At 39.8% G+C, this 118,930-nt stretch overlaps 2 protein-coding genes and 1 pseudogene across 2 annotated transcripts; 2 read left to right on the plus strand and 1 right to left on the minus strand.

Annotated features, from left to right (window-relative positions):
• Positions 1-14,470: 14,470 nt before the first annotated feature.
• Positions 14,471-18,453, plus strand: LOC139458484 (alpha-(1,3)-fucosyltransferase 7-like). The gene is made up of 3 exons (XM_071239921.1): positions 14,471-14,559; positions 15,519-15,566; positions 16,989-18,453. Exons 1-3 carry the CDS (start codon positions 14,471-14,473, stop codon positions 18,451-18,453), a joined length of 1,602 nt encoding a protein of 533 aa, XP_071096022.1.
• A 9,729-nt stretch (positions 18,454-28,182) lies between these two features.
• Positions 28,183-29,980, minus strand: LOC139458999 (uncharacterized; annotated as a pseudogene).
• Positions 29,981-44,394: 14,414 nt separating this feature from the next.
• LOC139459689 (choline transporter-like protein 2) lies at positions 44,395-118,123 on the plus strand. The gene is made up of 23 exons (XM_071241310.1): positions 44,395-44,570; positions 64,344-64,392; positions 73,347-73,420; positions 82,365-82,443; positions 83,756-83,840; positions 90,203-90,334; positions 91,108-91,171; positions 92,513-92,651; positions 93,263-93,346; positions 94,572-94,684; positions 98,737-98,868; positions 99,867-99,966; positions 100,744-100,836; positions 102,283-102,409; positions 103,566-103,618; positions 106,277-106,453; positions 107,884-108,012; positions 109,321-109,390; positions 110,499-110,572; positions 111,354-111,424; positions 111,845-111,933; positions 113,454-113,538; positions 115,259-118,123. Exons 1-23 carry the CDS (start codon positions 44,492-44,494, stop codon positions 115,357-115,359), a joined length of 2,199 nt encoding a protein of 732 aa, XP_071097411.1. The 5' UTR covers positions 44,395-44,491; the 3' UTR covers positions 115,360-118,123.
• Positions 118,124-118,930: the final 807 nt, after the last annotated feature.

Consider the following 118,930-nt stretch of genomic DNA (forward strand, 5'->3'; position numbering starts at 1 on the left):
AGAAGGTATAAAGTATACACTCCATTTAAGAAACAGTACTTCATCATACAGAATCCCATTATTAATTAGTATCAAGAAGCTTACTGTAATTATCGGGGGCACGGGTGGCCTAGTCATCTAAGGCGCCGCGATTCGCTGTGCAGAGTTGCGTCCCTTGGGCACGCCAGAAATCACTGCAAAAATAGTGAGTGAGTGAGTGAGTATGGTTTTACGCCGCTTTTAGAAATATTCCAGCAATATCACGGCGGGGGACACCAGAAATGGGCTTCACACATTGTACCCATGTCGGGAATCGAACCCGGGTCTTCGGCGTGACGAGCGAACGCTTTAACCACTAGACTACCCGACAGCCCCCTGCAAAAATAAATCCATATATACAAGCTTGTATATGCTTTGGAAAGATGATATATCCAAAGCCTAAACAAGTTTGGATTGATGAGATATCCAAAAATATACAAGTTTGTATATATGACATATCCAAAAATATACAAGTTTGTAAATATGACGTATCCAAAATTGTTTTTCTTTGTATATATTGGTAAAGGGAGATAATTGCTATGTATTCGTGTATAATTATTATGTATGTGCAAAATGCCGATTAATATCTTAGCAAGTAACAAATAAAACTGATGTAGTGGCGTGTAACATTACTGGAATGTTTAATTAGTACTCCACACTGATAGCGGGAGTGCATACCCTCCGTGCAATGACATTGACGGGTAAGGGATTGAGACGTCTGCTACTTTTCCTGGCGCGTTGCTTGGTATGGGAGATGACATTATGGTCAAATCCACAGAGCAGATTAGCAGTCGTAGTCGCAGCCTTGGAACTAGCTCCCCTCGAATCCAGAGGGGAGGAGCCCATCCGCTCGCCTGGGGGCACAGGACATGTTAATTTTTAAATATGCCATGCAAAAGGTGGAGAGGGAGGGACTAAAATGGTGTTTTTTATAGGTTTAGAACTTATGGGTATATTGGCAGCTTGTTTGTTGTGCCTTTTTTTAAATGCGGCCGAATAGCCCTGTTTTGATTAGATATATGCCTAGTGCTTTTATAGGTTTGTAAGTCATTTACGGGGTTCAGTTCCGTTGCTAGTGTCATTTGATTGTTGCAATTTAGTGTGGATTGGAGTGTTATTCTGTGTTGCTGATAATGCGTGCAATCTAGTATTACGTGTTCGGGCGTTTCTTTTAAGTTGTAGTGGGGGCATTTACCGGTTTGGTGTGTTTTTTTTTAATTTGGTGTAGGTGGGAGTTTAACTTATATTAGTGTGGCCTGGTTGTGGTTTAGTTATTACTCTGTCAATTTGTTTGTTTTTTAGAGTGGCTTTTTTTGGAGCAGATGTTTTAGTTTGCAATCAGATTTCTGATAGTTATTTTGCCACTTTTGGAAGATTTTCTCCTTTGTTTCGTTTTTTGATATTGGTAGGTTGATGCTTACTTCCAATTTTAGTCCTGATTTGACTGCTTTGCCTGCGTGTTCGTTGCCAAACACTCCAACGTTGGCAGGGATCCAAACTATATCTGTGTCTTTACCTAGTTTACGTAGATTGTTGGCGCTTTTAATTATCTGTTGCATTAGTTTTGGGCGCTTTTTTGTGTTTTTGTTTTTTATGGCCTTAAACCTACTTAATGAGTCTGAAAGGATTAGGGTTTTTTGGTGTCTATTTATTTGATCGCTGTGCAGAGGTAATACTATCCCCATTAATTCGGCTGTGAAAATTGATTGATTATTTGGGAGCCTATAGGATTGTGTTGCTTTTGGGGGTTTGTTGATATGGATGCCGAATCCTGTGCGTTTTGAGCCCGGGTCAAAGTACCCGTCTGTGTAAATGTGACACTAATTTGTCCATTTTTCGTGAATGTATGCTAGTGTGGTGGATTTAGCGGTATTTGGATGAGTTTCTTTATTTAGCTGTACTTGTTGTGTTATTTGGTGCTGTGTTTTATTGTAAATTATTTAGGTTGTGTGTATTTAGGTAATTTATTATGCTTTGAGAGATTGGTATTAATTAATGTTTTTTGCGAGCTAGAGCTTGGAGTCTGGGGCTTATGTAGTAGTAGTAGTAGTAGTAGTAGTAGTAGTAGACATAGTTTATTAAAGTGTCACATGGCATGAAACAATAACAATACATCATGTTAAATTTATCATACCATCCAGCCTAGCTAGGCAGGCACGAGTGCAGTAATCTGTTTCTTACACATCCTAAAATCGCACCTTTTTAGCATCGAACCGTTGAATTTTGTCTATTCTCATGATTGCAGTAGCGCATTAATACGTAACACCTCTGTCATAAGTGACGTCATCCTATGTGCTGCTTACTACTCATAAATAATGTGACCCTACACAAAAAAGTTTTCCGTCATATCTGTGGATTATCAAGGCGATGATGAAAATGCATACTAGACAAAAACCAAGAACAGGCTGGGTGCCAAGTTGAAAGTTTACACCTCAAAGAAATTACCAAATATGTACAACAATGTTTACTTCCGTATGACATCACTACCGGTGACCGACTTTTATAAAATGGCGTGTTCACTGACAACAGTACGCGGGATTTCCAGAGGAGGTTTTCGTTGATTGAGGGATCGTATACACATAAATGTGAATGGTAATCAGAAACATTCTGACAATCTGCGTACTGTTATTTGTTAACCATGTTTTCCAATGTATCAAAGAGAATTAGTCAGAAATGCAGACAACTACCGTCATCGTTGTGCGTGATTTAACGTCAGTCATGGCGTCACACAGGACGGAGACTTTTACGTCTTCTGTTGAATTTACCACATCATTGTATTGTATATATGTGTAATTCCATGATTAGTGCAACGATACTCTTCCCATGAATATTCTCAAACGCGTGATGGAGCCAATGTATGCAACAATAAGTCGAAAGTACCTCTTTTAATGCTACAGTGTAAAATCTGAATTTTGCTTTGTTTACATTTCAGCAAGTACAGTTTTCCGAGCACAGTTTTCGTTTCAATACCTAATTTATTTCGCATGATTTCATCTAGATAATTTGCATGGGTGACAAAGACCATTTATCCATTTTAACGAAAATGTATGAGGAATTCAGGGATGCATGTACAGCAGCTGAGTTTGAAATATACCTGATCGAATAGGCGTCTCATAACCGGCATTTTGTAAACACAATCCAATATGGCGTTCGGCGTTCGTGTATGCATATTTTCCAAAACATTCTAAACGATTCTAGACTTATCAGCGACGATTCAGAATTATCATTAGTGATTTGATACCCGTGATCGCTAATATGGTATTTTTCTATTTTAATTATTCGAGTAAATATCCGATATTTAGAATTCTAAACACACAGTAAATATTTATATAACTAATAAACAAACTCGCAGACGAGGACGAGTTTGTTTATTTTTATTATGAATTACACGGTCCTGTTGTTCAATACAGACGTAGGTGAACATTCGACTGAAGCACGAGCAACTTATGAATGACTTACACTCAGGAAAGTAGTCCGTCATCATCTGACCCCAGGTCATCACCATGGAGTAGCCAATCACCGGCCTGGAATTCGATCTCACACATATGTTTGATACCAGTTATCTCAAATGTGTTTCTCACCCACAGGTGTGTAAGAAACACTAGTAAGATAATAACTAATAGAAAAATAAAATAGATTAAAATGTATTAAAATATACAGTTATCAATCGACTAAGACATATATTATGTAAAACGCTGTCTCCTGTTAAACATTTCATTAATAGTTTATACTAAAAGTTTGATTAACGAGGCGTTAGAGCTTGACATGACGTCAGTTAAAAGTCATATCAGTAAAAGTCATATCAGTTAACATAGTAAAAGTCTTATCAGATGATTTAAAATCTAAAAGATTAACAAGTTCAAACCTAAAATCATCACAAAAGCTACAATAGAAAAGAAAATGAACTTCAGATTCTAGATGATTACAAAAAGGGCACAGTCTCTCATTAAGTGGCGTGGGAGGTTTGTTATAGCGACCAGTCTCAATGTGGAGGGGTAGATTACCACAACGTAAGTTTCGTCGCTTATTTCTTGATATAATGGTTTGTAGATAGGGCTCCGGTCGACAATCCTTCTTAAACAGCCTGTAAGTGCGAAGTTTGTTAGTTTTAAGGATCTGCTGGGTTTGTTGGTTTTGTTGGGTTGAGGCCCAGTAATTTATTGTTAGATGTTCTCTGCGTAGATCCAGGGGTATTTCGCCTGTTAGTGTCTGTGGCGATATGCGCGGCGTGCCATGATGAGTGCGTGTAATTATCTCGAGTGCTTGATATTGAATTGAGTTTAATTTATCGCTTAATGAGGAGTTTAAGGTGTTGTATATTTGGCATCCATAGTCTATTTTTGATCTAATTTGTGATTTGTAAAGTGATACTAGGGTCTCATTGGAGCCCCACCCCCCACCCCCCCCCCACCCCCACCCCCTCCCCCCCCACACACAATTTGAACCTGTCAGGCAGCGTTGTGTGTGTGTTTAGGTCTTTAGTGCATCTATTTGTTAGATTTTTATGGTGAGCACCCTAGGTGAGGTGTGCATCAAAGATTAGTCCAAGAAATCTGGTTTCCTTTTGGAATTGGGTGGGTTTTTGTTTAGTTGTAGTTTGGGGGTGTTTGCACGCATATTTCTGTGTTTGAATACTATCCCAGTGTACTGTATCTCTTCGCCTTTATCAAGGATTGATCCCTTGTGAGTTGTTGGTGTGTGAGACATTTCAATTCATGTCTGGAAGTACAAGATACCTTTATGTATGTTATAGTTATCCGACATTTTATCAGGTCACGAGTGGTGTCGGGTGCAATACAGTCCAATTTTCAGTTAACTGTATAATGCACCTTGCTGCCTTTGAGAGAGTTTGTATCTGTGTCCATTTCACTAGAGAGAACAGAATATCCCACCGCTAAGTATATGATAAATTGCTGAATTAGAATTAAATAAGGTTGAGAATTAATTTTGTGGTTTTTTTTACCCTGTTCCCCATTGTTGGAAAGTGTGTCGTCTGCTACCCCAGCTGGAGCCATCTGGTAACAATTAATTAACATCACAAGCTGGCGTGTAGCCCCGATAGCTGATTGCCCTACTTTTTTTTTATAGAAAAACCAGTGTCTGTCGACCTGGCTTGGTACTCGTCGATAGATGTTATATAGTATTAAGTATTATAGTATTATATAGTATTAAATCAAACATTGACTGAAAGCTATAACATGAATATAATTGCGCTTTTGAGGAGAAAATTGAAACTTTTGTTTTGGGATGAAAGTACAAAAAATACCCTTAAAAATACATGATTGAAGAATTTCAGAATCAACTGTTTCTTGTATTAATGCACGCCTTCACACAAACTGAAAAAGTATACATATGTTATATAGCTATATTTACATGCATGACACAAAGATTAACATGGAATAACAATGTTGGTCATGTTGGTTTATTTCTACATTTCATTGTTATTGGTATCCTGAGGATGTTGTAATTATACACGGGTTCTGATCTTTGACGTAGAATACATGAACTGCTTGAGTGACTTTCTGCAATCAATCAGTGTGAATGGATTACCCACACATATACCCACAATCCTTTGTCAAACAGAAAGAAAGGATCATAAATCCTATAAATATCATATGCACCTGGTACTAAAATTTCACTATCAATCTCCTCTGATAACAAACTGTTACATTTTATATCCCCAAGCAACAATACTCAGTATGCTCATGGAGTCATTGTCAAAATCAGAAACCCGAATGATATCCTGTCTACATGGTCACACACGGTGATTGTTATGATCTACACTCAAACAACATGGCAGTCTGTATTCATTTCTTATATACCAAAAGTTCCCCACGAAACTTCCTCTTATTAATTCTTACAAAAACAAAAACAAAAAAAGTGGGATTTTGGGATTTGTCCCACTGTGAATAGGAAATTGTTTATGATTTTAACATATTTTTATTCAGTAAATGAATCTGGATTGGTAAAAACTGTTCCAGAAACAAAATAATATTTATCAAGTAATATTGATATGTGTTGGTTAATATATATTAATAATATTTTACATACGTATTATATTACAAAATACACATATACATTACAACGGAACAAAAACAAGTGGTCAACAGCTAGGTGCGGTTGATGGAAAGGTGTTCAATTATGCAGAAAAGCTATGTAACTTTTTAATACTTAAAACGTATCTTAAATTAATTAAATTAAATTAATTCTTAAGTTATTACATCAGTGCAAATCCACCACGTGGGTTGTACATTTTAGTAAATTTAAATGACAGTTTATTATTAATCATTGTGTATTTGACATCGAGAGATAGCGACAGACATATATAAACATGCTGTATTATATAATACTGATTGTACAATTTTGAATGCTTTAAACCTGTTGCATTAAACAAATATAGGATTTGATGTTGTCATATTGTGTATTAATTTATTTAATATTCACTTAATGGCTTTGTTGTGTAATAGTCTTGTAAGTAAATATTATTTCTTCCAAATGTTCTATTTCCAACACATATAGAGTCAGCGCTCATGACTGCCAAATCTATTGCACGAATGAATGAAAATATCATCATTAATAAACTTACCTGAAACATCTGCGATTCTGTGTGTTCAATGTTCGACTGCATTTTTGTGACAGGTGTTCGTTTTGTTATTACAATTCCTCAAATTCATAAATCACATTGAGTTACTCGCCTCTTCTCCAGTTGCTCACACTCTCCACTGATGCTAGCTGCCTTGGTTAACTGGAGTCCGGATATAACTAATTAACAACTCTCTTCTAATTATGCTAATCGAGGAAGTGCATTACCTACAAGGTACATCACAAACGATTACCGTTCTAAATGGATAAACCTCATGGGGACCCGGGCTAATATGTATCCCCAGCACCCCATTGCTGGTCGTAAAAGGCGACCGTATTGGGCAACCATTTTGCTGTTGAGGAAGGGAGTCTGGTAGTAGAGGGTACTGGTTCTAGGAACCGTATTCCTTTGCCCAACACACTACTTTGATCCTTACTTCACTTAGACGAGTGGGAGAACGGTCCTGGTGGTCACGCCAATCCAATCCAATGCGCTACAACACTGTTCTTGTCGACACTCCAAGGTGTGAGGGACGCTGGTATGCTGATATACGTTTCTTTCAACATGTCAATTCGTAACGAGAAAAAAAGACGTCTTGAAAATGATGATTCTGTAACATTTCCAACAAATACGATTCATGGGCTCGATTTCTGCTGCTGCAGACAGACAACCTTTAAAATTAAATTCATTTGCAATTTCAAAAGCTATTAATGGGCATTGTGGCGAAGTGAGAAAAGTAGCTCGTCTCCCTAGCGGTTCCATTCTTGTGGAGTGCGTGAAGAAAAAGGCAGTCTCTAAATCTCTTGTCTGTCCGTCAATTTGCTGATGTTAAGGTTGCTGTTTAAGCACATAAGACTCTAAACTCCAGTCGTGGCATTGTTCGTGACAGAGCTCGATGCGTTTCCGACATATCCGAAACTGTTACAGGATCAAGCAGTGACAGCTGTGAAACGTTTTACCAAAACGTAGATGGTATCGTCACTCCCATGAACACCTATCTCTTCAATGTTGACCGTACGACAATTCCTCGTCCACTCAGAGCTGGTTATGGAGTGGAGTTGTTTGTGCCCAATCCACTCCGATGTTGTACTTGTCAACAGTTTGGTCACGGTTCCAATTCCTGTGATCGGCCTCAAAGGCCTCATCTGATTCAGTGGAATTACAGAGGACTCAGAAAGAATTGTAATGAGATACAATTGCAAGTTCACGACCATCAGCCTTGTGTCTCCAGGAGGCATATATCTTAAGCACAACGATGCCTATGATTTAAGGCAATACAATTGCTATTAATCGTGTTCACCTCCAGGTGATAAAGCTGCTGGGGGTTCAGGCATCATCCATAGCACTGTTCCCCTCAATAGAACTCTTCAAGCGGTTGCTGACCGCCTAACAGGCTAACACTGCACCTTGTACTTACTTTGTGACCCTTACACATTCGCCCTTCATGTACTCTTCTGCAGTCTGAACTTCAGAATCAGCTGTCGTTGGTTGGTTGGTTTGGTTGGTTTGTTGTTTAACGCCGCACTCAGCAATATTCCAGCTATATGACGGCGGTCTGTAAATTATCGAGTCTGGACCAGACAATCCAGTGATTGAAATCATGAGCATCGATCCACGCAATTGGGATCGATGACATGCATCAACCAAGTCAGCGAGCCTGACCATCGATACCGTTAGTCGCCTTTTACGACAAGCATAATCACCTTTTACGGCAAGCATGGGTTGCTGAAGACCTATTCTACCCAGGAATCTTCACGGGTCTCAGCTGTCAAAGCCAGATCATAATGGGCATAACCCTCTTCGGGGAAATCCAAACACAAACAGTTAGGAAAAAGTGCTCGAAGTCTTTATTCCTGACAATAATCTATATTTATTTAATGACGATTCAAACACTTATTTACATCCTGCTACTGGAATGTATTCAAGACTTGATCTGTCAATCACAGATTCAAACTCTTACAACGAAGTTGAATGGTCAGTTCATGATGACCTCTGTGGGTGTGGCCACTTCCCTGCTCTTCTTAAGCCTGTTAACCCTACTGACGATCCACCAACAACAAGGGGGAATTTTATATGAATTATTATGTACTGGAAAATTAAAACCTGACATTTTTCGACATGTTCAAGATCCGATACAGTTGTTTTCGGACCTGCTGAATGAAAGTGAAAGGCCTCTGCAAATTCAAAATTTCGTAAACCATGGTTTAACAATGAAAATGTAGCAAGAAAGTAGAAAAGAATTTCCGCCGACAACCTTCTGTCCATAATTATGATCAGGTTTAAATTACAAATGCCAAGGTACGACGTGCTTTTAACAAAAAACGCGTCTCCAAAATAAATTTCCGCACTCCAATATCCAAGGTGTGGAACATGATACAAAAAATAAAAGGCAAAGGTTGAAAATCATCTATTCACCATCTTAAGCAAGGCCGCCGTGATCTTGCTGGAATATTGCTAAAAGCGGCGTAAAACCATACTCACTCACTCACACTTAAGCAAGGTGACACGTTATTAACTGATAAAACCGATATTGCAAATAAGCCCGGAGAAACGTTAGCAAAACACTCTTCAACGTCTAATTATGTCCCGGAGTTTAAAAAACCCATCAGAAACAACAGGAAAAGGTTAAAATAAATTTTACTTCTGATAATGGTCAAGACTATAATGAAATCTTTTCATGAGCTACATACTGCCCTTGGGCAAGCTCACGCCACAGCAACGGGAGCTGATAACATACACTGCCAGCCCTTGAAACATTTACCTGAATCAGGTCTTGAGACACTTTTAGATATATTTGATCAAATATGGACATCAGGCAATTTTCGTCCTTCGTGGCATATTGCCATTGTAGTACCAATACCAAAGCCTAGGCGCGATCATACAGATACCTCTTATTATCGACGTATAACCTTAATCAGTTGCGTTTGTAAAACCATGGAACGAATGGTGAATAATAGATATGTTTGGTATTTAGAGTTAGTGAGTGAGTATGGTTTTACGCCGCTTTTAGCAATATTCCAGCAATATCACGGCGGGGGACACCAGAAATGGGCTTCACACATTGTACCCATGTCGGGAATCGAACCCGGGTCTTCGGCGTGACGAGCGAACGCTTTAACCACAAGGCTACCCGACCGCCCCTGGTATTTAGAAACCAATAATCTAATTACACATATTCGATATGGTTTCCGCAAACATCGAAGTCATATCGACCATTTAGTATGACAAAAATCCTTTGTCAAAAATGCTGTTGTAAAAAAACGACATGTAGTATCATTTTTTCGATCTTGAGCAAGCCTATGATAATACTTGGCAGCATGGCACTCTAAAGGATTTACATGATTTTGGTCTGAGAGGCCGTTTGCCTCATTTTATATCTCAGTTTGTAACTGACTGACAATTTCAAGTCCGAGTGGGTTCAACCCTGTCTGGCCATTATAATCAGGATCAGGGTGTCTCATAAGGCAGTATTTTGTCTGTCACATTATTAAACATCAAGATTAACAGTCTGTCAAAAGTTTTGAGTGATTCAATTGATGGATCGTTATTCGTGGACGATTCTAACATTTCTTGTCGCGGTAAAAACATGCACACTACTGAGAGACAACTGCATTTGAGTCAGCTAATTGTATACACATCTCTAGAAAATACAGAGAGCACAAGGACCCAGAGCTATTTATATCTGGCACACCCATCAAAGTAGTTGAGGAGGCAAAGTTCTTAGGGCATGTGTTCGACCGTCACCTCACATTCTTGCCACATATAAAATATCTCAAGGCAAAGTGCCTATAAGCACTAGACTTTCTGAAAGTCGTGGAAAGTTGGAAAGTTTGGCTGGGATCAGACAACCCTTCTCCATTTGTACAGATCACTGATACGCTCAAAGTTATGATAATTATAAGTTATTAAAACAACGTCCTTTAAACATTAAAATATATTTCTAAATTAAAATAAAACCGTCCAATCCAGCGCATGATTTCAATTTTATTCCTCCCTATGAGTGCTTACTCCTAACTAACCCGAAACTGGTTCTACCACTGGGGTTCAGAATAAAACCTCATGTAGCAGCAGCATATACCGATCTGGACATTATTGCACCGAACCGATTAATACACACACACACTTGGATATTTGTCAGACCAGAAGAAAACCTTATTTTAAAACATCCGCTGCAAACCAGTTAGTCTTTCAGCAAAAATATGTCCAGTAAAGACCTTAATACGATTCTCACCTCTCCATCTTCACTGATGGATCCAAGGATGGTGGCAAAGTTGCAAAGCGTTACCATCATTGGATCAAAAAGTATTTCTTCCAGATTACCAGACAATAGATCTTTATTTACTATAATAATTACTATAATACAAACAGTTATAAAAAAAACCAGTTGTACACTTTAACTGAAAATGACTGTCTTGCGACAAGAATCCGTCAACAGGCACCTATTGATGGTATATGTGTTAGTAAATACTGCGCTGACCAAATATTTACAGGCCATGCGAACGACCTGATGCGATAGTCGATACTTATATGGACATAAGTCCTCAAACATTCAGTGGCCGAAAGGGCCTATTAAATAGTAGTGGCGGAAATAAAAGGAAGTAGATCGGTTTGTTAGCTCACCTGAAAAGACGAGCAGTGACTTTTCTTGCATACCCTACAGCACAAAATTACAATTCTGGCTCCATTGAAGTGTCATGTATAAAAGTTATGCGGTCATTTTAACATTCATATCGTGTGGTTAAGTTTGTTTGTTTGTTTTTTTGTTTGTTTTTTAACGCCGCACTCAGCAATATTCCAGCTATATGACGGCGGTCTGTAAAATAATCAAGTCTGGACCAGACAATCCCGTGATTAACATCATCGATCCACGCAATTGGAAATAGTTATGTGACAATATGCATTTCTGAACATTGATTCGCCTGTGCATACTTTATCCAGATATATTCACTATAAAGAGCGCTCGTTAAATGTAAACTATGCCACGCCAACATTCAAAGAGACCTAGAACCTATAATGTTTAAACAGCATTGTTCTGATAACCGTCTTTTAAAACATATTCAAGAACACTAAGCTTTACTGTCGGGATACTGTGACACGGGTGACGCACGTGAAGTTTGTTCCCTGTGCACGTGCTTTTTGGCGACTCGGAAGTTGCATGTCCCTGGGCAAGTACACAATTCATATAGGACTAATGAATGAATGAGTATGGTTTTACGCCGCTTTTAGCAATATTCCAGCAATATCACGGCGGGGAACACCAGAATTGGGCTTCACACACTGTACCCATGTCGGGAATCGAACCCGGGTCTTCGGCGTGACGAGCGAACGCTTTAACCACTAGGCTACCCGACCGCCCTCATATAGGACTAAATTGAGCACATTTATCATTCAGTTTAAGATTACTTGCCCATAATTTTTGTTCTTTCTTTTACAAACTATTAACGGATATTTTTATTATTATATATTTATTTTACACGTGACATGAGGTACAGGGTTTATAGCCTGTATCATTTTATGACGTACATGACATTGGTTCCCATGCCTACTAACTTAATTGCATCACTAATATTATGCTAACAGTGTTCTTGCTTTGATGATTTGCCCATGTTGACGTGGAGCGATTGGGTCGCCTCTGCCTCCCAATACTAAAGAGGACTGAATGCCGTTCTACAAAATAACCCTAGCGCCGCGACTATTGTAAGTCTATGTTAAGGTATGGGAGTAACCATCACCTAAAGAGCAGTGGTCAGACCCTTAAATTGCCGACATAACACTCCCCATAGTAGAACAAAGCAAATTAGATTTTCTTTATGTGTTTGTATCCAACAGACTAGAAAATGATGGTTGTGGTCAAATATTTTGGTGGCAGATACTGTTTTGGGGTCAAAATGCACTTTTCTGTTGTAAAAATAGAGAAAATCAAAAGTCCCCTAAAAAGGTAGTGTCGCCGTTGAGTCCTTATTTGTATCATATATATGATAGTTTACACATAGTAAATGTACATTATGACTATGATTTTTATTAGAGCATCTCACAAATTGAGTTATTAGTGAAAATAAGGGAAAATATGGTAAATTTCGCTCTATTTTCAATTTCCAATTATTGAAAAATTAATCACTATGAATTATTAGTATAATCAACCAGGCTACTTTTTAGCTCAGAATGAGCCGACAGGTCGTATGATGAGCTGGCAGTGTTATATTCCACATAATTTTTACGATTTTTGAAAGAAAAAAATGGTAATGTGTTATCCCACCCCAATTTTGTCAAAATGTGCAGTTTATTCACATTGTTACTGTCAACGATACTTAGCTTTATACAGCACATACATACCACCGTTTGCAAATAACTTTTTCTATGTAGGATAATATCAAAGGGTTGCCCAAAAGCAATGACATTTTAAACTAAGGAAGAGGTAAATTTGAAAGTCATTGTCACTTTGAAGGTCAAGTTCTAGCTGAGGTGAAATGGGGTTTAACGTGGCGTCCAAGATTATTGCACTTACATAGCGACGTGCATGGACGTGTATGTGTTTGCGTGGCTGCTTGTACTAGTCCGGACTGATACCGATTTATAGTGCTAGCTCACTGAGATACCATATCGCAGTTTAACATGAATACCCCACACAGACACAATATTCTGACTCTGAGCCGACCAGTCCTTGTTTTAGCCTCTTAGTGCCGAGCGCCAGACACGGTAACAACAAGTACCGTATTTTAACGTCTTTAGGTATGACGTGGTCGTGTATCTAACCCCGGACCTTCCGGTCTCCGGGCGGACGCTCTACCACTAGACCACGGAGGTCAAATTCTAAAGTAATACATAAACAATATAAAAACTGCTACAAATGCACATTCAACTATCATTACTGGCTCTGGGTATGCTTGGTAAAGTCCCATAGAATATACGAAGAAATAAACAAAACATGTGCACAACAAAATATAAATTACTTCTCTCCGTCACAAATGGACAAGCAGATGATACTGTGGACTCAACCTCGAGACACATAAAGGCACAGGGAAAAGAATTTATGGATGTGAACTTCTTTGTTATGAGGAACATACGCCTTCATATATCTTCTTTCGTAACAATCGTTATACCAAGAATCTTGAAGAGACCACATTTAAACATTAAATAATTGATTATCTGAATATTTCATCACCGTCCTTTGATAAAAACAGCTGCAAGCCGGTGTCAAACAAGGATGGTCGAAATGTACATATTTGAACGTACATGTGTAAGCTCTTGCTTGGTGTTGATGTTGTCGTATTGTAAGCACCAAGTACCAAAACTGTTTAAACAGGTTAGAGAGGGGTGGGTGGGTCGGTGGAGAGTGTCAAGTACTAATATGAATACACAGATCATAGTAGATCACTAAATATTAGCTGAGATAATGATAAGATCTTATGAAAATTATTTGAACGCACTTTCTTGTATCACTTAACACGGCTGGGGACCCACGCTTCAAAAGCGTAATTGTACTGAGCTGAGACAATCGAGACTGGGTGTTCTCTGTTAGTTAACTGTAAGTGAATCGGGAAAGGCAATTGCATGCTGGTAATTGTGATCTAGAAGAACATCGTGAAACGTGATATTCTGATGGTGATGTCTGCTTATAAATTCAAAGAAGACAGCTTTATCAACAGCTGACACGTGTTGAAGTGCTGAAGAACTTGTCAGTTTGGAGGGAGAAACCTAGAAGTGCCCCAATACTCTCCTTAAGCATTCCATCTCCTGCTATATTTATGAACACCCTGGATGACCTAGGGTATGTCCAGGCTTCCAACACTGACAAGGCAGCAACAATGTTCCACCTATAGAAGATGCCTTCAAGCAACACATGTTGAGAGCCATGTTTCAGACGACAACATGGCTGCCGATACATCACTCATCTCATCTGCAGTGACAGATCACTGTCGTCTCCAGAAAGTGTCCTTGTCTCATGCCTGGACTGCCACGTACTGATCACTGCCCCTGTTCTGTTTGCCAAAACTATGCACGCGATGATGAACCTGAAGGCTTGAGTCACAGTGGCAGTGACTAAATGCATCTTATTGTATTGGAGAAAAATAATGAATTTGTTAATGAGTTACCGACAATATTGAAGCAACTGCAAATACGTGCCTCATATTGACACGTCAAAGTAAGTCAATATGATCAGCAATTATAGTATATAACATAGGCGATAATCTTCTTATATATGACTATACACGATAGATTGAGTTCCTGGTCGAAACCTAAATTTTGACATATAAATTTCTCATCCATTCCGAAGTGAAGACGAAATATTGTCCTTTGCCTGTATTGGCGGCCATCCTGGAGGCAATTTTGTCAGCCATATTGGATAAATCAAATTTCTGAGCCTCATATATGCAAGATACTTACGATTCATATGTTCAAATGAAACAATTTTGTGTACAAGAATGTTATTTTTGTTATGGTTATCAGGCTCCGTGGTGTCAATGATGGCGTGTCACTGCACACCAATGGCGGGGATCGATACCCACTGGACAGACTGGCCCAGAATTTATAACAGGCCATACAGCTGGAATACTGCGGAGATAAATGAAAATATTGATCGACCACAACCTGAATAAACGATTTTCTGTCCTCGCTGTCCATCTGTAAAAGTAAGCAGTGATCTTGAACTTTCGGGAGTGACAGCGACAATTACAACTGGCCATGATAAAATTGGCATAAAGTTGACTGGACTAATCCTCGATATGGTTTGTTCGCAATAAAACATGGTCAAGTAGTAGACAGTAAAACTGGACATCATAAACTTGTTTATTCAGGTTACGGGAATTTACTTAGGCTACAGGCGAGGGGCGTAATGTGTTACACATCTGACTAAACGACCCCATGGTGTATGTTTGATTCTGCAGTTGTTCTCTGTAGTTATAACATTGTGTTATAGTGACGCTCAGAAATATATTTGGAACATTTCAGAAATGGACAAAACACGGTAAGAGTCTGTCTGCCATTTAATGACTGGCTGATCATAGTTTAATGGTTTCAGTTGACTGTACCATAGACGTTTCTTTTTGCATACATCCCCGGAAAAAGTCCGTATTAAGCCCTTTGCTTGTCTTGAGAGGCGTCAAAACTGGACCCTCCCGTCAGGCAATAACATGGCTGGTGGCGTGTCATCTTGTCCCTGCCTGTTAGGCAATAACATGGCTGGTGGCGTGTCATCTTGCCGCCTGCTGTCAGGCAATAATATTGCTGATGACGTGTTATCTTGCCGCCTGCTGTCAGGCAATAACATGGCTGATAGCGTGTCATCTTGCCGCCTTCTGTCAGGCAATAACATGGCTGATGGCGTGTCATTTTGCCTGGCTGTCAGGCAATAACATTGCTGATGGCGTGTTATCTTGCCGCCTTCTGTCAGGCAATAACATGGCTGATGGCGTGTCATCTTGCCGCCTTCTGTCAGGCAATAACATGGCTGATGGCGTGTCATCTTGCCTGGCTGTCAGGCAATAACATTGCTGATGGCGTGTTATCTTGCCGCCTGCTGTCAGACAATAACATTGCTGGTGGCGTGTCATCTTGCCGCCTGCTGTCAGGCAATAACATGGCTGATGGCGTGTCATTTTGCCTGGCTGTCAGGCAATAACATTGCTGATGGCGTGTTATCTTGCCGCCTGCTGTCAGACAATAACATTGCTGATGGCGTGTCATCTTGCCGCCTGGTGTCAGGCAATAACATTGCTCATTGCGTGTCATCTTGCCGCCTGCTGTCAGGCAATAACATGGCTGATGGCGTGTCATTTTGCCTGGCTGTCAGGCAATAACATGGCTGATGGCGTGTCATCTTGTCGCATGCTCTCAGACAATAACCTGGCTGGTGGCGTGTCGTTGCTCATATTATCAATCACTTGTTTGATTGCTCACATGCCGCCGCCTATTATTTTCTTGCTTAATGCCCATGAATATGTCAAAGCCGCACCGAGCCTGACGACCCGATTCATAAGTCGCCTCTGTCGATCAACCTAGATTGCGGGGTATCTATTCTAATATGTTTACCCGGAATCCCCACAACGTGGGTTGGTGTGAATAGTGGTTGTGAGATATAATTAAATGATTCAATGGGGAATCAAAAGAGGTTCTTTTCTGTGTCGTCTTTGTTTGTTTGTTTGTTGTTTAACGTCACACTCAGAAATATTCAAGCCATATGAAGGTGGTCTGTAAATAATCGAATCTGGACCAGACAATCCAGTGATTGATATCATAAGCATAGATTTACGCATCAATTCTAAACAGGATCTTTACGGGCTTGCTCCGTCATTGATTAAAATGTGCTAAATAAATATACAAATTGAAAGATGTATTAACGTTGTAAGAATACGAAAGAATAAGAAAAGTCATTTATTTTTCATTTCAGATTGAATCGGCTTTTGACAAAATCCAGTCTTTTCAAAGTGTTTTGTCTCATGGCCGCGGTCTACATCGTTTCACCGTTAACCAAAATGGGGATTTCCCTTGTTTCAAAACGAAAGCTCTTTGATTCAATGAACTATACGCTTAAGAATGAAAGAGACTCGTTCCACTTGAACAGACTGTCGCACCTCAAACAAGTCTCGCTTCCTTTGACTGACCCAGCATCCTTTAGTTCATTCTACATCGACACAACTGCTTCAAAAACAAAAAACACATTTAACGACAAAACTCGAAGCATTGGTGAATACGTTCCTATCAAAACCTTTCAACATGTTTACCGACGTATGCCGGACATAGATATTCAGAGTGGTGAAAACAAAAGTCTTGGAGTGCTCATGAGAAGAGGGGACATTGAACCAGCGACTGAACTTGTGACTAGAGACACGAAGGTCATACTATGGTATTCCCCAACAAGGTATCATCCAAGATTGTCGAGATTACACCCCTTGCGCGGATGCCCAGAATCCAGATGTCGGGTTACAACAAACAGAGACTTCTACAACCAGAGTGATGCTCTTGTGTTTACTGCACGGCTCCTAGACCATATGCCACCAGTGAAGCTTACGAATCAAGTGTGGATATTACATAATCATGAGTCTCCACGGTGGGTGAATAAAAATACGTATTTGTACAACGAAGCCTGGAGCTCCAAATTTAACTGGACGATGGACTATAGGAATGACGCCGATTTCAAAGTCCCGTACGGAATCTTCCAAAGGAAGAATGGAACATTTCTTATAAAAGAACATCCACCAATAAGAAACTATTCACAAATCTGGGCTTCGAAGAATGGAACAGTTGTATGGATGGTAAGCAACTGCCGAACTATGAGCAAAAGAATGGAATATGTTCGGGAATTGAGTCGCTATGTCCAAGTTGATATATTCGGCAAGTGTGGCGACCACAGATGTCCAAGATCTGATGACGAATCGTGTCTGGAACATCTTTCGAAAAATTACAAATTCTACTTAGCCTTTGAAAATGCGTTTTGTAAAGACTACATAACTGAAAAGTTTTTCCGTTACTTCAACTCTGATATGGTCGTAGTGGCCAGGGGTGGGGGCGACTACAGCGCCGTTGCTCCCCCAGGAACCTTCATCAATACAGCTGACTTCGTATCACCACGGCGTCTTGCCCAGTTGTTGAACGATCTGGCTCACAATGAAAGAGACTATGTCAATATTCTACGCAAGAAGAACCAGTATCATGCTGTTTGGGAGGAGTGGCCCATAGTTAAAAATGGGATCATAAAATATATGACCTATCATTACGATATGGTGCCAATGTGTGACATTTGTAACCGGTTGTGGGATGTTGAAAGTAACGGAACATTCTACATGGACATTGGGAAGTGGTTTGATAAAGGGATGTGTTTTGAACCTTCCGATCTAACTTCAGATAGGTTGTGAATACTTAGGAGAAAACGTTTTAGAAAAAAACTGTTTTCAGTGTTGGGCTGTCACGTGAAGATATGAAGGCGCTTAATTGAATTTGGAACTGAACGTTGAGCATTAGAAGTTTCAAATGTTAAATTTACCAATATCGTTTTTCAGACTTACATGAAGATTTAATGGCGATATATTGAATATGAGTGATTTAGTGAGTAGTCTTTTACGCCGCTTTAACCACTAGCCCCCCCGATGGACTTTCCCGAACCCAAGTGTTTACATTTTCCGTAGAAGAGGGTTTTCTACGGTGTGTCATCGAGCGGTGGAAAGCCGGAAGTGATGCAGGCCCTGGACGTGAAAAAAACAAGAAACGCCATTAGGACGAATATGGGGTTCGAACTCACGAGTGAATGAGTGGGTTAAGATTTAAAGTCACGTCGGCAATAGTTCAGCCAAAGTGTGACTTCACAGGTGCCTGACACTGCCAAGGGACGCAACTCTGTAAGCTAATTGCGGTGCCTAACATTACTGGTCCGGTCGGGTAGCCTAGTGGTTAAAGCGTGTAATGCATATATTTCGGGGCTAGTCCAATGTCTGTATCCCTTCTCGTCGGAGATACTCGGTGACAACTTGGTCACACTTGACAAACAAAACGAATCTTTGACTAAAAATGTAGATAAGCTTTAAAAGGAATGTGCAGAGTGTATTGATATTTCTTCGTTCACAATTATATATTCTACCTCATGTCACTGACTCAAGGAATAAAGGTTTTTATATTGGTCTTCACACCTGAAATAAATTTTACAGACACTTATCGTCATTACATCATAGCTATCATTTCATAAGTTCCCTTATTTTTTGTCGTTAGTATATTTTGCTATTTAGTTGTGCATCGTTCTTTCGTAAAAATTAGAAAAAAATGGAAAATGGATTATTCTATGTCAATATCCTCTGATGTGCACGTAAAATCACTGTTTCTCTACGTGTACCCGCGAACGTTGATCACAATATGTCAATACGCCCGACAGACACACGAAACGTATTTCAAGTTTTTACCGCGCCACGGTAGACATTTTGTAAAACCTACTGTTGGCTGTTACTAAACTATGTTTGTTTAAAATTTAATGGGCAAAATATATAGTTATTCCTGTGAACCAAAACGTGTACACGATTTTGTTCATTTTGACCTTGTTTCGACCTTGAGTTTTAATCATGCTCGTGAATTCTCTCAACAAGTGGCTGGTTGGACTAATTCTCCTGTGACAGAGGGAGCATGTATTTTTCTTCATGTGAAGGCATCTTAATTTGTTTTAATCATTAGTTTATTGTGTGAAAGTTAATAATCCTCAGTTAAAATGCTGAAACTGTTGAATATCACATTGACAACAGCTGTTGAAATCTTGAACAGTTAATGCAGTTTCAGGTGGGCTGCATTGTGGTGGAATTATTAACATATCTAAATTATTGAACACCTGCAAGACATGCATGACAACTAATGGCACGATCTGCGAAGATCCGAGGTAGAATAGGTCTTCAGCAACCCATGCTTGCCGTAGAAGGCGACAATGCCAGTCGGAGGAGGCGACTAACGGGATGGGATGGTCAGGGTCGCTGACTTAGCTGATGCATGTCATCGTATCCCAATTGCGTGGATCGATGCTTATGATGCCAATCACTGGATTGTTTGGTCACGACCCGATTAGGTCGCCGAGGAGGTTGGTTGCTCAAAGGTGACTCAAAGGAGGCAGAAGGGAGGTACAAGCATTGCCGTTGTTGCAGAATGAAGGCACAGAGGTCGCCCAATGGTCGCAAGGTAATAGATGCGTTCTGCTGAAATACTGTTCCGTCAATCTGGGCGATGCTTTTGCCTCCCTTGTGCCTCCTTTGGGCGACCAACAGCGTGCATTGAACGATGACTGTGGCGACCGCCGTGCCTCCATTCGGCGACCACAGCAACCCTTGAGACACCATGGCAATGCTTCTGCCTCTTTTCTGCCTCCTCTGAGCTACCTGTAGTACCTCCTCAGCCTGCTTATAAATAGAGGGCTTGTACCTGCAGTGTTTCATTGTGGTTGCAGACGTTGAACAACACGAGCACTTACTGCTGAACAACTGCTGGAGCAGTTACATAGAAACATGATTTTCTGGGTTTAGGCGACCATTGAGCGTCCTGGCCAGTTTTCGATCGCTCGAGGGTGGCACAAAGGTCGCAGCGCTGTGTAATGGGGGATTAAACAACAAACAAACAAAACACATCATAAACGTACCTTAAGGATAGCTAAAATAAGAACTGTAAACACATACGGTCTATAGCTATTGATACTACTGATGGGCCAGTTTATCATATAATGGGCAGATTTCTCGGCAGGATGAATCAAAACGATATCCGTTGGGGTCATATGCGGCTAGAGATGCAAATACCAAAGGTCAAGTAGGTACTACTTTCAGTGTTTATAAACAAACATGGCGCTGCCCTTAACATTCGGCAATCGAGTCAGAATTAACGATCGGGAATCTGGATAAACTACAGATATAAATGCAATCATTTTCAAAAACAGTTTAATATACTTAAAATCAGTGTCTAACTGTGACGTAGCTAAGGCATTAAGTTTTGGCAACTTTGAAGATATAAATTTCGAAACGATTTTACGAGGGCACAAGGCCTGGCCAAGCGGGATCAGTAGGCTTCACACATGTTGGGAATCGAACCCGGATCTTCGGCGTGACGAGCGAACGCTTTAACCACTAGGCTAACCGACCGCCGTCTTAATTAGGAAGTAAGATGTTTATATTATTTGGATAATACACAATGTGTCCAAAACGTCTTTAAATTCTACATGCCTAGATATGGGGATCTGTTTATGCTGTGATACGTTGCTCATTTCATGTATTTTGACCCTGAACGTGTTTAGTTAGTGAGTATGGTTTTACGCCGCTTTTAGCGATATTCCAGCAATAGTGAGTGAGTTAAGATTTAGCGTCACATCGGCAGTATTTCAGCCATATCGTGACGAGAAGTACATTAATAATACACATAATTATACGAAATAAAAACCTGTCGACGAAGGACAGTAGAATAACTAGAATATCACAGACTTGATTTAAAACTAGTTGTGAATAATAAAAACAGTAAGCATTAATGAACATCACAATATAAAAATGGGCTAGAAATCGTCAGCAACAGAAGGGAGATCACCATACTGGGGACCATGGGGACTTACAGTACTTTTGCTTCCTGCATGGACCCCGGCAGGATTTATATCATCCCTTCAGTCACTGGCGACAGTGAACCAGTTAAGCCTTAGATTAAAATAACGAAGATACTACGTTTAAAATCCTAGTGTGCTGAAAAATACTTCGAATGATTTGGGACTTACATACCCTCTTAGGGGGACAATAATTTTACACTACTTCAACCCCCCTCAAGGGTACAGCCACTAACAATCTAAGTTATGAATTTCGCACTACCAATTTTTAAAACAATACATTGAACACATCAAAATTTATGAACAAGTTCTATTTCCTTTAAAAAACATAATATTAAACGAGAATTAACATCATTAAAAAGGTCCTTAATTGTTTTTACATTGAAATATTTATCCCTTGTGATGGAAAAATCAACACAGTCAAGCAGGACATGCCTGACTGTGATTCTTTCATCACAAGGGATACAAAACGGAGGATCCTCACCTTTTAGTAAATATTCATGAGTATATCTGCTGTGGCCAATACGACATCGTCGCATAATGACCTCCTCAAATCTGGACTGACAGCCCAAGAAGGTATATCCGATATTTGGTTTAATTTCATGTAATTTATTGATACCTACTTGGGCGTCCCACTTCTGTTGCATAAGATCTCGGATGTAAGATCGAATAATGGGTTTAAAATCAGTGTATGGTATCAGAAGTGGTGTCACAGATTTGTTGAGCGCTGCTTTAGCAGCAGCATCGGCCATTGTGTTACCAATGATACCAACATGGCTTGGTAACCAACAAAAGACGATGTCATATTGGCCAGTAGCAAGATCATTAAATAACTCAAGAATTTGGATTAAAAGTGGATGTTTTGAAGACATATTTTTAATTGCCTGAAGGCATGAAAGAGAATCTGAAAACAGTATGAATTGTTTATGTTTAGATTGATTACTGACATATTTAAGTGCTGTAAAAATGGCGTTTGCTTCTGCAGTGAATATTGAACTGTTATCAGGTAAACGTGAAGAGATTGTTCTGGATCCAATGACAGTGGCACTAGCAACTGCGCCACCATCCTTGGATCCATCTGTAAATATAGATTTATAAGTGTCGTAAGTGTTTCTTAGTTGAAGGTATTCTTGTTGGTAAATTAATTGGTTAGTATCTGATTTCTTTAGTTTTGTTAATGTCAGGTCTACTTCTGGCTTTACCATTTGCCAAGGAGGAGATGAGAAAAGTTTAGTAGGAGCTATATCTTGAAGTTGAATATTCGAAGCTGATATTGCAGATTTTATTCTGATTCCGAGTGGAGGAGTAAGTGTTGATTTCTTATTGTAAAGATCCTCGTAGAGAGGATTGAAGATGCATTCAAAAGCTGGATTGGACTGATTAGAATATAATTTAGTGATGTATTGTAAAGATAATTTTAGTCGGCGTTGTTTAAGAGAAGGCTCATCTGCTTCTATATAAAGACTGTGAATGGGAGACGTTCTGAAGGCTCCAAGGCAAAGCCTCAGGCCTTGATGATGGATGGTATCGAGTTTTTGTAAATTACTTTTGCAGGCTCCACCATAGACGATGGAGCCATAATCAAGTTTTGAACGAATTAGTGACCTGTATAAGTGTAAGAGAGTTGTTTGATCCCCTCCCCACTTTGAATTAGAAACTACTTTCAATAAGTCGAGTGCCTTCAGGCATTTAGCTTTAAGGTATTTAATATGTGGAAGGAAAGTTAAGTGGTTATCAAAAATAAGTCCCAAGAACTTGGCCTCCTTAACAACTTTGATAGGAGTGCCATTCAGAAATAGTTCAGGGTCCTTATGTGGCTTATATTTTCTGCAGAAATGTATACAATTAGTTTTTGATTTGGAAAATTTAAACCCGTTTTCTAGACACCACTTGTTAATTTTATTGAGACATAATTGTAATTGCCTTTCTATTGTGTGCATATTTTTTCCACGGCAAGATAGATTAAAATCATCCACAAAAAGTGATCCATCAACTGAATCATTTAAAACTTTTGACAAACTGTTAATTTTTATACTAAATAAAGTGACAGACAAAATACTGCCTTGTGGGACACCCTGATCCTGATTATAATGATCAGACAGGGTAGAACCCACGCGGACTTGAAATTGCCTGTCTGTTAAAAATTGTGATATAAAATGAGGCAGACGGCCTCGTAATCCAAAATCATGAAGATCTTTTAAAATGCCATGTTTCCATGTTGTATCGTATGCTTTTTCTAAATCGAAAAAGATCGATACAGCATGTTGTCTATTTACAATGGAATTTTTAACGAATGATTCTAAACGCACTAAGTGATCGATAGTACTTCTGTTCTTCCGGAAACCACATTGTATATTGGTAAGAAGATTATTCGTTTCCAAGTACCACACTAATCGATTATTTACCATGCGTTCCATAGTTTTACAAACGCAGCTAGTTAGAGATATAGGTCTGTAATTTGATGGATCAGAATGATCCCGCCCAGGTTTGGGTATGGGGATAACAATGGCTTTATGCCATGAAGGTGGAAATGTCCCTGCTGTCCAAATATCATCGAATATATTCAACATAGTTTCAAGACATGATTCTGGCAAGTGTTTAAGTAGCTGATAATGAATATTATCAGCGCCTGCTGCTGTATCATGAGCTTGCCCTAAGGCAGTATGTAGCTCATGTAGTGAAAATACCTCATTATAATCTTCACCATTATCAGATGTAAAATTTACTTTTTTCTTTTCCTGTTGAAGCTGATATTTTTGAAATTCGGGAACGTAATTTGATGAAGACGAATGTTGAGATAAAGTTTTCCCAAGTCTATTGGCAATAGCAGATTTATCCGTTAGCAAAGTGTCACCATCCTTTAAATGGTTTACTGTAGAATTTGATCCCTTGCCTTTGATCTTTTTGATCATGTTCCATACCTTGGACATAGGGGTACGAGTGTTTATATTGGAGACATAGTTCCTCCATGATTGACGTTTATTTTGTTTAAATAGACGTCTTGCCTTAGCATTTGAAATTTTGACAGTGTTTAAATTATGGACAGTAGGATGTTTACGGAAGTATTTCTCCGCCTTCTTACGACATTTCCTAGCTTGTTTGCACGTGTCATCAAACCATGGTTTACGAATACGTGGGTTGACAGAGGACTTAGGTATTGATTCATCAGCAATTTCATTCAGTTGATCTGAGAACAACTGAATGGGGTCAATAACATTCTGAAAAGACGTAGGTTGTAATTTATCTTTGCATAAAGATTGAAATAAAAGCCAATCAGCCTTCACAAAATTCCATCGAGGTGAAGGTGGATCATCAGCGGGATTAATGGGCTTAAGCACCGTGGGGAAATGGTCACTCCCACATAGGTCGTCATGGACGGACCATGAGAATTCATTTAACAAAACTGAATCCGTCAAAGACAGATCTAAAGATGAATAGGTACCAGTAGCAGGGTGTAAGTAAGTGTCTGAGTCATCATTAAAAATGCAAAGATCATTATCGGAAACAAAATCTTCGATCACTTTTCCCTTTTGATTAATGGTTGAACTTCCCCATAAAGGATTATGCCCATTTAGATCACCCATGATGACACAGGGCTTTGGGAGCTGGTCGTATAGTTTTTGTAGATCATTACGCTGAAGATTTGAAGATGGAGGAATGTATAAGGAGCAAAGTGTGAAGGCAATATGCAGTGTAAGTCTAACTGCAACTGCTTGCAAATTCGTGTCAAGCGGAACAGGACTGTGAACAACGCCCCGCCGCACCAACATAGAAGCACCTCCAGTAGCTTTATCTCCCGGAGGAGAAAAAGAATGATAGGAACTATACTGCCTTAATTCAAATTTATCTGTATTTTTTAAGTACGTCTCTTGTAAAGAAATTGCTGATGGACTTAAATCTGTTGTTAATAATTGCAGCTCGTTAAAATTGTGCCTAAGTCCTCTGCAATTCCATTGAAAAATATTTGAATGGTTCATGGCGGTTCTATAGGAGATCGCTCACGTGAACGTGAAGAAGAGTCACCACTCATAGTAGATGGAGTAACATCCATCTCGAGAGGATCAAAGAAATTCTGAACATCAACAGATGTTTCAGTGACAGTAGGGATCTTAGTAGTAATTTTCTTGTTTTGTTTCTTCTTTTGTTTTTTGGGCATTTCAGTCGATGGTTTGTTAGTTGCTGGTAATTCAGGAGTCGGTTTAGGTTGGGCCATAGTCTGAGTCACAACCTGAGATGCTGGAGAGATGCCAGATGATTGAGTATCTGAATCATCTGTCTGACTCTCAGATGTTGTAACCACAGGCACAGGGTGTTCAGAGTGTGCCCATGTCAGGTCAGTTTGACATTCTATAGATCTTGTGGTAGAAGGTCGAGAGACAGCAGCAGCATAAGTGTGCCCTGATGGAGGTGACCGGCTGGCAATGACTTTTCTTGCTTCCTGAAAACAAATGTTGTTTTGACATTTGACTGTCAAGATATCTTTCTCATGTTGCCAAAGAGGACATGATTTTGAAGATGCAACATGTTTACCCTTACAATTCACACATTTGGGGTCAGCTGAACAATCTGAGTCGTCATGATTTGCACCACAACGGTGACAAACAATCGGCCGATCGCATGATTTGGAACCGTGTCCAAACTTCTGACACTTGTAACATCGGAGTGGATTGGGGACATACACCTCCACTCCGATGTTAAAATATCCTGCCTTTATAGATTGTGGTATGGTCGACAGTGAAAAGGTGAACAAATAAGTATTTGTTGGGACAATGTTATCTCCATCCTTTCTTGTGAAACGTTTCACTGACGTGACATGTTGATCATTGAGTTCATCAAGAATTTCCTCTTCTGTCATTTCTGCCAGACAACGGGCTCTGTCGCGGATGATGCCTCGACTTGAGTTTAACGTTCTGTGCGCAGAGACAGCAACTTCAGTGTTTGCGAATGTAGTACATTTCAAAAGATTGATAGCTTGCTGTCTCCGTGCACACTCTACCAAAAGAGAACCGGTCCGGAGGCGTGAAACATTCTTGACTTCACCACAAATACCTGCAATGGCTTTAGAGATAGCAAAAGGATTAATTTTCAAGGGTAGTTGATTTCGTGATTCAACAACTATAAAACGTGCCCAAGAATTAGAATTTTGTGAAATCGAGACATCATCATCAGATGATAAAATCTCAGCTTCGAGTCGTCTCTTCTTTTCATTGCGGTTGGAACCAGAATGATTGTGAGCCATGATGAAAGTAATTTATTCAGCACCCCTGCTCCCCACCCACCATGGAGTGCTACAAAGAGCGATGTTTAATTGCACCGGATCTCCAACATGCAAACATCAGGGATACAGAGGTGGTATACTCCAGTAAAAACAACATGAATAGCTGCATTTGTCTAACAAATAAAATGCCAGGCTGGTTCGGCCCATGACAAGAAATTGAAGACATACAGAACACAGAGGTCGAAAGTACCAGATTGGCCCATGAGCCACCGCCTTCTGGCGTAAGACTCTAGGCAATTTATACAATCCAAAATTGATAATATACACAAGGTATGCATGGCCAAGACCAAAATATACATTACAATACAACACATGTGTGCATATACAATATTACGCACAGGGCCTGGCATGACCAGCCGATTGATAAGACCGGGCCCATCTTACCACCCGTCTAGGCGAAGTAAGGGTCGAAGTAGTGTGTTGGGCAAAGGAACACAGTTCCAGGAACCAGTGCCCTCAACTACCAGACTCCCGTCCTCCGCCGACACAGGGACGCAACCCACGGCAAACGGGCTGCCCACTTTGGTCGCCTCTTACGACCAGCAATGGGGTGCTGTGGAAATATTCTACCCCGGTTCCACACGGGGGAAGAGCTATTAGCGTTACCCAGCACTCACCACGAGGAGGTTGCTCTTCACGAGTGCCTATTCCAGCAATATCACGGCGGGGGACACCAGAAATGGGCTTCACACATTGTACCTATGTCGGGAATCGAACCCGGGTCTTCGGCGTGACGAGCTAACGCTTTAACCACTAGGCTACCCGACCGCCCCTGAACGTGTTTAGATAGAAACACACCAAACGTGCAATCCGCTTATAATTTAAACTCATTCCTAAACATGATTAGATCCGAGAAAATTCCGATAACATCATATAGTATTTAGAGTAAAATGATTTATTATCGCCATTTATACTTATAGGTTTATTGTGGTGTCTTATGACGGTAGGAATGCAGTATGGGTGATTATTGAGACATGAAGACACTAAGAGGTTCTTAGTTTTGGTATTTAAACCCTGTAGAAATGAAGATCATTTCTCACTAATATCTCCATTGTATGATAAACAGTTCATTGATACATATTATATCCGTTACCCTAGTATACAAACATGTGTTTGATTAATGACAAGTGACAGAGTATTAATAATGAAAAGACTCTCAATGTACATACTGCATGCTATGAATGTAAGAAGTTCCAAATATGTTACTTCATAATCAAAGTACATAGCGATCTTCGCATTAACACTGTCGGAAGTCGATGTTAAGGTATGAAGGCTACGATCACCATAGTGCTAAGGTCGCTTTGAGTGACACCCAGGTCATTCGTAAATAACACTAAAGATCAGCAATGTCGTCATCCTCATCACTTGAATCATAAAGAAGAAATTCCTCCGAATAGGTATCCGTTTCAGGTTGACAGTATATTTTCTGGATCTCCTCGTGAGGTCCTTGTATGGTCAACTCCGAGAAGGAGGTATCAAGACTCTTATGACCTCTTATTGTCACGCCTGGTCCTCTCACAAACTGATGGCGTTCCGCTTCGCCCCAAGGTTTATCATAGAATCCAATCTCTGGTGAGGGGTACCCTATGACCAAGCAACGGACAACAAGCTTTTCTGGCGTATTTGCCCTCACACCTGAAGACTTTTTCACCACAGAAAATCGACCCCGGACTTCTACAAGCAATTCTTTCTCAATGACCACGCCAGACACACTTGCTCCTTGTATGACATATGTCCCCGTGTCTGATAAGGAGGCATTCACCAAACGAAATACCATCCTTACAGCGTACAGTGATGTAACATCCATCACCGTTACAAGACTCGTTGCTGTCTTAAGTCCACCCACTATTCTCCATATAGTTATATTTTTAGGGTCGTCACCGAGCAATAGAACGGATCCAGTACAACTTCCATGTTCTGCACATCCCCAAAAATCCGATTGGATAGAACTTGAAAAACGGTCTAAGTAAAATCCCAAATATCCTTTCGGAAAGGGCGCAGTATGGTCAGCTCTTCTGACAGGAATTTGTTGTTCCTTGCCAAGGGATAGATCGAATTTAGTGATCCTTATTGGCTGGAGATTAAGCCGGAGAAGTAAGATTCCTTCACGATTATTCTTATCAGCATTGATATTTACTATAATGTCCGTGTGATTGGAATCATCCTTCGTGGGTCTCGCACCCACAATCACTGGATTAGATCGAGTTCTTTGGTTATAAGCATTAATTGTGTTGGGCGCAGTTGTGTTAACAGCGTAAAAAATATAATCTGAATCAGGGCGAGAGCCTTCGCCACCAGATACGTAACGTATTGTAATGTTGGTCGATGAACCTTTTTCGAACACAGCTTCCACACTTGGCAGAGTATTAAGACTTAACTAACGGACGTCAACTTGTCCGGATTCATTTATGGAATTCACTGTCGTGTACATTTTAGTAAGCACTTGTTCTCTGTTTGGTAAAAATAATGTTAACATCAGATATTGATTAGAATGAACAGTGATGTTACCTTGTCCATCATCAAACCTGTTTTCAACGTTAATTATTCTCTCACCAAACGTAGCACCTACTCTAACAGCTGCTTTAACTGGTGCTGAATATTGAAAGAAGAAAGACTGTTGCTCCTGATCTGTTTCCACTGTAGCAAATGTTACCTGTAGGTCTGCATCTTGAAGCCTGAATGAGTCTGACCTCCCTCCTCCGTCACCTTCAGAAAGTTGAGTATTCGTATTGTGCAGAACGCTATCTGTTTGGTCATACTTTTTGGTTGCTTCCAATGGGCCTGATTTCCCTTCATCATCATCATCATCATCATCATCATCATCATCATCATCATCATCATCTTCTTCTTCTTCTTCTTCTTCAGAGAGCTGCGCACACATATTTTGCAGGGCACGGTCTATCTTCTCATATCTCTTCATGTTCTTCATCACTGTGTCGAAACCCTCTGTCAGTACACTGACCTTGTTAGCTAATTCTCTGTATTTTCTCTGAAGCCTTTCATACCGCTGTGCCGAATTAACCGTGAGAAGAAGACTGAATAGGACGACTATTCCAGACAGCATCGTGGCAGTGAGTGCTCTTTCCAATGGTCTACTGTGACTGTATGATCATATTCTGACAGGCGGAAACGGGCGATTACGGATGTAGGGTCACGGTCACATATAAAACAGTGTTGACTCGGTACTGATGTAATTGCGAAAACAATCGACAGGTTAGAATAAATCCCCACTAATCTACCGATGGAACATGAGCAAGAATAGATCAATGCTTTTATTGGAATCTGTTAAAACGAATTATATTCCTTCCACGTATCGCTTGAATTGTTCCAGTATAATTCGAGCAATATGACGGCGACCGGTGAACGTCGGGACAGTTACACTGTATTCAAACACATAAGACTACATGAAAATGTAACTGACGTATTTAAAAAAAGTGTGTGTGTGTGTGTGTGTGTGGTTGGGGGGGGGGGGGGGGGGGGGATACAATGATGACATTTCGAATACATCATGAAGGAAAACATAATTATACAGATTTTTCTTCGAAAGCATTCATGGAAAATTAATATTTTGGAGCACCTTTAGAATACAGTACCACAACTTCTCGTGAGGACGATCTCTGCCGAAGGTCGATCTCTGCCGAAGGTCACATGTCACAAGACAAGCAACCAGTTTTAGTGAGAATCCGTCGGACGCGAACCCGCGACTTTCGGATTATTAGCCTGACAGCTAACCGACTGAGCTACGTCCACACTGTTAAACTTAGTGCAAATCTACCTAGTCATGCCTATGACGTTACGGAACTGAACGAAAAGGGTCGAATAGGTGACGGACACTTACGAAGGTTACGGGTGGGCATGGTGTCTCGTGACTTTAGTCTACGGACACTTACGAATGATCCCGATGCCATTTGGCACACTCGTCCCATTCCGTAATCTACAAGATACCGGGTGGTGAGGAATGAGCCGATATGCCGCGAACTGAAAACGGCTCCAGGCGTCAGACGTCAGACGTCGAACTCGCGAGTGCGCATGAATGATATGGTATTTAATAATTCGTCGGGTGATTTTTGTGACAGAAAAGTGTGGTAGGGAACACTGTAAGGATGATGTGGATAAAAGTAAGGAACGATGGAGGAATAAGCATGACTAGTGACGACACAACGGTGAGTTCGCTTTTGAATCAGTAATGAAAAATGTAGCCGGTGAAAGTGGCTTGTGTGAATGTTCCGGGACAGTTTCCAGTTGCCAAAATATTCGACACAAAACCATGTCATCCTTTTTACTCGACGTTTTTGTGGGAAGAATATAAGGAGCCTCTATATAATCTATAATAGCCACTAAACGAGTACCTAGCACCTAACCCTAATGATCGTAAAGGGGTGATTGATCGTAAAGGGGATCCAAGGGTTAAGGATAGACTTAGGGTAATCTAATAGCCACTAAACGGGTTCCTAACCCTAATGATCGTAAAGGGGTGAATTATCGTAAAGGGGATCCAAGGGCTAAGGATAGAGTTCGGGGTAACCTACCCTAACACTGGCGACATTTGGATGTGTTCAGCACCACTAAATATCCCTAACAAACTACATTCTTGTGCATAATAATGAAAATTAATGCACCGAAAAAATAATATATGTATATTAGTTCCCATTTATAACCCTTTTAGCCACTTGAATTACGAGAAAAACGAAATAAAAAATAAATAAAAAATAAAAGTGCTTTCGTAAACTAGCGCTTGCAATAAAATGCGCCGCCGCAGGCTATATTCACTAAACAAATATTCAAAACTCTTCACAGCGCTTGGCATATTCAATGACATTTCGTGTAGAGAAGATAGATCACTGGGAGGAGCTTATGCACACTCGATGACCCCTGACGTCACAGGGCATTGTTTCGCCGGTGTGACTGGCAACAAATTATGTCATAGGGTATGATCACGTGTTTGAAATGTTTGTGGTACTGTATTCTAAAGTTATTTATATAAGAAATAGGCAAATCTATTTTAGTGTATCATATAGGATCCCATATGTTTAGAAGTTGAAGTGTAGTTTATTTTATTTTTAAATATTAAAATCATAACATGTACCCTGTTAGTGGAAAACAATTTTAAATGCCACACAAAAGGAGCCTTTCGCATTTTTTATTCTTAAAATAACTGTATAATTCTGAGAACAAATAAAGAAAGACAAATGCTTTCGGAACACCTTTAGAATACAGTACCACAACTTCTCGTGAGAACGATCTCTGCCGTAGGTCATATGTCACAAGACAAGCAACAAGTTTTAGTGAGAATCCGTCGGACGCGAACCCGCGACTTTCGGATTGTTAACCTGACAGCTAACCGACTGAGGTACGTCCACACTGTTAAACTTAGTGCAAATCTACCTGGTCATGCCTATGACGTTTCGGAACTGAACGAAAAGGGTCGAAATAACTTACGAAGGTTACGGGTAGGCATGGTGTCTCGTGACTTTAGTCTACGGACACTTACGAATGATCCCGATGCCATTTGGCACACTCGTCCCATTCCGTAATCTACAAGATACCGGGTGGTGAGGAATGAGCCGATATGCCGCGAACTGAAAACGGCTCCAGACGTCAGACGTCGAACTCGCGAGTGCGCATGAATGATATGGTATTTAATAATTCGTCGGGTGATTTTTGTGACAGAAAAGTGTGGTAGGGAACACTGTAAGGATGATGTGGATAATAATAAGGAACGATGGAGGAATAAGCAAGACTAGTGACGACACAACGGTGAGTTCGCTTTTGAATCAGTAATGAAAAATGTAGCCGGTGAAAGTGGCTTGTGTGAATGTTCCAGGACAGTTTCCAGTAGCCAAAATATTCGACACAAAACCATTTCTTCCTTTTTACTCGACGTTTTTGTGGGAAGAATATAAGGAGCCTCTATATAATCTATAATAGCCACTAAACCCTAATGATCGTAAAGGGGTGATTGATCGTAAAGGGGATCCAAGGTTTAAGGATAGACTTAGGGTAATCTAATAGCCACTAAACGGGTTCCTAACCCTAATGATCGTAAAGGGGTGATTTATCGTAAAGGGGATCCAAAGGCTAAGGATAGAGTTCGGGTTAACCAACCCTAACACTGGCGACATTTGGATGTGTTCAGCACCAATTAAATATCCCTAACAAACTACATTCTTGTGCATAATAATGAAAATTAATGCACCGAAAAAATAATATATGTATATTAGTTCCCATTTATAACCCTTTTAGCCACTTGAATTACGATAAAAACGAAATAAAAAATATGTAAAAAATAAAAGTGTTTTCGTAAACTAGCGCTTGCTATAAAATGCGCCGCCGCAGGCTATATTCAGTAAACAAATATTCAAAACTCTCCACAGCGCTTGGCGTATTAAATGACATTTCGTGTAGAGATGATAGATCACTGGGAGGAGCTTATGCACACTCGATGACCCCTGACGTCACAAGGCATTGTTTCGCCGGTGTGACTGGCAACAAAATACTACATATTATGTCTTAGGGTATGATCACGTGTTTGAAAAGTTTGTGGTACTGTATTCTAAAGGTAGGCCTCAACTTGGTGTGGGAGGCAAGCCATTTCCGTGAGGCCTACAAACAAATAGGTTAGGGTATATCAAGTGTCGTTCTCTTTCTTTCATATCCTTTAATCTCTACTTACAACGTGTTTTATTAAATAGATCTCTTATTAGTGACCTTATAGTTTCATTAATGTTATTTGACCTCTACTTGTTCAACGACCGCCTCCGTGGTCTAGTGGTAGAGCATCCACCCGGAGAGCGGAAGGTCCGGGGTTCGATGCCCGGTCGCGTCATAATAAAAAGCGTTAAAAGATGGTACTTGTTGTTACCATGTCTGGCGCTCGTCATTACGGTGCTAAAACAAGGACTGGTCGGCTCGGAGTCAGTATACTGTGTGTGAGTGGGGTGTTCATGTTAAACTGCGGCATGGTATCTCAGTGAGCTAGGACTAGAAATCGGCATTAGTCCGGACTAGTACAAGCAGCCACACACAAACACATGTGCATGCACGTCACTATATAATTGCAATAATCTTGAACGCGACGTTAAACCCCATTTCACCTCACCTCACTTGTGAAACGTGTTTGAAAACATGCAACAGATCTCATACAACAACTGAAAACTCTCCTTTCAAGCCACATACTTTATGTTTCGCCTATACATTAGTGGGCGAATCGGTCGCACAGTCGTCTAAGGTGCCTCAATTGACCTTTTTCACACTTTCGCCATCTTGGATCGAAAACGAGGCTTGGAGAGCATAGCTCCATGCAGTGTGAGTCGCATCAGCTGATAGGGAACAGACAGCATGTTGTGCATTTCACTGGTGGACATTTCAAACAAACAAAAAATGGTATCCTCTGTATCTAATACAGAAGATATTTCACATTTAATCGTGAGGTCCAACTAAAATATGCCTGTAATACACTGGAATTTGCATTTTGCTGTCAGGATCCCGGAAGTGAACGGAAAAGTGCATTTCGAGATACGTATTTCAGAAATAGATTGTTTTATCTTAACCTCGTCGGCATATAGTTATGTGACAGTACATTCAATGACAGAAGTTGGGTATCGTAAATAAACCGCATAACATGAAACACGTCAATGTACTTTTGCAAAATTGCTCAGTCAATGCGTGGCTTGGCGAACTCGAGATCAAGATCGAGATCATGTTTATTTCACGTTTCATAGTGGTGTTTGCTGCACAACGCACTATCGTTTTGCCATGAGTCCAGTTGACAAAAGACACTTTTTCTGCTATGATTTTCATTTTAACATATTACAATTAATTATGAAAATAATTCGTGTGTCAAAATAAATATTCAGAAGGGGCGATAACTCTATTCAGTGTGTACAATAAACAGATGATACTTTACTTGTTCTTCAAACATCACTTACTTAACTGATTACTGCCGATTGAGATTGCACCATGCACGACAAAAATAATAATGTGTGAACTGTTTAAAACAAGTTAAAGGAAACTAAAAATTGATAAATATAATTAAGGCATGATATTGAAGAAATATAAGAATTGATACAACTATCAAAATTCTTGAACACCCTCACCTAATCCTGTATGATGATAGGTAATTGTATATCAAAAGGAAGCTACTAATGCATTTATCCTGAATAGTTTGAAAATGTCTTGATCAGATATGAGTACAAATAAAATAACAAACGATAAAAAGGAATAAACTTCAATTGGTAATCAAGCCAAGATAAAATATATGTATTGGTACAAATTATGTTGATGGAACAATCTGGATTTCTCATATTTAACAAAGAAAAACAAACTAAAATTTTCATATCTTTATTTCTCACAATATAAGTTTTCAAAACTTAAAATGGATTGGGTGTCTTTGTCAGTCAAAAGCACCTAATTAAATTCCAGGAGAAAATAATTTTCTTGCTTGTAAACAAATGGTACAATGTGCTTTTTAAGTGTCTGATAAATATTGGCCATTGTTTTGTGAGTAAATAAGGCTTTTCACTTCCTCGTCCTTTGACAGGATGCACATTGTAACCATTGTGTTACTGTCAGCGGAAAGCTCCTCCAGACATCCGTCACCCGGATACTAGTACTTCATTGTGGTGACTCGCTGGCCTGAAATGAATAATTCAATAATATTGTAATAATATTCCTACTTCAATAACATGTTTTATAAACAATGCTTATTCACCTTCTCTCAAAATATTGCTTATTTAGAAAACAACATTCTTCTGAAATAGAGAAGTTTAAGGAAAATTAATCACAGTGTGTAACATTTGCTACTTAAGAACAATCTTGAAGGCATCAATTCATCTGATATGTCTAAAACTCAAACAGTATATTCTTTGTAAACAGTAAACTCAACAGATGCATCAATTTAATGACAGTGTACTACAGCTTTTTATATCAATGTCACACAGAAATTCACTCTTGTTTTAATGAAACACGTTTTGATATTTGTATTACCGGTATGTATTTAATCATGAACTACTTTGTTTAGTCTGACCATGCTGAAAACATACTTTCGCTAGAGTGAAATAAATAAGATTTTTATTAAAATCAGGTGAAATATCACGTTTTGTCACACCTACAGTCAGTCTGCCTCATTGACACTATGGTTTTCTGAGTAAGGTCATGAAGATCACAAAGAAAATATAAGACTTGAATTTATTTTGTCAAATGCAATGTTTATCTCTTCATGTGGTTTACTAAAGTTGATATCTTGACTTGAAAATATTAACTTTGTCAGATCACAAGATGAGATATTATTAAACATATTTTATTGTCCAAAAAGACAAAGGGATTGGGCACAAGGGCAGCACTTATTACAGCCTTCTCCCTATATACAGTTATACATAATATTGCATAATGAAAATGAACAATTTACAGTTGAAACTTCACATTGTGGAAACATAGTGCACAATGTATATACAGTGCTCATATGAAGGATATGTACAATTTGCTTGAAAGTGAAGACAGTGTGCATCTCATACATATCCTAATATTATACATTTTAGTGTTGAATATAGATTTAACAATATTAATGATTAACAGTTTGGAAACAATACTATGCTAGCTACTGAATCTGTTAGTCGTTTCTATAAATTTGTGTACAGACAAGAATATTTTTGTATTCAGGAAAACATCTAAGTTTGGATCACCAAAAAGAATACTATGTAGAGTTTTTTGTCCTCCAAGATTATCGATAGCTGTCAGTAATGTCTCCCTAAAATCATCATATAAGGTACATTATTCGAAGAAGAAATGGAATGAATTTTCACAAGGAGCATGCTATACAAGGAGCATGAGATAAATTCATGCTATCATCGTTATTTGACAAGGAAAACAAATTTCTTCTATGTATTTATATTTTTTTATTTTTCTCGTTTTGATTGAATTATAAAAAAATATCAAAATAATCACACCACTTGACTTGATTGAAATAAACTAAAGTTCTAAAGATTGTTAACAAAGGTAAAATATTACATCATAACAATATAATTATTGCAAAATGACACAGTAAACTATATTCTTACATATAAATTGATATGATAAATAATCAATAATACATGGCAATTGCTTGCACAAAAGAAATCCTTTTGTTTTAAAAGTTTCAAAACATGTTTGTGGACATAAAACCAGATGGGTTTCACAATTAAACAAAGGGAATTAATGAGTTATGATTGCAATACGCATGGGAATTAAAAATAATTCTGTTTATACTTTAAGTTTTTAGTAATGTCAATATCAATTTATGCATTTGAAATATTTGAATACAAACTGTTAAAGAGTTATCTGTTTCTGTAAATTATATAAAGATCACATGTTGATTGAACATTTACTGGACATTAAGTAGTTGGGTTTTTGTTCATTTCATGACATGATTAAATTGGAACAGTAAAGTAAATATCATTTTGGTAGAAATATTAATTGTTACCAAAATTGCAGATCAAACTGTACTTTACTTCAAATATTTACACATCCTTTATGTAATAATTCAGTTGAAATATTACACCTAATGCTATCTGATCTGACAACATTGACAATCAAAATAACAACTGTTCACAATCACAACAGCACAAGTAGATCTAGAGGTCTAATATTTTATTGGAATGCATTTGAGTCCATTACAATTTACATCAAATACGCAACTGATGCAAAATTCTGATTTGTTACGATTGTAAATTCTTATTAGGTTTCAATTTGATACATTATATCAACATAGGCCTATATCAATTAAGTTAGTTTCTGACATATATCTAGATATGGTCAAAAGGTGAATATTTCGACTTCAAATACAACCCGCAAAGTTATTTAAACTCGCAATAAGTAGTTTAATGGTGTGTAAACAATGAATTATTCTTTACAAGATTTCAGTAGGGAGTTAGGTGGTCATGGATATTTTAAATTGAAATCATAACAGAACGGCCAGACTCAAATTTATATCGGTAAGGAGACCAGATAACAGTAGAATAGTTTGTCAATAAGAATAATGTTCAATACTTACGATAAATGTACCGGGATGGTTAAATTGTCACAGTTTGTCCCGATTGCGTGCCTTGTTGACATCTCCATGTGTTTCATGTGCTATCCAGCCTTCACCTTCTGCTCTCCAAGCCTCGCTTTCAAACCGGAAGTAGCGAAGTGTGAAAAAGATCTGCAGAGTTGCGTCCCTTGTGCACGCCAGAAACCTATGATCGTGGGTTCGCATCCCGGTTCGACCCGATTATGTTTTTAGGTTTGTCAGCACTATACCCGTGCTCGTGGGTTTCACGAAAGTGTCTAACATCTAAGACCTGCATCACCTTGGTCACGTTAAACACGCTGTGATAATAAGACTGGAATACTGTTCAAAGTGGCGTTTAACCCAACTCACTCACGGTTCTCTGGTTCAGTCAATATTCTAAATTGGTATGTGCAACGTTGTGCATTTTTGTTTTCAGTTGAATGAAGGCGAGTTGGTTACAAAACCATGATACAATTGTCCTTTTCACCTACATTTCTACCCTTGAAGATTCGGGGTATAATAGGTCTTCAGCAACCCATGTTTGCCCTAAAATGCGAATATGCTTGTCGTAAGAGGCGACTAACGGGATCGGGTGGTCAGGCTCGCTGACTTGGTTGATGCATGTCATCGATCCCAACTGTGTGGATCGATGCTTATGACATCAATCACTGGATTGCCTGGTCCAGACACACTTATTTACAGACTGCCGTCATATAGCTGGAATATTGTTGATTGTGGCGTTTAACATCAAACAAACAAACAAACAAACAAACATTTCAATCTGGAATCCGGGGTGAAGGCCGGATTAAACCAATGGCTTTGCCCTAAAGAAACAAGTAAATTCGGAACCGTAAAACTGGTCAAGTTTGAATTAGTCAGTGTCTGGTTTTGACAGTGTAAATATGTTCAAAGCCGGAAGTAAGGCTGGACACATAGTACTAAGTACAAATAGTGTTTGACCTTGTGTGTGTGTGTGTGAAACTGGCAGACTCGAATGTCAAGGTTTTAATTGACGGTTTTGACAAGAGGCATTTGCATGAACATAGAGTTAACTCTTTTAATGCTTGCATGCCACATGTCTCCAATATTTCGTCCTATATTCGCGAAGCTATCTTTTGCCTAAACCACTCACTCAATGTCAAACTAACCGTGTTGTGGACTTGCTGATATTTGAGATCTCTGCTAATTTTCTTTGTTTGAAACATGCTGAATACATTCGACACTTACAGTTACTACCGTTAACCTGAATACTATGCAAAACAAGATTGTATCACCATAAGGTTCTATACCTCTAGCCAACAGCTATTCCGCATCTTCCGATATACAGATGCAATCAATTTCCCCGGGGCAAGGACGTTAACTGACATTAAAAGTCCAGTTTCCAAACTTGCCGAACTTGGCTGGAATTTCCTGGCTCGATCGTAGCGCCACCAGTGGCTATAACGAGTTATGTCCCTCTATGTTCCTCCTAGTGACCAATCAGATTCCATCTCTCATATCACTTTCATTTACTTCTAACAAAACGGCAGCGTCCAGTCAAGACGATCTGCTCGATAGTCAAGATCTATATTGCAATAAAACGGGTCTTACCCCGCATCAAAATGCATCGAATCACGTGAGCACTTTGATTAGACTATGCAGAATATCTGTCGACGCCCAGTTGGCGGTACACATGCTTTACAAATCCTGCAGTCGACCGAAATCTGCACGTTGAAATTCATGTTGTTTAAGAACCGGATTTTGATTGGACTATGCATAGACTCGATAGTCCAGCCAAATGTAACTCCATAATCGCAGCCTAGTTCCGCAAGGGTGGAAACTGGACTTTTACAGTTATTAGACTCCCTTGCCTCGGGAAGATGGAAGCAATCAGACTTCCAGACGACACTACAACTGCCTATCTAGGGTAACTGGGACATCATTTGGGAAAGGACAGCACCCGCAACTCACTCTTACACTTCACCATGAATGCGGAACGTTATACTTTTCCCAGTACTCGGAACATTCTGACCAGCACAATACACCTCTGTATCTACTGACCATATTCTTCACAGGGAAAGTCCAGCATAGCATGGCTTTCTGGGAATGGAGCCACAGATTCGCTCTACCCGATGTTAATATTTGGAAAGGCTACACCGACAGCCAAAGAGTAACCATGGGGTGATGATCACCACATTTAGACTTAATCAGGCTGTATTACCAAACGGTTAACAAATTCGTGAACAAACAACGAATGTGTTACCCTTTGGCATAAACAATTAAATGAAATGGGTTTTATTGCAATTATATAGCGACGTGCTCTTTATACAGTAAAATAAATATTAGAGGTTTTTAATATATGTTCCGTATTGATGAATGAATAAAGAATAAAGTTAGTGCGTGTTGCTCACATTCGTCAGAGTAAATTCCATGGACTGTAGCTTGGTGATTTTACAGGCGCTTGCCGTGCAGTACATGAAGTCTGTTTGAAGTTACGCAGTTGTGGCTATAGTGTTGACAAAAGCAAACATTGATACAAGATCATTATTTTTACTTTCAATTTAAGGAATTTATCTGTGTAGTGTCAAGCCAAATTAGAATGCTTCAAAGTGTATTTGAGATGATTGGACGCCCATTTCTTACATATCACGCGACCCGTGAAGATCCGGGTTAGAATAGGTCTTCAGCAACCCATGCTTGCCGTAAATGGCGACTATGCTTGTCGTAAGAGGCTTGTCCGGATCCTGATATATGACGTCGGTCCGTAAATAATCGAGTCTTGACCAGACAATCTAGTTATTGACATTATGAGCATTGATCCACGCAATTTGGGAAACAATGGTATGCATCAACCAACTGAGAGAGCCTGACCACCCGATCCCGTAAGTCGCCTCTTAAGACAAGCACAGTCGCCTTTCACGACAAGCATGGGTTGCTGAAGACCTATTCTAACCCGGATTTTCACGGGTTTGTAAGATTGTGATTGCAGGCAACAGAAACACAACAAGTTATGTTGCACGTGCATGTCATGTTGGTGTGTTTCGGCGCCAGGCTGTCACGTGGTTGTGTTTTTGCGATTCTTTAGTCATAAATCAATCCCAATCCATGCAGAAATGTCCAATTCATTTTGCGTATTAATTTTGTGCCGTCACATATTTATGATTTTACTACGTTTGCGTTTCTTCTTTGGCAGAGTATATATGACTAAAAATGTTTTCGTGTTGTAGGGTGTTGCGGAGTTTGACATGACGAACTCCTTCCTAAGGAACGTCTGAGAATACTCCCGAACCTTTCTATTTATTGATGAGTCCAACTCCAAGGATCGTCTTGCTAAGAGATACGGTCTACATGCACAGGGGTGAATGAGGAGGTGTGTTGGCGGCAGTGATTAAATTGATATACATTTTATTACATATTTGACTTACGTTTCCTGAAGTATATGCTACATATAGCCATGGAGGTGTTACAAACCATCGTCGTTCTTGCTAAGAACATTTATTTGTTTTATGATGAACTCTCACTTACATGTGTCTTGACTGTCAAAAATATATATTCATGACAGAATGTCGTTATATGGCAGTGAATTTAATTGATAAACAATTATTGTAAATGTATTACATTGTTTTTGTTAAGATTCGGTACATGTTCATTGCATTGTATTTGGACAGTGATAAGTTGTCAGGAATGTAGTACTGTTTCATTGTTTCTATTAATATTCGGTAGACGCTCATTGTATTTGGACAGTGATTAGTTGTCAGGAATGTAGTACTATTTCATTGTTTCTGTTAAGATTCGGTAGACGCTCATTGTATTTGGACAGTGATTAGTTGTCAGGAATGTAGTACTGTTTCATTGTTTCTGTTAAGATTCGGTAGAAGCTCATTGCATTGTATTTGGACAGTGATCAGTTGTCAGGAATGTAGTACTGTTTAATGTAAGCAGTTGTGAGGAAGTTGCTATATTTAGATGCCAGTGTGATATGTAAACAACATGAATACCTTGGAGTGAGATAGAGCGTTTTAGAAACAAGTGGCATATTCTGTGACGTGATGATCGCACTGTGTAGAAATTTCCAGAAGCTAGTTAGACTGTATATAAAGTGACAAGAGCATGCCTCTCGTATCTCTCACACATTTCGTTACATCAAGACCAGCTTTCGTGTGAAGAACATTCATCACCCCAGGTTTGCCCTGCCTTGGCCTTTCTCGGAAGTTTGACCACTGTCGCCGCTGGGGGAATATACTACTACTGACTACTGTATTTGTGTATTTAATACTACCACTCTTGTGTGTACTGCCATTGTGCAGCAATTTGAATGGAGATGTAAACCCAGTAAGTTTTGTTTGCAATACATTCGTTGATTGTATTCCATTTGTTGCTTTCACACTGAATTCTTTTACGTACAGATCTCTGGGTTAACATATTGTTTCAATTTGGGAATCGACACGTAACAATGTGGAATGTTAATGAAAGTCACGTATATGGTTGACAACTAAGGACAATAATGCATGCAGCAATATCATATAATCAGAATGCTCCAATCCACAGAAAAATCGTCCAAAAATTGTCAACATATCCAGTCATCATTCTATTCCATACTGAATCGGAAGATTTGAGTTCGCGCCATGCACTTCGGCGCATTCCTGACCTCTCGTGTGATCTTGTAGGTTCCGGAAAGTGGCGAATGATGACGAGTGGCAATGATACAGCCAATGAAATGACTCGCATTTGTCACCATTGTAATTCGTCACCACCCGCCCCTTTCCGTAACCTCCAAGAACCCATTTGAGTCTGAATGCATTGTAAGATACACATGGGAAATATTTGTGAAGTTAACATTGCATTTCGCAGTTACGATTAAGCCTTTCTCCATTCGCTACAGCAAGGTTTTTAAAAGGGACCTGAAAACGAAATGAAGACATTCGAGTTGATCCCATCCACAAAACACCAGACCTGGTAGAATCGATACTCATGCCCCGATTGTACTAAGTGCCTGACATCAACGGAATAATGACATTCAATGGAACATCTGTTGTGTCACGTGACATGACATTAAAACAGTATTTTCTTGCATGATAAAACTCTTTAATTGTATTGATAATGTTACACAAAACATAAATATTTCATTAATGGCTGATATTATTCTGAAACATTGCCAGTTCCCTATGTTGTGGTTAAAAAGCTACGTTATCATCTTCACTGATTAAATTTTCCGCCATGTAATAAGTGTACACAATCATGTTTGTCTTGTGGCACATGTCCAATCGTCAAGGCAACACTGTTCGACGCACATGCAGAGTTGCGTCCCTTAGGCGAGCCAGAAACCTTGGGTGATGAGTTCGAATCCCAGATTCGGCAGCATCATACCCGTGCACGTGAGTTTCAACAGGTGGTAAACGTTTATAAACACCGGCTTCAATTCACTTCGGGCTTTCCTCACATTTTAAGCTGAAACGCCGAGATATTTTAGCTGCAGAAAAGTCGTTCTTAAGCTTGGCTTTTACCCGCGAGTGAGTGAGTATGATTTTGCGCCTCTTTTACCAGTATTCCAGCAATATCACGACTGGGGACACCAGAAATGGGCTTCAGACAGTGTACTCACATTGGAAATCGAACCCGGGTGTTCGGCGAGAATAACGAACGCTTTAACCTCTAGGCTACCCCATCGCCCCTATGCATGTAGTGTGACGCTAAACTGTGCTAAACTGCAACGCATACATGCATGGATTCTTTATTTTATTTAGAATCTTTTTAAAAAATGTACAAAATGGTACCGGTCTGGAAAAAAATATATATATAAAAATAATCATATGAGAATTTGAATGTTTTTCTTTCAGTAAAAATCTACTTATAGAAATTTAACCATAGACAAATTCGATGTTCACACTGTAATATCCTATGAGGATTCCTGGTTGAATAGATCCCCCGCAACGTAATGACAACATGAATCAAAGTGCCAAGTGGGCAGACTTGGTGACTTGGTCTATAGCGTGTCCTCATATCCTGGCGGCCTGGGACGTTGCGAGTGCTATCCAATCATCGGTTTGTCTGATCCAGCTCGGTTTTTTCAGACCGCCGTCTTACAGCTGGAATATTGCTGAGTGCGGAGTAAAACAACGAACATACAAACAAAACAATTTGCAGTTCGTGTTACTTGTCTGGAAATACATCATCGAGGTGAAGAAAAGTGATTTTGTTCAAGTGATCATTCGTAAATATAAGCTGTTCATAAATGTGGCTGTATATTTAATTACGGGAAGCATTATTAATGAAATAATTAGACTAAAATGAATAGCGAATGTGTACACACCATTCGTAACGGCACTTGTACATTAGCCGAAGTAATTGTCTTGCGTTTCTTCACACATACTGAATCGGGCGCATGAAGATATATTTTACGGGTGCTTCAAAATCGTTATTCCCCTTGCAGGTGTGTTTAGAAGCTTGCCGCTAGAGGGGGTACACTTGTAAACAAGGAAGCGGCGCGATATCAGGTGGTTATCAAATACGCTTTATTGTGCATACTTACGTGAGAAACCTTATCGACGTCTGTGTGGGAAATTTGAAATAATGGGGTGTTGTGGAAATAAAGATGACGAAGGGGAACCCACAGACGAAGAGATTGAAATGGTGGATTCAAAGGATTACGGTGAGTTGAAGCCCCGAACAGATTTTGTAAACATGATGGGACTATTCCCATTAATGCAAAATGTCAAAATAGGTGTGGTCAAGCGGCCTTGGTGTTGCTTCTGTTAGAGATGGACGAGAAATGCCGCGAAATGGTGCATTAATATGTGACCAACTGGGACATTTCCCGCACAGTTGTTGTGTGAATGTGAATGTTGTACAACAAGAGGAATGAAATTTGAAAGAAGCTGATAGGCCTATATGTAGGGCATGTCATTTCCACACCGAAAACACGGGAGTCTAAAAGTGAATCAAGTTTGATACAGTGTGCATGGAATTCTTAGCGGAAATTTAATAAACATCGTATAACAAGCCTTGTGTTTAATCAAAGCCACTCCCAATAGAACATGATACAAATACTACTTGTCCTACTTGGGGCTGATGCATGTGGATATGCACTGTTTACAAGCGTCTAATGGGGTGGGGGATGGTGAGGTGGGTAGTGTGTGGTATACATCAAATATAATGCAAGCTTTGTTTATCGTGGTTTGTAAACATGGTAAGAGAAGAATAGAATAATTGCACCTTGTTTTCATTAGAAGATAGAAAAAAATATTTATCCAAAAGTAATGAGCAAAACCAACACTTGACAGGAAATATTAAAAATTTGTATTTGCCATATTAGTGCCCTTCTCCAATAAATCAATAATTCTGTACCAGTCTGTATGTAATCTTTATAAGCATCCCTGGAGTCTACTAAGACCATACACCCGTGATGATCCGGGTTAGATTACTTAGAACATGTAGAATAGGTCTTCAGCAACCCATGCTTGTCGTAAAAGGCAACTATGCTTGTCGTAAGAGGAGACTAACGGGATGGGGTGGTCAGACTCGCTGACTTGGTTGATGCATGTCGATGCTCGTGATGTCGATCACTGGATTGTCTGGTCCAGACTGTTATTTACAGACCGCCGTCATATAGCTGGAATATTACTGTGGCATTAAACATTATATATAAATAAAACAATACACAAACAAACTAAGACCATAAATTAGTATGACACTCTGTGTGAATTAATTCCATGTGTATATTGATGACAGTACAGATTTGGTTTCACAAAACAGTAGACAACATACACCATGATATAATTGCCTAGTAAACTATTATTGTAACAGGTTTTGTTCTCTGTTTGAACTAATTTTGTTCACAACCGCTTGATCTGTAACAAATTTCACTTGCTTTTCATGGATGTATTGGGAGCGGTGGGGTAGCTTAGTGGTTAAAGTGTTCACTCGTCACGCCAAAGACCCCGTTTTGATTCCCCACATGGGTACAATGTGTGAAGCCCATTTCTGGTATCTCCTGTTGTGATATTGATGAAATATTGCTAAAAGCAGTGTAAAACCTTTCTCACTAATGGATTTATTAAGTGCCCCTGTCAGAAATTTCCTAATTACTGTAGCATGGCAAATAAGGTACGCCAGATTTGTACCTTGCTGTATTATGGCTGGAGAATAGATACAAGCAGGGATTGTCACATGACTAGTTCTAGTGAGCAGAAATAAAATAAGGAAGTGCATATTTCACATTATTTTGCTGTTTTCAGGTATTGGTAATAACTAACACAGTGAATGCTATTTTTGGTTCATTTGAACTAGTTTTGAGATAACACCCGTGTACCTTTTTGTGTAAATAACTGTCTTTTGTGCAAGTAATAATTGGGCATGGTGTTTTTCTGGTGAATGAATAAAATTTCCTTACAAGAGTTAATTTTCTGTTTATAATTGGTAATAATTATTTTGTCTCCCTTCTCATGAAAAAAACCATGAAGATCCGGGGAAGAATAGGTCATCAGCAACCCATGCTTGCCATAAAAGTCGACTATGCTTGTCGACTAACGGTATGGGGTGGTCAGGCTCGCTGACTTGGTTGATGCATGTCATTGCTCCCATTTGCGTGGATCGATGCTCATGACATTAATCACTGGATTGTCTGGTCCAGATTGATTATTTACAGACCGCCGTCATGTAGGTGGAATATTGCTGAGTGCGTTCGCGGGTTCGAATCCTGGTTTGCCCCAATTATGTTTCTAGGTTTATCAGCACCATACCCGTGCTCGTGGGTTTCACCAAAGTGGTAAACATCTGAGACCTGCACCATTTTGGGCTTTCCTCCCACAATAAGCTGACACGTCGTGATATAACAGGAATACCGTTAAACCCAACTCACTCACTCACTAATCAAAACAAGCAAAAGTAGAACGAGTCCCAATTATGTACATACTTTAACAAATGATAGCATAGGGTTATTCATAATTTTCTCTGTACCAGCTGGTTACGAGTCTATATAGAGGATTCTTACCTTTAATACGCCTATTATACAAGTACGATAAAATCATACAATTGGAAACGTGCTTTAGCAAACCAGAAACGCATAAGTATTTATAGGGTGGCATAATCCAGCGATAGAGACTAACAGTTTTTGTCCACTAGTCCTTGTTATGATAACATATAGCAAAACCCTTAAAATGAGCGAGTTTCAGCTAGTCCTTGTAATACCTTAAAGGGGCACTGATCTAACGCAATTCCCCGGACTGGTTGTTGCCTTTGTTATTGTTTTTTTCCCCGTGAGTACCCGGATGATACGCAACGCAACTTAGCCTGACCAGAGACTGGGCTACCGTCTGCAAGGACAGCTAAATAAACTTGGAGGCTGGAGGCAATATTTGTTTTACGCATTTTTGCTTAAACACTGATTGGTTAACTGTGATCTATAAAGACTCCTACAAAGGGCGCATGTTAAATAATTTCTTCAGCCTAAACAAACAGACAAAAAGAACGGCGGAGCTCATCGGATGTCGTCATTTGGAAATACCCCAGATAAGACGGTTATAGTTTAATACTTAAAAAAAGTATCCATGCAGTGAAAGCATTTTCGGATTTTGGATTGCGTCGATAATACGATTACTACTCCCTTGTTGTCATCCACGTTTTTTCGTATAACCCTACACTTGTGTATTTGTCGTCATTCACTTGATGCTCAGTTAATGAATTTATTACTGGTACAATTAGTGGTAGCGCCACTTGGACTACCTGACAAAGGTTCCCATTTGGCATTTATTGTGTCTGGGGTAATTATTCAATCTAAATCCAGGTTTGAAGTGAGGTGAAATGTGTGTTATGTAATATGCACGTGGCAGCCCAGCAAGAGATGAATGATCAGTTGATTTACTTTTTTGTGTAAATCAACGGATCGTTCCTAGCCATCAAAGGATTAACAGAAATACGTTGATTGATTAATCACTGTTATCTTGCACCAGTGGATATGTCAAAAGTGAGTATTTACATGTCTAGGTTTACTAAAACAAAGGGAATACACTCATATCATGGCGTGAAGTGCCGATGTAAAAACAACATACTTTGTTCAAAGGGTTAACTGATAATACGTTGATTGATTGGTCATTGTTATCTATCACTCAATGGATTTTTTAGGAACCGTGGACGTTATGAAAATAGTTGTCACGTGGGCTTTCTCAGCCGACCCTTGAGACTTGACACCTATGTGAAACACCTGAAACAATCCAAGTGATCAGTTGAGAAACGAACACGGGTTATAATATCCCGAAACGATATATATCTTTTACAATATTTGATTGTTACAGAGACACGTGACATCGAATAAGTTTCTTTGTACAGCTGCAGACGAGTGGGATAGTGTTCCTTTGTGTGGATATTCACGGATACATTCCTCGAACAAGGAAGCTGCCTAAAATTTATACACATAAATTTGGTAGGTTGTAATTATGGTATTTGCATTTTGTTTTCCTTCATTTGAACCGATTCGTTCTTGTTTCTCTACGTCTTGGTTGGGAAATTCTACAATGCGCGATAGACGTTGTTTTCACAGGTCTTTTCCTTTGTAAGCGTGTATATATTATCGTCAATTTGTAAAATGTGATTCTCTCAGGCAATTTATAAAATGTATAAATATTTCAGTCATTTTGACTACAAAATCTGTCCAGATTGATTATGACGATCAAAAGGGCCTACAGACATCACAACAGATTGTTATGTAGGATTAGAAGCCAAACAACATAGAAATGTACTTTTCAACGTAACATTTTCAGTCTCTTGGTGATGAAATTAAACATCAAAATGTTTGGAATTCGTTATCATAATAATACAGATGGAAATGTTTTTCAGTCACTTTGTAAAATAACTGAATATTTAGACGTTTGATAAATTTGTTACACATTTTGACAGTAAAAAAAATATACACACTATAAAAAAAAGCAATGCTCAGGTGAAATATATCAAAACTTCGTCACCATTACAGATGCTACCCACAAAGATACCTACATTTCTTTATTATCTCGAAAACTGTATTTCATTTTGTTGATCAATGTGACCATACGCCCTTATTACTACCCATAAAAGTGACTAATGCGCTTACGAATGGCGCAGCAGAGGTCGCGAACTAGTCTAGATTTCTGCTATACATCCGGGTACTCACTGGGAAAAAACAATAACAAAGGCAACAACCAGTCCCGGGGAATTGCGTTAGATCAGTGCCCCTTTAACTATTTGGCTGTTTGGCAAAAACTACAGGACTAGTTCCAATTTCTAACGCTGCATAATCTGTTCTCCTTTATATTTCAGTGCCTCTTTACATTAATATGTTGCATAATTTCTGTTTTGTACTAATATTTTATAGTATGTAGGGAATTATCTCACCTAACATGCCTAAATCCAATTTAGGGAAGTGTTTATTATTAATCTGTGTGGTATCATGATGAGGTGTCTGTCTAGACATGATGAGGTGTCTGTCTAGACATGATGCCATCGATGTGTGCTTGGGCTGAATTCCAGGGAAGAATGGCCCCTATGTTATCTAGAATGCTTGCCGGGGCGGTCGGGTAGCCTGGTTGTTAAAGCATTCGCTCGTCACTCCGAAGACCCGGGTTCGATTCCCGACATGGGTACAATATGTGAAGCCCATTTCTGGTGTCCCCGCTGTGATATTGCTGGAATATTCCTAAAAGCGGCATAAAACCATACTCACTCACTCACTAGAATGCTTGCCTTGAGACCGACGGAAGTGGTGTTGGTATAGGGCTGGGATGGGTAACTTGGGTATTCGGGCCAGGTGGGTACTGAGTAGGATCTGGGTACCCACATGACTTCCCAGACCCGTGATTAGTCACATGATATATTGTTTAATGATAAAAATTATCTTGAACTCCATGGTTACACTACAAGTCGATAATGCTGGAAGTTCTTTCTGATGCTGCACGCCTTGCGTCTGACTTTTATATATTTGAATAAAAATAGAGCTTCAGTCGACTACAGTGTATTGGTGACCAGATTGTTTTATACATGTATCCTTGTATCTAAATATATTTTGCCAGAGCTCCATTCAAACTATGCTCAATTGGACATTTTGTACTAACCTCTTGAGACCTACAGTAGGTACCCGGGTAGGGTCGGGTAAAGGGGCTTTGGTACCAGGGTAGTACATTTGGACAGCCCTCGGTGACCTTCTGGTGTGTTGTCGGCCATCTTTCTGAGGCAAGAGTTTCCACTAGCCTATATCAAAGCCTAATTTTGCTTTGGCTCAGCAAAATGGTCTGGTAGAGTGATAGAAAACTAACAGTTTTAGTCCACTTGTCTTTATAATGATAACATATTGTGAAACGCTCAAAATGGCATATTTCTTCTAGTCTCTATGATACCTTAGCTGTTGGGCTTTTTCGTAAGGACTACATGACTTATGGCAATTTCTTATGCTGCTGGTAGCAATTTAATCAGACTTGTAGTTATTTTTCATGCTACTTGCTACCACTTCCTATTCTATATCCATGCTAAACTTCATGGCAGCAGTGGTTAAGTGGATAGATTGTTTACCAGGAGTACGAAAGGTTCATGGTTCAGTCCCTGGTGTCGTACCAAAATATGTCAAATATGGCACTAGTTGTTACCCTGCCTAGAGCTCGGCATTAAGGGATAAAACAAGGACTGGTTGACTTGGAATCAGTATGCTGTGTCGGAGTGGGGTATTCATGTCAAACTGCAGCGTGGTAGTTTGACAGCACTATAAAACATGCATTGTCTGGACCAATACAAGCAGCAAAACAAATTCAGGCATGCACATCGCTATATAAGTGCAATAACATTGAATGCGACATAAAGCCACATTTCACCACACTTCACCATAAACCAGCAGTAGCTTATGTGATAGACTCTGCCACATGTGATCAATATGTTCATACACTACACACAGCCATGAGAGCATGCTGACCTCAGCCTTGTAAATAGAGCATGACACTGGGTGCAGTGAAATGAACTGGATTAGCACAGATGAGTCTTTTCTATTCAATTAGGCCACACTTTTTTAATTTTATGTTTCACGGATTTATTTGGGCTTTGCCACACAGTTGAAATAAAAATAAATAGCTTTTTCATTTATTTATTTATTTATTTATTTATTTATTTATTTATTTATTTATTTATTTATTTATTTATTTATTTATTTATTTATTTATTTATTTATTTAATCATGTTTATTTTTTTATTTGAAAGTCATTCTGCCATGGAGTTAAAACTGCAGCTAGCTTTTTGAATCACTGACAGTGATGTAGACATGGATTACATATATAACTTTATGTATTTTATTCATATTGTAAGAGGGTCTATACTACTAGAAGGAAACATAATAAAATAAATATTTTTATCTTTAATTTATTTTTTGAACTGGCTTCTTTTTAGTAGGGGCAGTGTGCCCATGAAATGAAAAATAAATGGTTTAATGGTTAAACCATGAAAACTGACCCGAAAATCTATGCTGGTCGTTAGCAGGTAGTAAGAGGAGACTGAATGGCTTGGTTGGTGAGACCCTGTGAGGTGGTTGACAACGTGTCATTGTGCCCAAGCAACTTGGGATGTTGCTCATACTATCAATCACTGGTTTGATTATTTATAAGTCATCATCATCATGATCATAGTGTTCTGCCCAGAAACTGAACAAGTGGGGTCACTGGGACCCTTTCCTCATAAATACATGGGGTCATTTTCAAAAGTTAGCTGACACACTCTGAGTGATCATATATTACTAAAAAACCCATGGTATGTAGGTTATTGATGCAGAATTGCTGTCCACAAGTAACATTATCAATACACAGAATTTTAGCAGGGCAACTTTCTCAGATATTATGTATTGCAGCAACAATGGCTGATGTCATATATAATTAGCCTCAACAGCTTGTTTGTTATCACTGCCGTCAGCATGTCTCTCGTTCTAAAATTAGAGTGTAGCTTTGTCATTAAATTAAATTTCACATGATTTATATGAAGCTGACATGTCAAAGTATTTCTTTCTGAGTTAAGCTGCAACCACCTGCAGTCATGAAATCAGGTTGGTTAAACATTTCTACCTTTCTCAGTTTTCCTGAGTTGGTTACCATGGTCACTCAGGTGAGCCATGCAACACATTCCTGTTATCACTAACATAACATGTGGTTGACGATTGTGCGATACTGAGGTAATTTGACAGTTTGAAGCAGAAACGTCTTTGGCATTAACAGAACTATGACTACCATATTTGACAAATGTGTATACTCGATTCTGATTGGACCATTTGTGACTTTCAGCCAATGAAAGGCACTGATAGTAAATTGAGACGCATAAGGCAACGAAAATCATGATGATTAAATTCAATAATACTAATAGAAGCAGCAGTGATGAAACTGTTTTTGAGACAGTGACTCCCATATTATATAAAATATGCCATCTAAATAAATGCGCCCCTTGTTCCTTTCCGTGTAAAGATCATGTGCCAATCAATAAAATATTGCGACAATCCCTCAGCATGACACTGTGATCATATTTCTGGAATATTATGGAGTGTGGCGTTAAATAACAAACAAATAAACAAATGTGTTGAGTTATTTTATGACATACTTTGGTTTTCTGAAGGGCTGTTTACGTTTCTTTCTATGTTATTTTCGTGTTATGCTTATGATTATCATGATTATGGTTATATGAGAATTAGAATTTAAAATTGTTTTATGTCAAACCGATTTGATATCATAGTTGACAGATAATATACAGCTTTTACTTGAAACTTGTAGACGGAAGTCAACAGCAGGTCAGCCTGTTCAGACTGATACATTACTGTTACATACATTCAATCTAATAATAAGCACATCTGAATATTGCCTTTATTACTAGGGGTGTCACGATAAATGGAAATATTGCTATATTGCTATTGGTAAGCACTTAAAGTCAATGAATCAATTGTTAAATCAGTTTCTGATCAATAGTATCAATTTCAGTTAAGAATATCGATAGTTTTGATTGTATTTACCATATCAATAAAATATTTGATCATGAGTGGTAGTAATTTACACATGGTAATGTGGAAGTTTCTTTTTCTTAAATTATTAGGGTAAAACAAATCAGTCGTATCTCAAACTTTACTTTTTATTTGTTGTTATGGTTATCACATTCAAAGGAAATTTCAGTTACAAGGTTTAATTCAACTCTAAAATCCATCTAAAATGGTACACAGAAAACTATTGATATTTATCACAATAGTTTCTTTCAATATCAATAGTTATTGCAATAGTTGCTTGCAATATTAATAGTTATCACAATAGTTTCTTTCAATATCAATAGTTATCGCAATAGTGATTTCCAGACCAGTAGTCATGATAGTCACCCCTATTTATTACTATTGTTCATGGTTGGACTACACTATTTTTCAAAAGGTTAAAAGCAATATCTGAAATGAATACGATGCTATTTTATTAAATATTTAAAAAAAATAAAACGCATCTGGCTGTGACATTTGTGATGCTTGGTAGCTTTCTAGAGTATATATAGTAAGCCCTGCGGCTAAAGACAGCTAGGTCGAAAGTTAGTGTCAGCATGAAAAGTTCAATGATAATGGCTTACAGGTGTACACAGGTAGAAGTGTAAGGTTAAGGAGGAGAATCGACAGTCAGACGGGGCACTAGTGTTTACTCAGGTGCACTGCATGGCTACAGAGGAAAGGCCAACGTGAATCCTTGAATCTTGTAGAGTGAATGTTGTTATTTTCTGCATCCAGGCTTCCTGCTTTATGGCATCTGTTTGTCAATCAAGACAGCCGGTTCAAATCTTAGAAAAATGCTTCCAAAAAAACGCTAAAACTCAATATTTTGACATATTTGGACTTTGATTGTTGTTAAAGGTCCCAAACATGCAAATGTTGAAATTACAGTGTCCGATTTTCATTTATATGATAAAAGTCTGATAACATTCATGATGAATGTTAAAATCTTTCCTCATTTCTTTGGTTATGGATATTCCGTGGGACAAAAGTCCGCTTATCGTACCTTACCCTTTAGATTGTGAAATACAATGGACTTTCCTGGCAAATCCAAAAGATCTACTTTTCCAGAATTCAGCGTACCCAGTTCAGGTAATTTGAATCAATACATACAAGGCATCATTCAGTCATTGCTAAAATCTTTTAAGACTACTACCCCAAAGTTGCAGCCTTTGAAATAGTGCTCGTGCGCTAGCCCCAGACTTCTGAATTGGTCTGAGGACACATTATCATGATTATGTATCCAAGGATGGTTACCAGTCCACATTGACTACAGCATTTTGGGGCTATTATTTTGAACCAATTGTCAGTGCTTCAAATTGGTTACTTTTGGGAACTGAGTAAACATATACGGAGAGTAAACATTTCTGTGTTGCTGAAGCAGGACTAACTACAAACTCTGAGGACTCATGACATACGGTGGCCTCTTGATTATGACAGGTATTCAACGAGATGGATTTCTGAGTCTGACTATATTGCCATAACATTCAGTAGGTCTCTCTATAAAAGGTGACTATGCTTGCCGTAAAAGGTGACTATGCTTGTCGTTAAAGGCGACTAACGAGATCAGGTGGTCAGTCTCGCTGACTTGGTTGATGCATGTCACCGATCCCAATTGTGCGGATCGATGCTCATGATATAAATCACTGGATTGTCTGGTCCAGACTCGATTATTTACAGACCGCCATCATATAGCTGGAATATTGCTGAGTGCGGTGTTAAACAACAAACCAAACCAAAACCAGTTAGGTCTCATTATATGAGCTGATCTTAATCGATCGAGAGACTCAGACTTCAGACTCGTGGCCTTAAGTAACAGATTGCATGCAAGTTAATTAATACTACTGTTGTTTGATATTATATACACACAGCCATGAGGCGAAATAAAAGTAGACCTGCTTAATAATTGCACAGGCTTATGAACATGATTATGAACAATTTATATATAGATGTATATTACATAATTATTATTGCCTTTGAATTTCCCTAATGCCAGGCAACAGAGTAATCATATTAACAGTGAGTTGTTTTTAGGAAAACACTGTTTATTGTTATCATGGACGTTCTCTAAACAGCACTAATCATGCTAATAGGTGCTATTTGCTCTTTGATTGGAATGAGGCATGGATATGTATCATTCCACTGGGAATAGTGGTGGGAGGGGGGTGGGGGGTGGGGGGGGGGGGGAGTCGCATTGATAATAAGTCACATTTTTGGCTAGGGGTCAGCAGTCATCTTAATCTTAATTTGGTGATGCATTAATTTCCAATTTGATGTATGTGTTATGGTGAATTGTCACAAGATAGTGCTGTGATTTCCTGTCAGTTAACATGGTTAAACAATCAAATTATCTATTTGTAAAGTGACTCTCGGAACCTCACTTGAGCCGGGGTATATGTAAATTGGTTCTTCAGCAAGTAGTAATTTGGAATATTAGGATTTGATCGAACCCAACAAAAGTTGTTGTTTTTTCTAATCATCCTCACCCTCTGAACATCCGGGTTAGAAATTAGAATAGGTCTTCAGCAACCCATGCTTGTCGTTAGAGGTGGTCAGGCTCACAGACTTGATGCATGTCATCGCATCCCAATTGCATAGATCGATGCTTATGATGTCAGTCACTGGATTGTCTGGTCCAGACTTGATTATTTACAGACCGCCGTCATATAGCTGGAATATTGCTGAGTGCTGCAGTAAACAACAAACAAACAAATATAATCATTCTCAGCAGTGTCTACTATAATACTTGTGTTTACCATTTCTGGTGTCCCCTGCTGTGATATTGCCGGAATATTGCTAAAAGCGGCGTAAAACCGTACTCACTCACTCACTTGTGTTTACAATCACTGATTAGTGTACTACTGATGTGGCAAGTTCGGGTAAACAGGCCTGCATTCGGGGTAAACAGGCCTGGGTTCGGGGTAAACAGGCCTGCGTTCAGGGTTAACAGGCCTGCGTTCGGGGTTAACAGGCCTGGGTTCGGGGTTAACAGGCCTGCGTTCGGGGTTAACAGGCCTGGGTTCAGGGTAAACAGGCCTGCGTTCAGGGTTAACAGGCCTGCGTTCGGGGTAAACAGGCCTGGGTTCGGGGTTAACAGGCCTGCGTACGGGGTTAACAGGCCTGCGTTCGGGGTTAACAGGCCTGCGTTCGGGGTAAACAGGCCTGGGTTCGGGGTTAACAGGCCTGCGTTCAGGGTTAACAGGCCGTCGTTCGGGGTTAACAGGCCTGGGTTGGGGGTTAACAGGCCTGCGTTCGGGGTTAACAGGCCTGCGTTCAGGGTTAACAGGCCTGCGTTCAGGGTTAACAGGCCTGCGTTTGGGGTTAACAGGCCTGCGTTCAGGGTAAACAGGCCTGCGTCCGGGGTAAACAGGCCTGCGTTCAGGGTAAACAGGCCTGCGTTCAGGTTTAACAGGCCTGCGTTCGGGGTAAACAGGCCTGCGTTTGGGATAAGCAGGCCTGCGTTCAGGGTAAACAGGCCTGCGTTCAGGTTTAACAGGCCTGTGTTCGGGGTTAACAGGCCTGCGTTCAGGTTTAACAGGCCTGCGTTCAGGTTTAACAGGCCTGCGTTTGGGGTAAGCAGGCCTGCGTTCAAGGTAAACAGGCCTGCGTTCCGGTTTAACAGGCCTGTGTTCGGGGTTAACAGGCCTGCGTTCAGGGTTAACAGGCCTGCGTTTGGGGTAAACAGGCCTGCGTTCAGGTTAAACAGGCCTGGGTTCAGGGTAAACAGGCCTGCGTTCGGGGGTAAACAGGCCTGCGTTCGGGGGTAAACAGGCCTGGGTTCGGGGTAAACAGGCCTGGGTTGGGGTAAGCAGGCCTGCGTTCGGGGTAAACAGGCCTGCGTTCGGGGTAAACAGGCCTGGGTTCGGGGTAAACAGGCCTGGGTTGGGGTAAGCAGGCCTGCGTTCGGGGTAAACAGGCCTGTGTTCGGGGTAAACAGGCCTGCGTTCGGGGTAAACAGGCCTGGGTTTGGGGTAAGCAGGCCTGCTTTCGGGGTAAACAGGCCTGCGTTCAGTGACATCCTGACCTACAGCGTAAACAAATTAAATACTGAGAAGGCTGTGGTTAGATCTGAATCATGGATGTTTGTTGATTGTTGAAGATGTTTATAAGAATATGATCCAAACCTTTACACTTTGACGTTGGGTTAATGGCTATGTCAATAAATGGCTTTGTCAATATTGATATTTCTTATTTTCTCTTCAGCTTTGTCCATATTGTCAGAGATATGTCAATATTAATGTGGCATTGATGTCCCTTGTTATGACGCCTCTGTGTGTTATGCATAAATGTGTTAGGTGTCAATAATTCTTTTGTTAATGTATCAAGTAGTGCTGAAAGGTCACACATTCGACTGTTGATTTTCATAACCTGAATAAGAGTTGAAGTTATTCTTACATACCTCGGTGAGTGAGAAGCCAATTGAGACAACTGGTATGAAACGTGAGATCGAATTCTCGGTCCCCGTTTGGCTAATCCATGGGGATGACCTAAGGTCTAATTAAGACAGACTTCTTGTCTGATTGTCTGTCACTGTTAGACACGGTGGCCCAGTCGTCTAAGGCGCCGCAATTCGCTGTGCAGAGTTGCGTCCCTTGAACACGCCAGAAACCTATGATTGTGGGTTCGAATCCTGGTTCGCGCCGATTATGTTTCTAGGTTTGTCAGCACCGTGCTCGTGGGTTTCACCGAAGTGGTAAACGTCTTAGACCTGCATCACTTCGGGCTTTCCTCCCACATTAAGCTGACATGCCGCGATATAACTGGAATATTGTTAAAAGCAGCTTTAAACCCAACTCACTCACTCACTCACTCACTGTCAGACACCATTTATCTTACAACTTGTTTCAAAACGAATATGATCCTGCCTGTGAGATATCTTTTGAAACAACTTGTAAGTTAAATGGTATCTGAAAGACACTCGTGTAGTAATCTCTTTTGCCATGTCATGACCTGTGACTTTCAATGACGATCCTACACAGCCTGCCCCAAGAACCCTGTCTCCACCCCACACCCACCCAGCCCACAACTCCCCCACCCCAAAAGGCCCCCAACCCAAAAGGCCCCCACCCAAGAAGGCCCCCACCAACACCCCCACAAACATAGGCTCTGTCCATAAAGTAGAAATCGGATCTCTAAGACTGTGATATGTTAGTGATTAATAATTACCATTTCCTGCAAATGTGCCCATAACTATGTATGACTAAAATCTGGATTCGATAAGGTAGTGAGTTGCCACTGTGCCAGCATTAAACAGAACAGACACTGGGCCTGTAATAGATGCTGAGTTAAACTAAGAGATGGTCAGGCGTCTAATAGAGGAAATATGGTATGCATGTTTTGAGTAAAATACTGCAGTGGCTGAAAAAATTATCTAGAGCCCTGTTTATACCAAAGTTAAAGTGTGTGGATTGCATACTTGTATGTAGAACTAACCTTGGGAATCATCTATGTACCCTGGGCCCTTAATACATTAAAGACGGTAAAGATATATGCAATGACAGAGTTCACTGTGCATGCACTTTGTCAATAACAGGAAATAGGTGAGATGTCAATCATGTCAGTGTTGTAGATTTCAGTGAACATTGACAGCTACAGAGACAACACTCAGTCATCAGTCCAAATACTGTCTTGCAAAATATACCATATTTCCTCTTTTAGCTGTCTCTACTCCAATACACACACGCCTCTAATTGATGATGGGTAATTCACGCAGTCCCAAAAATAGAAGCCAGGTCTGTGATGCTGTGAAATGTTGGTGATTAATAATGATGATTAATAATGTATCAATGACTGTAGAATTTGGGATTCGGTAAGGTTGCGACTGTGCTAGCATAAAACATATTTAACAACAAACTAAATATGTGATAATTAGCTCCTTAATCATGTTATTACCACTGTGTTTCAGTACTAACATTTATTTTCAGAAATTACAATTCTTACAGATTTATCATGTTTATACATGTATAAATATATTAATCTAATCTGATATGTATTATGCAGATTTATGTATCCATATAATGAAAAGAGTGTAGAGTACTTGTCTATATACATGATATAGGCAGTAAGTTATATATGCAGGTTAATTATAGTATACAGGGCGGTCGGGTAGCCTAGTGGTTAAAGCATTCGCTCCTCACGCCGAAGACCCGGGTTTGATTCCCGACATGGGTACAATGTGTGAAGCCCATTAGTGGTGTCCCCCGCCGTTATATTGCTGGACTATTGCTAAAAGGGACGTAGAACCTCACTCACTCACTAATTATTGTATACACTTGTCTAATCATGCTAATAGAGAAGACATGAAGTGTGCAAGTATTGTACAGTATATGATTTGACTTCATTGTTTATATATATATATATCATGTAAGGCGACACTTTTTTTATTTCTTGGTTTACGGATTTCAAACTCATTTCAAACGTGAGGCAGGCCAATTAAAAAAAAAAAAAAAAAAAGCCTCTCACATTTTTTTTACCTGAATTTTGTCCTAAAAAGTTAGGTAGGTATGAAAAAAAATATCCTGGCGTAATAAAAGTAAAATAACTCAATTTTTCAAGAACATTTTATTATATCCCTTGCACTCAGCTTGTGCAGGGATGACAACATAACAATATTCATGTCATGGGTGGAAATGCATGAAAGACGCTGCTATTTTGGCAGCAAATGCATGGGCAACGTTTAACTCTTTCAACACCAGCCAACCAGAAGATTACTGCTGTGACACCAAGTTCCCAGAGACTGTTGTGTGATAAATGAAACCAACATTTATCAATGAATTATCTGCTGAAATTAACATCTTTGCTACTACATGTTTGGCCATACACTATTTGAAAGGTCTAATTAATCCTATTGTTTATAAATATGAAAGTTATGTGTATTTCATTATTTAAATACTTCATGAACAACTAAATAAAGTTCGTTTTGAATAAATAATAATGTAAGCTAAACCATTCATAACGTCCAAATTTAGCGCAAATCTAACGATTTTTTCGGCAAATATAAGAATTCATAAAATCCACTTACCTATTTCTTTTTAATTTTCATTTGTTTACGTTGAACATTATTTTAAAAAGAATTACAAATAATATCTGTCATCACCCATTTCCCGATGATAGTGGCTGTCCGCTAACTAACATGAGGAAATACCTCGGTTTTCAAAGCTTCGTATGAATAACACATACGTCCTGCCATGTCAGTATACATTAAAAAAACTTATATTGTTTCACCGACAAAATCTGCTACAAGGTTCGTGATTAGTCAAATTTAAGCACGTGACCTTAAGGCAGCTAATCAAATTACAGCAAAGATAATTTTCAGTCTTTGGCGAAAGGTTTGTGTTAAATCATGTTATCCTGAACGTTTTAGCATGAAATCGCGATCTATATTAAAAATATGGAACTTTATGGATGCATAGAGCTAAGTTACGAGCTGTGACAAAGATTTCTTATGCATATATTTTGGCATTAAGACATCGTGTCCGAGCCGAGAAATCCAGGCGACGAAAGCCGAGATGTCATTTGACTTACGATATGCGATCGCACGAAAAGTTGGAAATAATAACTAAGATGTCAGTTTGGCAACTTTTATAGATACATTTTTGATGATTTTATTACATTGTAATTAAAGACGTTTCAGCCCATGAGGACCCGTTGTCGAAGTATGTCCGAGAATTTTATTTTCAATAACATTGCGGGAAATAGTGTCAAGTGAATATATTTTTAATCTATATATAAAAAAATGATAAAATCAAATGGAATAGGTATTTCAGACATTGTGAAATGTGATAGATTTAATAAATGAATGATATGACAAGTAGGTTATTATAATTATAAACTATTTTGACGTGGCTTGGACGGTTTACCGTGCGGTGTGACCTGTGGCTTTGAACGGCCAACAGTGTTGAAATAGTTAAACTGGTCACCACTGCGCTTTGCGTTGACAAGCTTTGATGGTATTAAGAAGGATCCCAGCAAGAAATATCAGAGTGACTTCCCTTTGCTTTAAGCTCGACGAGGAAAAGAAATCTTTTTTTGTTTGAACTTTTTGTCGAAACGATCGGCGGTAATAAAAAAAAGGGTAATTTTCATTTTTATTTTTTTTTTAACATTTGGACTTTGAAAGAGCGGCGCATCCGTAAACCAACAAATAAAAAAAATGTCGCCTAATATAAATTTACAATTTGGCTATGGTGTATAAACATGATAAAGGAAGTATACATTAGTAATGTACGGCGCCCCTTCCTCAAAGCGATGTTAACCTTAAATTAACTCCCACAGTTAGACAAAGGCTTTCGACAGTCATAACGCTATGATCTCTTTGTGGCATGGATCCCTGTATATACTTGTCTAAATAGTGTATACATGATATAAAGTAGTTAGGGCTGGGGTGGGTAACTCGGGTACTCGGGTCGGGTGGGTCCTGAGAAGGACTGGGTACCCACAGGACTACCCGACCCATGGTAAGTCACGTGATATATTGTTAATGACAAGAATTATCTGAAACTCTATGGTTACACTACAAGTCACTCATGTTCACATTTCTTTCTTACGATGCACCCATTCCTTCTGACTTTTATATGTTTGAATAAAGGTAAAACTTCCTTCAGTAAACTGTAAGTCTATGCATGACCAGATCGTTTTATACATGTATCTAAATACATTTTGGGAAGGCAAACTTTTCCCAATCGAACAGTTGATACCTATCTCTTGAGACCTACAGTGGGTACCCTGGCAGGGTCTAGTAACAGGGGGTAGGGTACCCGGGTAGTAAATTTCAGACTCGTCCCGGCCATAAAAGTAGTGTACACCTCTTTCAGTCTTAGTGAACAGGGGCGGTCAGGTAGCCTAGTGGTTAAAGCATTCGCTCGTCACGCCGAAGACCCGGGTTCGATTCCCGACATGGGCACAATGTGTGAAGCCCATTTCTGGTGTCCCCCGCCGTGATATTGCTGGAATAATGCTAAAAGCGGCGTAAAACCATACTCACTCACTCACTCTTAGTGAACATGGTGTATACACTTTTTGATGGGCACAGCACACTGAAAGAGGTGATCAATAGAGGTGATTAACAAGCCAGGCCTATGCTACATGTACAAGTTATCCCTTGATAAATGTCATGGCTGCGGCTTATGGTGTAATTAGCATGAGATAATTAGTGCAGGTCATGGGAAGAAGCAGTTATGTAAGGCATTACATGTGATATTAGGCCAAACCTTCTAGTTCATGGTTTGTGGATGTCTTTTTCCGGGATGGGTAACCATGGTGATTTATTTGGGAATAGAAGGGACTCCAAACCTATAATTGAGTCCTAGCATCTTCCCGAGGCAAGGGTTGTTGGTTGGTTTGTTGTTTAACGCCGCAATCAGCAATATTCCAGCTATATGACGGCGGTCTGTAAATAATGGAGTCCGGACCAGACAATCCAGTGATTAATATCATGAGCATCGATCCACGCAATTGGGATTGATGACATGCATCAACCAAGTCAGTGAACCTGACCACCCAATCCCGTTAGACGCCTTTTACGACAAGCATAGTCACCTTTTACAGCAAGCATGGGTTGCTGAAGACCTATTCTACCCCGGAATCTTCACGGGTCTCCCGAGACAAGGGACCCGAGGCAAGGGAGTTAACTGACTATAAAGTCCTGTTTCCGTTCTTGCTGAACAAGGATGAAATTCTAGAGTTACACTTTGGCTGGACCAACGAGTTTAGTCCAATCAAAATCACTTAATGAACTAGACATCAAGTTCGTAAACAACATGGATTTCAACATGCAGATTTCAGATGACTGCAGGATTTGCAAGGCATGTGCACTGTCAACTGGGAGTCGACAGATATTTTGGAAATCTTTTCATGTTTTTAATCAAGGTGCTAAAGTGATGCATCTTGAGGGGTGGAAGGGTAGCCTAGTGGTTAAAGTATACGGTCATCACGCCGAAGACCCGGATTGGATTTTCCACATGGTACAATGAGTGAAGCCTATTTCTGGTAACCCCCGCTGCGATGTTGCTGGAATATTGCTAAAAGCGGCGTAAAACCATACTCATTCACTGATGCATTTTGCCTGGTAAGACCCATTTTATTACAATATTGATCTTGATTATCGATCAGATCGTCTTGACCATGTTGACTGGTCACCAGCATTTTGTTTGAAGCAAATGCAAGAAATAAGAGAGATGGAATTCTGGTTGGCTAGTTGGAGGAACATAGAAGGGACATAACTCTGGTAATAGCCACTGGTGGTGATACGATCGAGTTTGGTTTGGCAAGGGTGGTAACTGGACTTTTATAGTCAGTTAATGCCCTTGACTCAGGAAGATGGAGTCCCAGGTGAAAAAATGGGGGTCCCAAGCTACATAATGAGGGTTCTAAATGTCATGAATATAGTACTCTATTCAACGCCATAAGGTAGTTTCTGATAAGTAAAGATATTGAGTTCCCCAACTGAAACGAGTCTAGAAGTGCTTGCTGGTAGATCGTGAAGCATTAGAGCATTCCTTGAATGATGACGTAAGGAAACTGATTGTAAGTTGTACCTATTAATAAATAGCAGCATCCATTCAGAAACATTCATGTGACTTTCCTGTGTCCCAGTTGATGCAAATTTTTGCATCCGATTTCAATTTGTTTGTGTATAGGTTGTAGGATTTCGCGTCTGTGAAAAATTCTGTTCGGCTAGATTTTGGGAAAATCTGTCATCTGTTATCTGAATATGGCATCATTTAGTTGTTGTTTTTGAAATTGTTTTGGTCCATATGTATTGCAGTAAGAGACAACCAAATTGTTCGAGTGGTCAGGCTCAGTGACTTGGTTGATGACCCGCGGAGATCAGGCGTAGAACTGGTCTTCAGCAACCCATGCTTGCTGTCAAGAGCGACTATGCTTGTCGTAGGAGGCAACTAACGGGATCAGGTGGTCAGACTTACTTCCTTGGTTGATGCATATCATTGTATCTTACTTACGTGGATAGATGTTCATGATGTCAATCACTGTATTGTCTGGTCCAGACTTGATTATTTACAGACCACCATCACATAGCTTGAATATTGCTGAGTGTGGCATTAAACGACAGACAGACAGACAAACAGACAGACTTGGTTGATGGCCTGTCATCCTACCCCAGACAGCATGGATTGATGTTCACTGGATTGTCTGGTCCAGACTCGATTATTTATAGTCCACAGTTACGATTTACCTTTAATATCAGTGAATGTTGCTGTGTGCTCCATTAAACAACAAACAAAATTTGTCTCGCGTACTGGCATGTAAAACAAATCTATATGCTTTGCAAATTCTTTTAAAAATTGGTAGAAAATCATGACATCCACCATGCAACACCAGGTTCATTAGTACAGTGATCCTGTGAGATTGACGATCTATCACTGTGTGTCAACATCCTGTCACTCACCTGCCGTCGTCTGTTTCCAGGTACTCCCCATCAATATGACCCCACCTTCAAGGGCCCGATCCACAACAGGTGAGTCACCTTGCTGTCTCCACACCATGAAGAGGTGGTGGGAAAGCCTAAGGGTTAAAGTAATATAAGTCTCTATTTGAAGTGAAGCAAATGATTTTGTTGAGACAGTAAATCTACATTGACAAAATAAATTCAATAATTAACATGATAAATGCTGAAATGTTGGGCAGTTTGGAATAGATTGTATCTATACCGACAGAAATGTTACTCTAAGCCACAGGAAAGGGGGCAGGCAGCTTATAGTATTTATAATTCGCATGATTAGGTATACTGACAGCCATATGTTTTTGTCTGTCTGTCTGTCTGTCTGTCTGTTGTTTAACGATGCACTCAGCAATATTCCAGCAATCATGAGCATCAATCCATGCAATTGGGATACGATGACATGCATAAAACAAGTCGGTAAGCCTCACCGCCCAATCACGTTTGTCGCATCTTAATATGACAAGCATGGGTTGCTGAAGACATATTCTAACCCAGATATTCACAGGTGACAGCCAGATGTAGTGAATTGTATCCGCTAACTACAACGTCTATAACTAGACTGGAAATGAGTGACACGAGACATAGTCCCATTTTAAAGCAGTATGTCATTGTCATTATAACATGTCAATGTCTTGTACATTGCACAGTTGGCCCTGCCCTGCTTGTAGCCAGCCGGTTTGTATTGCAAACATTCTGTCGTTCATTGCAACGGGAACAAGTGATGTATAAATATTGGACCTTTTCAGGCAGGGCAGGCAATTCAAATTGTGGCTTCCTGTGTCATGTTTGAAATGCCATAGATTTTTGATTTGGCAAGTAAAAAAATATTGTATTTGAGCTTGGTAAATAAGTGAAGGGTCTGCAGTCTTAGTCATACATTGGTTGACAGTGGTCTATAGCTCCATTGCAGTGTAGATGATTGGAAGGTGTATACATTTCACTTTACAACAATTAAGATTCACTTGTCCAAATTATTTATTTCTGTTGATTTCTTTGATCTCTCCATGATTTAACTGGAGTTTTGCTGGACCATTTGCATCCTGTAAACATTAAATATTATTGAATATTATTGAGTTTTTACTCAAAGTTTCTATTTTAATTGGGTTATTACATTTTTCATTGGGTAACCAATATTTTTTAGCTCATCTATTCATCACTCTATTGGGTTTTTCCCAAAATGAGTAAACATTTTGAGATTTAAAAAAAACCAAAATCATAGTTTAGATGTATATTAGGGTTCTAAATATCATGAATATAGGCTTGACTCGGAGAGCAAATTAGCTTGTAATTGTGTGTTGGAAATTAGCTCGGTTGTACACATACTGAAAAAGCTTCATTTGGTATTTAGACAGCCTTTTTTCAATTGAAAGTAATTAGATTTTGAATATTTTGGGGGGGTATTTTACGAAATATGCAGCTTATCTGTAGCTCTGTAAATGTTTTAAAGTTTTTCACCAAAATACAAACAGCACTTCTTGTGACATCTCTTAGATTTAAGTTCTTGGTGTCCCTTCCATCAACAAAACAATGCAGAATGTGTTACTGTGAATAAACAGCACACAAACTCTCTGCCCCCCTCAGTAAATATCAACACAGCCGGAAAGTTGTCTATTTCTACAGCTGACGATATCCACACTTGTTGAGCCAGTTTTGGCTTCGGTGCCAAGCAGTGTTACATAACGACGACAGCATCTGGTTATGACCTGTTCATAGAGAAAGAGTGTATAAATACCATTGCCATAGAAACACATCTTTAACCCGAGGTCTCCTCTAAAGAAACTGGATTCTGACTCAGCTGTCATGGATAATCATGTTTATTACATAGATCAGATATTATCATGGCTTGGCTTTTGTATGAGCATGTAATATTTACCTAAAGTGCTTTTACTGCCTTTTACAAGATAGAGCTGGTGTGTATTTCAATAACTATGGATCAATTAGAAGTCTTACTGAAAGAATGTCAGAGTTGATATCTGTATTATGAACTTGATGAAAGAAAATAGTCATTATGGTCAAACAGTACTCTGATGATATATATATATATGCACCGACAGACACTTATATTCTAACTTGACCCGTGAAGATCTGGGGAAGAATAGGTCTTCAGCAACCCATGCTTGCCGTAGAAGGCGACTATGCTTGTCGTAAAAGGCGACTAACGGGATCGGGTGGTCAGGCTTGCTGACTTGGTTGATGCATGTCATTGTATCCCACTTACGTGGATCGATGTTCATGATGTCAATCACTGGATTGTCTTGTCCAGACTTGATTATTTAAAGACCTCCATCTTATAGCTGGAATATTGCTAAGTGCGGCGTTAAACAACAAACAAACAAACACACATTATATTCTAACTTAATACATAGTTTTGTCCTGAAATGTGTGTTTTGAGTGACACTATTGGTTGGAAAGAGAGTGGGGGGGGAAGATGCGGGCACACATTTTTTTTTCAAATTTAAAAAAAGGATTGTGATAGTTGTCATCAGTATGAACTTGATGAGAGAAAGTGAAGTGCTTGTACTTTGTGATGGGCAGATATTGTTGTAAGTGATGAGACAAAGTTGCTCAATAACTGGGGGCATTTTTTCAGCCTGATTCACACACTGGTTAAACCAGAATACCTGGCTGTTTTTCCAGTCACTGCACATTCCAATCCACTGTATTCTGACAGTGCTGGAAAATAACCATGACATTTAGGGTTTGTTTGCCACATTGACCTCACACACTGTGTGATATAACTTAAATACTGTTCAAAGCAGTGTATAACCAAACTCACTGCTATTTCCAGTGTTTGGAATGGATCGAGTGGTCAGTATCATATATACATCATATATATAAGGGATGACGTGGATTGTTGTTTACAATATCATTCACGTGATTGTCTGGTCCAGAATCTTTTATGAACAGGCTGGCCCATGCAGATCCGGGGTAGAATAGGTCTTCAGCAACCCATCCTTGCCGTTAAAGGCGACTATGCTTGTTGTAAGAGGCGACTAACGTGATTGGGTGGTCAGACTCACTGACTATCCTAATTTGGTCGATCGATGCTCATGATGTCAATCACTGGATTGTCTGGTCCATACTCAATTATTTACAGACCGCTCTCGGCCTTAAACAATAAACAAACACACATGTACCTCCTACTGTAATATAGCAGGAATATTGCTGAGTGTGGCATTAAACTACAAGCAAACAAAACAGATGAGTATTAACACGATGAAAGAATAAAATGAGGAATTTGTGACTTCTTGTCATGTACTCGGTGGTATTTGTCTGAAGTCTATGATGTCCCAGTTGAGTGATATGGCTGGAGGCAAGTTATGTTGTGTGTATTTGCCCAGCAATCAAACATGACCTCATAAAACCTGTAGGATAGCTACAGGACAGACATTAGGATAGTTTAGGGATGCTATGTGTCACAGGGACACTAATTTTGGACAGAAGGATGATTCATATGTTTCATGTGTTTCATAATGGTCACACATTTTGGGCCTCACTTTGTTAATTTTTGTTTCACAGATTCACAAGGTCGGTCAAAATATAAAAAATATTAGATATCATATTTATTTATTTATTTATTTATTTATTTATTTATTTATTTATTTATTTATTTATTTATTTATTTATTTATTTATTTATTTATTCAAAATATATAAAAATATTCGATGTCATTCATTCATTCATTCATTCATTCATACAGTTGAGTTAAAACTGCAACTTGCTTTTGAATCACTGATCATAAGTGATGTAGATATGGAATATATATATAACATTTTATTGTATAAGAGGATCTATGTTACTAGGAAGGGACATAATAAAAAAAAACATTTTTATGTTTCATTTGTTTCTTTTCCAGCTGCTTAGCAATCGAGGCCATGGGCCAGTGAAACAAAAAATGAAAAATGTGTGGCCTTAGACATGTTAGAGGAGTGGGTTTCAATTTGGGGGTGTCACTATTGAGGGAAAGGTCATGAACATGATGAAGAAAGTCACTAGTTGTCACTAAAAAGTATTGGTAATGTTTGTGTGATACATCAGACTCATGATTTTCATTTCATGGTTGTGGTTCCCAAACTGTAAATCATGGTAAAATGCAAATTAAGTTGTTTAAGAATTACTTCTTAAAATTTCTGCTGGTTGGGTGAAATTACAGAAAAATGTATTGAAGGACTATTGTTTCTTAATGATGTTGTGTTCCGTCCTCTGAGAATGTATATTGCCTTTTATATTTTGTTTTCATTTCTGTGGTTAGTTTACAAACTGCAAAGATAATAGACTGTTTTCGAAATTTTTATTTCATTCAACATTGCTGAAATTGGCAGGTCCATGTAAAATAGAATTGGCATTCAAACTGCTTTGGCATGGCACCATGGGTGGGTCATGTTAAAATGTAAGGCGTGAGAAAATAACCCTGGGTTGTATTAATTTAAGTTGCACATGTGAAATATCTATTGATGGTGAAATAATTCAGGTGGAGTGAACACTGGATGTTTGTGTTTCACCCTCCTCCCCTCCCCCTTCTCCTCCTCACTGTGACTCCCCCCCCCCCACCCCCCCCACCCCCCCCCCCCCCCCACCCCCCCCCCCCCCCCCCACCCAACACCCCTACATTGACAGATTGCTGTACTTGGTTTATCATGTTTATTCAAAAAAAAAAAATGGTTTAAAAAAAAGAAGTGTCACACAAAAGATGCTGGATCACTTGATGTACAGAAAGTGTCAGACTAGCACTGATATGGACAGTGTTTGTAGTATAATGGAGCCAGCTATATGACGGTGGCCTGTAAATAATCCAGTCTCGACAAGACAGTCTAGTGATTGATATTATGAGCAACAGTCCATGTCAGAGTATGATGTTTAATATGCCATCAAACAACTAACAAAGCCTGACCATTTTGTCAAGTCACACATTTAGCATGGGTTGCTGGGGACCGATTCCCATCCAAAAAACCCCATGGGGTTATTATTGTCCTTGAGACCACCAAAAAACCTCGAGGTCTTGCTTATAAAATACATCTGTACCTGTAGATCTAGCATCTGGCAGAGTGCCAATCATATTTGATTAAGGGTTTTTTTTGAGTGCTAAAGTGGTTTGTTTGGACATTAACCCATGATTAAAGTTACAGCTAAGACAGTATATCGAGGTCATTGTGTGATAGATTAGTGTAGTAATATGGTGAGGTCAAATGGGGTTTAACGTCGCGTTCAAGATTATTGCAATTATAAAGCGACGTGTGTGTGTGTGTGCGTGTGCGTGTGCGTGTGCGTGTGCGTGTGCGTGTGTGTCTGGACTGATGCCGATTTATAGTGCTAGCTCACTGAGATACCATGCCAAAGTTTAATATGAATACCCCACTCAGACACAGTATACTGACTCCGAGCCGACCAGTCCTTGTTTTATCCCCTTAATGTCGAGCGCCAGACAGGGTAACAACAAGTACCGTCTTTTAACGTCTTTTGGTATGACGCGGTCGGGGATCGAACCCTGGACCTTCCGCTCTCCGAGCAGACGTTCTACCACTAGACCACGGGGGCGGTCTATAGTAATATGAAAGAATCTGGTGGTCCTCAACTAATTTTGACTTAGAAACTAGTTTTACAGCGCCATGGAATCACCGACTTCCGCTGTGGTTTGTCAACAAACCTTTGACCTTGACCTTTCTCTAAGTTGCTCTGTAGGTTACGGAAGCTGTGTTTGTTTTTGTTAATTCCTTTTCAATTTACATCGGTGGTAATAAACAGACTTTTCAGAAGCTTTAATCGAATATCACGTTTATGTCCCTTATGAATCCAATTTTTAATTTGTCCTCGGTAAACCTCCTGAGGCAACTCTGTAAACTTGGGCAAACTACCGGTAAACATTATGAAACTCTGGACATAAAGTTGATATAAAAATTAAAGCTTGTGTAATATCCAATTAAAAATAGGATCTAATATTAATGAGATTTCCTAAAAACAAACAAACAAACAAACAACATTTTCAGCTAGGCTGCAAATTGGGATCATGTCTTTTTTTCAAGCAGAGTTGGCCAGACTTCCTTACTAAGTATTTTATGATAATTTGAATATTTAAGAAACATGTACAGGGTTTTTGGCAATACTGCCAGCCAAATGCGCCTTAAATCTATAATTGGCAATCTAAATTTATCTACTGCTCGCCTCTTGACTACCTAAAAGTAAATTTAACTGGCAACAATATCTGTTTAGATATCTGTTGGCTCCTTAAAACTTTAGTTTGGCTCCTAAAATATTCATGTTAGGAGCCGCTGGGCTCCCTAACAAAAGAACAAACTTAGAGGGTATATACTACTAGTACACTTGCTGCAGTGGCCATCAATCCAGTCAGATGGAGGGCACTTGGTGTTGTTCACTTGCACTGATCTACAGCTCAGATGAAAATCTGCCACTGCTATTAATTTTACATCCTGCTGGTGTAATTAACGTGGAGTGTATGTTACAGTACTCCTAGAGAGGGGCCGTCTCATGATCAACACGGCCTAGTTGAAATTATCTGAGGATGTTTTGTTGTTTTGATTTGTTTTTCGTATCCAGTGAGGTCAGTTCAGAGGTGCGATTTGCCGTTTTTTCTATTCAAGTTTAGTGAAGTACAGATCGAGGGTAAAGAGCGTAAGAATTTTGTTGAGTCAGCAAAAAGGTTCCTGATACATGGCTGTTTGTTAATATGTTACCAAGGTTACAGTATAGTGCGCACCCAAGTATAATGCGCAGCCCCCTCTAGCAGATTCAGTATTTTTGAAGAAAAAAACGTATTTTGAATATTGTGAGTGGAAAAAAATTACACCGTACCTCTTTGAAAGCGAATTCCAGTAAACAAATGGGTGATAAGAAACTTGGTCAGTACAAATTTGGAATTTGAGATAAATCATCACCAGACATGATTAACCCTTTTTACGTGTTGATTTTTTGTCCTGCTAGGCATTGTTTTACATGCAGGGATTAAGATTACCTTGTGTATTTTCTCGTAAACTAAGCCGGAAACAGCAATTAGCTGTACACACATTTTCTTGTAATCTACCTGTGATTCGGTTAAAACTTACCCAATAAAATAACTTTAAAGGATTTGATGCAAGGATGGGGAAAAATTGTATCTGAAACTATTTTTTTGTCAGGAATAATATATTCCAATAGCATGTTATTTTAGTTGCAGCTTTTACTAAATATATTTAGAATAATAATAACCCTAAGCGTAGCACTTATGTGCAGCTGATCGCTATTGACGGTTATTTGCCGGTAAAACTTAGGGTTGGAGGACACTAATGCAGTGTTAAATTTGACATTTGAGCATGTTCAGATTTCAACAAATTGATCATTCCGAGCTAATTCTGTGATAAACAAAGATACACTTCCTGTGATGTTCCAAGAGACAAACAGCCATTGGACATTATCATGTTTTATCCATTTTAGAGATAGAAAACTTGGATGACAATCAATGTCCTACATATTATCCCTGCTCAAGGACTTACAAAGAGCAAGGTATAACGTGACACAAAAGATCATTCACACATTATCGATGTCTTCATTACCGTACAGTCTTCTTGTTTGGGGCAGTGGGGTAGCTGTTAGCATAGTGGTTAAGGCATTCACTCGTCACACCGAAAACCTGGGTTCAATTCCCTACCGTAAGGGTTCAATGCCCATTTCGGGTGTCTCCTGCCTTGTGTTGAGGGAATATTGCTAATAGCAATGTAGGACCATACTCATTCATGGACTGTTTTGTTTGTTTGTTGCTTGCCACTGGACTCTGCAATATTCATTTATATGACGATGATCACATCTGGATAACAAAAAAAGTGTTGAAATGCCTCATACAGAGTTGACAGTACAGTCAAACACCGCAGTGTCCAACTTTGATGTGTTGAGGGGGCACGGGTGGCCCAGTCATCTAAGGCGCCGCAATTCGCTGTGCAGAGTTGCGTCCCTTGGGCATGCCAGAAACCTATGATTGTAAGTTTGAATCCCAATTCGCCCCAATTATGTTTCTAGGTTTGTCAGCACCATACCCGTGTTTGGGGTTTCAGCGAAGTGGTAAACATCTGAGACCTGCATCATTTCAGGTTTTCCTCACACATTAAGCTGACACGCCGTGATATAACTTGAATACTGTTAAAAGCGGCGTTAAACCCAACTCACTCACTCACTCACTCACTCACTTTGATGTGTTGAACTTGTGGTTGTCTCGAGGTAAAAGCTGGGTCCCTGTGTATTCGTTCTTTATTCATTATTTTCCGATGTGTCGAACCTCGGATAGCAAGTATTTACATAGGTTCCTTCAACTTCAACACAACAGTGTTTGACTGTATATCATACAGTGTTAAACATGTTAAATGGTTCATTGAATGCTGGTATGTCTCATGGCCGACCCTGAGTGGGTATTCCAGGTTTGAATAGATCACCAGCTACCTATTTTGTTGGTAAGAGGCACTTTAGTGGATTGGGTGGTCATGCTGGCTGAAACATCGTAACCCGGGGTCATGGATCATTGCTTACAATATTCATCACTGGATTGTCTGATCCAGGCTATTTACAGGTCACTGTTGTGTTGTTGGATAATTGCTAAGTGAGTCGTTAAGCATCTCTGCATACGGGGCAAAGTTGCATCCTCTGGTCACTGTAACATCCACTGATTGTTAGCTGTCATCCCAAGTGTGCCATGATCAGGAAACTACCCACCCACCCACCCACTCACTCACTCCATACCCGCTAAACTAATTCATTCGCACACTCGCAAACTCACTCACTCACTCACTCAATAACCCACCCGTCCTCTCACTCACCCAAACCCACTCACTTATTCACTCACTCACTCACTCACTCACTCACTCACTCACTCACTCACTCACTCACTCACTCTCACTCACTCACTCACTCACTCACTCACTCACTCACTCACTCACTCACTCATTCATGAACCCACTCACTCACTCACTCACTCCTGTTGTATGTTTCAGGTCGTGTACAGACATCATCTGCTGCATCCTCTTCATCATCTTCATCATCGGCAGCGTCGCCGTCTCCATACTGGGTAAGACTCCGCTGTATCTCCTCATGCGGGGGTAACATTGAAAGAATAACAACAAACTACGATGATCTGTTCCGGGTGAATGAATGGTGTTAATCCCTTTGATGAGGTGGGATCGAGTGGTCAGGCTCACTGACTTGGAAGATGCATGTCATCGTATCCCAATTGGGTTGATCGATGCTCATGATGTCAATCACTGGATTGTCTGGTCCAGACTCGATTATTTACAGACCACCGTCATACAGCTGTAATATTGCTGAGTGCGGCGTTAAACAACAAACCAAACCAAAATACTGCGCTACATTACTGACGTAGGCCAGTGTACGATAAAACGTAGTACTAGCAGATCTCCCGATAGTATGTGTAGTCAAGGAGGATTTACTCCCATTATCTTTCTGTTTGGGTATTGATACTTTTCTTTGGGTACCCAGAAATGTTAAACTGTTAGGTCCAGCCTATTGGGTATTTTTAAATCGATGGGTGAGAGTGAACCTCTTTTAACACACTTCTGCTTAGAATTGTGTTTCATGTGACTTCTAATTTGCATCTGTCCATCATACAGAGGTGCTGCAATCTGTCACATGTCACATAAGCTCACGACAGGGATATATGTCTAAGTTACCATGGTGACAATAAGCAAGACGTATAGCTTTTTTGCGTTATTCACTGCAGTAGAGTTTATGTAGATGGGATGCTTACATATGATCAGTTGATAAATATCTGTAAAAGGCTACATTGGATAAGTTCACAGCATTGTTATACTTTTGGCTTTTTTATATTTTTCGTTGGGAGGCATGAGTGGCCAAGTCATCTAAGGCGCCTCATTTCGCTGTGCAGAGTTGCGTCCCTTGGGCACGCCAGAAACTTATGATTGTGGGTTCGAATCCCGGTTCGCCCCGATTATGTTTTTAGGTTTGTCAGCACCATACCCGTGCTCGTGGGTTTCACCGAAGTGGTATACATCTTCGGGCTTTCCTCCCACCATGCCCACCTTAAGCTGACACGCCGTCATATAGTTGGAATACTGTTTAAAGTGGCGTTAAACTCAACTCACTAGCTTCATTTTTTTGTTCATATTTGTACACAAGCTACTCAGAATTGACTAGGTTATGGTGATTCAATGTGCATATTTTACATACAAATTCATCTGGTGCTTTAATATAATGTAATTTTTATCTCCAAATCAGTTGTTTTGCTAGAAGACAATCGCATATATTCAGATTCCTTCTGCAGGTTATACTCCCTGCTGTGATTAGATGCCCATGTTGATAGTCGTCAGTAGCTAAACACATGATCACATCAAGTCTGATAGACATTCCTCTCTCCCTAGATGTCAACACAAATGACCCTGTCTCTAGTCATGCCTTCTGACCAACTGTTTTGATGCAGTTGTCCGATATGGTGTAATGCAGTATGCTCAGATATCAGAAAATCAATTTTCCCCAAGCATTGTATCATCTGGAGACGGTATTAACACGCCTTTATCATGTGAATTGGATTACGTCTGTGACGAAATAGACAAGTGTACATGGTCGTAAATGTCATTCCCTTTGCAGCCTGGGCCAGTCCGGAGGAATCAGTTGATTCCTCTTGAGATGGTGGCTGGACATTAAAGCAAATTAGCTGTGGTCATTTCAATAATGGGCAGATTTCCAGTGAGAAGGGTTTTCTATAAGGCCACACTGTATTAAATTTTATATCTTTCCTAAATGTTTCTAAATGTGAGGCTGGAGGCATTTTATGTTATTATATATATTTTTATAACTTAACTGTTCAATATATTCAAGGCTTCATTGAACAATGACCAGATGACTTGTCAGATGATGTGATTCACATAAAGCTTTAATGTTTCAAGGTAGAGAGAATCTCACCTGGATGTCTGCATTATCAAATTTAACAGCATGCCAAGGCGTTTTGGACTTTAAACTAAATGTTGCACTTGATATGAAATGGTACTGAGACAGGTGAGATTTTATTTATTATCCAACATCAGTCTTCCAACTTTTTCAGTTTGGAAACAGTAATATAAGTGTCCTTGGTGTAGGAAGTACAGCTAACCAAGCTTAGCAGGGGTAGATTTAACAACAAATCTGTATATACTTTGTTAGCCAGCAGGGCTTGCTCCTTTTTAAAGTTACTGGCTATTCTCCAAACTAACTGGCCTACAACTAAATAATAGAGGCCCCAATACGGCCAAACCTGAAGTCGTGTTGCCACCCAGTAGGGCTCTGAAAATTTTAGAATTTCTCACCCCTGAAACATTTTTTTCCTGCACTCTGAGATTAAGTGAGTGAGTGAGTGAGTGAGTTTGGTTTTACGCCGCTTTTAGCATTATTCCAGCAATATCACGTTGGGGGACACCAAAAATGGGCTTCACACATTGTACCCATGTCAGGATTCGAACCCGGGTCTTCGGCGTGACGAGCGAACGCTTTAACCACTAGGCTACCTGACCACCCCTGTGAGATTAAGTCTTGGCTTCCATTTGCCTCATTTAATGGCAGTTTATGAGCAAATACAGATGTTGTTGTACACAATATTACAAAATGGTAGCTGGTTGTCATTCTACCGAGATGATCCAATTAATTAGATTAAACATACACAGAGAATCGGTGAATTTTTGATGAGCCAGACGGGCCATCTACTATATGTTTCATCAAGCCCTTTGTAATTTTAAGTGGACATGGGCCAACAGGCCATCAGTTAAGTCGACAACTGCTAGGCATGTTCAGTTAAGTAGAGATAAGGGATTAGTTGACATTGATTGTGGCATCACCGTAACCGATGACATCACAATAGTCTGCAATGTTCAATGTAGCGATATCTCCACTGTCAAGACAGAGAGATCATTTGATCCCACACAGTGATATGTTCAGTCAGGTAGCCTAGTGGTTAAAGCATTTGCCCGTCACGCCGAAGACCGAGTTCAATTTCTGACATGGGTACAAACTGTAAAGACCTTTTCTGGTGTCCCTGGGGCGGTCGGGTAACTGGTGGTTAAAGCTTTCCTTCGTCACGCCGAAGACCTGGGTTCAATTCCCGACATGGGTTCAAAGTGTAAAGACTTTTTCTGGTGTCCCCTCCCGTGATATTGCTGGAATATTGCTAAAAGCGGCGTAAAACCATACTCACTCACTCACTCCTGTGGAAGCCATTTTAAAGTGTATTACATTGCGTAAGGGAGAAGGGAAAACAAGTTTCTTTGCCCGTAGGAACTTGGCATACTTTAGACAATAATGTGATGTAGCTGTTTGCTTAGAGTGCTGCTTGCAGGGCTGAAAATCTCATTACTTTACTACGGCCTACTGGACATATTTTCTGTCAACATGCGAGTTTTCTGTTTTTGTATCTCATGTATGGTGATGCTTGGTAAAGTAGCTGTCAAATTTGTCTGGTTCGTGAATTTGTATGCAGACAGAGCCAACGCTGTGCCAATGCCGAAGTGTCCATGTCATTGAATCACTTTGGTGTTAATAGATGGATATCATTTTATGCTTACATACCGGCTGTCTAACATACTAGATATTTCTATGTTAGAAATATACTGAACACCTTCATTAGGTAAACAGGTAGAAATCATTTACAGCATTTATAGCAGTTTCCAAGCCCTGATTAACAGAGAGTATCACCCTTTCTGTGGACAAACATTCCTTTTATTGTTGATAAATACATGATCAACAGAGCCAAGAGAATCTTGTCATTTTCACATTTAAACCTGAAGAAATTTAGATTTGTCAAAGTAATATTTTAGGGTTTGGAATAATTTTATTTTCATGAGCATCGAATACTGCAATTGGGATACGATGACATGCACCCCATCCAAACCCATTAGTTGCCTCTTATGACAAGCATGGTGACTTCTTAGGACAAGTATGGGTTGCTGAAGACCTATGCCAACCCGCATTTCCACGAGTATATAGCTAGTATATTCAGTGAGTGGTCTGTACAAGCTTTAGTGGAATCTTGTCTATGTTTGCTGAACAATGCTGAAGTGGAATCTGATTCTTTTAAATTTAGTGGAATCTGGCCTCTGTTTATTTTTGTGAATCTGGTCTCTGTTAGCTTTTGTGAAATCTGGCTTCTGCTTTAGTGGAAACTGGTCTCTGTTAGCTTCAGCAAAATGTGGTGTGTTAGTGTTAGCTTTTGTGGAAACTGGTCTCTGCTGTAGAGAACACTGGTCTCTGCTTTAGTGGAAACTGGTCTCTGTTAGCTTTAGCAGAATGTGGTGTGTTAGTGTTAGCTTTTGTGGAAACTGGTCTCTGCTGTAGAGAACACTGGTCTCTGCTTTAGTGGAAACTGGTCTCTGTTGTTAGCTTTAGCAGAATGTGGTGTGTTAGTGTTAGCTTTTCTGGAAACTGATCTCTGCTGTAGAGAACACTGGTCTCTGCTTTAGTGGAAACTGGTCTCTGCTAGCTTTAGCAGAATGTGGTCTGTTAGTGTTAGCTTTTGTGGAAACTGATCTCTGCTGTAGAGAACACTGGTCTCTGCTTTAGTGGAAACTGGTCTCTGTTGTTAGCTTTAGCAGAATGTGGTGTGTTAGTGTTAGCTTTTCTGGAAACTGATCTCTGCTGTAGAGAACACTGGTCTCTGCTTTAGTGGAAACTGGCCTCTGTTAGCTTCAGCAGAATGTGGTGTGTTAGTGTTAGCTTTTGTGGGAACTGGTCTCTGCTGTAGAGAACACTGGTCTCTGCTTTAGTGGAAACTGGCCTCTGTTAGCTTTAGCAGAATGTGGTGTGTTAGTGTTAGCTTTTGTGGGAACTGATCTCTGCTGTAGAGAACACTGGTCTCTGCTTTAGTGGAAACTGGCCTCTGTTAGCTTCAGCAGAATGTGGTGTGTTAGTGTTAGCTTTTGTGGGAACTGATCTCTGCTGTAGAGAACACTGGTCTCTGCTTTAGTGGAAACTGGTCTCTGTTAGCTTCAGCAGAATGTGGTCTGTTAGTGTTAGCTTTTGTGGAAACTGGTCTCTGCTGTAGAGAACACTGGTCTCTGCTTTAGTGGAAACTGGTCTCTGTTAGCTTTAGCAGAATGTGATCTGTTAGTGTTAGCTTTTGTGGAAACTGATCTCTGCTGTAGAGAACACTGGTCTCTGCTTTAGTGGAAACTGGCCTCTGTTAGCTTTAGCAGAATGTGGTGTGTTAGTGTTAGCTTTTGTGGGAACTGGTCTCTGCTGTAGAGAACACTGGTCTCTGCTTTAGTCGAAACTGGCCTCTGTTAGCTTCAGCAGAATGTGGTATGTTAGTGTTAGCTTTTGTGGAAACTTATCTCTGCTGTAGAGAACACTGGTCTCTGCTTTAGTGGACTCAGTGTTTGCTGTTCAAGGTTGACATATACTCACCGTACCGGTTCACCCAGCAGAGAGTGGGTACCCAGTGGGATGAGATTGTTATGTGATCTGTTTACTCTCCAGGGTGTGGGAATGGAGTTTGAATGCACTGACCAATTCATCGATCGTGTAAAAGCACTTTTTAAGAATCAAAGGCTGCAAAGTGGCCCTAGCCTGAGTCAGTTTGTCAGTATGTTTTACATACTTCAGTGCATACCAGTAAATATTTCAGCTCAGTTTGCACCCCTGGAATGCCCTCTGTGCCATCTGGCATACTGCATTTTGAAAGTATTATGAAAACTCAATTTGTCAAGAAGTGTTTGGGAAGTACCAGAAGGCTGACAGAGTTACTTCCCCTGTTCTTCAGTCCTATAACCACAATGTTGTGGGAGATGACGTGAACCGTCATCTCTTTGACATGGCTGCTACGCAGGCAACTTAAGCTGTTGGACACCTGAAGTATAATTACAATATCTATCAGGACAGCCATGACAGTGAGATCATGGTATAAATATGAAAATAGTGAGGTCAAGATACAGTATGTAACAGGATAGTGAGATCATGGTATAAATATGGAAATAGTGAGGTCAAGATACAGTATGTAACAGGATAGTGAGGTCATGGTATAAATATGAAAATAGTGAGGTCAAGATACAGTATGTAACAGGATAGTGAGGTCATGGTATAAATATGAAAATAGTGAGGTCAAGATACAGTATGTAACAGGATAGTGGGGTCACGGTGTAAATATGAAGTTAGTGAGGTCAAGATACAGTATGTAACAGGATAGTGGGGTCATGGTGTAAATATGAAGATAGTGAGGTCAAGATACAGTATGTAACAGGATAGTGGGGTCATGGTGTAAATATGAAGATAGTGAGGTCAAGATACAGTATGTAACAGGATAGTGAGATCACGGTGTAAATATGAAGATAGTGAGGTCAAGATACAGTATGTAACAGGATAGTGAGATCACGGTGTAAATATGAAGATAGTGAGGTCAAGATACAGTATGTAACAGGATAGTGAGATCATGGTATAAATATAAAATAGTGAGGTCAAGATACAGTATGTAACAGGATAGTGAGATCATGGTATAAATATGAAGATAGTGGGGTCAAGATACAGTATGTAACAGGATAGTGAGATCACGGTATAAATATGAAAATAGCGAGGTCAAGATACAGTATGTAAACAGGATAGTGAGATCACGGTGTAAATATGAAGATAGTGAGGTCAAGATACAGTATGTAACAGGATAGTGAGATCACGGTGTAAATATGAAGATAGTGAGGTCAAGATACAGTATGTAACAGGATAGTGGGGTCATGGTGTAAATATGAAGTTAGTGAGGTCAAGATACAGTATGTAACAGGATAGTGGGGTCATGGTGTAAATATGAAGATAGTGAGGTCAAGATACAGTATGTAACAGGATAGTGAGATCATGGTATAAATATGAAGATAGTGAGGTCAAGATACAGTATGTAACAGGATAGTGAGATCATGGAATAAATATGAAGATAGTGAGGTCAAGATACAGTATGTAACAGGATAGTGAGATTATGGTGTAAATATGAAGATAGTGAGGTCACAATACAGTATGTATTAGGATAGTGAGGTCATGGTATGATAAATGATCAGGATAGTGAGGTCCTGGTGTAAATATGAAGATAGTGAGGTCACTATACAGTATGTATTAGGATAGTGAGGTCATGGTATGATAAATGATCAGGATAGTGAGGTCCTGGTGTAAATATGAAGATAGTGAGGTCACTATACAGTATGTATTAGGATAGTGAGGTCATGGTATGATACATGATCAGGATAGTGAGGTCCTGGTGTAAATATGAAGATAGTGAGGTCACAATACAGTATGTATTAGGATTGTGAGGTCATGGTATGATAAATGATCAGGATAGTGAGGTCCTGGTGTAAATATGAAGATAGTGAGGTCACTATACAGTATGTATTAGGATAGTGAGGTCATAGTATGATACTTAATCAGGATCGTGAGGTAATCTAATTTTGCTGGCCCTTTAGGCAATATACTAGACTCAGACCAGCGGACCACTGTGCCGAATACAGCTGTGGGTATAAATGTAACCACAGCTGTAAATGTAAAATAAGTTGGATGCACCCTTATTATGTCAACGTACAGAAAAACTATGAAATATGAGTATTTTACACCGTCCATTGTATACACTTGACACTTGGTGTAGATTGTTTGGGGGTAAGTTTCATGTTTGTTTGTTGGTTTGTTATTTGACGCCGCATTCAGCAACATGCCAGCTATATGACAGTGGTCTGTAAATAATCAAGTCTGGACCAGACAATCCAGTGATTGATATCGTGAGCATCGATCAACGAATGGGATAAGATGAAATGCATCAACCAAGTCAGCGAGCCAGACCACCCGATCCCGTTAGTTACCTTTTACAACAAGCATAGTCGCCTTTTACGGCAAGCATGGGTTCCTGAAGACTATTCTACATGTATATTGCCTGGGCAGCATGATTTTGTCATGAGACTCATTGAGAGCATCCATTGATAATAAGAGAAAGTGCTCCAGTTATGTAAGGGAAATAGATACCATCAGGCAAATGTCTTTTTATGATGAATTACCAATAATATATTAATAAATTACAATGTTATTAGGAATACAAATTGAATCATGCAAACCTGCATATGCAGGATTTTTCAAAGTTTATTTATTTTTAATTTATATGTATGATGCAGAAACACATGGGTAATCAGGGCAATACAGGCAGTCTCTATTACATATGTCATTATAATTAAATGTTCCTTGTGTTCATTGAAATTCCTGTATTCAGATTAGCTGAATTGGTCACGTGTTATTGCATTCATTTCCCAATGAATCTCACTCACTCACTCACTCACTCACTCACTCACTAACCCACCCACCCCCTCCCTCGCTCGCTCGCTCACTCACCCACCCCCTCCCTCGCTCGCTCACTCACTCACTCACTAACCCACCCACCCCCTCACTCACTCACTCACTCACTCACTCACTCACCCACCCACCCACTCACTCACTCACTCACTCACTCACCCACCCACCCACCCACCCACCCACTCACTCACTCACTCACTCAAACCAGGCTGACTCATCGAGATGTCTCTAAAAATTCTCTTCAGAGTGGTGTAGAACCTCACATACTCAGGCAGCAATGTGGAAGCTAGCCTGGAACACTGTCAGCAATGACACAACCATTTTCCTTGTGTTCATTGAAATTCCTGTATTCTGATTAGCTGAATTGGTCACGTGTTATTGCATTCATTTCCCAATGAATGTCACTCACTCACTCACTCACTCACTCACTCACTCACTCAAACCAGGATGACTCATCGAGATGTCTCTAAAATTCTCTTCAGAGTGGTGTAGAACCTCACATACTCAGGCAGCAATGTGGAAGCTAGCCTGGAACACTGTCAGCAATGACACAACCAAATTAACCTCAGTTACCACTTCGTACGAATAAATGACATTTTCATCTCAAATTCCCACCAGAATTGTTTTCCATATCCGTGTCTCACTGCTTGTGCCTCTTGCCGGCCAACTAACTCCTCGTGCTAATCACATGTCTCCCTTGTTTTCTCCAGGCTATTCGCGCGGTGACCCTTATCGACTTATCCACCCTACGGACTCAAGTGGAAAAATATGCGGCATTGGAGAACTCAAGTAATTACAAAACAGAGTCAAGATTATTGATCTCTTCAATGAACATAGCTGTATAGTCATCTACTGTTGAGAGATAGCATTCTCGTGGCCATTTCACCACTGATTTAGGTGTAAGCTTTGTGTTAAAAAGGATAAGGGAATTATACAATGGTTAGTCAAGTAATTGTTTGTTCTGTGAAATAGGTTTAGTCAAGATGTTGTTCTGCTGCTGGGAAGAAAGGGAAGCTCTTTATTCCTTTAGAAGAATTTCTAATTTATTATTTTTCATCTATAGATTAAAAAATTATTCACGATTTCCCGCGATGTTATTGAAAATAAAATTCTTGGAAACACACTTCAAACATGTCAAAGAGCAAAATAAAGTTGTTTCCAGCAAATCTTTAAATATAGTATACAAAGTAATAACTAAAATCAACAAAAATATATCTAAAAGTTGTCAAACTAGGTCACATGCTCAAATTTGACCAATCACGAACCTTGTAGCAGATTTCGGCATGAAAGCGTCATTAGAAACCAATTTTATCCAATGAAATCGCTTTTATAACTACGAAAGACTCCAGGCGATGTTACAAGTGTGTAGATGAAAAAATAAACTTTCTAGAGATGTGTCATATGCCAGTCTTCGACGTATTCATATGAAGCCTAAAAAACGGGCTAGTTCTTCATGTTACTTCATGCGGACAGCCGCTGTTATCGGGATATGGGTATTGACAGATACTATTTATAATTCTTTTTAAATGCTTTTCCAATTACATAAACAATGAAAATAAAAAAGAAATAGGTAAGTGGATTTTGTGAAATCTTTTATTTGCCGAAAATCGTCAAATTTTCGCTTCCTTGGTTCTTAATCTGAACCTTATCAATGTGTTAGCTTACATTTTTTATTTACAACAAACTTAATTAAGTTGTAAATGCATTATTTAAATAATGTGATAAGGCAAGGGAGTTAACTGACTGTAAAAGTCCAGTTTCCAGCCTTGCCAAACTAGGCGGGAAACATGGACTAATGAGTCTATGCATAGTCCAATCAAATCGCGTAATGAAATCAACATCCGGCTCTCAACTGCTGTGCAGATTTCGGTTAATTGCAGGATATGTAAAGCATGTGTACCGCCAACTCGGCATCAACAGACATTTTGCAAATCAAGGTGGTCACATGGTTTGAAGCACTTCGCGAAGTAAGACCTGTTTTATTGCAATATTGATGATCCTCAATCTGAAATTTCTATGGATCACTTAGCGATTGTTAATACCTGTGAGTACTATCCTCCTAGTTAGTTTTGACGGAATGTTTCTTTTATTTTGTTTTAAGGGACAAACCGTATTTGTTCTTCTTCGACTTGCTCCAGTGTGCCAGGATGGGCCCCAACATCATCAATGGTTGCCCAACACCACAGGTAGGTTTGTATACAGACATATTTATTGGGGAATCTAGTTGTGTAGCTCTGAATTTCTATTTTTTGAAGGCCAAGTCCCTCTAATAACAGCTTACTTCTCAATAATTTGTTTTATGAGGAATGTTAATCTGCCCATTAATTTTCAGTTTTTAGCATTATACAATTACAAGGGCCCCATAGAGAAAATAAGTTCTTGGTCAACCTTCATAGCCATGGAGATTTTCGGGCAGAATTGATCTCCAGTACCCCATCTATATCCTAAGAGCAAGTTAAAGTGAGGATTGAGAGATTAAAAGACGTGGGGATTCCGGATTAGAATAGGTCCCCAGCAACCTATGCTGGTCATGGGGATTCCGGGTTAGAATAGGCTCCCAGCAACCTATGCTGGTCATGGGGATTCTGGGCTAGAATAGGTCCCCAGAAACCTATGCTGGTCATGGGGAATCCGGGTTAGAATAGGTCCCCACCAACCTATGCTGGTCATGGGGAATCTGGGTTAGAATAGGTCCCCAGCAACCTATGCTGGTCATGGAGAATCCGGGTTAGAATAGGCTCCCAGCAACCTATGCTGGTCATGGGGATTCCGGGTTAGAATAGGCTCCCCAGCAACCTATCCTGGTCATTGGGAATCTGGGTTAGGATAGGTCCCCAGCAACCTATGCTGGTCATGGAGAATCCGGGTTAGAATAGGCTCCCCAGCAACCTATGCTGGTCATGGGGAATCCAGGTTAGAAAAGGGTCCCAGCAACCTATGCTGGTCATGGGGAATCCGGGTTAGAAAAGGGTCCCAGCAACCTATGCTGGTCATGGGGAATCCAGGTTAGAATAGGTCCCCAGCAACCTATGCTGGTCATGGGGAATTGGGTTAGAAAAGGGTCCCAGCAACCTATGCTGGTCATGGAGAATCCGGGTTAGAATAGGTCCCCAGCAACCTATGCTGGTCATGGGGAATCCGGGTTAGAAAAGGGTCCCAGCAACCTATGCTGGTCATTGGGAATCCAGGTTCGAATAGGCTCCCAGTAACCTATGCTGGTCATGTGGAATCCGGGTTAGAATAGGTCCCCAACTACCTATGCTGGTCATGGGGAATTGGGTTAGAAAAGGGTCCCAGCAACCTATGCTGGTCATGGAGAATCCGGGTGAGAATAGGTCCCCAGCAACCTATGCTGGTCATGGGGAATCCTGGTTAGAAAAGGGTCCCAGCAACCTATGCTGGTCATTGGGAATCCGGGTTAGAAAAAGGTCCCAGCAACCTATGCTGGTCATGGGGAATCCAGGTTAGAATAGGCTCCCAGTAACCTATGCTGGTCATGGGGAATCCGGGTAAGAATAGGTCCCCAACTACCTATGCTGGTCATTGAGAATCCGGGTTAGAATAGGTCCCCAGCAACCTATGCTGGTCATGGAGAATCCGGGTTAGAATAGGCTCCCAGCAACCTATGCTGGTCATGGGGATTCCGGGTTAGAATAGGTCCCCAGCAACCTATGCTGGTCATTGGGAATCTGAGTTAAAATAGGTCCCCAGCAACCTATGCTGGTCATGGAGAATCCGGGTTAGAATAGGCTCCCAGCAACCTATGCTGGTCATGGGGATTCCGGGTTAGAATAGGCTCCCAGCAACCTATGCTGGTCATGGGGATTCCGGGTTAGAATAGGTCCCCAGCAACCTATGCTGGTCATTGGGAATCTGAGTTAAAATAGGTCCCCAGCAACCTATGCTGGTCATGGAGAATCCGGGTTAGAATAGGCTCCCAGCAACCTATGCTGGTCATGGGGATTCGGGTTAGAATAGGCTCACAGCAACCTATGCTGGTCGTGGGGAATCCGGGTTAGAAAAGGGTCCCAGCAACCTATGCTGGTCATGGGGAATCCAGGTTAGAATAGGCTCCCAGTAACCTATGCTGGTCATGGGGAATCCGGGTTAGAATAGGTCCCCAACTACCTATGCTGGTCATTGGGAATCTGAGTTAAAATAGGTCCCCAGCAACCTATGCTGGTCATGGAGAATCCGGTTTAGAATAGGCTCCCAGTAACCTATGCTGGTCATGGGGAGTCGGGTTAGAATAGGCTCACAGCAACCTATGCTGGTCATTGGGAATCCGGGTTAGAATAGGCTCCCAGCAACCTATGCTGGTCATGGGGAGTCGGGTTAGAATAGGCTCACAGCAACCTATGCTGGTCATGGGGAATCCGGGTTAGAATAGGTCCCCAACTACCTATGCTGGTCATGGGGAATCCGGGTTAGAATAGGTCCCCAACTACCTATGCTGGTCATTGGGAATCTGAGTTAAAATAGGTCCCCAGCAACCTATGCTGGTCATGGAGAATCCGGGTTAGAAAAGGGTCCCAGCAACCTATGCTGGTCATGGGGAATCCAGGTTAGAATAGGCTCCCAGTAACCTATGCTGGTCATGGGGAATCCGGGTAAGAATAGGTCCCCAACTACCTATGCTGGTCATTGAGAATCCGGGTTAGAATAGGTCCCCAGCAACCTATGCTGGTCATGGAGAATCCTGGTTCGAATAGGCTCCCAGCAACCTATGCTGGTCATGGGGATTCCGGGTTAGAATAGGTCCCCAGCAACCTATGCTGGTCATTGGGAATCTGAGTTAAAATAGGTCCCCAGCAACCTATGCTGGTCATGGAGAATCCGGGTTAGAATAGGCTCCCAGCAACCTATGCTGGTCATGGGGATTCGGGTTAGAATAGGCTCACAGCAACCTATGCTGGTCGTGGGGAATCCGGGTTAGAAAAGGGTCCCAGCAACCTATGCTGGTCATGGGGAATCCAGGTTAGAATAGGCTCCCAGTAACCTATGCTGGTCATGGGGAATCCGGGTTAGAATAGGTCCCCAACTACCTATGCTGGTCATGGGGAATCCGGGTTAGAATAGGTCCCCAACTACCTATGCTGGTCATTGGGAATCTGAGTTAAAATAGGTCCCCAGCAACCTATGCTGGTCATGGAGAATCCGGGTTAGAATAGGCTCCCAGCAACCTATGCTGGTCATGGGGAGTCGGGTTAGAATAGGCTCACAGCAACCTATGCTGGTCGTGGGGAATCCGGGTTAGAAAAGGGTCCCAGCAACCTATGCTGGTCATGGGGAATCCAGGTTAGAATAGGCTCCCAGTAACCTATGCTGGTCATGGGGAATCCGGGTTAGAATAGGTCCCCAACTACCTATGCTGGTCATGGGGAATCCGGGTTAGAATAGGTCCCCAACTACCTATGCTGGTCATGGGGAATCCAGGTTAGAATAGGCTCCCAGTAACCTATGCTGGTCATGGGGAATTCGGGTTAGAATAGGTCCCCAACTACCTATGCTGGTCATTGAGAATCCGGGTTAGAATAGGTCCCCAACTACCTATGCTGGTCATGGAGAATCCGGGTTAGAATAGGCTCCCAGCAACCAATGCTGGTCATAGGAAATCCAGGTTAGAATGGGTCCCAAGCAACCTATGCTGGTCATGGGGAATCCGGGTTAGAATAGACTCCCCAGCAACCTATGCTGGTCATGGGGAATCCGGGTTAGAATAGGCTCCCAGCAACCTATGCTGGTCATGGGGAATCCGGGTTAGAATAGGTCCCCAACTACCTATGCTGGTCATTGGGAATCTGAGTTAAAATAGGTCCCCAGCAACCTATGCTGGTCATGGAGAATCCGGGTTAGAATAGGCTCCCAGCAACCTATGCTGGTCATGGGGAGTCGGGTTAGAATAGGCTCACAGCAACCTATGCTGGTCGTGGGGAATCCGGGTTAGAAAAGGGTCCCAGCAACCTATGCTGGTCATGGGGAATCCAGGTTAGAATAGGCTCCCAGTAACCTATGCTGGTCATGGGGAATCCGGGTTAGAATAGGTCCCCAACTACCTATGCTGGTCATGGGGAATCCGGGTTAGAATAGGTCCCCAACTACCTATGCTGGTCATGGGGAATCCAGGTTAGAATAGGCTCCCAGTAACCTATGCTGGTCATGGGGAATTCGGGTTAGAATAGGTCCCCAACTACCTATGCTGGTCATTGAGAATCCGGGTTAGAATAGGTCCCCAACTACCTATGCTGGTCATGGAGAATCCGGGTTAGAATAGGCTCCCAGCAACCAATGCTGGTCATAGGAAATCCAGGTTAGAATGGGTCCCAAGCAACCTATGCTGGTCATGGGGAATCCGGGTTAGAATAGACTCCCCAGCAACCTATGCTGGTCATGGGGAATCCGGGTTAGAATAGGCTCCCAGCAACCTATGCTGGTCATGGGGAATCCGGGTTAGAATAGGCTCCCAGCAACCTATGCTGGTCATGGAGAATCCGGGATAGAATAGGTCCCCAGCAACCTATGCTGGTTGTGAGGATTCCAGATTGGAAAAAGTCCCCGGCAACCTATGCTGGTCATGGAGAATCCGGGTTAGAATAGGTCCCCAGCAACCTATACTAGTCATGAGGATTCCCGATTAGAATAGGTCCCTAGCTACCTATGCTTGTCATATGAAGTGACTTGATGGATAAGATGGTCAAGCTCTACGACTTTGTTGATTGTGTGTCATCATAGCAGACGTCCTGGATTGGCCAATAAGATCCAACACAGGTGTGCCTGAAACTAACTATAAGACTACCAAATTTGTGCCTGAAAAATCCTCTCACTTTATCTGTATATAACAAGGTACACATGTGTTTACATTTATAATTCAAAATCTAGCGTACATACAACAAAGATCCAATGGTCAAACCAGGGGTCCGGAAACCGTCATATGCGCCGGACATGTCCGATTGGGAATCTCAAATGTCCGGTTTAAAATATTGCTTACCGGACATTTAAATTTTTCTGTCCGGACATTTTAAAAAGTATTGTCCGGACATTCTTAAATTTTGACCGGACATGATCAACAGTTAGGACTAAGCAATTTCTGTCTGCAATTGTACCACAATGAAGATTATCTACACTGACAAGCTTTGTTTGTTTTGATTGCTGTAAATACATCGTACCTAGAATGATAGTCCAATCGGTCAATCACTGTAATAGGCAATAAACTGAGTTGACACTGATTAATCGAGGATTTATTACTGAGAACATCTTGTTAATTTGAGTAAAATGTGTTTACAACTGTACATAAATACCTTGCATCATCGATGTACCTCATTATCCTCACAATGCTACGATACGTAACCTCAGACAAGAAGCGAAAGCGTGACGACAGCCAGTCGACCGATGAAGATCAGTCGAGCGGATCTGACAAACCCACAAAGTCTGAATGATCATTTTGTAAGTCGTGGCAAACGACTTTCACTTGGTTGACATACAATGAGGATTTGCCGATTTTATTGTTTTCAGTAGATAGTCGTATATTGAATCTTGATTGACCGCCATTTTGCTTTCTGTGACGATCGATATCAAATTTTTTTATGGTCAATAATTAAGTACAGATGAAAAAGTATTCAAATAACTATTGCTATCAACGATAGTTTAGGATTTATGATTATATTATCTGTCTTGTTTTTAAATAATCTTTAGTTTAAAAAAACAACTTTTCCCGTGAGGTCACGTGATAACCAAATATGGGATAATAGTCTCGATCCAAATGTTACAACGCGTACACTTGAGCAGACTCATGAATATTAATTAGACCGTTCACAATGTTGACAGATCGTTATTATAACAGAAACAAACGTATGTTTTCCATATATATCTAAAATGATATTATTTGTTATTAATTGTCTGGTGAATTAAACAATTTAAATTGAAACAATTCATAATTCATCATATTATGAATACGTAACAACTTGTAATTTGTGTGTAAAAAGTCGTACTAAAACACGCTGTTTGAAGGGGGCGTGGCATAAATGTAAATGTCCGATTGGGATTTTAAATTTTCCGGACCCCTGGGTCAAACCATTTGGAAACCCAATTTTGCAGTTCATCCCTCAACGGTGGATCACGCATTTTTAAAAGGGAGGGGTCCAAAATATCAAAATCCTTCCCAGATATGTTTACTGCCTACAACACACTACATTTGGTTTTACAGTGTTAGAATTTGGCGCTAGTCCTGAAGTCCTTGCCAAACTGCCCAATAGTAAGGGTATCATAAGGACTAGTAGAAATTTGCTATTTTTAGGGGTTTTGCTATATGTTATCATTATAAGGACTAGTGGACTGAAACTGTTAGTCTACCGCTGTTTTAAAAGTCGGGGTGGGTGGGGTTCTGACCTTTTGGACCCCCCTCTGGATCCAACTTTGTCCTTCATTGTGACCACCTGATTCTCATTTCACGGACTCATGCAACAAGCCAGGGTATTGTAACTATTCTACCTGGGAAGTATGTAGTGACTTACCTTTCTGTGCAATACTTACAGTGAGGATCTGCTTGCAGGTGTGTGTTGAGCAGTGCCCCAATTCCAGCTACGTGTTCCTCCAGACTATGGCCAAGGAGATTGGAAGAGGCATTGACAAGACGGAGAGGGCCAAGATGATCTGCAAATACGATGTCAATGCTACTGACGGGGTGAGAGTGGAATCACTGACTTTAGTTTGTGTGCAGAGTTGTGTCCCTTAGGTGTGCCAGGATCTGCTAATAGTAGGTTTGAATCCTGGTTTGCTCTGTTTATGTTCCTTGGTTTGTGATCACAATGCTCATGCTCGTTGGTTTGACTCAGCATTCTTCCAACATTAAGGATGGTAGTGTAGCCGAGTGGTTAAAGTGTTCGCTTGTCGCGCCGAAGACCCAGGTTCGATTCTCCACATGGGTACGATGTGTGCAGCCCTTTTCTGGTATGCCCCACCATGATATTGCTGGAGTTTTACTAAAAGCGGCGTAAAACCATACTCACACACTACACTTTAACATTAAGCTGACACATGTGAAATATAAATGTTTACTTGTGTTTATTGTTACTTGAAATGTGCTAGCTCACACACTTGTGAAGTATGAGTGTTTACTTGTCAACAAACAAGGAATAATTTTATACTTGTAGTTTATTGTACATATGTTAACATTATTAACATCCAATGGGTTTTGAGAGGAAATATATAAATAATAACATGTTTCAAAGCAACTAAATGGGGTGTCAACAGTAGAGTAATAATAACATACAAATTACTAGTCCACAATTAATGTAAGGTGTGCAGTTTTCATAGTGTAGGCAAAGTGCACTGAAAAACGCTTTGCTGTAGGCGAAATGAACTGTAGGTGATAAGAGAAGGAACCTCTCCCAACACCCAGTCAGATTTATCCCACCCCCGGACACTCAGAATATGCCTATCCAATGTTGTTTTCAGGGTGACGTGACGGAGCTGGTGAAAAAAGAGGATTGTGCCGCCTACTACGTAGCTTCATCTCCAGGTACAGCAAGCACTGATTGTTTTTTAGAATGGTTTACTGACACTGCCAGCTTTTTACATGATTAAAAAAAACAAAAGAGGAGAGAAAAAAAAGGAAGAAAAAAAGGCTATTCTTTTTGTTAAAACTTTTGTGAACAACGGTTGTACTGCAAGACAATAGGTCTGTGCACCCCAAAGATCAGATACCGTATTCGACGTAATAAGCTCCCCGCTCTTATAAGCACCCACAGCAATATTTGCTCATATATTGGCTAGTGTACAATCCCAATTAGCACCCCTTCCAATTGGAGTGCGTTATATGCACCCTTAATTATGGGCAATTAAATCCTGGAAAAATATATCTGTCGTACATAAACATTTCAGGCTGTCAGCATAAACCACGAAATTTATCTGTCAACTCTTTTTTTTCCACCAAAATAATATTCTAACAAGAGCCCCCTATTTCTAATTTTGAGAGCGCCCTAGTATGTTTGATGTTTGTTTTGTATGTATGGTTGAATTGTATGTGTTTGTATGTATGTTTTCTATGCATGTTTTCAATGTATGTTTTGTAAGTATGTTTTCTATGTATCTTTTATGTGTATGTTTTGTGTACAAAACATTTGAATAAGTATTATCCTCTGCATTGTCTAGCCTGTATTTTTTTCAACCAAATTATTGATAATTAACTGTTTCACACTCCAGAAGCCTTCATGGTTGTGAAGACTCAACCTGAAATGTAAACTATACTGCTCAACTTTAGATAGGGATCATCAGCTATGTCATTCTATTTAAAAACACACTTGACATTTTAAGAGAATCAGTTTCATGGAATCAGTTTCATGGAATCAGTTTATGGAATCAGTTACATGGAATCAGTTTCATGGTATCAGTTACATGGAATCAGTTTCATGGAATCAGTTTATGGAATCAGTTACATGGAATCAGTTTCATGGAATCAGTTACATGGAATCAGTTACATGGAATCAGTTTCATGGAATCAGTTACATGGAATCAGTTTCATGGAATCAGTTACATGGAATCAGTTACATGGAATCAGTTACATGGAATCAGTTTTATGGAATCAGTTTCATGGAATCAGTTTCATGGAATCAGTTACATGGAATCAGTTACATGGAATCAGTTTCATAGAATCAGTTTTGTGTATTATGGAAAGATAAGAACATCCCTATCACAAGTTGAGTAGTATACTTGTTTAACCCCTTTCAACTAGAGACTAAATGACAGGCATTAATTTCATATCACTATACAAAACTGATTCTGATAAGTAAAAAACAAATTCAGTTGAAACAGTGTGGTCTTCATGGACTGTTTTATATTTTGATTTTTGATTTTCTTTCAGTTGTTGGACGTTGTGTGCCGAGTATTTTCAACGACATTCTGGACGACATGGGTTCTGGATTGAACACAAGTGATGGAACCGTCCTTGTCAATGCATTGAATGAGAGTATCACAGGAAATATGCTGAAAAATGGAACAAGGTAAAATGATGTAGAACATTAAGCATCAGACAAATTGTCCAAGTGCAACCTTCCCACTTCTGTTTTGCAGTGTATACAATAGTTCTATAAAGCTGTTATATTGTTGAGTGCGGCGTCCAAGCTATCTACCACTTCACCAACCTACAACCAGAATAGGTTGCTGGGGACCTATTCTAGCCCAGAATCCCCACGACCAGCATAGGTAGCTGGGGACCTATTTTCACCCGGATTCGCCATGATCAGCATAGGTTACTGGGGACCTATTCTAGCCCAGAAACCCCATGACCAGCATTGGTTACTGGGGACCTATTCTTATCCAGAATCCCCACTGGGTCAAACCTTTGAACTGTTCCCTAATGAGCAGATTGATAAATATGATGAATGAATGAGGCCAATGAATGAGGCCAATGGAGATGCCAATGAATGAGGCCAATGGAGATGCCAGTGAATGATGTCAATGGATGATGCCAATAAAGGATGCCAATGAATGAGGCCAATGGATGACTGATGATGCTAGCGGTGTTGTATGGATGATGATGGTAATTGATGGATGATAGTGATGATGTTTATGTACATCATGTGCTATTATGGCCTCCTGTGTTTGTTTTCAGGTTTCTGGCTGAATTCTACAAGTTCAAGGAATATGGAGAGCTCATATTTAGGGATGTGTCATCTTCATGGTATTTCATTTTGATGTAAGTACCGATCTGATCAAAACTATTCTGAAACACATGTTTCCTTCTGAACTCTTGAGGTCATCAGATGTGTCATTCTTTTTAAGGGGCGGTGTGGTAGCCTAGTGGGTAAAGCGTTAGCTCGTCATGCCGAAGACCCGTGTTCGATTCCCGACATGGGTACAATGTTTGAAGCCCATTTCTGGTGTCTCCCGCCATAATATTGCTGGAATAGTGTTATAAATGTGGCGTAAAACAATACTCATTCACTCATTCTATTTAAATATACACTTGGCATATAAGAATTAATTTGTGTATCATGGAAAGGTAAAACTATCCCTATCAACTGTAGAGTAGTATATATAAGACAACCATAACCACTGTGAGGTTTGTAAACAGACATTACCAATGTGCTTCTGTGGGTAGGACATACCTGTTACAGAGGCCTGTTTATTGCCATGTTAATATCCCTGTAACAGAGGCCTGTTTATTACCATGTTCATATCCTCGTTCCTTTTACAGAGGCCTGTTTGTTGCCATGTTGATATCCCTGTTCCTGTTACAGAGGCCTCTTTATTGCCATGCTGATATCCCTGTTCTTGCTACAAAGGCCTGTTTATTGCCATGCTGATATCCCTGTTCTTGTTACAGTAGCCTGTTTATTGCCATGCTAATATCCCTGTTCTTGTTACAGAGGCCCGTTTATTGCCATGCTGATATCCCTGTTACAGAGGCCTGTTTATTGCCATGCTGATATCCCTGTTCCTGTTACAGAGGCCAGTTATTGCCATGCTGATATCCCAGTTACAAAGGCCTGTTTATTGCCATGCTGATATCACTGTTCTTGTTACATAGGTCTGTTTAGTGCCATGCTGATATCACTGTTTTTGTTACAGAGGCCTGTTATTGCCATGTTGATATCCCTGTTACATAGGTCTGTTTATTGCCGAGCTGATATCACTGTTTTTGTTACAGAGGCCTGTTTATTGCCATGCTGATATCCCTGTTCCTGTTACAGAGGCCTGTTATTGCCATGTTGATATCCCTGTTACAGAGGTCTGTTTATTGCCATTCTGATGTCTGTTGCAGAGGCCTGTTTATTGCCATGCTGATATCCCTGTTCCTGTTACAGAGGCCTATTATTGCCATTTTGATATCCCTGTTACAGAGTTCTGTTTATTGCCATGCTGATGTCTGTTACAGAGGCCTGTTTATTGCCATGCTGATATCCCTGTTCCTGTTACAGAGGCCTGTTTATTGCCATGCTGATATCCCTGTTGTGGATCATCCTGATGAGGTGGCTGGTTGGAGTCATGGTCTGGTTGACCCTGGTCCTCTTCGTCGGACTCTTCAGCTTCGGTGAGACAACTTTCTGCCCCCTTTATCTAAGAGTTATTTATCAGTACTGTATTTCCTTGAGTATAGTGCACACTTTTTTTTAAAAAGAAACCACATGCCATAATGAGTTTTGATGGTTTTTCTCCCAATGCAAAGACATTACCGTGAGCACGTAACACCGGAAGTACCAGGTCAACAAATCTGTACTGAAGTACGCAATGTAATTTTGTAACTACACTGTCTGGTTTTAAAGTGTCCATTGTATATCTGGACTTAAGTTTGTAAAAAAAATTTTTTATTTTATTCAAAATTTCGTTCACTATTTGAATTAATTTCTGCAAAATCGTCAGTGATCGATGGATCGCACAACTCACCATTATAAACAGCAACCACGGTCAGATTACCCCTATTGATGCCCTGAAACAAACTTTAGTTGACAGAGAATAGATACATATATCATTATTGCCAAACTTTGACTCTTTAGAAGTCATATTTGTTGTCATGGTTGTAGTTTGCCTATTATATGTCAACATGAAGTTTTTTGTGATCGCGAGCGCAGGAACCTTGACAGTGACAGCAATAGAAAAACGAAATAGCGATCAACTGCACCAAAGTGCCAGACTCGTGGTTATTACTATTTTAAATATATGCAAGTGAAAGCTGCAACTCTAATAACATGATATTGAAATATATATTATTTCCTGATAAGATAATAGTTTTGTATACAATTCTTCCGATAATTGCAACACAATTCTTTAACGTTACGTTATTGGGTAAGTTTTAAAAATGTCACTGGTGGAATCTAAGAAAACGTGTGTACAGCTGAAAGCTGTTTTCGGCTTAGCTTGTGGGAAAATACACGTGGTAATCTTAATTTCTGCATGGAATAATGCATCAGTGTATCGTCCCTCTACTAATGTTGACATAATGTATATGAATGCATCAGTGTATCGTCCCTCTACTAATGTTGACATAATGTATATGATTGCATCAGTGTATCGTCCCACAACTAATGTTGACATCAAGTATATGAATGCATCAGTGTATCGTCCCACTACTAATGTTGACATAATGTATATGAATGCATCAGTGTATCGTCCCACTACTAATGTTGACATCAAGTATATGATTGCATCAGTGTATCGTCCCACTACTAATGTTGACATGATGTATATGATTGCAACAGTGTATCGTCCCACTACTAATGTTGACATCAAGTATATGATTGCATCAGTGTATCGTCCCACAACTAATGTTGACATCAAGTATATGATTGCATCAGTGTATCGTCCCTCTACTAATGTTGACATAATGTATATGATTGCATCAGTGTATCGTCCCTCTACTAATGTTGACATAATGTATATGATTGCATCAGTGTATCGTCCCACAACTAATGTTGACATCAAGTATATGAATGCATCAGTGTATCGTCCCACAACTAATGTTGACATAATGTATATGAATGCATCAGTGTATCGTCCCACTACTAATGTTGACATAATGTATATGATTGCATCAGTGTATCGTCCCACAACTAATGTTGACATCAAGTATATGAATGCATCAGTGTATCGTCCCACTACTAATGTTGACATAATGTATATGATTGCATCAGTGTATCGTCCCACAACTAATGTTGACATCAAGTATATGAATGCATCAGTGTATCGTCCCACAACTAATGTTGACATAATGTATATGATTGCATCAGTGTATCGTCCCACAACTAATGTTGACATCAAGTATATGAATGCATCAGTGTATCGTCCCACAACTAATGTTGACATAATGTATATGAATGCATCAGTGTATCGTCCCACAACTAATGTTGACATCAAGTATATGATTGCATCAGTGTATCGTCCCACAACTAATGTTGACATAATGTATATGAATGCATCAGTGTATCATCCCACGACTAATGTTGACATAATGTATATGATTGCATCAGTGTATCGTCCCACAACTAATGTTGACATAATGTATATGAATGCATCAGTGTATCATCCCACGACTAATGTTGACATAATGTATATGATTGCATCAGTGTATCGTCCCACAACTAATGTTGACATCAAGTATATGATTGCATCAGTGTATCGTCCCACAACTAATGTTGACATAATGTATATGATTGCATCAGTGTATCGTCCCACAACTAATGTTGACATCAAGTATATGAATGCATCAGTGTATCGTCCCACTACTAATGTTGACATCAAGTATATGATTGCATCAGTGTATCGTCCCTCTACTAATGTTGACATAATGTATATGAATGCATCAGTGTATCGTCCCACAACTAATGTTGACATCAAGTATATGATTGCATCAGTGTATCGTCCCACTACTAATGTTGACATAATGTATATGATTGCATCAGTGTATCGTCCCTCTACTAATGTTGACATAATGTATATGAATGCATCAGTGTATCGTCCCACAACTAATGTTGACATCAAGTATATGATTGCATCAGTGTATCGTCCCACAACTAATGTTGACATAATGTATATGATTGCATCAGTGTATCGTCCCACAACTAATGTTGACATCAAGTATATGATTGCATCAGTGTATCGTCCCACTACTAATGTTGACATCAAGTATATGATTGCATCAGCGTATCGTCCCACAACTAATGTTGACATAATGTATATGATTGCATCAGTGTATCGTCCCACAACTAATGTTGACATAATGTATATGATTGCATCAGTGTATCGTCCCACAACTAATGTTGACATCAAGTATATGATTGCATCAGTGTATCGTCCCACAACTAATGTTGACATGATGTATATGATTGCATCAGTGTATCGTCCCACAACTAATGTTGACATAATGTATATGAATGCATCAGTGTATCGTCCCACAACTAATGTTGACATAATGTATATGAATGCATCAGTGTATCGTCCCACAACTAATGTTGACATAATGTATATGATTGCATCAGTGTATCGTCCCTCTACTAATGGTGACATCATGTATATGATTGCATCAGTGTATCATCCCACAACTAATGTTGACATAATGTATATGAATGCATCAGTGTATCGTCCCACAACTAATGTTGACATAATGTATATGATTGCATCAGTGTATCGTCCCACTACTAATGTTGACATAATGTATATGATTGCATCAGTGTATCGTCCCACTACTAATGTTGACATCAAGTATATGATTGCATCAGTGTATCGTCCCACTACTAATGTTGACATAATGTATATGATTGCATCAGTGTATCGTCCCACTACTAATGTTGACATAATGTATATGATTGCATCAGTGTATCGTCCCACTACTAATGTTGACATAATGTATATGATTGCATCAGTGTATCGTCCCACAACTAATGTTGACATAATGTATATGATTGCATCAGTGTATCGTCCCACAACTAATGTTGACATAATGTATATGATTGCATCAGTGTATCGTCTCTCTACTAATGTTGACATAATGTATATGATTGCATCAGTGTATCGTCCCACTACTAATGTTGACATAATGTATATGATTGCATCAGTGTATCGTCCCACAACTAATGTTGACATAATGTATATGATTGCATCAGTGTATCGTCCCACAACTAATGTTGACATAATGTATATGATTGCATCAGTGTATCGTCTCTCTACTAATGTTGACATAATGTATATGATTGCATCAGTGTATCGTCCCACAACTAATGTTGACATCAAGTATATGATTGCATCAGTGTATCGTCCCACAACTAATGTTGACATAATGTATATGATTGCATCAGTGTATCGTCCCACAACTAATGTTGACATAATGTATATGATTGCATCAGTGTATCGTCTCTCTACTAATGTTGACATAATGTATATGATTGCATCAGTGTATCGTCCCACAACTAATGTTGACATCAAGTATATGATTGCATCAGTGTATCGTCCCACAACTAATGTTGACATCAAGTATATGATTGCATCAGTGTATCGTCCCACAACTAATGTTGACATCAAGTATATGATTGCATCAGTGTATCGTCCCACTACTAATGTTGACATCAAGTATATGATTGCCGTGTATTGTAGGCACCTACTACTGCTACACCCAGTACTACAAGTTGAAGGGCAGGAACACGGAGAAAGAGTTCGGCTTGTCCCACGCCTTCACATTCAACTTCAGCTACTACCTCACTCTCTACCAGACCTGGCTGGCCTTCGGTGAGTTGTCCTCAGAGCAGGGATCTGGGGTGAGTGAGTGAGTTGGGTTTAACGCTGCTTTTAACAGTATTCCAGTTATATCACAGCGTGTCAGCTTAATGTGGGAGGAAAGCCCGAAGTGATGCAGGTCTCAGACGTTTACCGCTTCGGTGAAACCCACAAGCACAGGTATGGTGCTGACAAACCTAGAAACATAATCGGGGCAAACCAGGATTCGAACCCACAATCATAGGTTTCTGGCGTGCCGAAAGGACGCAACTCTGCACCGTGAATCGCGGTGCCTTAGACGACTGGGCCACCTGTGCCCCCAGCAGGGCTATGGAGTGGCCTGGTTTATTGTTTCCGTCATCCTGACAGCATTGTTGACGTCATTCAAATCTTATTGTGACGTAAGGTCAGAATGACGTCATTCTGAACAACGTCAAACCTGAGATTGTTGATGTCATTCGACAAATTGTGGCTTTCTAGGCGGTGTGGTAATCACTGCATTTTTAAAAAGGGGAGCTCAAAAGGATCAAGAAATAATGGGTTTTACAAAACTCGTATCAGAATTCATGTATTACCTTTGCTCTCGATTGGGAAATACAAGAATTCTCACTCTCGTTTCGAAAATTCAGTATGACACACATGCTCATATAACAATCCCTATGTATCACATAGGAGTTATATGACTGTATATTGGTATACCTTTAAACAGTATAATATCGCATATACTTTGTTTCACTTGGTATATTTATGTTTTAACTGTGAATAGGGATGGGAAAAGGTGTCAGTCATTTCTCACAAGAATAAACTTTTGAGCCTTCTTGCATGTCTAGCCTGAACCTGGCTTTTAGAATAATTAAAAGTACATTTCTAATGTTCACATATGGAGTATTATTAGCTAAGTTTTGTAAACTGAACTACCAGACTCTGGCTTCGTACTAGTGGCTAAAGATGATGAGGATCGTCTTTACTTGTTCCGTCAGATTGACGATATGAATGTATTGTTTTGGCAGGCTGCACATCAGCGACTCTTCTGATCATCTTCGTGATCGTCCTGCTCTTCCTCATCCCCCGCATCTGCATCGCCATCCAACTCATCAAGGAGGGCAGCAGGTGCAGTATTCAAATTCTTCAGTTACCATAGCAACAGAAGTTTTACATTTTGGCTCTATATTACTCCGTCTTGTTGGCGTGGGGAACTTGGAGAAGAGGATTTGTAAGATAGTCAGTTCTTGTATGTTGTGAGACTATGGAAGTTATGTTGTAAGTACAATGATAGTTTGATTGTTAACAAACTTCTGCCATTGGTCACAAAAACAGATACTGTATTCAACATAATAAGCGCCCCGCTCTAATAAGCGCCCACGGCAATTTTTGCTAGTATATTGGCTAGTGAACAATCACTATTAGCACCCCTTCCGATTGATCAATGTACATAATACACACTCTAGTGTTATCATGGTTATATGCACCCTTAATTATGGTCAATTAAATTCTGGAAAATATATCTGTCATGTATAATATACACAGACTTTTCCTTTGCATCATTTCAAGCTGTCAGCAAAAACCACGAAATGTACGATCTTTCAACTCTATTTTTTTTTCTCACTAAAATTATGTTCTAATAAGAGCCCCCTGTTTCTAATTTCTGAGAGCGCCCTGGGCGCTTATTACATCGAATACGGTAGTACAATCCTTTGTAGATGTGTGTTTCTATTATACAAAAGTTGTAGACAAGGATCAGTTTGCAATTTGCCTTGATCAAGCTGTTGATGAAGAGGTTGACGACTGATTTTGGTTTGTGGTAGCATTTTACTGCAACTGAGAAACATTGCAGTCAGAAAAGGTCGGAAGTCTATGAAATGTTTAGTATTTATGTTATTATTGCAGAGCTATTGGGACGATGTCGTACACGCTGTTATGGCCGATCATCCCGTTCGTCCTGCAAGTGCTGGTGGTCATCTACTGGGGATCTACCGCCATGTATCCTTCATGTTGGTCCTTAATGAGTAGGGGCGGTCGGGTAGCCTAGTGGTTAAAGCATTCGCTTTTCATGCCGGGTTCAATCCTCAACATGGGTACAATGTGTGACGCCCATTTCTGGTGTTCCCTACCATGATATTGCTGGAATATTACGAGGAGCAGCGTAAAACCATACTCACTCACTCGCCTGGTTTTAATTATCTGGTAATTTTAACAATTACTAGGGATCTAAGGTGTGCTGGAATTCGCTGTGTTGAGTTGCGTCCCTTTGGTGTGTCAGAATCCAGGTTTGCCCTTATTATAAATCTAGGTTTGTCAGCACCATACCCATGCTCATGGGTTTCACCAAAATGGTAAACATCTGAGACCTGCATCACTTCGGGCTTTCCTCCCACATCAAGCTGACAGGCCGTGATATAACTGGAATACTGTTAAAAGCGATTTTAAACCCAACTCACTCACTCACTCAACAGGCTTCCCGTTCAAATTAGAGAGTATGAAGGAATTACTGTTCCACATGTTCCAAGTGGCATTAATCTCACTTACTCTATAACAATCACCACTCACTCACAGGGAATGGGCTGTCCTGATGGACTATCATATCATGCAGGTTGTTGATGTTGCCTAGTAAATGAAATAAATGGAAAAAAGACAGCCTTTTATTAGCCTCCCCCAAATCTATCTATACTCTATCTGGAAATTTACCATGACAGTTGTGTATATTCTTCAACTTGACCATTGGTTACTGTGTCATTCTGTTCCTATGTTCTCAGGGCTACACCAGCTTCCTGAGGCAAGGGAGTTAACTGCTGTAAAAATCCAGTTTCCACCCTTCCTGAACTAGACTGATATTTCTGGGCTAGATCGTAGCGCCAACAGTGGCCATTATGAGTTATATCCCTTCTATGTCCCTCCTATTAACCAACCAGATTCCACCTACCATATCATTTGCATTTTCTTCAAATAAAATGCAGTCGCCCAGTGTAGACGATCTAATCGATAATCAAGATCTATTTTCTAATAAAACAGGTCTTACTTTGCAAAGTGGATCAAATCATGTGAGCACCTTGATTGAAAACATGAAAAGATTTGGAAAATATCTATGGATACAAAGTTATGGGTGCACATGTTTTGCAAATTCTTCACGGCAGTTTACAAACCAGATGTTGTTTTCGTTATGTGATTTTGATTGGACTATGCTTAGACTTCTTAGTCCAGTCAAAATATAACTCCATGATTGCAGCCTAGTTCGACAAGGGTGGAAACTGGACTTTTATAGTCAGTTAACTCCCTTGCCTCGGGAAGTAGAGTTATCACAGGCAACACTGACTAAAGTCAATATCTCATCCACTCAATCACTCATCCACTCACTCACTCAAATCACTCACTCACTCACTGAACCACTCAACCACTATTTCCCCTTGTGCTGACCTTGACCTTCACAAGATACTTAGCTTCAATAGGTGACGCGGAGTACTACACCAACACAACCACCAATGAAACGGTCAACGCAGCCGTCACATCCAATGAGGTTGTCCAGTCAGTCGTGGAGAGAATACCATGTTCTCCAGGGGTAAGACATTGCAGTTGACCAGTCTTCACTGCCCAATTTATTGATAGTGCCATATGACTTGCAGCCATGTTTGTCACAATATACTTGGCTAGTTGCTGATTACACCATATTGAGAATTCCCTGACTTTATGGCATGTGGTCCTTCTGACAACATGCAGGTCACAAATAAAGCAACGTTATTGTGGAGAGTAGGTGGATGGGTGGCCTGGTGTAGGCTTGATCCATGAGAGTTTCTAGGTCTTTGTACAAACCCCTCACAGAGCTACAGATTATCAGCGTATTTACGTAAAGTATCCCCCCCCCCGAACCAATATTCAAAACCAAATTACTTTTAATTAACTTTGTACAGAAACACATGCATTAAATGAAAAACTCAAGTGTATAAAAACAGCACTCGTAAGTAACCAATGAACCTTTTTCACCATGCGTACAAAGGAGCTAATTTTCCGAAACACAATTACAAGATAATTTACTTTCTGAGTCAAGCATATATATTTAGAACAGTTAAGTACATTTAAAACATTATTTGTTTTTTTTTAAATCTTAAAATGTTCACTCTTTTGGGGAAAAACCCAACAGGGTGATGAATAGATAAGTGACAGAGTATTGGTTACCCAATGAAAATGTAATAACCCAATTAAAATAGAAACCTTAGAGTAAAAACTCAATTGCTCAAAATGTTATCTGGAGCTCTGCCCTCACTGAAACAGAGCTTACATGTAATGTCTCCTTAGCCAAGTGGCTCTGTTCAAAATATTCCTCTATTATCCCAGTAGCTAGTGGGTACCCAGTAGGATGAGGTGGTAATGTGACTTCTAGCCCCTCATAGGCAGCTGATCCATTGATCCACACTGATCCATTGACGAGTAATGATAATGGGGCACTTTGAGCATACTATAGTCCTGCACCATGACCGTGGAATATATTTATTTTATGAAAAAATAATAATCTAGAAATGCATACAAAAGCAAGTCTAGCCAGCTCAAGCTAGCTCTATTCCACAGCATAGGGAATTTTTTTATTTTTAGAGTCAAGAAGGATATTGTGTAATATAAGATTTCAGAGACTAAATGTTAGTCTAAGCATACTAATGTGTTGAATGAACGCATTAGTTATATACTCATTATTATAATACTGATGATATGTCGGATTGCAGGATGGAGACACGGCAGCTAAGGTGTGCGAGTTCGTCAAGTACGGTGGCAGTAGGTAGGTACTATTTATCCCATTCCTCTGATGTGACTAGATGCTTCAGTTCAGTCCAGGTTAGAGTTGGTTCCCAGGGTCCTATACTGGTCTTGACTGGACGGATCTAGTGGTCAGGCTCTGTGACTTGATTGTGTGTCATCGTACCACGATAGGATGTTGCTCATAATATCAATCACTGGTTTGTCTGGTTGGGACATTATTTACCAACTCCTGGGATATAGCAAGAATTTTCCTGACTGGTGTTAAACAACAAACAAAACAAATCCATCTTGTTTATGTTATGGGTTGAGCAGGACTGGAATTTCACTACCTTGTCAGAGTTACACCAAGAGTCCCCAGAACTTGCAAATATACTCATAGCTAAAAGAAACACGAATACCATACATAGTGGTTAATAAATGAAGAATTAATCATATTTAAGCCATATATATCGGCTCAATGCACAAACAAACATACTGGTATGTTGTCTTATACCAATGCTCAAGAACGAATCACATGTGACGTCATAGATCCATGACTCTAGATGCACCATTTGTCTCGTGCAGGATCAGCATGTAAAGTTTGGAAATCACATGCAACATATCGTGATAAGAATATAGACACTCTGTGGTAACCAGGGGTCCGGAAACCGTCATATGCGCCGGACATGTCCGATTGGGAATCTCAAATGTCCGGTTTAAAATATTGCTTACCGGACATTTAAATTTTTCTGTCCGGACATTTTAAAAAGTATTGTCCGGACATTCTTAAATTTTGACCGGACATGATCAACAGTTAGGACTGAGCAATTTCTGTCTGCAGTTGTAACACAAAGAAGATTATCTACACTGACAAGCTTTGTTTGTTTTGATTGCTGTAAATACATCGTACTTAGAATGATAGTCCAATCGGTCAATCACTGTAACAGGCAATAAACTGAGTTGACACTGATTAATCGAGGATTTAGTACTGAGAACATCTTGTTAATTTGAGTAAAGTGTGTTTACAACTGTACATAAATACCTTGCATCATCGATGTACCTCATTATCCTCACAATGCTACGATACGTAACCTCAGACAAGAAGCGAAAGCGTGACGACAGCCAGTCGACCGATGCAGATCAGTCGAGCGGATCTGCCAAACCCTCAAAGTCTGAATGATCATTTTGTAAGTCGTGGCTAACGACTTTCACTTGGTTGACATACAACGAGGATTTGCCGATTTTATTGTTTTCAGTAGCTAGTCGTATATTGAATCTTGATTGACCGCCATTTTGCTTTCTGTGACGATCGATATCAAATTTTTGTATGGTCAATAATTAAGTACAGGTGAAAAAGTATTCAAATAACTATTGCTATCAACGATAGTTTAGGATTTATGATTATATTATCTGTCTTGTTTTTAAATAATCTTTAGTTTAAAAAAAACTTTTCCCATAAGGTCACGTGATAACCAAATATGGGATAATAGTCTCGATCCAAATGTTACAACGCGTACACTTGAGCAGACTCATGAATATTAATTAGACCGTTCACAACGTTGACAGATCGTTATTATAACAGAAACAAACGTATGTTTTCCATATATATCTAAAATGATATTATTTGTTATTAATTGTCCGGTGAATTAAACAATTTAAATTGAAACTATTCATAATTCATCATATTATGAATACGTAACAACTTGTAATTTGTGTGTAAAAAGTCGTACTAAAACACACTGTTTGAAGGGGGCGTGGCATAAATGTAAATGTCCGATTGGGATTTTAAATTTTCCGGACCCCTGGTGGTAACACTTGACTGATTGTTATTTTCATCATCTCTTCTTAACGTCAGACTTCTCTGTATGTTTCTAGGCGTCTATGCTTGTAGGGATCGGGCGGTCAGGCTCGCTGACTTTGTTGAAGCAAGTCATCGATCCCAATTGCGTGGATCGATGCTCATGATATCAATCACGGGATTGTCTGGTCCAGATTCTATTATTTACAGGCTGCCGTCATTTAGCTGGAATATTGCTGAGTGCGGCTTTAAACAACAAACCAACCAACTACATGTATCTATGGTGTAAGTGTACAGTCAAGTCCAGATAATCCGACGTTGTTGGTTGCATATGATTATGTCGGATAAACGAAATTAGGTAGTATCAACGTTCATGATCGAAAATTGGACATCCTGTCAGTAATTTCATTGGTCGGTCAAAGTTCGCGAAAGGTGGTTCTGACGTGACCTGTAAAGGGATGTCTTAAGCGGTAGCGAGATCTTGTATCCGATTTTGATGAGATTGAGGTTATCTAGGCATGTGATTGATCCTGTTTTGTGTATTTAAAGAATTAATTAATTGTTAATCAAGTTTATCTCTGCAGCCGGGGCTGTGTACTTGCGGGCAGATGACCACGGAGTACGCTGATCACCGTGTCGGATTAATGAGACTGATTAATGAGTGATTTCAGCATTTCGTTGCAAATTAGGTGTGTCAGAGTCGGAGTGCGAGACTGTCGGATTAACGGGTCTAAATAGCACTGATTAAATCGGTTCCCATCATTTGTGTCGGATAAAGCTGATTGTTGGATAAACGAGTGTCGGATTAACGAGACTTGACTGTATGTAGACCAAGGCATGTCCCTGTTGGTAAGACTTCCCACCTGGCTGGCTTGTTCACATGATGCTCTTCTGCTTCAGGTACACAGTGTACCTCCAGTTCTACATGCTCTTCATGTTCTTCTGGATGATGAACTTCGTCATTGCTCTGGGACAGATGACCCTTGCTGGAGCGTTTGCATCCTACTACTGGGCATTTGACAAATCCAAGGATATCCCTTCTGCCCCGCTGGCGTCCTCATTCTATCGAGCAATACGGTGAGTGTTACCAGAACCATGATGGCTTTAATTGGGACTTCAGGAGATGATTCTTTAGGATGTGTTAGGGGATTCACAAAGCCTTGTAGAGAGGAGGTCGGAGGTTCAATCCCCAGCTGTGACATGCCAAAAGATGTTAAAAGATTGTGCTTGTTGCTACCCTGTCTGGCGCTTGGCATAAACGGGATAAAACAAGGAATGGTCGAATCAGAATTACTATACATTGGTATCCATGGCAACTGCAGCAAGGTATCTCAGTGGACTATACATCTTCCCGAGGCAAGGGAGATAACTGACTGTAAAAGTCCTGTTTCAACCCTTGCTGAGGTAGGCTGGAATTATGGAGTTATATTTTGGCTGGACTAATGAGTCTATGCATTACGAAATCAACATCTGGTTCATAAACTGCCATACAGATTTCAATCACTTGCAGGATTTGCAGAGGTGGAAACTGGACTTTTACAGTCAGTTAATTCCCTTGCCCCGAGAAGATGAGCATTATAAAACTGTTCGGAGTAATGCATGCCTGTCGCTATAAGTACATGTCCTATATAAGGGCAATTATCTTGAACTTGGCATTGAACCACCTTTCACCTCACCTGGTATACCACATGCTCATTCACACTTAATTGACACATCCAAACTCAAAATGTTGACATTATGAAAACACAATATCACTATCTTTCATTTGACTGAAGTTTACAGATATCAAATCTGGATTCAAAAACATATACGTTTGAAACATTCCCATTCTGCTATGACACAATGGTTATAGCGGAAATGATCAGTAATGTGCCATCAGTCAAGCCTGATATCCGTAAAATGAAACATCAAATTCCAGAATCAGTAAAATCACGTAGGAAGATATCCTGTAACTATTATTCGGGTGGTCAGGCTCGCTGATTTGGTTGATGCGTATCCCAATTGCGTGGATTGATGCTCATGATATCAATCACTGGATTGTCTGGTCCAGACTCGATTATTTACAGATCGCGGTCATATAGCTGGAATGTTGCTGAATGTGGCGTTACAATAAACAAACAAATACATTATCAGATCGTGATACCAAGTTTATTGGATTGGCTTACTGCACCTATAATAAGCCTTTATACCTTATATGGAGTTGATGACTTCCATTTGTTGGGTAGAATGCATCATGCATCACACCAAATACACGCAGTAACTCAGGTCGGCTTCAATCGGTTAGAAGTCCGCAAATAACTCTCCGACAGGCTATAACAATCATGTGAATCAATCAAAGCCTCGCTCATTCTCACCTGGCAACAAGGTAAACTGAACGCACTTCAATTAACATGTTATATAGCCTGAATATTGCTGAGTGCGACATTAAACAACAAACAAACAAACATACAGTGGGAGCATACACAGAACCCAACTCACACACTGATGCTTCCTGTTCTTGTTCCAAGGTATCATCTCGGCACACTTGCATTTGGCTCCGTCCTCATCGCAATCGTTCAGCTGATCAGATCAGTCCTGGAGTACATGAGTCGGAAGCTGAAGGGCTCGGAGAACAAGGTGGCAAGATTCATTGTCAAGTAAGCTAAATCCCCAAAATCTCTGCTTGCCAATTTGTCCTTAAGATCATGCAAACCTTTTGAAAATGAGGTAACGCTGTTTGGGTTGTCCTTTTTATTCAAATAAAAAATTCCACCATATTAGATATATTTGTATGTATGTTGTAATTGTCTTACATAAGCCAAGCACCTGTGAAGATTCGGATTACAACATGTCTTCAGCAACCCACGCTTGCCGTAAAAGGTGACTATGTTGTCGTAAGAGGCGACAAACAGGAAAGGGTGGTCAGGCTCGGTGACTTGGTTGATCCATATCATCATATCCCAATTGCGTAGAGTGATGCTCATGATATCAATCACTGGATTGTCTGGTCCAGACTCGATTATTGCAGACCGCCGTCATATAGCTGAAATATTGCAGAGTGTGGCGTTAAACAACAAACAAACCACCAAACATAAGTCAAGCCATGTTGAGTGTTGTTACAGATGCTGCTTGTTGTTACCCTGCATGTCGCTATATACATGTGTATGTGCAAGAACGTTGAACATGATGTTACACCATTTCATCTCCCCTCAGGGGGAGTGAGGTAGCCTAGTGGTTCAAGCATCAGCTTGCCACGGAAGACCCGGGTTCAATTCCCTATGTGGGTACAATGTGTGAAGCCAATTTCTGGTGTCCCCTGCCATGATATTGCTGGTATACCGTATTCGACGTAATAAGCGCCCAGGGCGCTCGCAAAATTAGAAATAGGGGGCTCTTATTGGAATATAATTTTGGTATAAAAAAACAGAGTTGAAAGATTGTAAATTTCAAGGTTTATGTACCTGAAATGACACAAAAGAAAAGTCTGTGTATATTATACATGACAGATATATTTTTTCAGAATTTAATTGCCCATAATTAAGGGTGCATATATCAAACGAGTGCGTATTATACATGAATAAATAAGTCTTGAGTACATTGATCAAATGGAAGGGGTGTTAATTGGGATTGTTCACTAGCCAATATATTAGCAAATATCACTGCGGATGCTTATTAGAGCGGGGTGCTTATTACGTCGAATACGGTTTATTGCTAGAAGCGGTGTAAAACAATACCCACTCATCACACCTCACAAGGGCAAGAGTCTGATGGTTCATCTGAGCCAGAGTGAACACCTGACAAGCAGATGTGAGATGTCGGTAATAGTACTGACAGCGTAAAATAACATTCACTCACTCACTGACCAGGAAGTAAATTCTGAGTGAGATCACAAAAGATTCCAATTTGGGGAAAAGTTAGACCAGGTGGTAACAACACAGGTCCATTGTCCGCCCTTCTCTGTGCAGGTGTTTGAGCTGCTGCTTCTGGTGCCTGGAGAAGATCCTCAAGTTCATCAACAAGAATGCCTACATCATGGTACGTGTCGTCACCTTAACCCGACCTTGTGGGGACCCTGGAACCTGTTGCACAAAGTGATCTAGTGCTGTGTTGGTCGTATGTCCCATTCTTTATCATACGCTTATGATCAACGTAGCACTAAGATCGCCAGGACTAGGTCTTCGGTAGACTATATTGTCAGAAGGGACAAAGTGTAAAGCTCTGCACCAGAACGTGACACCTTTGTTACCCTCCTGGTATCATCGCTGCCACATCTGCCATCCATGTGCAAGCAGCCATTTCAAACAGCCATCTTGAAATTCACCCTCTAACCCAAAATGTTGTGACATTTATATCTTTTAGTATGTCTTTGGGAATGCCGTTACAGCGAATTTTAAAATGGTTTACGACTTTCCATTTCCCAGATGAACTTAGATTTGTTTTGTTTGTTGAATCAGATTTGTTTTTGATTACATTTTAATGTAAAGCACCCAACCTCCCATTTACATTCTTGCTGTACTAACTACATGACAGTTCCAATGAAATAGAAATTCAAACTGACAAACAAAGAAAATAATTTTGCTAAGGGAATCACGAAAGTGACTGTCAGCATCACGACAGTCACTTTGTAATCATAACTCAGTTGGTTGCGAGACTCGTGAAGATCCGGGCTAGAATAGGTCTTCAGCAACTCATGCTTGACTTAAAAGGTGACTATGCTTGTTCGAAAAGGTGACTATGCTTGTCGTAATAGGCGATGGGGTGGTCAGGCTTGCTGACTTGGTTGATACATGTCATAGATCCCAATTGAGTGGATCGATGCTCATCATATCAATCACTGGATTGTCTGGTCCAGAATCGATAATTTACAGACCACTTTCATATAGCTGGAATATTGCTGAGTGCAGCATAAAACAACAAACCAACCAACAGTTGGTTGCGAGTTCAACTCCATGCGTGGTTGTGTCCGCTTGACACAGTAAGGAGCTGTGACTGGTGGCAGTATAGAGAGCTCTGTGAGAGGCTGTCACTGTGAGGAGCTTGACTAATGGGGAAAAAAGGGAGATAAATCTACGAAAAGGATTTGACCGTAGTGAACAAACAAGCAAAATATTACAATTTTGTTCAATTCTTTCTTTTTTGTCAGACTGCTATCTATGGAAGAAACTTCTGCTCAGCTGCTAAAGATGGATTTTTCTTGATAATGAGAAACATTGTGAGGTAGGTGGAAGTTTGGACACAGCATCCCAGCAACCAACAGCATCGGGTGGTCAGGCTCGCTGACTTGGTTGATGCATGTCATCGAATCCCAATTGCGGTGATTGTTTTTTGTGTGTGTTTTTTGTTCAAGCTAGTACGCAACCAAATTTTGTTTACAATAATTTCGGTGAAATCATGTTGTTCTTAAGTTTTGTAACATTTCACTGTTGGGGTCGTGTGTTCAAGATGCAGAATATTTAAAGATTTTTTATTTTAAAAAAAAATGAAGATAAAAACAAAACATGCGGCAAACATTAATATGATTCGGGTGGTGCCTGAGAACCAAGACTATTATTTTTTTAGCCTTATTGTATATTTTTATATATCTGCTGTACTCATGAGTGAGACGTAAAAAAACATGTCTGCCTGTCTGCCTGTCTGCCTGTCTGTCTGCCTGTCCGTCTGTCTGTTTGTCTGCCTGTCTGTCTGTCTGTCTATCTGTCTGTACCAGTGTGTAACTGCTGTCTACAACCAAACCATGGATGTTAACCTTCCAGCGCCCGACAGGCTGCTTGGGTGGAATACTTCCTGGGGAGCTGAGAACGAAAATAGAGTGGACACTGTTCCAATAAAACTGATGCATTTGAGCATAAGTATAAGTGGTCTATACAAATTCATAATTTCATGGATTAATTTAATGAAGTGTTATATTTGCCATATGTTTAACATTGTTGTTTTCTAGCTCCCTATATGCACTGAACAATAGGTTCATGATCGTCACGCTGGTATGTTGTGTTTGTAGGACCTTTGTGCTGGACAAGGTGGCTGATTTCATCATGTTCATCAGCAAACTGATGGTCACTGGAGCTATCGGTTAGTACGATGATGATTTTAAGGGATAACTGACTATTTTCACAATACCATATTCAGAATGATATCATTTACATAATTTTTCCAAATGATAGGTTTTTTAAATAAATAGAATAAATGATAAAATGTAAAATTTTAAATAAAGATAATTTGTGTGATTACCTTACCTCTATTACAGCATAGCCACAATTTGTTTTCTGCTTAACTCACCTTAAAAATCTTTAATTTTTTCAACAGATATTGTTAGTTGTGTATTGAGCAGTTGTGCGGAAGCAGTATCAAAACTGATATTGCTTGAAGATTCATAAAAGCAGTGTGAAACCATACTTACTCGGGCTGCTAAACAGGTCTGCAAAGCTTCAGTAATGTCCGTTTCTTAAGTCCTGCCATCCTGTTAGTAATGTCCTCCATTGTTCTGTACAGGAATCGCTGCCTACTACTGGTTCAACAGCCAAATTAACATCCTCCCCAACATCGTCCCCGACCTCAACTACTCCCTCGTGCCTGTCGTGGTGGGTATAACGTTGTCATAATGTCTCGTCGACATTGTGCGTAAAATTATAAAATGTCTAGCTGTCATTGTGGTAGGAACATTGTCATAATGTCTAGCTGTCATTGTGGTAGGAACATTGTCATAATGTCTAGCTGTCATTGTGGTAGGAACATTGTCATAATGTCTAGCTGTCATTGTGGTAGGAACATTGTCATAATGTCTAGCTGTCATTGTGGTAGGAACATTGTCATAATGTCTAGCTGTCATTGTGGTAGGAACTTTGTCATTATGTCTAGCTGTCATTGTGGTAGGAACTTTGTCATAATGTCTAGCTGTCATTGTGGTAGGAACATTGTCATAATGTCTAGCTGTCATTGTGGTAGGAACATTGTCATAATGTCTAGCTGTCATTGTGGGTGGAACATTGTCATAATGTCTAGCTGTCATTGTGGGTAAAATTATATAATGTCTAGCTGTCATTGTGGTAGGAACATTGTCATAATGTCTAGTTGTCATTGTGGGTAAAATTATATAATGTCTAGCTGTCATTGTGGGTGGAACATTGTCATAATGTCTAGTTGTCATTAAGGGTAAAATTTATGGCTGGGACGATATACCAACCAATACGTAGCACAACACCTTGCTCACGATCCGATATGTATCGTGATACTTGCATATGGTACGTAAGCCATCTTTTTCATAAACAGGATTGCACACTAATGATTGACAGTTGGCAGTGTCAGGTATGGCACAATGGATGAAAATATTTACGTTTCCATTTTCACTAGTAATTAATGTTTGGTGTAACACTTATTCAAGAAAACATTTTAGGTAAGAATCGATACTTTTTAATTAGTGTGTGACTATTCGCTCGTCACGCCGAAGACCCGGGTTCGATTCCCGACATGGGTACAATGTGTGAAGCCCATTTCTGGTGTCCCCCGCCGTGATATTGCTGGAATGTTGCTAAAAGCGGCGTAAAACCAAACTCACTCACTCACACTAGTGTGCGACTGTGATCGTTACTTGCATCGGTGTATCGTCCCACCACTAGTAAAAAGCTTTAATGTCTAGCTGTTGTGGGTCAGGTTGGGTTTAACTCTGTCATGATGTCTCTCATATCAGTGTCTATGTAAAACTGTGTGGTTCAGACAAAGAATTTAGTGGGTTCAGACAAAGAATTCAGTTGATTCAGACAAAGAATTCAGTGGGTTCAGACAAAGATTTCAGTGGGTTCAGACAAAGAATTCAGTTGGTTCAGACTAAGAATTCAGTGCGTTCAGATAACGAATTCAGTGGGTTCAGACAAAGAATTCAGTGTGTTCAGGCAAAGATTTCAGTGGGTTCAGACAGAATTCAATGGGTTCAGACAATTCAGTTTGTTCAGACAAAGAACTCAATGGGTTCAGACATAGATTTCAGTTGGTTCAGACAAAGAATTCAATGGGTTCAGACAAAGAATTCAGTTGGTTCAGACAAAGAATTCAGTGGGTTCAGACAAAGAATTCAGTTGGTTCAGACAATTGTTTTGTGTTCCAGATTCTGCTGATTGGCACCTTCCTGATTGCGACCTCCTTCTTCAACGTGTTCAGCATGGCTGTTGATACCCTGTTCCTGTGTTTCTGTAAGATGGATATTCTACACATCTTGAGGGGGCTTGTTGAGGCCTCGACAATTAATTATGTGGAAAATCTGGAATCAATAATTTCAATTATTTTTTATAATTAATAGTCCAATTAGTTCATGTACCACAAATTCCTTGAGAATGCTAAAAGGGAAATAGTAAAACCATTTGGAAATGTTTTAATTGATTTCTTGCGGAAGTTAAGAACATGTCAATATTGCTTCAATAATAAAAACATTCTTATGCAATTCCCTATTTTGACATATATTTTGACCATATGTTCCCATATTTTTTCGGGTGAACAATTGACTTGACTTTGCATGTGTTTGTGATGGGTGCCACCGTTGTGGTAGGATACGCTCACCTTTTCGCGAACACCTGGTACCAAACTATTTAATAGTGATTCATTCACACATGCTCATGATATAGTCGGAATTGTACAATCGACTGCTTTATGCAGAGATTTCTATTGGTTATGAAAAGGGTTTTGTCGCTTTATTTATGTAAAAATTGAAGTTGGGACAACTTTGATAGAAAGCAGGCTGAAAATAATCACAACTCGTTCCCTATACCTTTAATAAGAATCCTGTAGTTGTGCTTTGCCATTTTGTAAGTGAAATGGCTTTATCTTAATGCTTTTTTGCTTTTATCCCATATGTATTAGTCATCTAAATCTTTAGTAAGTATTGGAAGCAAACAAACATATTAGTAATATCAGTAAGAGAAACAAGGTTTTGCTGCACAGCATTGCATCATATGAATATGCAATACTTTCACTGTCTTTCTGATCAATTATCCAAAAACGGTGATCCCTGGTTGTGTCAATCCAAAAGACGTTAAAAGATGGTACTTTTTGTTACCCTGCCTGGTGCTTGACATTGAGGGGATAAACAAGAACTGGTCAGCTCAGAGTCAGTATACTGTGTCTGAGTGGGGTGTTCTTGTTGAACTGTGGCATTGTATCTCAGTGGTCTGGAGCTATGAAACATTCGTCCAGACTAGTACAAGCAGCCACACATGCACATCCACACATATGCAGGTCACAATATAAATGCCATAATCTTGGGCACACAATGCAGGGCCTAACCCATCTTCCTGAGGCAAGGGACTTAACTGACTGTAAAAGTCCAGTTTCCACAATTGCCAAATTTCCAGGCTCGGTCATAGCGCCACCAGTGGCTATTACGAGTTATGTCACTTCTATTTCCCTCCTATTGACCTATCAGATTCCACCTCTCATATCACTGGCATTTGCTTCAAACAAAATGGCGCCACTCAGTCAAGATCTGAACGATAATCAAAATCCATATTGTGATAAAATTGGTCTTACCTCATGAAGTGCATCAAGTCACGTGAGCACCTTGATTAAAAACATGAAAAGATTTGGAAAATATCTATTGACACCAAGTTGGCAGTACACATGCTTTGTAAATCCTGCAAATAACCGAAATCTGCACAGCAGTTTTCAAACCAGATGTCGATTTCGTTTCGCGATTTGATTGCACTATGCAGAGACTCATTAGTCCAGCCAAAAAATGAGTCCATAATTCCAGCCCAGTTTGGCACGGGTGGAAACTGGACTTTCATAGTCAGTTAACTCCCTTGCCACAGGAAGATGGGCCTGACCACGATCTAACAGACAACACATGATGCCAAGACTGTACTGTATTTCTAAAATACCCTCAACATATTGGACATAGTGTCATGTTCCTTGTTTCAGTGGAGGACCTGGAGAGGAATGATGGCTCACCAGACAAACCCTACTTCATGAGCACAGACCTGAAGAAAATCCTGAAGAAATCCAACAAGAAACCCAAGTAGAAACCCGACATTGTCGTACTGGAAGCGGACATTGTCATACTGGAAGAGGACCTTGTCGTACTGGAAGAGGACGATCTTGCTGGAGAACTGACTTGTAGGATCAGAAATGCAAAAATGCTTATTTCTGAATAAATAAGACCGTTTCATTTTGTTAAGAAAATAGTTGCCAAATAGCTCCCGATATGGTTATGATAGACTCTTGATGATGATGATGATGATGATGATGATGATGATGATGAGAGAGACAATAGAGTACATCATACATTACTGTCAAGTGGTGAGAGATAAGAATGGACTCTGGTTCATCTTGGCCTAATCTAAATAAGTTAGTTCTAACTGAATAATTATTTTTTTCTTTGATTGCTGTTCATGAAGGGTATCAGTATAGGTATTCAGCTGTTGGGTCAGAATCCCGTAATCACATCAATTACTGGCACTATATGCTTGTGGGTTTCACCAAAGTGGTAAATGTCTAAGACATGCATCACTTTAGACTTTTTCTCCCACATTATGCAAACACGTGATATGTCCAATCTACTCAATCCTCTCACTCACAGGTATCACGGACAGAACAGTCCAGACTGACCAGTGTCCAGGCACTGAGTGCCTGCAATAGTTAGACAGTGAGTCAGTAGACAGGTGACTTGCAGCAATATTTAGACAGTGAATCAGTAGACAGGTGACTTGCAGCAATAGTTACACAGTGAATCAGTAGACAGGTGACTTGCAGCAATATTTAGACAGTGAATCAGAAGACAGGTTTTCAAGTGTCCTGCTATGAGTACACAATAGTCCAGTATGTGAGATTGATGGCAATGTGGATTGTGGTCAAAAGTGGTTATTTTTCTCTTCAGGGATATGTAATAATGTACATGTCTTTCAACGACACAAAAATATGACTATGTTTTATTATCACGTCTGAATCTTTTTTCAATTAATAATGATTTGATGTTTGGTATATTAAAATATAGTCAGGTGAGCTTCAGAGCTTCCTGGCTCTAACTTTTCCAGTGAACATTGTGGCTGTGCAGAGTTACGTCCCTTAGGCGTGCCAGGAACCTATGATTGTGGGTTTGAATCTCAAATTCACCCTGATTGTTTCTTGGTCAGCACACTACCCGTGTTCGTGGGTTTCACCAAAGTGGTAAACATCCAAGACCTGCATCACTTCGGGCTTTCTTCCTATAAGCTGACACCGTGGAAGACTGGAATACTGTTCAAAGAGGTGTTAATACAAATTCACTCACCCACTCACTCATCAACCAATGTGTATTCAGCCATTGATGGATAAGTTATCCTTGCAACTAGTCAGCATTAATAATGTCTGTAAGGAAATGTTGTAATGTCACCTTAATTGTAATAATTTGGCATGAAATTAACTAATGACCAACCATGTTTTGATGTTTATTTAGTTAAATGCATGTGTCCAGATATTTCACAAATCTCATCCATCTGCCTTCAGAGATTGTGATTAATAGCAATAGTTACAATATGCTCCTCTAATAAGTCAGAAACTGTCTCAATTAATGTAAATTCTCACACACATAAGTGTAGTTTTATATTGATTAAAAATAACCAGTGGGAATGTTTAGTGTTTGTCCCCGACACTATTGCTGGTTTAGAGGCTAAACTGGATCAGTTGGTTCGACTTGATGACTTTCTTGATGTGCGTGCAGAGTCCCAGGTAGATGCTGTATCAGTGTATCGTATGGATGACAAAGTAGACACAATTTATGTATAACAACTTCTTTAATTACTGTAAAGGCGACGGTTCGTACAAGGATCTATACTGATCGTTGCCTTTACAGTACTTGAAGAACCCAGGAACCTATGATTATGTTTCTAGATTTGTCAGCACCATACCGTGCTCGTGGATTTCACCAAAGCGGTAAACGTCTAAGACCTGCATCACTTCGGGCTTTCCTCCCACATTAAGCTGACACGCCGTGACATAACTGGAATACTGTTAAAAGCAGCGCTAAACCCAACTCACTCACTATGACTATCATCCTAATGTAGTCTTTTGGTTGAAAGAACGCAAAAGGAACCAAAATATGATAATACCTAATCAAGACCAAACCAATATATTTTCTTGTGAAATGAATTCGTCCTTCTTGCATTAGACAAAGGGGAAAGAGTAGCGTTAAGAACCAGGTACCTGGTATCCCATTTTTTAATTCCAAGAGCGCCCAATGTGTTGAAAGTAGATTCAGTATTTGATATAATTTGCATTCTTGAAGGTTGTGATGAAACTAAATATTATTGATGATATTTTCTTACTTGATTTCATAGCATAGTCAGATTTTTCAACTAAAAGGCAAAATAATGTCTTCCGGGTTTGTCTGCAGGGTTGATTGAATGTCTATTTTAACCACATGGTAATTGTTAATGATTTCACACTTGGATTATCCCTTGATATCCTGATTTAATCATCTTCATTTCTGCATATTGGTGAGATTTTACGATATATATTGTTTTGTTGAGATGTAATGGACGTTGTTTCGATTATATAACCCATATCATTATTACTATCTTATAAACATACTCTAGGCATTACGGGACAACTGAATCCTCACCAAGCAGATCTTGAAGAAAATAGGCATCTTTGGCCACAATGAATAAATTGTAAGATTTTCGTCTTAATTTTTTGTGTGACACATTTGATTTTGATGGGGTTTTTTTCGAAGAAAATAAGGAATTTTTACAAATATCACAATTTTTAATCCCTGTATGGATCTTTTTCCTCGTCTGTGTTTGCATGATCATAATAACATGAAGTGGGATGAAAATATCATAATTAATTCATTAAGGCCTTAAACTCTTTTGTTACAATTTGCCTGACTCAAGTAAATGCCATCACCACAGCAGAAATATAATTATTACTTATTTTACACCAACTCTACAGCGCAACTACAAAATAGTTATTTTCAATTGTTTTTAAAAGACATCACACTGACTGCACTGATTTGTTTGTTAAGACTCTGTTTACCACAAGTCCACTTGTTTGGCCCAGTCAAGCTTCAGTTTGAAGTTGTTAAGCTGGAACAGCGTTCAAGGCCTCATCTCTCCAATGGCATGTCATCAGTGTTCTGGGTGTTGTACCAGTTAGAAAGGCGACTATACTTGTCGTAAAAGGCGACTATGCTTGTCGTAAAAGGTGACTATGCTTGTCGTAAAAGGCGACTAACGGGATCGGTTGGTCAGGCTCTTTGACTTGGTTGATACATGTCATCGGTCCCAATTGCGTGGATCGATGCTCATGATGTTAATCACTGGATTGTCTGGTCCAGACTTGATTATTTACAGACTGCCGTCATATAGCTGGAATTAAACCCAGCTCACTCACTCAACTGAGTTGACCATGTGTTAGCATTGTAAAACATGTCTGCATGTATGCTACCAATCAGATTGCTTATTTTTAACACAGGATTTTAATCTTCATGTCAAAACCAAATTTATAGCTTCAGAAGCCTGTCTTCCTCCCCAGGACAATCACAAAAATTCATTCTCTCTCACCATGTTGGTTGAAAGGTGATGTTAGTGGCGTTTTCTTGGCAGGCGTCTCTGCTTG

The sequence above is a fragment of the Haliotis cracherodii genome, unplaced genomic scaffold (genome assembly GCF_022045235.1).
Source record: "Haliotis cracherodii isolate W230 unplaced genomic scaffold, xgHalCrac1.p SCAF_13, whole genome shotgun sequence".
Taxonomy (NCBI): domain Eukaryota; kingdom Metazoa; phylum Mollusca; class Gastropoda; order Lepetellida; family Haliotidae; genus Haliotis; species Haliotis cracherodii.

What these genes read in the sequence shown, in the direction of transcription:
- LOC139458484 (XM_071239921.1), top strand. Translation starts at nt 14,471, where the DNA reads ATGGCTGCCGATACATCACTCATCTCATCTGCAGTGACAGATCACTGT. An exon ending in TCTCATGCCTGGACTGCCAC is followed by an intron (nt 14,560 to 15,518) that starts GTACTGATCACT and finishes ATTGTGTTATAG; the next exon opens with TGACGCTCAGAAATATATTT. An exon ending in TCAGAAATGGACAAAACACG is followed by an intron (nt 15,567 to 16,988) that starts GTAAGAGTCTGT and finishes TTTTCATTTCAG; the next exon opens with ATTGAATCGGCTTTTGACAA.
- LOC139459689 (XM_071241310.1), top strand. Translation starts at nt 44,492, where the DNA reads ATGGGGTGTTGTGGAAATAAAGATGACGAAGGGGAACCCACAGACGAA. An exon ending in CGTCGCCGTCTCCATACTGG is followed by an intron (nt 73,421 to 82,364) that starts GTAAGACTCCGC and finishes TGTTTTCTCCAG; the next exon opens with GCTATTCGCGCGGTGACCCT. An exon ending in GAATACCATGTTCTCCAGGG is followed by an intron (nt 102,410 to 103,565) that starts GTAAGACATTGC and finishes GTCGGATTGCAG; the next exon opens with GATGGAGACACGGCAGCTAA.